The sequence below is a fragment of the Salmo salar genome, chromosome ssa05 (genome assembly GCF_905237065.1).
Source record: "Salmo salar chromosome ssa05, Ssal_v3.1, whole genome shotgun sequence".
In the NCBI taxonomy this organism is placed as follows: Eukaryota; Metazoa; Chordata; class Actinopteri; order Salmoniformes; family Salmonidae; genus Salmo; species Salmo salar.
In genome coordinates this window covers 47,000,565-47,127,102 of record NC_059446.1, presented here as the reverse complement: position 1 = coordinate 47,127,102, position 126,538 = coordinate 47,000,565, and the positions used below count along the sequence as shown (strand labels likewise).

General features: G+C 42.0%; 2 protein-coding genes, 1 long non-coding RNA gene and 2 pseudogenes across 7 annotated transcripts; 3 read left to right on the top strand and 2 right to left on the bottom strand.

Moving 5' to 3' along the window:
• Positions 1-14,346: 14,346 nt before the first annotated feature.
• Positions 14,347-16,454, bottom strand: LOC106604984 (uncharacterized). Of its 3 annotated transcripts, none has more exons than XR_001328773.2 (4): positions 16,025-16,454; positions 15,278-15,419; positions 15,063-15,139; positions 14,347-14,976 (listed from the first exon to the last, which is right to left on the bottom strand). It is a non-coding gene; the product is annotated as an uncharacterized lncRNA (long non-coding RNA). The 3 variants fall into 3 exon arrangements; XR_006769886.1 differs by having other exon boundaries at positions 15,278-15,898; positions 16,025-16,438; XR_006769885.1 differs by having other exon boundaries at positions 15,278-16,420.
• A 12-nt stretch (positions 16,455-16,466) lies between these two features.
• On the top strand, positions 16,467-23,361 carry LOC106604983 (transcription initiation factor TFIID subunit 12). Of its 3 annotated transcripts, none has more exons than XM_014200159.2 (6): positions 16,467-16,667; positions 17,907-18,154; positions 18,540-18,617; positions 18,737-18,851; positions 19,772-19,860; positions 22,532-23,361. In XM_014200159.2, the coding sequence occupies exons 2-6, from the start codon at positions 17,984-17,986 to the stop codon at positions 22,565-22,567; spliced, it is 489 nt and encodes a 162-aa protein (XP_014055634.1). In that variant the 5' UTR covers positions 16,467-16,667; positions 17,907-17,983; the 3' UTR covers positions 22,568-23,361. The 3 variants fall into 3 exon arrangements, with proteins under 3 accessions (XP_014055634.1, XP_014055635.1, XP_014055636.1); XM_014200160.2 differs by lacking the exon at positions 16,467-16,667 and adding an exon at positions 16,837-17,074; XM_014200161.2 differs by lacking the exon at positions 16,467-16,667 and adding an exon at positions 17,206-17,236.
• Positions 23,362-25,031: 1,670 nt separating this feature from the next.
• Positions 25,032-41,647, bottom strand: LOC106604979 (ras-related protein Rab-39B-like; annotated as a pseudogene).
• Positions 41,648-44,245: 2,598 nt separating this feature from the next.
• On the top strand, positions 44,246-50,542 carry LOC106604980 (CTP synthase 1-like; annotated as a pseudogene).
• Positions 50,543-59,413: 8,871 nt separating this feature from the next.
• LOC106604985 (chromobox protein homolog 6) lies at positions 59,414-62,281 on the top strand. The gene has a single exon (XM_045718281.1). The coding sequence runs from the start codon at positions 59,429-59,431 to the stop codon at positions 60,944-60,946; it is 1,518 nt and encodes a 505-aa protein (XP_045574237.1). The 5' UTR covers positions 59,414-59,428; the 3' UTR covers positions 60,947-62,281.
• Positions 62,282-126,538: the final 64,257 nt, after the last annotated feature.

Below are 126,538 nucleotides of genomic sequence, written 5' to 3'. Positions count from 1 at the left end.
ATTGCCAGATTTAAAAATAACTTTACTGGGAAATCACACTTTGCAATAAACAACGTGGTATGCTCAGAAAAATAGGCTAGGCGATACATGTTAGCGCCATCTTGGAACCATCTAAAATCAAATATACTATTGTAAATATTCCCTTACCTTTGATTATCTTCATCAGAAGGCACTTCCAGGAATCCCAGGTCCACAACAAATGTAGTTTTGTTCAAAAAAGTTAATAATTTATGTCCCAATAGTTCCTTCTTGTTAGCGCGTTCCGAAGGCTACTCATAATGTACTGAAGCGTGCGGGACTTGTCGTCACGAGTGTGCAAAAAAATATATATTTACGTTTGTTCAAACATGTCAAACGTTGTATAACATAAATCTTTAGGGCCTTTTTCAACCAGAGCTTCAATAATATTCAAGGCGGACGATTGCATTGTCTTACTAAACGTTTCGGAACAAAAGGGTTCCGATGGGCGCCCGCATCATAGTAGTAATGGCCCTCCCCCTGTGACCAACTTCCCAAGCCTCTCTTTGGGTCAGTTTCTACCATAGAAGACCCAAACCACTTTGTAAAGACTGTTGACATCTAGTGGAAGCCTTAGGAAGTGCTAAATGATTAATAAGTCCCTGTGTGTTTCAATGGCAAAGCTTGAAAGTGATTCCACACATCAGATTTCCACTTCCTGTTAGGATTTGTATCAGGGTTTTGACTGCCATGAGTTCTGTTATACTCACAGACACCATTCAAACAGTTTTTGAAATTTTAGAGTGTTTTCTATCCAAATCTCCTAATTATATGCATATTCTAGTTACTGGGCAGGAGTAGTAACCAGATTAAATCGGGTACGTTTTTTATCCGGCCGTGTAAATACTGCCCCCTATCTCCAACAGGTTAACTACCTGCAGACGAGCTTCAATGCCATACAACTCTCCTTCTGTTGCCTCCAACTGCTCTTAAATGCAAGTAAAACTAAATGCATGCTCAACAACTGATTGCTGCTTGCACCTGCCCGCCCGTCCAGCATCACTACTCTGGATGGTTCTGACTTGTGTGGACAACTACAAATACCTAGGTGTCTGGTTAGACTGTAAACTCTCCTTCTAGACTCACATCAAGCATCTCCAATCCAAAATTAAATCTAGAATCGGCTTCCTATTTCACAACAAAGCCTCCTTCACTCATGCTGCCAAACACACCCTCGTAAAACTGACCATCCTACCGATCCTTGACTTCCGCGATGTCATTTACAAAATAGCCTCCAACACTCTACTCAACAAATTGGATGCAGTCTATCACAGTGCCATCCGTTTTGTCACGAAAGCCCCATATAGTACCCACTACACGTCTCTGCTAGGTAAAGCCCCGCCTTATCTCAGCTCACTGGTCACCATAGCAGCACCCACCCGTAGCACGTGCTCCAGCAGGTATATCTCACTTGTCACCCCCAAAGCCAATTCCTCCTTTGGCAGCCTTTCCTTACAGTTCTCTACTGCCAATGACTGGAACGAACTGCAAAAATCACTGAAGCTGGAGACTCATATCGCCCTTACTAACTTTAAGCACCAGCTGTCAGAGCAGCTCACAGATCACTGCACCTGTACATAGCCCATCTGTAATATAGCCCATCCAACTACCTCATCCCCATACTGTATTTATTTATTTATTTATTCATTTATCTTGCTCCTTTGCACCCCAGTATCTCTACTTGCACATTCATCTTCTGCACATCAATCACTCCAGTGTTTAATTGGTATATTGTAATTACTTCACCACCATGGCGTATTTATTGCACACACTGTATATAGATTTTTTTCTACTGTATTATTGACTGTATGTTTGTTTATTCCATGTGTAACTCTGTGTTGTTGTATGTGTCGAACTGCTTTGCTTTATTCTTGGACAGGTTGCAGTTGTAAATGAGAACTTGTTCTCAACTAGCCTACCTGGTTAAATAAAGGTGAAATAAAAAATGTAAAAGTAGTACAGCGCCCCTGGAGCAAATTAGAGTTATGTTCCTTGCTCAAGGGCACATCCACAGATTTTTCACCTTGTCGGCTTGGGTATTCAAACCAGCGAGCTTTCGGTTACTGGCCCTGGACCACATAGGTAAACACAGATGAGTGTTCACTATCTGCCTCTAGAACGGCAATGGAATGCCACCATGACATCACAGATTACCTTTGAACTATCGGGATTGTTTACTCCAGACAGACCCAGAGATATTTGTGGCTTTGGTTTGATCCACCCCATGTGTGGAAGAGAGTTAATCACCGGAGCACTGAGCCAGTGTTGTTACAACTAGGCTATAGCTGTACCCTTATATTAATTTAATCGCCATCAAAGCTAGTGTTGTTAACTACTTGCACGCACCCCTTTTGCTGAAGTCAACTGTATGTGTGACAGGGTTTTTGCATAAAATATTTCATCTTTGACACAAATTAAAAGGATGCTCAGCAATGGAAAGGATGCTCAGTTTGTCGTAAATACTTGGAATGGCTAACACAAGCAGAACAGCTCCAAACGAGGATTGGTACACACAACTCACCCTTTGCCAATAAGAATGAGTTACCAAAGAAGGGCAGTGTACCTTTACCAATACGACAGCTACCTTGTTAATGAGGATTTTTATAAGAAACTTGAATTAAACTCATGCATCATCTGATTGATCTATAATCTATGATATATACCTTCTGAAAACTGGAAATTGCAGCAGGAGCACATGGTCTATTTATGTCACTAATAGCCACTTTAGAAAATGTCAAATGGTTTCAAATGTGGACAATGTGTGTAGCCCTCAGTCAACAAAAAAGAACATAGAAAGTGATGACAATATCTTCAATAAAGTAAGCATCACACAACATTAAAATGAAAATAATCTGTGAATATGTTAATTTATGTAGGCTATTCATGTCGATTAAACTCAGTTTACAGTACCAACTAAATTCCACAACTTTTATTATATAAATATAATAGCTTACAATTTATAGTTATTTGATAATCATCCAGTCAAGGCTCAGAGTAATTATCTCAATAAAACTATAAGTGATGTATAAAAAAAGATAGCTAGTCTAATGTATTTGGTTGTCTATTGCTCTACAGATCTTATACTATTCTATACATTGACGAGAAAAGATACAAGGGAATAAATAGCTTACCCTCCTATGCGGAGCTGGTGAGAAACTCCCTATATTTTCTGAATTTGAGTGCTAATATAAATAGATGGTTGAGCCCATAGCCTAATAAAACTATGTGCGCTCTATGTTTAGGGGCGGCAGGTAGCCTAGGGGTTAGAGCGTTGGGCCAGTAACTGAAAGGTTGCTAAATCGAATCCCTGAGTCGACAATCTGTCGTTCTGCCCCTGAACAAGGCATTTAACCCACTGTCACTGTAAATAATAATTTGATTTTAACTGACTTAATATTTTTGTAAAAGTAACTGTATAACTGTAAAAGTCCGCCACCATTTGGTACAACGTGTGCATTGATTTCTACATATTTATTATGCTAAATAATTTTACACTCTCAACCATTACTTATTGCATGCAAATAATATATTCATATTAATTATAACAACACTCCTTTAGTGGCCTAATGATGATCCGTGCGGTCAAATAAAACAGCATATTTGTCGTTGTTGTCCGCACATATATAGAGGGAAGAGTTAATTGAGAGCTACACATGTTTTATTTAATGTATGATTTTATGCCCTGCTTTGAATGTACTGTATAGTGAGTTTCCAAGGGAATCTAAGGCTTAGAAAGAGAGCTAAGTTCCTCCCAGACCAAGGCATCTAGCTCCATGTGCTTTCTGGTCACTGGATGGGGCTCAGGGCCTAGTCCAAGCACATGCTGTGGTCTGTACCATATGATGTCGTCTCTCATTGGCCAAAAAGAAACGGTTGGGGTCAACGCAGCTCATGGTTTTTACAAGAGCACCACTCTGCGTGAACATCTTGCACGATACCAGGGTAAACGTCCTGATCATACTCCACCACACACCACTTTCCAATCAATGCTTCACTTAGATCTTCAATGGGCTGGATGGTGCTTTGAGATTAGTTGAATTTTCCATCTTGGTCCACCTTTTCTTTTACTGTCAAATGTACAGTGAACTTCTCCATGTTTCCCTCTTTGTTTTTCTTCTCTCTCTCTTCAGCTTTGTTTTTCCACTCAAACCACCATGTCTGCTCACCAGCATCAAAGTCAGATGTTTTAAGCTCTTTTGCTTGGCAAAGGGAGCACTCTCTATACATGCACTCTTTCTTCAGGTTCTCACAGCACAAAGACTCAAACTTTCTCAATTGCTGCAGCTGATCACTTTGTGATACTGTAGTTTGTCCAACATGAACTGGACGTTGGCGTGGGTTTTGCAGAGGCATGTGTCCCTATCCAGATTCGTTGGCTTGACAACCCAAAAAGGACGTATTTTGCAGAATTCACAGTAGGAAATTTGAATTTCTGAATATTCCCTCTTAAACTTTTGATAAAGTTTCTGAGTTGTTCCATTCCAAGAAGCACTTCTGCTTTTTCTTCTTGTTCCTCGTTAGTGTGTCCTTTTCCCCTGTTGTTGCTCTACTGTTGTCACCACATTTAATGAATCTAGAGATTCTCTTCTGTGGCTGGGCTAATTATGTTACATTGCTTTTTCCTGGAGTATTGAAGACCTGATGGCCTGTTTTCATTCGCCCTCATTGCTTTTGCTGAAAAGCAAAATTCTGTTTGCATCTTTGGCCAGGCCATACTTTCTCAGGATGTTGCCTCTGAGCATTTTTGAAGCCACTTGTTTGTCCTTGGCAATGCACATTTTTTTTACACTTTTGTTTTAACTCTGCAATGATGGCATTTTGAAACAATAAAATCCTTCGAGTTCTTCGGAGTTCCCCTCATTTTCTGTTTTGTCTTTGGGGAATCTTGTCTCTCCATTTTGTTCATCATTCGATCATACCTTTTTTTGTATTTCTCAGCTTTCCATAAACCATTATCAAGTTTGACATTTGTCCTACTAATACAAATCAATCCCAGAACAACAGCAAAGGACCTTGTGAAGATGCTGGAGGAAACAGGTACAAAGTACCGTAAATTCCGGACTATAAGCCACAACTTTTTTCCCAGCTTTGAACCTCGCGGCTTAAACAATGACGTGGCTAATATGGATTTTTCCCGCTTTCAATTTTTTTTCTCCAAAAAAACACATTCTGTGACGTGCTCAGATTTTTGGCGGCATGAAGCTTTCATTAGACCAATGAAATTGCCGAACGGGTTAACCTCTCTGGGCTAGGTGGGACGAAATCGTCCCACCTACTCAACAGCCAGTGGAATCCCGTGGCACGTTATTCAAATACCTTAGAAATGCTATTACTTCAATTTCTCAAACATATGGCTATTTTACACCATTTTAAAGACAAGACTCTCGTTACTCTAACCACACTGTCCGATTTCAAAAAGGCTTTACAACGAAAGCAAAACATTAGATTATGTCAGCAGAGTACCCAGACAGAAATAATCAGACACCCATTTTTCAAGCTAGCATATAATGTCACATAAACCCAAACCACAGATAAATGCAGCACTAACCTTTGATGATCTTCATCAGATGACAATCCTAGGACATTATGTTATACAATACATGCATGTTTTGTTCAATCAAGTTCATATTTATATCAAAACCCAACTTTTTACATTAGCATGTGACGTTCAGAACTAGCATACCCACCGCAAACCTCCGGTGAATTTACTAAATTACTCACGATAAACGTTCACAAAAAACATAACAATTATTTTAAGAATTATAGATACAGAACTCCTTTATGCAATCGCTATGTCCGATTTTAAAATAGCTTTTCGGTAAAAGCACATTTTGCAATATTCTGAGTAGATAGCCCAGCCATCACGGGCTAGCTATTTAGACACCCACCAAGTTTTAGCCCTCACCAAAGTCAGATTTACTATTAGAAACGTTTGATTACCTTTGCTGTTCTTCGTCAGAATGCACTCCCAGGACTTCTACTTCAATAACAAATGTTGGTTTGGTTCAAAATAATCCATAGTTATGTTCAAATATCCTCTGTTTTGTTCGTGCGTTCAAGACACTATCCGAAGGGTAAAGAAGGATGCCCGATGCGTTTCGTGACAAAAAAAATCTATTTTTATGCCATTTTTCTCGTAAAAAAAGCGATAATATTCCGACAGGGAAACCGTGTTTACGTTCAAAGAGAGAGAAAATAAAAACATGGGGTCGCCTCGTGCACGCGCCTCAGTCTCATTGTCCTCTGATAGACCACTTACCAAAGGCGCTAATGTTTTTCAGCCAGGGGCTGCAAAGACATCATTCAGCATTTTCCCGCCTTCTGAGAGCCAATGGGAGCCGTAGGAAGTGTCACGTTACAGCAGAGATCCTAAGTTTTCAATAAAGAGAGTCAAGAAGCCCAAGAAGTTGTCAGACAGGCCACTTCCTGTAAGGAATCTTCTCATGTTTTTGCCTGCCATATGAGTTCTGTTATACTCACAGACACCATTCAAACAGTTTTAGAAACTTTAGGGTCTTTTCTATCCAAAGCCAATAATTATATGCATATTCTAGTTTCTGGGCAGTAGTAATAACCAGATTAAATCGGGTACGTTTTTTATCCGGCCGTGCAAATACTGCCCCCTACCCCCAACAGGTTAATGAGTCGATGATAAGACGTTGGAAACAGCAGCGTGAGGAATTGACTCATTGCAAAAAGACAACTAAAGCTTACTGCTAATTTTGTATTTTTTGTTACAAGCCGTGTTTCGTTAAAGCCCATTTATTTTTGTTACAAGCCGTGTTTCGTTAAAGCCTGTGTAAAGTTCATTTGTTTCAATGTACCGGTAGGCACCTGCGGTTTATAGACATGTGCGGCTTATTTATGTTCAAAATAATATATTTTTTAAAATTCAGTGGGTGTGGCTTATATTCAGGTGCGCTTAATAGTCCGGAAATTACGGTATCTATATCCACAGTAAAACGAGTCCTATATCGACATAACCTGAAAGGCCGCTCAGCAAGGAAGAAGCCACTGCTCCAAAAACGGCATAAAAAAGCCAGACTACAGTTTGCAACTGCACATGTCCTCTGGTCTGATGAAACAAAAATAGAACTGTTTGGTCATAATGACCATCGTTATGTTTGGAGGAAAAAGGGGGATGCTTGCAAGCCGAAGAACACAATCCCAACCGTGAAGCACAGGGGTGGTGGCATCATGTTGTGGGGATGCTTTGCTGCAGGACGGACTGGTGGACTTCACAAAATAGATGGATCATGAGGAATAACATTTTTGTGGATATATTGAAGCAACATCAAGACATCCGTTTAAATATATGTAAACTTCCGACTTCAACGGCATATAATTATGGTGTAGTTTGATTAATTGAATTTGTTGTCTTGTCTTTTATAAGAAAAAAGCTGCACACATGAAAAAGTATTCCTTACCCAAAAGGTATTCTTGCGCTTTGCTCACTGTTTCTTTTTTACTTTTCCAGAGGCATAAAAGTTGGTTTAATTTATTTGAAATGAAAGTCTACTGAAGTGAGGTTTTGTCCTCATGTTTCTTGGCTATTTACATAGTTTTGTTCACAAGTTAGAAAAACAACCTATGTTTGAGTTTCAACTGTTAGGGAAGAGAAGACAACGTTTCAACTAGTCAGACTCAATCTCACAGGCACAAATATGACTGGAGTCGTGCTACCATGTAACCTCACGCCCTTAAAGGGTCAGGTGAAATTTTTGTCTCATTTGTGAAATTTGGTTAAAAGACTCGGGTCACAAAAAATGAAATTAAACAATATACCACATTACTTACTAATAATACATTTGTTTTAGAAACATACAAAGCATGCTCATCCGTTTTTTGGTGTTTTGATGGTGTAATTTTAGCAACAACAAAAATATTTTGGCTGGTAAAAAAATATATATATATACCAGCTACTCAGATTTATCTACCTGCCACAATGGCTGGTGGACCAAAAATACAATTTTATGTCCTGCTCCCCTTCCTTGCCAAGACTGGAATGGACTGCTGCCTCCCAATTCCAAACCCACCTGCTAATCGAGCCCTTCCAGTCTGGTTTCCGCCACCTCCGCAGAGCCGAAACTGCACTTCTCAAAGTTGTCAATGACCTCACCTCTGCTGATGCCCTCAACATCCTGATTCTTCTCGATCTAAGTTCCGCTTTTGACAGTGAGCCATCAGATCCTCCTCACCAGGCTACAATCATACCTCACAAACCGGACCCTCAATGGCCACACACTGAGGCCCCTCATGCATGTAACCTTGGCGTCAGCCTGGACTCTACCTTCTTCCACCTCTGCAACATTGCCAAAGTCAAGACCTCCCTCTCCCATGGGGGGTTAAGTGCCTTGCTCAAGGGCAGAACGGCAGGCAGTGGCCCTTAGGATTAGAACTGGCAACCTTCCGGTTGCTGGCTCGCCTCTAACCGCTAGGCTACCTTCCGCACCAACCTACAAGCTCACTCCGTTCCACCACAGCAGGCCACCTTGACATTCCCAGGTCCAAGCTCCAGGGTTGCTCCTAGGCTCTGGAACTCTCTCCCTCCAGCCATCCGTGACTGAGTCCATCACCGTCTTTCAGTCCCACCTCATCTCTCTCTCTCGACAAGCAAACAGCTTTCTCCCCTTCAGCCCATTCTTCCCCTTCGCATAGTCAGTCTCACAATTGCAGTATAAACATCCCTTTCTTTGGTCTGCGGAGCCCGCTCTAAAAGAGACCCTTTAATAGGTGCTGGATCAAGGGCACTCATGCCAGGGAAGCACAGCCTCCCCCTCCTTCCCAGAGATGAGGGGGCCCTACAATGAGAAGGCCAGTGATAAACAAGACAGAGGGTCAGTCGCTAAGACAATTATAGGCGTCTCTAATTAAAATAGCTCCTTCTCGGAGGTTGGGTACGGAATAGGGTCTGAGGCCTCCCCTGTCAGCCCTCATCCCAGCCACAGAGCTCTTGTAGGGGCTCAACAATGCCCATGATATGAGCCCTACTGAGTATGAGGGAGGCCCTTTCAAGACATGGCTGGAGAGAGTACAGAGCAACACTTGAATTTGAATGTATTTTCCCCCTTACGAGCCCTAATGCCAGTACTGTAAAAAACATTTAACCTTTATTTAACTAGGCAAGTCAGTTAAGAACACATTTTATTTACAATGAAGGCCTACACCGGCCAAACCCAGACGACGCTGAGCCAATTGTGCGTCGCCCTATGGGACTCCGAATCACGGCCAGTTGTGATACCCTGGTTCGAATCCAGGCTGTATCTGTAGTGACGCCTCTAGCACTGAGATGCAGTGCCTTAGACCACTGCACCACTCGGGAGCCCTGCGTGTACAGTACTGGGGTATGTTGTCATTACAATCCTTAACCCCGTTACCCTTTCTGAAATTAAGGATGTTACATTTAAACTGTACTTCAGCTATATGTTTCTGGTGCTTCATAGAACTATAAATAATATGTGAGCGCTATGACACCTTCATGTTTGTTGTGTTTCTGCTTCTTAAACTATGCAGAGCCAGATGTGATGGCTGGGGGGGCAGAAGCTTGGCTCCACCTTCCGGCTCACAGTGGAGTAGGGCTACACCGTCCCCTTCACTTTCAAGTCACTATGACACCCCTGGAAAGCTCCTAGAGCACACTGAGCCCCTGCCCCTGGAGCCCAAGTATGCCACACCATTCAGTGACCAGCCCCCAGATCCCAATCTGGCAACTCCACAGGGACACTACACAACAACAAACATGTACTGCCTATGGTTTCGACAGGGACAATGACCACAATAACCCAGGCCCAGTAGGACTGCCCCTCTCACAGAGAGTTGCCCAATGGCTATTGCACTACATCTCTCCATGCCAATGGCCCACACCCGGCCAGTGTGGCCTACACTGAGCCTGAGCCCCTGTTGTCTGACTCCCTGCTGCTACAGTACACATATGAGGAGTACCAGTATGCACTTGGTGGCACCATTGGCTGCTCTCTGCTTGGCACTCCCAACCCTTAAGCCACCTTAATTAATGGACAAAGCAGGGACCATTCATGACCAGTACCATCCAACGTTGATGACCTGTTATTTACAAGAAAATGTGTCTAATGTTTTAGCATTGAATGGCTAAAGGCTATATATTGATTCTAATATCTAATATATTTCGTAAATAAAACAGCACAAAAAGTAAAATATAAATTACAAATCAAAGTTTAACATATTTGAAAGCTGAAATGCACATTGAAGTGTCATATGAACTTGTTATACAGTTGAAATCTTTGTTTTACAGGAGCTGTACAAAAAAAGAGCATATATTGGAAACAGCAATATGACTGTCTGATTACAGTGTATTATCTTGTATCAAGTTGTGACTCATCTGTTTAGATAATGCTTACTATTTTTCCTTTTTTACTGTGATATTTTGTAAAGAATTTTCATGAGAACTTCATGTTCACAGAGTGAACTGAATGACATTGAAATGTGAATATGTTTGTACTGGAAAAAAATTGTGACGAATAGTTATTTCTATTATATTTAACACTATTTTATTTGGGCCTCAAATGTTTGTGTACAGAGCTAAAAGTGTGTGTTATGGTTAAATAAAAGTGACACACAAATGTGCTTTGTTGACATCAAGTGGTAAAGAAAATGATGTGTGAAAACATAAAACCAATCATTTTTATTTAGTATTAAATTATGTTACGCCGAAATTTACCCATACACAATCACACTGACCAGTTGTGGGTTATTGACTAGGCTACACGTGATATCAGTTTTGGGGGATTGAGTTCACATTCATATTGTAGATAGACTTTTGCACAACATAGCAACGCCCACTAACGCTCAACTTCCTACCCGATACATAGCTTCCTGTCCCGATCGCGTCTTGCCAGTAGTGATGGGCATTCCGGCTCTTTTCAGTGAGCCGGCTCGTTCGGCTCAGCTCACCAAAAAGAGCCGGGTCTTTTGGCGCCCAAACGTCTGTTTAAAAAAGTATATATGTATTTTTTCAAGTCAAACAGTTTGCAATAGTTTGACTATGATTGGTGTTAAAACAATTCTAATTAAATGAAATGAAATCCTACTCTACCATAACCACAATGTATTTAATGAATGCATTGGTTTGTTATGAAAAAGAATGCTATTAAACATTTGCATTTAAAGTATATTAACAAAGTGCATATAAATCTAACAATTCAAAACGAATACAATCTGAACATAACAATAGAATATTGCACCAGATCAAAGAAAAATAAATAATGTGCAAAACTGCAGCATCCTACTTAAAACACTAAACTGGTCCCACTTTTCGCTCTATTCTTTATTGCCATGTTATAACCAGCAGCACACAGCAATGCTGACCATATTTTGCGTTTATGAGAGATTTGCAATCAGAAATGCAAGCTACCTCACTTTTGAGGGGCTGATGCGGTTTCTTCTCTCAGTAATTATTTGTCCCGTTTTCAAGAAGACCAACTCAGAGGGAATGGATGTGGCCAATATGCAGAGTCTCCCTGTCATGACTTTAGTAAGCCGTGGGTAGACCGAGGCCTTGTTCTTCCACCAGCTCAGAGGATCTGCAGATCTTTGGAGGGCCTCCTCCAAATAGGATCGGACCTCCATTATGGCTGAGGGATTCCTTCGTGCTGCATCCCCAGTTGCTCTCGTCAAAAAAGCATATAAACAGCAGACGTTTGTGGCACTACTGCTGGTGCTTCTGCTCCATCTGATCCCTCTTCTTCCTGTTGCCCGAGCCAGCTGACTGCTGGGGTTGTCCCTCCCTGCTGCTGAGGTTATTCTTTGAAGAGCCTCATCAATCACTCTGGCATCACTGAAGGCTAACTTCTTAAACCTGGGGTCAAGTGCAGCGGTTTCTGATAGCACATGATTATATTCCATTCTATGGAACTTTCTGTCTGTTGATGAACATAGGGTGTCCATCAACTCTGTCACATGTCCTGTGGTAACATTTGCTTCTCTCTGGCGGCTGGCTGTGATCACTGCAGACCCTTACACAGGAGTATCATTTTTGAGGCTGTCACATAGCTGAAGAGAGAGAAGAGTAACTTATTAGTTCAGGTTCATGTTTTGTCTACTGATACTACATTCTCATCTACTGCTCATATACATATATAATACTGGATTAAATAATGATGTAGTAATAACTGCCCTCTCCACTGATCTCCACAGTGACCTGCTCAAAGGGTTCCAGGACTCTGCACACCTCCTCCACCACCTCCCATTCCTCTTGGGTCAGAGCATCAACAGGCTTCAACAGGCTTCCCTGTGGCTCAGTTGGTAGAGCATGGTGTTTGCAAAGCCAGCATGGTGTGTGCAACGCCAGGGTTGTGGGTTCGATTCCCACGGGGGGCCAGTACAAAAAAAATAACAAAAATGCATGAAATGTATGTATTCACTACTGTAAGTCGCTCTGGATAAGAGCGTCTGCTAAATGGCTAAAATGTAATGTAAATGTAGGTACAATGGCCAGGGTAGAGATGATGGCATCCTTTGACTCAAGAAACCGCTTCAACATATAAAATGTTGAATTCCACCTTGTGGTGCAGTCTTGTTTAGGTCTCAGCTCAGGCATCCCCATCTGGTGTTGTGTAGACTTTAGTTTTCAGCACCTACTGTGCTCCTGTGGAAGTATTCCACAGCTCCTTTCACTTTGTCCAGTGGGCTTCATCACCTTCAGAGCATCTCTTACAATCAGGTTGATTGTGTGGGAAAGACATGGATGATGGGTCTATTTTAAAATGTTCATTGCTTTGGTTATGTTAGCTGCATTGTAGCTAACACAACAGACCACTTTTCCATCTACTTGCCATTCTCTGGCCACTCTCAACAGTTCCTCTGAGGTGTCTGTCGCTGAACTCAAAGCAGTCCAGAAGACACCTAGACATTGAAAAATCTTCAATGAAGTGACATGTAACCGTCAGTGGTAAGGCAAACTGCAGTAGCATTTTGGACTCTTTCCCGCACTGAAGCCAGTGTGCTCTCGTACAGTTGTGGAATAAGTGATTTTAAAAGGGTTTTCCTGCTTGGAATTGTGTACATTGGATTTAGACTATTGTGATAATTTCTAAAACCGCTGTCCTCCACGATCGAAAATGGCTGGAAATCGGTGCCAATCATTTTAGCCAATGCAATATCAATTTGGCCTTGTTTTGCTGCATAGACGTTGGCATAAACTGGTCCATTGAAGACTGCGTTGCTGTGGGTCGCGGTGTAGGCCTACTTGACTGAGTGGATACATCTCCACGTGTGGAGGTGGTGGCTCCACCACTATCACTAGCAGGCCCGCTAGCTTCTTGAAGCTTCGCTACAGCTAGCTTCACAGTTGGGTGCACAGTTCGCATATGCCGGTGTAGGTTGTGCGTAGAACCGGCTTTATATGAGATTTTGTTTTGGCAAATTGTACACTGTGCTCTAACAAATGCATCCAAATGCTACTGTGCTTCCAACTCATTTTCCAGCTGTTGTTTTCACAGCTGTCCTTCCTCTCTCTCCTCGGCTGCTAAGTGTGTGACTGTGACAGTTGGCTCAGCCCTTCCTCGCGGTTCATTGGTTGACATTGCGTGTCTGATTGACAGGAACAACAGGTAAAGCTGTTAAGTCTGAGCAGACAGTCAGAACGAATGTGTGCACTTGAGTATGTAGGCCTATATTCTTTTATTTCTTTTTTCGTTCTTTGAATTAGTTAATTCTATTCATTTAAAATCTTTTGATTATTCATATCTTCATTTTTTTGTAAATAGATTAGGCTCTTCTGATATGCGAGCCGGCTCTTAGAGCCAACTTGTTCGTGAACGACCCATCACTACTTGTCAGCCATACTAGCCTCGAAGTCGCTCATTTTATCATTACCCCCAGTATATTAATATAATCATATTTCTATAGATTTTTGTAATTCGATTGGGTTCTGTCTTTTGTCTATTTAGCTAGCAAACGTTACCTACCAGTACCTAGCTAACGTTAGTGCTAAGGACGTTAACATTATTAGTTGGTGCGGCATCTTTATTGAAAGTTAGGAATTTAAGAAGATTTCATTGAACCTTAGTGGGCTTCGACGTCTAAAAAAGGGAGCAGTACCTTTGCTATTCCAGTGGAATATTACCATGTCCAAGAGATCCTCATGTCACTGATGGGAAGCATCAACTGCATCTGGGCTGTGGCTTGCCTTCTCACAAAACTACCAGTTTAGGCCTCTTGTGAAGGCATGGGCCAAGGAGCAATGAGCTACTACTGCAATGCATCTTTCCTTTTTTTGCTGTGACCATCCACATTGTCTAACACCAGTAGTCCCTTTATTGATAATAAACACCTCTGCTTATACTCCAAACAAAATGTTATAAAGAGTTTTTATTTACAGTGATGAGAACAGAAACATTTTACTGAATTATTTTAAATTATTAATGAATTGCACAGACAGATGTTGATTTGTTTCCCTTTCATTAATTGAAAGATAAAGGAGCCTGTCCCTTGTTATTTAGTCTTTCCTGCCTAAGAACTTTTGCATGTACACATAAGTAGTACCAGTCACCCTTCTCTCTAATTAGTGAGAACACCGCTGGGTCTCTATGTATTCTCTCACCTGAAGAGACTATGTGAAGCTGGTCTTCTTCATTGAGCACAAGTGCAGCCTTGAAAGTTGCTCTCCAGTCTGTAGCCATCCAGGGGCAGTAAAGGGAATGGTGGTGTCTCCTTATAGTGAACTATGGTCACATTGTGATTGGAGGCTGCTGGTAAGACAGGAGGCTCTCCAACTATACCCTTCCAAAGTGGGAGTCACCTAAAAGCTTTTCAGCCTTCATCCCCATGCTGCAGATCAATGGTTTGGATAGAGGGTCAAAGTTCTTGTATGCCTCTTCTATCTGGAGAACTGAGAGGTCAGGGAGCGTTCCAAAAAGGGCGCTGTACTTCCGCAAAGCAGCCGCTGTGGTTAGCCAATCTAAACAATGTACTTGAAACCACCTGAAATTAAATAATTTTATATAGTCAAAGTTTAATAGGATATGACCAGCTACTACCTATTATACTGGCTATTAGGGAATACTCACCTAATCCCTCCTTCTGCCATGCGCTTTTTGGTGGCCTTGGTGATGGTCATTTTGCCTATGGGCCCAGGTTGCAGACCCTGTAAAAAATAAAGTACAAGGGCACTATTCTAAATCTAATCATGAGACGATTTAAGTTTTCATGAAATAGTTTATTAGCATTGTGATGGGATTATAACCATATGATTTTGATATGTGGTATAGCTATTAAAACATACCATAGTCCTTGGCTTATGCCACTGCTGCTCGGCCTCTGTGCAGCTGTGCACAGATGGGATGACTGGTGTTCCCATCTTAGTGTGCAGACTGGAATAGTAATGCAACTGTGTGGTGATGTGTCATTGTTACTGGCTCAGAGGGCTTCAGTACAACCCACGCGGAGATATAAAAAGAAAATGATTAGACTAAAAATCACTCAACGCAAACAGAAATGACTGCCGCAACATGCAACTAAATTCATTACAGCAATACGGATGTAAACTTTTCTATTAACGGTATATGTCCTTGTTTAATTGTAATCTAATGCGTCCAACATAACAGAGCTCACATAAACAGCAAGGAAAACAACTGAACAATTACTACACTAAGAACGGTTTGATAGACATGGGTTAAGCCTATTCATAGACTAAGCAATGCCTCTTAATGCAGATCTCCATTGACAGGAACTCCTTAGTCTAAGACTAGGCTTCATCTCTGACTGTGTAACCTGCATATAGTGTGTCACAAACACCTGCCTTTTCACCCTACACTCAAACTGTGTGGTTTCTAATTTTTCCTCATGGACCTATAGCAGCAAGCCCTTATGCTGACCTCTCCTGTCACGTTGGCCCTGTTCGAAGCTGTTTTGGAATAAAAAGAAAGAGCAATCATATTAGCTAGCTACTGTAAAAGGCATGTCTTAAACTACGTTACAGCTTTGAGTAAACGTCCTTGTCTGATCTGATAGGCAACTTGGCTATACTTACCTTCGTAGTTGAAAAGGTAACTGGACACAAAGTTTGAATCCTTGTTTTTAACTTGGAGTTCGGTGCTTTGCTACTTATCTTGGCCAGACGATGTACATCCGTCAATGTGATCTTTGGTAGCTTTTACGAGCGTCCTGAGTAAAGCAGTGCCATGATTGGTAGGGGAGGGAGGCGTTGGCTAATTGCGAGTCACCTTACTAGTTAGAATGTTAATAGCTAGCTAGCGAAGAGACCAAAAAAGACACAGAACAAAATAATCGAATTACAAAAATCCCTAACTGAAGGGATAAACATAATTTTCAACAAGAATTATAACAATAAAAAAACGCTATAAAAATATGATTATATTAATATACTGAGATAATAAAACGAGGGACTTCGAAGCTGCTATGGCTACAATCAGGCTGACAGGACGTGATCGGGACAGGAAGCTATGTATCGGGTAGGAAGTAGAGCGGAAGTGGGCGTTGCTACATTGTGTTACATTTCCCTCATCAGACACTGGGGGGGAGGAGTACGTCAATTTGGGTGTACCGGAAATACATAAGAAAAAAATCGGACTTTCTAGCCATAGACGGGTTTGTGTTGTGTGGACTTAAAGTAGCTAGTTTAAAACATGGGGAGATAGTGTTTATTTTGTCATGTAAGTATTTAAAACACACACATACATATATATACACTGAGATCTTCCCATAATCATTACGCTGTGCAAGCTTGCTGGACAAATGTACAAGTAATCTCTCTCTCTCAAAAACAAAAGTGTGTGTATATATATATACTTTTTTTTGAGAGAGATTACTTGTACATTTGTCCAGCAAGCTTGCACATTTGTCCAGCAAGCTTGCACAGCGTAATGATTATGGGAAGATCTCAGTTATTTAATGCTCGGGTCCTCTTTCCTTCTCAAAAACACATTGGATGACAAAGCCAGAGGTCCCGCCCTTCGGACCCTCTCCTCCAATGGTTTTTTGAGAAGGAGGTAGATGATAGATGACGTCTGCAATTGAGATCCTCCCCATGTTGTGTTAGCAGGTATCTAGCTGGCTAAAGGTATTTATTTGCTATATACGCTTGCTTGGACCATTCCATGGAAAATGTCTTCAAGCTGAATATTTGCTAAATCTGTAACGTTACCTAGCTAAACCATGTTAGCCTGCTAACTAACTGATGTTAACTGAAATTAGCTGTGGTTGTGATGCATTTGTTACCAACGTTAGTTTTTCAACATGATTACGGATTCCTTTAGTTAAATTTAACGCTTGTCTCACGATATCATACAATCAACATGTGCTCAATAAATATTTATCCAGTTAACATGTCGGCCGGCTAGCTAGTCAATAAACATAGCCAGCTAGCTAACTTAGCTGTCACGTGAGTGTTGATATGCCCATACGCGATAATGTAAGACTGACTGACAGACGTGTAATGTTTACTTGTTTGCCAGCCGCAATGTGTGATATTTGTTTTTTTAACTACTCAGTAAATATCCATAGAAATATCATGGCAGGTTTTAGTTAGCTATTTAAATGTCAGACTAGCTAACTACCTAGATGTCATGATTTGACTAGGACCCTATAAGATTTTTTTTCCCAAATTATGTTTGTTTTTCAGGTTTTCATGCTCAAAATCACACTTAAAGCATTGTTGTGGACTACAATATTAACTACATCAGGATACCAGTTTTGAGGTCTGGGGAAAAATAGAAGAAATGTGGGTTTGGGGGTGTAATTACCCTTTAGTGTAGGCGTTCTCCACACCGCACATTTTATAAGGCCCTAGTTATATCCCATGTACCAGTCTGTCCTCACCCTGGCATTCTGTGTGCTTGTTGATTGAGGGCGCAAGGAGCTTTTTTTCTCACACTTTTCCCTTCTGATTCCAGTTTCACGGACCTGGTCCTTACGACAGTACAGACCCAGAGAGAGGCCCTATCATCTGACATCCTAGGTCTGGCAGATTATGACCCAGTACCAACCACAGTCCAACCACTCCAACTTCTTCACCGTGAAAGCCGAGGCCTCATCAACACCACCTCTCGCCACCAGCATGGCCAATAGCAACGCCGCCGCCCCAGGGAAGGTGATGGGCACACCTGGCCCTGCCGGCAGAATCAGCCCAGAAGGAAGTCAGGTGAGTCCTCCTATCCATCTCCTCATCACCAACCTGGGGCATGCTGTAAAAAGTTTTGCGACAGAAAATGAAAATGTATCTTTCTTATTGGACAGGAAGTCCCTCCCTGTTTCAGTTCGGATTCTTCCATTTGGTGGCTAATAATTACTACCATGGTATACTCTTGCTGGGTGACGTTTTTAAATAGAATTGTTCAAAGAATTCACTATAACTGTAAGGTACAATTACTACTTGTCTTTACATACATTGACGCCAATCCTTCAGTTTCATGTGCTGGTTGGTTCTGTAAAAACATGCCTTCTATGTTCATCTCCCTAGCCACTCTGCTTGACTGCTTCTAGTGCACCATTGACTATGACGAACAACCTGTTTGCCCTCCACTCAGGTGTTGAGTAAAAAGAAGCTGCAGGACCTCGTAAGAGAGATTGACCCCAATGAGCAGCTCGATGAGGATGTGGAGGAGGTATGCTTCCTAGCTCAGAAGTGTCTTTCACTGAAGATGGCGTCCCAAACCACAATGCATGCAATGTTTTGGAGCCTCATCACTTGTGACCTGAGGTCCCACATCTGTCTTCCTCTCAGATGCTACTGCAGATTGCGGATGACTTCATTGACAGTGTGGTGACGGCTGCCTGTCAACTGGCCCGCCATCGCAAATCCAACACCTTAGAAGTGAAGGACGTTCAGCTACACCTGGGTGAGTAAAAGTACAGGCTGATACTGGCTTTTCTCTGGATACATCAATGATGTCGCTCTTGCTGCTGGTGATTCACTAATCCACTATGCAGACGACACCATTCTGTATACTTCTGGCCCTTCTTTGGACACTGTGTTAACTAACCTCCAGACGAGCTTCAATGCCATTACAACTCTCCTTCCGTGGCCTCCAACTGCTCTTAAATGCAAGTATCTTCTGCACATCTATAAACTCAGTGTTTAATTGCTATATTGTAATTATTTCGCCACTATGGCCTATTTATTGCCTCACTTCCCTTATCTTACCTCATTTGCACACACTGTTTATAGACTTTTTCTATTGTATTATTGACTGTGTTTGTTTATCCCATGTGTAACTCTGTGTTGTTGTTTGTGTCGCACTGCTTTGCTTTATCTTGGCCAGGTTGCAGTTGTAAATGAGAACTTGTTTTCAACTAGCCTACCTGGTTAAATAAAGGTGAAATAAAACAAATGGTTGCAGCAGCAGCCGCTGCAGTCAGGGCTATATGCTGAACTTTTTTACAAGGAGCACGTGTGCGCCTAAGTTGAGAAATGTTGGCGCACACAAAGAAATTTAGGATCACAATATTAGCGGTAATAACGCTGGAATCCTTCATTTTTCTAGGTGCACTGGTGCTTCTAAATAAAAATTCCAGGTGCATATGTGAGTAAAATGGTCGCACCGTAGAGCCCTGGCAGCTATTGTGGCATAAGCAGTGTTTGTCTCCATTACTGGAATGATTAATTTACTATGCCAAAAATGAACAGAGTCTTAAGAGCAGTTTTGAGTTTTAAAGATATGCATATAAAAGGTGGATGAAGTTAATGGACCATTTCCTGTTGAGTGTATTTTCTCTTAGATTTTTATTCTTACTCCCTGTGTTGTCCGCCACTCAACAGAGCGCCAATGGAACATGTGGATTCCTGGCTATGGTTCAGATGAGATTCGGCCGTATAAGAAGGCTTGTACGACAGAGGCGCACAAACAGGTTTGTTTGTCACTCTTTCTTCTTGATCACACCCAGGGTTCACATTTATACTAATGAATTGTGCTAAACTTTCAATAATTTAAATGAACAGTGCTGTGAAAGTTTTTTCCACATTTCTGAGTCTTTCCATTTTTCAATATTTTTGATACTGATTGTTATCAGATCTTCAACCAAAACATAATATTAGATAAAGGGAACCTGAGTTTACAAGTAACAAAGAAAGATGTACTTATTTTATTAATTAACAAAGTTATGCAACACCCAATTCCCCTGTGTGAAAAAGTAATTGCCCCCTTACACTCAATAACTGGTTGTGCCACCTTTAGCTGAATGAATGCAACCAAATCTCATCGGAAAAGTTTACTCAAGTTTGCCAAAAAGCACCTGGATGATCATCAAGACTCTTAGAAGAATGAATGCAATGTTTGGTTTTCACCAGGCATAATGGTACCCATGTCATCCAAAGAACATTCTTCAAAGATTCTTGATGATCATCCAGGTGCTTTTTGGCAAACTTGAGTAAACTTTTCCGATGAGATTTGGTGGGCACAACCAGTTACACAGTAAGAACCTTATACCAATGGTCAAGCATGGTGGTGGGTGGTAGTGTGATAGTTTTAGGATGCTTTGCTACTTCAGGACCTAGACGACTTGCCTTAATAGAAGGAACTAGGGCTGGGCGATATGACGATATATATCGTGTGAAGATAGAAAAACGTCTATCGTTTATTTCGTTGTGTCGCAAATCACTCTTTACGGCAATATTTGTCGTCAATTGGACGACGCTTTGCGTTCTTCCACACGGGGAAATTTGCAACACAAACAAACATGGAGGAGAGTGAACGTGACACAGAGCAAGGAGCTCCTACCTAAAAGAGGGGCTACTTTGGTCCCATGGACGTGGTTTGGGTATGATAAGTCTGACACGGACCAGAAAACCGTCCTCTGCAAAATATGCCGCAGGCCGGTCCCAACAACAGGCTCAAACACCACTAACCTCTTTTACCACCTACGCAATAATCATGTGAAACAGTACGGAAAGAGTCTACAGGTGAGACCCAAAAAAGTACAGTCGAGTGCTCAAAACAAACCCCCGACTCGCAAGAGGCTTTTGCCCGCGGCACACCATATGGCAAAGAATCACGAAGATGAGAGAGAACAGCTGCCATTACAACTTACATCTGCAAAGACATGGCCCCAATTTACACGGTTGAGAACGGGGGTTTCGTGAGTTGGTGCTAACACTCGATCCAAGGTACCAAATGCAAATTGATATGTGACACACATTAATGCCAAAATAACATACAAAACAGGCAAGCCCACAAATATATATATATATATATATATATATATTTTTATTTATTTATTTATTTATTTATTTGTGGGCTTGCCTGTTTTGTATGTTATTTTATATATATATATATATATATATATATATATATATATATATTTAGATTTTATACATTAATATATATATATTTAGATTTTATACATTAATATTTTATGTTTAAATGCTTAATTGAACATGTGCGCAAAGGTTCTAAATAAAAGGAGAAATAATCAAATATGAGTAAGTACCTTTTATTTGTTGAGTATAATTCAAAATGTAATAAGAAATAGGCCTTTACATGTAGTTATTTTATATTAAACTATTTATTCATTGAATTTACAGCAAATGTGATATGTATCATTATCGGGATATGAGATTTTGGCCATATCACCCAGCCCTAGAAGGAACCATGAATTCTGCTCTGTATCAGATGATTCTACAGGAGAATGTCAGGCCATCCGTCTGTGAGCTGAAGCTGAAGCGCAGCTGAGTCCTGCAGCAAGATAATGATCCAAAACACACAATCAAGTCTACATGAAAATGGCTAAAAAGCAGCCCATTTGAAGTTTTGGAATGGCCTAGTCAAAGTTCAGACCTAATCCCAATTGAGATGTTGTGGCAGGACTTGAAATGAGCAGTTCATGCTTGAAAACCCACATGTTGCTAAAGCAGTTATGCATGGAAGAGTGGGCCAGACATCTTTACAAACGAAGCATTTGTGTTTAGTGAGTCCACCAGATCAGACCAGGAATGTTCTCTTGATGTGTGTGTGAATTTGACAATTTTCCTGTCCTGCTAAGCATTCAAAATATAACGTGTACTTTAGGGTGTCAGGGAAAATGTATGGAGTAAAAAGTACATTATTTTCTTTGGGAATGTAGTGAAGTAAAAGTTGTCATATAAATAGTAAAGTACAGATACCCCAAAAGCTACTTATTTAGCACTTTAAAGTATTTTTACTTAAAAGTACTTTACACCACTGGAAATAAGTATGTAATTGTTGTGTTATTTGTTCACTCAGGTTCCCTTTGTCTAATATTAGGTTTTGGTTGAAGATATAACATTCAGTATCAAAAATATGCAAAAGTAGAGAAAATTAGAAAGGGGGCAAATACTGTTTCACAGCATTGTACATGTATTATGTAATTATTATTTTTGGTGTATTGTTTGTTTAGGAAGTATTGAAAATAATTTCCTTCATATAATATGGGACTCATATGTGGTTGTCTTACCAACCTTAGTTGAAAGCACTGACTTTAAGGTGCTCTGGATAAGAATGTCTACGAAAAAATGACCTAAATGCAATAGTGATTGAGCATGTTTTTCATTTGTCTCATCCAGAGAATGGCATTGATCCGCAAAACAACCAAAAAGTAGCAAGACCTGGAACCAGCCTCGCACAAACCCTCTGTGCTGTTTGTCTTTGTCTTTTCTCTGTGTATTTCTAATAATGGGGGACATTCTTTCACCCATGTCTTCATCTTCCCCAGGTTTTGTGTGTGATTTGTCAGCTCCATCATCACACAAGTATTTTGATCTTGAGTCCTTTTTAATGCTTTTCACCACAGACTGGCCAAAATCACACACTTCTCATTCAGTGTAAATGTACACTCCGGTATGGAGTGTTGTTTTGGGACAGTGTTTTGTTTTTGGAATTATCTGTTCAACTTTACTTTTTTGTTCAGGGGGTAACCACCTTCAATATGGTGGTGGCTTCCATACTCTTTCCCACTTTTTTTGTTTTTGTTGATTTTGTCTGGCATGCGTTTTGCTGTTATGTGTTTAGTTTTTGTCACATAAACTAACCCCCTTCATCTAACATCAGAAATATACACCATTTGCATTTAGTTGGTTTCCAGGATACTGTCACGGCACAATGTTTTTGTGTGCTGTAGGGATCTGATGTCATCTCCATAGTTCATTAGAAAATTACCCAGGACATTGTTTTTCATAAGATGTCAACAATTAACAACAAATGACTGACTATTATTCAAAAATAATAAGTATGTGAAGTATGTCTTATGTTGCCAGACTGCAGTGAGATGGGGTTGGGTAATGGTCCTTATTTGGCGATGTGTGGGGAAGCTGTAACATTTGTTTTACTTTATATGGCAGTGTTTTAGTTAAACCTGTTATTTTTATTCCATAAATAAGATTCATATTTCACTTGACATTTAATTTGTGTGTTTATTTCACTGTTCAGTCATGTTCTTTCTCATTTGTTGGAAACTTGAGTTTTTCAGAGTTCACTTTCTATATAAATGGATTACATCAGTATATCACTATTCAGGGTAAAGAGATTTGACAACATTTTCATAACTGTAATACCACTGGTATAGAGTTTCTCGATTCTGGAGGACAAACTAGTGACCTCAGAAAATTCCCTGTTCACGCACTTGCAAAGAATTTTACATGTGTTATGTCTATGTCCATGTTCTGACAAATTGGCACAATTGGTAATGCCCATCTTGTAACATTTCTTCTCCTCATCTGGTGAAGAGCCTCAAGTCAAGACTATCTTATGATCTTTTGTCCAAGATGGCAGTCAGTTTTTCAAGGGCAGCATTGTGACATGGCATACAGTTGAAGTCGGAAGTTTACATACACTTAGGTTGGAGTCATTAAAACTCGTTTTTCAACCATTCCACAAATGTCTTGTTAACAAACTATAGTTTTGGCAAGTCGGTTAGGACATCTACTTTGTGCATGACATAAGTAATTTTTCCAACAATTGTTTACAGACAGATTATTTCACTTATAATTCACTGTATCACAATTCCAGTGGATCAGAAGTTTACATACACTGACTGTGCCTTTAAACAGCTTGGAAAATTCCAGAAAATTATGTCCTGGCAAAAGTATCTATATCCACAGTAAAATGAGTCCTATATCGACATAACCTGAAAGGCCGCTCAGAAAGGAAGAAGCCACTGCTCCAAAGCCGCCATAAAAAAAGCAAGACATTGGTTTGCAACTGCACATGGGGACAAAGATTATACTTTTTGGAGAAATGTCCTCTGGTCTGATGAAACAAAAATGGAACTGTTTGGCCATAATGACCAATTATGTTTGGAGGAAAAGAGGGGAGGCTTGCAAGCTGAAGAACACCATCCCAACCATGAAGCACGGGGGTGGCAGCATCATGTTGTGGGGGTGCTTTGCTGCAGGAGGGACTGGTGCACTTCACAAAATAGATGCCATCATGAGGTAGGAAACTTATGTGGATTGAAGCAGCATCTTAAGACATCAGTCTGGAAGTTAAAGCTTGGTCGCAAATGGGTCTTCCAAATGGACAATGACCCCAAGCATACTTCCAAAGTTGTGGCAAAATGGCTTAAGGACAACAAAGTCAAGGTATTGGAGTGGCCATAACAAAGCCCTGAACTCAATCCTATAGAAAATTTGTGGGCAGAACTGGAAAAGGTGTGCGAGCAAGGAGGCCTACAAACCTGACTGTTACACCAGCTCTGTCAGGAGGAATGGGCCAAAATTCACCCAACTTATTGTGGGAAGCTTGTGGAAGGCTACCTGAAATGTTTCACCCAAGTTAAACAATTTAAAGGCAATGCTACCAAATACTAATTGAGTGTATGTAAACTTCTGACCCACTGGGAATGTGATGAAAGAAATAAAAGCTGAAATAAATCACTCAACTATTATTCTGACATTTCACATAGTTAAAATGAAGTGGTGATCCTGACTTACCTAAGACGGGGAATTTTTACTGGTATTAAATGTCAGGAATTGTGAGAAACTGAGTTTAAATGTATTTGGCTAAGATGTATGTACACTTCCGACTTCAATTGTATATGACAATACAGCACAAGTCCAAAGACCCAACTCAGGAACAGCACTTCTTTCTGTTGTTGGGTATATTGATCTTGGGCTGCTGTAGCTCTACTAGTGAAGCACGTGGAGCAAAGCACTTCACCCTGTCCCAGTCCTCTTGCAGCTCCACCTCCCCACTCAGCAGGCCCTAGTACACTCGGCCGGTCAGCAGCTCGAAGGCCTCCCATCACACACTGACCAGTCTTAGCCAACACCTCGATGTAGGGCGTCCCCAGCTGGCCAGCCAGTTTCTCAGCCATGTTATGGCGGGCCACCCGGTCATTCTTGTGTTAAAACAGCACTGTGTGGGGCTGCACATGTTCACACACCTCTGCTCAAAGGCCCGGTTAGTCAGGTCAAACACCAGCAGGTCCCCCACTGAGTTATGGATGTAGGACCGAGTCACTGACCTGAGAGAAAAGAAAAACATATCAAAAAGTTAAAGGAATTGTTAAAAAAAAAAAAGGATTAAATTTATGGATGTGATTCAATGATCAGCAGATATGTTGTGATAATTACTATAAACTCATACACATTGGTAAATGTTAACCTAAATTAGGATATTGTTGACTATATATGGAGGAACTTAGTTGACCTCTGCCTATTGCATCTGCAAATTAGGATGTGGTATTCATTGGAGGTTTCACCAGATTAGGCATCCTCATTGAACGACACCTAGTAGTCGTTTCAGTAGAGCTAGTCAGACGCATTGTGTCTGACATTCTTAAAATAAAGTGTTGATCCTAACTTAACTAAAACAGGGAATTTTTACTGGGATTAAATGTCAGGACTTGTGAAAAACTGAGTTTAAATGTATTTGGCTAAGGTGTATGTAAACTTCCAACTTCAACTGTACATATTTTGCACTACATTTACATTACCATTGAGCCATTCAACAGATGCTCCCATCCAGCGTGACCCACAACTAGTGCATTCATCTTAAGATAGCCATGCGAGAACCACATATCACAGTCGTACCCCAATCACATATCACATACATCAGTGGTTCCCAAACTTTTTATAGTCCTGTACCCCTTCAAACATTCAACCTCCAGCTGGGTCAGCGCACTCTCAAATGTTGTTTTTTGCCATCATTGTAAGCCTGCCACACACACACTATACAATACATTTATTAAACATAAGAATGAGTTTGTCACAACCTGGCTCGTGGGAAGTGAGTAAGAGCTCTTATAGGACCAGGGCACAAATAATAATATAATAATAATCAATAATTCTGCTCTTTATTTAGCCATCTTACATATAAAACCTTATTTGGTCATCAAAAATTGTGAATAACTCACCACAGGTTAATGAAAAGGGTGTCCTTGAAAGGATACACATAACTCTGCAATGTTGGGTTGTATTGCAGAGTATCAGTCTTAAATCATTTTCCACACACAGTCTGTGCCTGTATTTAGTTATCATGCTAGTGAGGGCCGAGAATACACTCTCACATAGGTACGTGGTTACAAAGGGCATCAGTGTCTTAACAGCGCGATTGGTCAATGCAAGAAACTCTGAGCGATGCCCTATCCATAAATCTAGCAATGGCTTCTGATTAAATTCAATTTTCACAGAACCGCTTGTTGCAATTTCGATGAGGCACTCTTGTTCAGATATCGGTAAGTGGACTGAAGGCAGGGCATGAAAGGGATAACGAATCCAGTTTGTGTTGTCCGTTTCAGGAAAGTACCTGCGTAATAGCGCACCCAGCTCACTTAGGTGCTTCGCTATATCACATTTGACATTGTCTGTAAGCTTGAGTTAATTTGCACACAAAAAAATCATACAATGATGGAAAGACTTCTGTGTTGTCCTTGTTAATGCAGACAGAAAAGAGCTCCAACTTAATCATAGCCTCAATTTTGTCCCGCACATTGAATATAGTTGCGGAGAGTACCTGTAATCCTAGATTCAGATCATTCAGGCAAAAAACATCACCCAGATAGGCCAGTCGTATGAGAAACTCGTCATCATGCAAGTGGTCAGACAAGTGAAAATGATGGTCAGTAAAGAAAACTTTAAGCTCGGAAGTTTACATACACCTTAGCCAAATACATTTAAACTCAGTTTTTCACAAATCCTGACATTTAATCCCAGTAAAAATTCCCTGTCTTAGTTCAGTTAGGATAACCACTTTATTTTAAGAATGTGAAATGTCAGAATAATAAAAGAATGATTTATTTCAGCTTTTATTTCTTTCATCACATTCCCAGTGGGTTTGATATTTACATACACTCAATTAGTATTTGGTAGCATTGCCTATAAATGGTTTAACTAGGGTCAAACGTTTCGGGTAGCCTTCCACAAGCTTCCCACAAAAAGTTGGGTGAATTTTGGCCCATTCCTCCTGACAGAGCTGGTGTAACTGAGTCAGGTTTGTAGCCTTCCTTGCTCGCACATGCTATTTTAGTTCTGCCCACAAACTTTCTATAGGACTGAGGTCAGGACTTTGTGATGGGCACTCCAATAATTTGAATTTGTTGTCCTTAGCCATTTTGCCACAACTTTGGAAGTATGCTTGGGGTCATTGTCCATTTGGAAGACCCATTTGCGACCAAGCTTTAACTTCCTGACTGATGTCTTGAGATGTTTCTACAATATAGCCACATAATTTTCCTGCCTCAAGATGCCATCTATTTTGTGAAGTGCACCAGTCCCTCCTGCAGCAAAGCACCCCCACAACATGATTCTTCACGGTTGGGATGGTGTTTTTCGGCTGGCAAGCATCTCCCTTTTTCCTCCAAACATAACAATAGTCATTATGGCCAAACAGTTCTTTTTTTGTTTCATCAGACTAGAGGACATTTCTCCAAAAAGTAGAATCTTTTTCCCTATGTGCAGTTGCAAACCGTAGTTTGGCTTTTTTTATGGTGGCTTTGGAGCAGTGGCTTCTTCCTTGCTGAGCGGCCTTTCAGGTTATGTCAATATAGGACTTGTTTTACTGTGGATATAGATACTTTTGTACTTGTTTCCTCCAGCATCTTCACAGGGTCCTTTGCTGTTGTTCTGGGATTGATTTGCACTTTTCGCACCAAAGTACGTTCATCTCTAGGAGAGAGAATGCGTCTCCATCCTGAGCGGTGTGACGGCTGCGTGGTCCCATGGTGTTTATACTTGCGTACTATTGTTTGTACAGATGAACGTGGTACCTTCAGGCATTTGGAAGTTTCTCCCAAGAATGAACCAGACTTGTGGAGGTCTAAAAAACAAATTCTGAGGTCTTGGCTGATTTTTTATTGATTTGCCCATTATGTCAAGCTAAGAAGCCTGAGTTTGAAGGTAGGCCTTGAAATACATTCACAGGTACACTTCCAATTGACTCAAATTATGTAAATTAGCCTATCAGAAGCTTCTAAAGCCAAGACATAATTTTCTGGAATTTTCCAAGCTGTTTAAAAAAGGCACAGTCAACTTAGTGTATGTAAACTTCTGACCCACTGGAATTGTGATACAGTGAATTATAAGTGAAATAATCTGTCTGTAAACAATTGTTGGAAAAATTACTTATGTCATGCACAAAGTAGATGTCCTAACCGACTTGCCAAAACTATAGTTTGTTAACAAGACATTTGTGGAGAGGTAGAGAAATTAGTTTTAGTGACTCCAACCTAAGTGTATGTAAACTTCCGACTTCAACTGTATCTCTAGGTGAAACTGGAGGATTTTGATGGGATTTAAAAAAAAAAATGATGTTACTTAGATTGATGCACCGGTGCGTCAACAGACTCTAGGGGGATATTATTCAAGGTCAGTGGAAGGTCATTAGTAAACACAGAAAACAATAATGGTCCAAGCCGACTGCCTAGCTGTACACCACACTCAACAGAATTTGCATTAGAGAGGCTTCCGTTAATGTTTTCTGGTTGAATTGGGCAATGGCCCGTCATGTCATTGGGTGAAAGCGGGGATGGAGGAGTGCCCTTCTCAAAATAGTAATCTGCATTGCTTGGTCATGTTGTCAACAAGGCAGCTAGGTGCATTGTCCAGAAACATACAACAGCTCTTTTCCATGAAATAAATATTAGAATTTTCAAACTAGTTTTCATTGGGAAGGCAGATAAAGCATTTTGATAACACTTTACTTGAAACCCGGTTTCATATGTTATGACATGGTCATAACCATAGCATACAATGTCAAAACAGCTGACATTACTTGTCATAACGTGGTCATAACACTGTCATGACCCATATATTTACACATGTTGTGACATATATTGCGTTATTTTGTGGCTGGTTATGAAACCTACATAAGAGTGCTAAAACCCACATTTTTTCAAATGTTTTTCCGTTTGAAAGTTTGTTTCTTAAGTCCTTTGTTGTTATTGTAATGAATTCTTTACAGTCATGTTTTTTTCCATCATATTTTATATAACTTGTTGAAAATACACTTTCTGACCCCATCATAAAGCATTATGACCATCCTGTGTCACTTTACTTGGACTCAGAAAATACACTTCATGACATTGTCAAGAAGCATTATGACTTTACTGTGTCACTTTACTTGGACTAAGAAAATACACTTTATGACACTGTCAAGAAGCATTATGACCATCATAATCATATAAGCCAGATAGGCCTATGACGTACATGCCCTTATGTTAGTCATCAGTTAAAGTGTTTCTTGCCCTGCTCCTGAAATATGCTCCTGCATTCATCCTTCTTCAGAAAAGAGCATTGAGGTAGGTACATGTCTGACATCAATGTGTGCGCAATTACAATGGTAATTTAATATGGTCAATTTCAGAAAATGTTATATATAACATAGCCGACTTGTTTATGGTGTAATGGAATGTTTTGCCTTGTGTGGTAGGGTTTGTGGGTTTTGACACTTATGTAGGTGTCAAAACCAGCCATAACATAATACATTTACATTTACATTTAAGTCATTTAGCAGACGCTCTTATCCAGAGCGACTTACAAATTGGTGGATTCACCTTATGATATCCAGTGGAACAACCACTTTACAATAGTGCATCTAAATCTTTTAAAGGGGGGGGGGGTTAGAAAGATTACTTTATCCTATCCTAGGTATTCCTTAAAGAGGTGGGGTTTCAGGTGTCTCCGGAAGGTGGTGATTGACTCCGCTGTCCTGGCGTCGTGAGGGAGCTTGTTCCACCATTGGGGTGCCAGAGCAGCGAACAGTTTTGACTGGGCTGAGCGGGAACTGTGCTTCCTCAGAGGTAGGGAGGCGAGCAGGCCAGAGGTGGATGAACGCAGTTGCTTGTTTGGGTGTAGGGCCTGATCAGAGCCTGAAGGTACGGAGGTGCCGTTCCCCTCACAGCTCCGTATGCAAGCACCATGGTCTTGTAGCGGATGCGAGCTTCAACAGGAAGCCAGTGGAGAGAGCGGAGGAGCGGGGTGACGTGAGAGAACTTGGGAAGGTTGAACACCAGACGGGCTGCGGCGTTCTGGATGAGTTGTAGGGGTTTAATGGCACAGGCAGGGAGCCCAGCCAACAGCGAGTTGCAGTAATCCAGACGGGAGATGACAAGTGCCTGGATTAGGACCTGCGCCGCTTCCTGTGTGAGGCAGGGTCGTACTCTGCGAATGTTGTAGAGCATGAACCTACAGGATCGGGTCACCGCCTTGATGTCACCGCCTTAATATATACTGTACTGTATGTCACAACAGGTCTAAATACATGTGTCATGACAGTGTTATGACCATATTATGACCGGTTATGACAAGTTATATGAGCTGTTATGACATATTATGGCCTGGTTACGACTGTGTCATAATGCTGGGTGTCAACTGTTACCAGCATTTTTATCAAAATCAATCACTTTTGCTTCAGAATCCTACTTAATCACTCCACGTGCTTGATTACTTCACTTTTGTTTTGAGCTGACTTCACCATCGGCCAGAGCGGGGCACCTGGTTCATGCCCAGGAGGCAGCACAGTTCCAAAACAAATGCAATCACTTTTCACCCTGTTCAAACTCCTCCCACTGGGGTAATCCGGGCCAGATAAATGAACCCTCTCATTTAAAACCCTCCGTTGAACCCTCTCATTCACAACCCTCCATTGTTTCATCACCCCCAACACGTTCAAAGGATCACAGCCGGTTGAAATGAGAGGGTTCACAGCCAATGAAAAAGTCATTAAAGTAGTTGGCAATATCAGTGGGTTTTGTGATAAATTAGCCATCTGATTCAATGAATAATAGAGCCAAGTTAGCTTTTTCCCCAAAATTTCATTTAAGGTTCTCCAAAGCGTTTTACTATCATTCTTTATGTCATTCATCTTTGTTTCATTCTATAGTTTCTTTTTATTTAGCTTAGTCACATGATTTCTTAATTTGCAGTACGTTTGCCAATCAGTTGGGCTGCCAGACTTATTTGCCATACCTTTTGCCTCATCCCTCTCAACCACACAATTTTTCCATTCCTCATCAATCCAAGGGGATTTAACAGTTAGTACGGTCATTTTCTTCTTAATGATGGGTGCATGCTTATTAGTAACCGGAATAAGCAAATATTCTTTACATCATCAACATATGAATCACTACAAAACTTATTGCATGACCTCTTATACAATGTATTAGGCCCAGACTTTGGAACTTTGGTTTTCCTAGATATGGCTATTATATTGTGATCACTACATCCTATAGATTTGGATACTGATGTTAAGCAAATTTCTGCAGCATTAGTAAAGATGTGATCAATACATGTTGATGATTTCATTCCTATGCTGATTGTAAATACCCTGGTAGGTTGACTGACAACCTGAACCAGGTTGCAGGCACTGGTTACAGTTTGAAGTTTTTTCTTCAGTGGACAGCTTGATGAGAGCCAGTCAATATTTAAATCACCCAGTGTCATGACTCCCACCGAAGGTGGCTCCCCCTCCTGCTCGGGTGGCGCTCGGCAGTCGTCGTCACCGGCCTACTAGCTGCCACTGATTCCCTTTTGGTTTTCCCTCTTTCCGTTATTGTTTGCACCTGTTCTGTGTTGGGTTGATTAGCGAGGCTATATTAGCCAGTAGGCCCACCTGCTCTTTGTGCGGGATTGTTTCTCTGTATGTATATGCTTGTGTACACGCTGATGGTGTTTTGCGCTAGTGCGTGGTTTTGCGCCGACTGTGTTTGTCCCCTGTGTTTGGGGCACTTTGTTTTGTGTGCGCTCAGTTCGCTGTTTGGGGTGGCTTGTGTTTTCGCCGTTGGGCTCATTAAAAACCATTACCCTCTATTGCTGCTTCCTGCGTCTGATTCCTCTCCTACAACGCCCAAGCCTTACAGAATCCCGCACCACCTATGGAGTCAGCAGGAGCAGCTGCCAACCCCCTTCCTTTGATGGAGGAACGCGTGCTCCATCACACCTCAGTCCTCCATCGGATTGGATCCGCAATGGACCAAATGATGGAGAGGGGTGGTCTCCTCTCTTCACCTCCGGCTCCTCCGACTCCGCCACCTTCTCCTCCCACTGTGTCTGGCTCCGGCGCGCTGCATCTTGCGCTCCCGAGGGAGTATGATGGAGCAGCGGCTGGGTGCCAGGGATTTCTGCTCCAGCTCGAGCTGTACCTGGCCACCGTAAGACCTGCTCCCTCGGGGGAGGAGAGTGTGAGTGTCCTCGTTTCCTGCCTGACGGGCCGAGCTCTGGAGTGGGCCAATGCAGTCTGGAATGGTCCGGACTCGGCGAGGGATCACTATCTGGAGTTCACCCGCCGCTTTCGGGCCTTGTTCGACCACTCTCCGGAGGGACGAGCGGCGGGTGAGCGGCTGTTCCACCTCAGGCAAGAGACGAGGAGTGCGCAGGACTTTGCGCTGGAGTTCAGGACCTTGGCCGCTGGGGCGGGGTGGAACGACAGGTGGAACATTACAGGTGTAGTCTCCGGGCAGACGTCCGCAGGGAGCTAGCTTGTCGGGACACCGCTCTCTCCCTCGACGAGCTTATTGACATGTCTATCCGACTGGACAATCTGCTGGCTGCCCGCGGGCGTTCGGAAAGGGTCCTGTCTGTTCCACCTCCGTGCACTCCCGCCCCTACTCCTATGGAGTTAGGGGGGGCCATGCCGAGGAGTACCAGAGGAGGTGGCTCCTCCTGCACCAGCTGTGGTCGGAGAGGATACACGGCCGACCGGTGCTGGAGGAGTCAGTCTGGGAGTCGAGAGGGCAGGCAGAACACTTCTCGGTCAAAAGGTTGAAGGTGCTGTTCACCGAGGCATCCGTGTTGGCGCACCCGGACCTCTCTCTAGCATTCATAGTGGAGGTGGATGCATCCGAGGCTGGGGTGGGTGCCATGCTATCACAGCGCTCGGGTACGCCACCGAAACTCTGCCCCTGCGCTTTCTTTTCGAAGAAGCTCAGTTTGGCGGAGCGCAACTATGATGTGGGGGACAGGGAGTTGCTAGCGGTGGTAAAAGCCTTGAGGGTGTGGAGACACTGGCTTGAGGGGTCTAAGCACCCCTTTCTCATCTGGACTGACCATCAGAATCTGGTGTATATCCGGGCAGCTAGGAGACTGAATCCACGTCAGGCAAGGTGGGCCATGATCTTCACCCGTTTCAGGTTTACTATTTCCTATAGACCAGGCTTCCTGAACATGAGGGCCGACGCGCTGTCCCGTCTCTATGACACTGAAGACCGGCCCATCGATCCTACTCCCATTATTCCAGCTTCTAGGCTGGTGGCACCGGTGATATGGGAGGTGGACTCGGACATCGAGCGGGCGTTAAGGGTGGAACCTGGCGTTAAGGGTGGAACAGTGTCCCGTGGGTCGCATGTACATGCCGCTCGGTGTCCGTGATCAATTGATTCGGTGGGCCCACACACTACCCTCTTCGGGTCATCCTGGTGTGGTGAGGACAGTGTGGGGTCTCAGGGGGAAGTACTGGTGGCCCACCTTGGCTAAAAACGTGAGGTTCTATGTCTCTTCCTGTTCGGTGTGCGCCCAGAGTAAGGCACCTAGGCATCTCCCGAGAGGGAAGTTACAGCCCCTCCCCGTTCCACAACGGCCATGGTCTCACCTGTCAGTAGACTTCCTGACAGATCTCCCCCCGTCTCAGGGGAGCACTACGGTCCTGGTTGTTGTGGATCGGTTTTCAAAGTCCTGCCGTCTCCTCCCGTTGCCCGGCCCTATTTACCCACGTCTTCTGGCACTACGGGGTGCCGGAGGACATTGTCTCTGATCGAGGTTCCCAGTTCACGTCCAGGATATGGAAGGCGTTTATGGAGCATCTGGGGGTCTCGGTCAGCTTGACCTCCGGTTATCACCCCGAGAGTAATGGGCAGGCGGAGAGGGTGAAACAGGAGGTGGGCAGGTTTCTGTGGTCATATTGTCAGGACCGGCCAGGGGAGTGGGCGAGGTACATTCCATGGGCGGAGTTGGCCCAGCACTCACTTCGTCACTCCTCCACTAACCTGTCACCCTTTCAGTGTGTTTTGGGTTACCAGCCGGTCCTGGCACCATGGCACCAGAGCCAGACCGAGGCTCCTGCGGTGGAGGAATGGGTGCAGTGCTCCAAGGAGACCTGGAGAGCCGTCCAGGAATCCCTGAAGCAAGCCAGTGGACGGCAGAAGAGGAGTGCTGACCGCCACCGCAGTGAGGCCCCCGTGTTCGTACCGGGGGACAGGTTCTGGCTCTCAACCCGGAACCTGCCCCTCCGTTTGCCCTGCCGGAAGCTGGGGCTGCAGTGTGTGGGGCCCTTCAAAGTCCTGAGGAGGATAAACGAGGTGTGTTATAGGTTACAACTCCCTTCCTATTATGGTATTAACCCCTCGTTTCATGTGTCTCTCCTCAGGCCGGTGGTAAATCTTCTAGAGGCCCATCCTCAGTAGAACATACACAGATGAGCGTTCTAACAACCCCTTATTCTGTTGCATAAAACAATCATTTGATACAATAACAGCATTATAACATAATCTTGTAATTTCTCCACCATAGGGGCCAGGAGCTGATCTACGTTGCTATGCCTATTAATGTGATTCTGGCAAAGACCTCAGCTCTTGCCTACTCACCAATGGTTATCGATGAGAAGAACAGAATTAGGTAGGTTTAGTCTGACCTGTTTAAACTTCAACATAGTATATGTTTTTGTGTCAGATACCACCATTGGTAATAGAACAGTGACTGTGTGTATGTGTTCACAGATGCATGAGATGCAGAGACACCTGGCACTCAACATATCCACTCAACACATCCACAATGTGAAGACACACACACACACACACACACACACACACACACACACACACACACACACACACACACACACACACACACACACACACACACACACACACACACACACACACACGATAACATATGCACTACACACACATACACATGGAGTGGCCTGAGGGCACACACTTAATGTGTTGTGAAATCTATTGTGAAATGTAATGTAATATTTGTAATTGTATATAACTGCCGTAATGGACCCCAGGAAAAGCAGCTAATGGGGATCCATAATAAATACAATTACAAATGAGGTGATTACTAATAATACAGTACAGCACAAAATTTCAGTAATTGCAACACCTTTTGTGTCACTGATGAACTTTGCCTCAACTCTGCCTACTTCTACAGATGGACTATTGATGCTTTTGCCAGACGGCAGCCTCAGTCGTTTGATGGGGAGACCATAATTGGGTAGATTTTATCTGACCTGTTCAATCTTCAACATAAGCTAGGCATCCATCCAAATGGTGACAGATTTTCATGTGAATATTCTAAAATCTGCATAAAAACATATGCTCCTTTTCCAACCAGAGATGTGTTTCCATCAAATGTATTTGTTACGGATAAAAGGCTGTGCGGAAGGACGTAGTGCACATAAAAATAACTTTTTCGGTTAAATTCTCATGTACTGAATAAAAACAAAAATGTAAATGGGTTTATCACATTTTCAACTCTACTGATGGTTTTGGCACAAAAAAAAATCTGTGTTATATAGTGAATGTGCCCACTCCGGTCTTGGTACGTGCACTCTAGCTAACAGCTCGCAGATAGTGTGGGTATAGCCTACTACATGATGAGATTTTTATGGACAAAATAGCAAGATTATTTATTTGTCAAAAGGCAGCCAAGCATCGATCATCATGTCACCAGAATAAGACCCTCAATATTTATTAGAAAGGAGCATCAAGCTCATTACAGTGCACTTTCACCACCCTGTGAAGTTCATCATCATTTATTCAATCTGTAGCCTAATAAACTACATGCTTTCCTGAGTTTCCTGAGTCCACAAACCATATCATATCGTTTACTTCGATATGATGGTTATTATATTAATATTTGCGCATAAAGGCATTTCCACCACCATCTCTCACATAATTACTTTTACAAAAAAAAGATCCCACTTTGTCTAGGGTATTATTTTTTGTTGACATTTGGAAAGTGTACAGATAACTGCTGTTTGTATCAGGCCTGTTGTGGCATTTTTTATCAGCCTCAAGTCTTCTTGGGTACAAGCTTGGCACACCTGTATTTGGGAAGTTTCTCCCATTCTTCTCTGCAGATCCTCTCAAGTTCTGTCAGGTTGGATGGGGAGCGTCGCTGTACAGCTATTTTCAGGTCTCTCCAGAGATGTTCGATCGGGTTCAAGTCCGGGCTCAGGCTGGGCCACTCAAGGACATTCAGAGACTTGTCCCGAAGCCACTCCTGCATTGTCTTGGCTGTGTGCTTAGGGTCGTTGTCCTTTTGGAAGGTGAACCTTAGACCCAGTCTGAGGTCCTGATCACTCTGGAGCAGATTTTCATCAATGATCTCTCTGTACTTTGCTCCATTCATCTTTCCCTCTATCCTGACAAGTCTCCCAGTCCCTGCTGCTGAAAAATCCGCACAGCATGATGCTACCACCACCATGCTTCACCATAGGCATGGTACCAAGCTTCCTCCAGACGTGACTCTTGGCATTCAGGCATTCAGTTTAATCTTGGTTTCTTCAGACCAGAGAATCTTGTTTCTCATGGTCTGAGAGTCCTTTAGGTGCCTTTCCGCAAACTCCAAGCGAGATGTCATGTGCCTTTTACTGAGGAGTGGCTTCCGTTTGGCCACTCTATCATAAAGGCCTGATTGGTGGAGTGCTGCAGAGATGGTTGTCCTTCTGGAAGGTTTTCCCATCACCACAGAGGAAGTCTGGAGCACTGTCAGAGTGACCATCGGGTTCTTGGTCATCTCCCTGACCAAGGCCCTTCTCCCCCGATTACTCAGTTTGGCCGGTGGTCCAATGATCAATGGAAACAGGATGCACCTGAGCTCAATTTTGAGTCTCATAGCAAAGGGTCTGAATACTTATTAAATAAGGTATTTCCGTTTTTTTTGGGGGGGGGGGGTTGCAACAAAACAAATCAAAAATGTTTTCGCTTTGTCATTATGAGGTATTGTGTGCAGATTGATGAAGCAAAACATGTATTTAGTCCATTTTAGAATAAGGCTGTAACGTAACAAAATATGGAAAAAGTCAAGGGGTCTGAATACTTTCAGAATGCACTGTAGCACCTGTTTTGTGTCAGAAATTACCTATCCTAACTGCCATTAGTGACTATGTGTGTATGTGTTCACAGAAACATCTATGGAACCAGCTCATGGAGACTTGCAATCTGATGTGATGAAGTCCATCGGATACTGATGTCTCTGAATGGAGAGAGACCTGATTCAGCGTTACAATTTTACTAGACAACTTTTACTTGTATTGTCTTTCTTTATTATTGAATGGTGTCAGTCAGTATGGGGGGGGAGAAACCCCGTGTATTCTGCACCAGGATCGGGGAACTCCTGGTTTATATGGGGCACTACACAGGAAGGTATGACCACTCTGACATGTTTGCCAAGATACCACCAGACTAAATGTTGATATGCACAGTATCTGTATTGGCTGGGAATGTCAATGAATGATGAGATGAAAGGTGCACATTGTTATATTAACAGAACACTGATTCTATAGTATTATGTAAAGGGTTGTTTATTCTATATGGACCTGTTACTACATTTGAAAGTTATCAAAACATTTGGTTATAACTTATTCGGAATCGGTGTCCCTTCCACATGACGGTTGAGCTAACGTAGGCTAATGCGATTAGCATGAGGTTGTAAGTAACAATAAAGTTTCCCAGGACATAAGACATATCTGATATTGGCAGAAAGCTTAAATTCTTGTTAATCTAACTGCACTCCAATTTACAGTAGCTATTACAGTGAAAGAATACCATGCTATTGTTTGAGGCGAGTGCACCATTTTAATCATGAGAAGTAATTAATTAACAAATTAGGCACATTTGGGCAGTCTTGATACAACATTTTGAACAGAAATGCAATGGTTCATTGCATCAGTCTAAAACTTTGCACATACACTGATGCCATCTAGTGGCCAAAATCTAAATTGCACCTGGGCTGGAATAATACATTATGGCCTTTCTCTTGCATATCAAAGATGGTACAAAAGAACAGTTGGTTTTTTCTTTGTATTATCTGTTACCAGATCTATTGGGTTGTATTCTACTACAGTCCTTTCACATTTCCCCACACTTCAAAGTGTTCTTTCAAATGGTACCAAGAATATGCATATCATTAGGGGTATAGTATATCAGGGGCGGCGGGGGCGGCAGGTAGGGCCTGAGCTACAGGCAGTTAGATTTGGGTATGTCATTTTAGGTGAACATTTTTAAAAAGGGGCTAAGAATATCTACATAAATTCAGCAATTGCATTCTTCTCATATTACTCTGTAGGCTACTGACCAATTCAAAGCTTCCTCCGGCATCTCACCATAGGGGCCAGGCCTGTAGTTATTGAACTCAACTTGCACAACTTGTTTGTTGTGATTGAGAGGGGGAAACAACTACGGGCATGGTTCTGACAGATGGGTGTCTCTTGGTGGTGGTAAGGACACACCAACATCAACTACACCACCAAGCCAACTCACATTTGGCTTTTGAGGAGCAAGCCAAAAAAACGAGGCAAAATCTACCACCATATGTAACATTTTCATAAGTCTCAGAGGGCCAGGTTTTTACAGAGGGCCAGGTTTTTAACTATTCAGATGTCATGCCTTAAGGGGTCTTCCATTGTACATCCCCCCCAAAGAGAGGATTAAGCAGATTGTTTCTCTCACCCTTGCAAATGGAAATAAAATAAATATTATACAGCTCCCCTTTCGTCACTGAATAATAACAACAGTGTTGGGGAAGCTACTCTGAAAATATAGTTTACCAAGCCTCCAATTACTTCACACTGGAAGAAGTTAAGCTACACTAAAGCTAACCTTAATAGGGATAGGCATCCCATCAACGGGACAGTAAATCATGCAGCGCCTTGTGTCACGATTGCAGATTTTAGAGAAACAACAAATGTCGGTACGTACTGTAAGTGTCTTATATTGGCTGAAAGCTTAAATTGTTGTTAATATAACTGCACTGTACCTGTATAAAAGACACCTGGGAGCCAGAAATCTTTCTGATTAAGAGGGGGTCAAATACTTATTTCCCTCATTAAAATGCAAATCAATTTATAATATTTTTGACATATGTTTTTCTGGATTCTTTTGTTGTTATTCTGTCTCTCACTGTTCAAATAAACCTACCATTAAAATTATAGACTGATCATTTCTTTGTCAGTGGGCAAACGTACAAAGTCAGCAGGGGATCAAATACTTTTTTCCCTCACTGTATGAATGCAAATGTCTCCTACACGATTTGTCCAAATGTACCTGGGTGACTTCACAGTAAATGTCATGTAGTTCGCTCATACTTCAAGTTATCTGTCTGAAACTTTGCACATACACTGCTGCCATCTTGTAGACAGCATCGGAGTGATGGCTGGAAGTGGGACCTTTCTGTTGCATTTCAAAGATGGTGGCAGAAAAGAAATGTCCCCCTTTATTTTAGCCACAAAGTATTGTGTAGTTAGCTATACCTCTAAAATGGCAACAACAACACAAAGTTAACTATTGAAAACACTACCAAGATTTTAATGTAGTTCAACTACCGCCAAGCTACAGCAAAATGTAGTTAAATTACTAGTTGAACTATAAGTAGTTCATTACTCCCCAACAATGAATATCAACTCATGGGGTAGAGAGGGAGACAGATAATATAAACCAGACTATAAGCAATGCTTGCGCTATTGTCAAATGTGTAAGTATGTAACAGTTAACAAAATAAACCCTTAACCATTGATTTACAGGGAATATTTTGTTTGGCTGTGGTGAGTCACAGAGGATTGGATGGATGATCAAAACACATGTGAGCACAATCTTGGGCTTATTCAGGTGGCTGGAATCAGAGTTTGGGTTAATTCCACAAATTCAAATCTAATTAAATTCACTCTCCCTGTAAAGGTCATTCAATTCAATTTCCAGGTCAGCCTTTGAATTCAGAGAGATGATTAAATTACAATTAAAAAAAAGTATATATATTTTTTTCATTACAACTGAATTCTAATTCCAATTAAATTCCAATTCCATAACGTGAAGAATCAAATTGAATGAAACATTTCAAATTAAATTGGAATTGACCCCAACTGGAATGTTCATAGCATTAAAGTTAGAAATACAAAATAGAGTAGGTGTGAGTATTTTATTCACATTGAATACAGTAACCTACCTACATATATACGGTACCTGAAGACAGGTGTCTATTACATTCTGTAATTGCACCTTACTCCCATATAGGTTGTATTTAATTTGTTGGATTTTCCTTTAGGTAAAGACTGATGAATACTCCTATTGTGGAAAATACCCAAGTCAAAGAGCCGGTAGTTTATCAGGGTATTACATTGTAATGCATAGACATTGTATTGGTGTGCAGAGAAGGGGGAAGTTGCAGCTTTCTGAAGGGAAAGGGTGGATTCTGCCCCATATTTTTTATTTTACCTTTATTTAACTAGACAAGTCAGTTAAGAACAAGTAATTTACAATGACAGCCTAGGAACAGTAGGTTAACTGCCTTGTTCAGGGGCAGAATTAGATTTTACATTGTCAGCTCAGGGATTTCATCTAGCAACCTTTACGGTTACTGGCCCAAAGCTCTAACCACTAGGCTACCTGCCACCCCAAGCCTTCTATTTCCTTACTAGTAAGAATGATCCTTTTATGGGAACAATCCTATCCCCCTGAGCCTCTTTAAAATACCCAGTTTGTGCAGATCATAGCATTATGTCTTGTAATTATGTATTAACATGATTTATGCCATGGAGTAGAAAGCAGGTCCCTCAAGTCAGCAAAGTAGTGGGGTGGTGGATTAGTAAATGAATAGCTAACGTTACAGAATGGAGTGATGTTGTAGGCTGATTTAATGTGTTGTTGTGGTAATACAGCACAGTACTGTTCCTGGCCTGCGTGTCCCAGAACTGCAGTTTGACCCTAACACCAGTTTCCACCTCCAGGAAGTGCACGTAGAAGTCCACCCCTACTGTCTGGTTGATGCAGTCCAGAAACATCTCGTCTGTGTAACGCTTCAGCAGGGACGACTTGATGATCCTGAACTGGTACTGCCACAGTCAGGTCCATAATAGCTGCTGAGGACTGGAGAGAGGAATAGGAAAGATTGAGGGACATATGGAGAGAGGGATTCCCCTCAGGAAGCCAGAGGCAGATAGGGGTTTGACAAACTGGAGCTGGTTCCTCGATGCTCCCTCTGAGGAGAAATAGTACGAGAGACACTTCTCAGCACTCCACACAGCTCCCACATAGAACAGTATGTCTGTAGTGTCAGCAGCCAGAAAACACCCTCACATTGTTGATCCCCTGCTGTGTGTTTGTTAGCTAGTGTAATGTTAGCTAGCTACATAGTTGTCTTTGCTGTCTTCGTATCAAAGATAAAGGTGTAGCTTAGAGTAACTATCGAGGTTAGCTAGCCAGCTATATTCGTTCGCAGCGACGCCGTTTTCCAAACAAAGTCAACAAAGTCAACACCACAGCCACTGCTAGCTAGCCAACTTTACCAACTAGCAGTACTGTATAAACTAAATACATTACAACGGAACGATTTGATTAGTGTAATGTTAGCTAGCTACATAGTTGTCTTTGTATCATAGTTGTCTTTGTCTTCATATCCAAGATAGAGGTGTAGTACAGAGAAACTATCGAGGTTAGCTAGCCAGCTACATTTTCAAACAAAGTCAACAACGCAGCCACTGCTAGCTGGCCAACTTTACCAGCTAGCAGTACTGTATCATTTTAGTCAATACGATTTATGTAACGTTAGCTTAACTTTCTGAACATTCGCGATGTGTAGTCTACTTGTGTAGCTTGCAGGACTGACTTTGTGTTAGCTAGCTAACGTTTAATTACTTCTGCGTTATGAAAGGAACTAGACACGGACACATCTGATCCATTGGATCAGGACATGTCTGACACGGACACGTCTGATCCATTACAACAAACATTGGTTTGTTGTAACCAAGTATTGGTGCTAACCGTGTGTTATTGGAAGCTAGCATGCTAGTTAGCTACGGCGTCATAGGATACGGTGCACTGGGTGGGTTTCACGGAAGAATACTGTACCAAGTTATCTAGCTGAATAAACTAAGTTTGAGCCTATTCCTGAAACATTGAACCACTGTAGTTTACATCAATTATAATTTCTAAAGTGGAAGTTGGAAGAGTTATATCTGAGTGTTTCAGTGAAAGGTTAGTGAGGGAGGCCCTGCTCCCTCGCTTCCCCAGTTGTTTAATTAATTTTCATTCCAATCTCCTTTGCATTAGCGTAGCCTCTTCTGTAGCGTGTCAACTATGTGTCTGTCTATCCCTGTTCTCTCCTCTCTGCACAGGCCATACAAACGCTTCACACCGCATGGCTGCTGCCACTCTAACCTGGTGGTCCCAGCGCGCACGACCCACGTGGAGTTCCAGGTCTCCGGCAGCCTCTGGAACTGCCGGTCTGCGGCCAACAAGGCAGAGTTCATCTCAGCCTATTCCACCCTCCAGTCCCTCGACTTCTTGGCGCTGACAGAAACATGGATTACCACAAAAAACACTGCTACTCCTACTGCTCTTTCCTCGTCTGACCACGTGTTCTCGCATACCCCGAGAGCATCTGGTCAGCGGGGTGGTGGCACTGGAATCCTCATCTCTCCCAAGTGGACATTCTCTCTTTCTCCCCTGACCCATCTGTCTATCTCGTTCTTTGAATTCCATGCTGTCACAGTCACTATCCCATTCAAGCTTAACATCCTTATCATTTATCGCCCTCCAGGTTCCCTTGGAGAGTTCATCAATGAGCTTGACGCCTTGATAAGTTCCTTTCCTGAGGATGGCTCACCCCTCACAGTTCTGGGTGACTTTAACCTCCCTACGTCTACCTTTGACTCATTTCTCTCTGCCTCCTTCTTTCCACTCCTCTCCTCTTTTATGCAGCCGCAAGGTCTTCTTTTGTGTCAGCTTGCGCCACACTTGTACCAACACAGAAGAACGTGCGTAGGCAAGTAGTAACAATATCGTGTATGAAACAGAATACATGAAGAATTGACTTTAGACCATTTCATCTGATCCTCCTGAGGCTTGTGCGAAATATTTAATATGTATAATTCGGTGAGTTCAAATTGAGAAGAAGCTAGCTACCAGCTTGCTGTGCTAACTACACCAGATAGCAAGACAGCTACGGATTAGTATAGTAGCTTGATCAAGTGAAGTCTACTGTAATGCTCTCTACCAGTGGTGATAGTCATATTTTACATCGCTAGCTAGTGAGATCATGTAAGAAGCAGCGAACCTGGCTGGCTATATTTGTCATATCATGTGATTTATATTTTAGTGTATAAACAAAATTATCTAAACAGAAACAATGTGATTATCATGATGACAATTCCTTGCATGCTCTGTTTATATTCAACTGCAGTGACATTTTTATTTCCCCACCATTGTATTTCCGTAATTGTGACAAATTGAAACTGGGTGAACACCCCGTCTCGAACAAAGGACAAAAGAACTACAGCCACTATAGTAGTTGGAAGTGAACATACAAACATGAACAGCGTTGTGGTGATCGTGGCTGGAGATTTGTCTCTCCCCTGATCATTGTTGCAGTTAATTTTTTTTCTTTTTTTCTCTTTTTTAAATTTGCTGCTGCCAAAGAGAAACATTTCTGTACTCCCCCAGGTTTTGATACCAGCTGATGCAAATAGTGCACAGATTCGAAACTGGACGTGTACTGCTTTGAAGCCTTCGACCTTTTAACGTCCCATCACATGCTGACCGCTCAGGAAGAAAAGGACTTCCTGGACTCACTTAAAGAGAAGACGTGGACGTGTACTGCTTTGAAGCCTTCGACCTTTTAACGTCCCATCACATGCTGACCGCTCAGGAAGAAAAGGACTTCCTGGACGTTTGGAAGAGATCCAAACACTACGGTGAGTATACGACAGCCACCATGACATGAATGGAATTCAAATAATTGAACCGACATCTGTCAATTAGTTGTTTAAAAACTGTAAAATAACAGACATTTCGGTTAATTGCTCAATACTAACCTATAGGGATATAGCGAACATGTTCTCTGTTGTCTAACATTGATTGTCATCTTCTATTTGTTTCTAGGTTTCACATGCCACTATGAAGTGGTCACTAGCAGTGTCATATCAGGAATGGGCAAGGGCATCATTGCCAGTAGTGTGGGCTTAATCCTGAAGTCCTGTGGTCTGCATGTAACTGCCATCAAAATCGACCCATACATCAACATTGATGCTGGCACCTTTTCACCTTATGAACATGGTGAGTGCATCTGGGGGGTGAGTTCTCAGACCTAAGCATTTCATCTGTGAGGGCTAGGCATGCATTTGCCTAGACCATCTAATTTACTTGAGTTGCATCACCCATCCAGGTGAAGTGTTTGTGTTGGACGATGGAGGTGAGGTGGACCTGAATTTAGGAAACTACAAGCGCTTCCTGGACATCAGGCTAACCAGGGACAACAACCTGACCATGGGCAAAACCTACCAATCAGTCATCAACATGGAGAGGAGGGGAGACTACCTGGGCAAAACTGTACAGGGTGAGAGGGAGAACACTGGTTCTCCGCTAGGCAAGGGACATTAGGATTAGGGCAACACCTGGAAACCTATGACATCAGTCCTAGTAGTTGTGTTGATTTGTAAGGGTCTCTCCATAGTCCTTATTTCTATTCTGATCTCGAGTCTCTGTGGATGCTGACTCTATTTTGTTGATGTTTTCTCTCTTACCTCAGTGGTGCCACACATCACAGTTGCCATTCAGGAGTGGGTGGTGAAACAGGCCAAGATCTCAGTGGATGGCGATGGGGTGGCGCCACACGCATGCGTTATAGAGGTATGAGCCACAGTGTAGTCAAGTTTGTCTTATTATGAGTATTATTATAGGCCATTGTGATTGTCCCCATGCAGTTGTTATTGGTGTCTATGGTTTCAGCCAGGGATTGTTAAGCTGGGTCGTATTCATAAGGGCACACTGTAGCAACACATTTCAAAACCTTGTGTAATGGAAAACGAGCAGTTCAGTTAGTACCTCCTGGTTTCAGATGGTTTCTTGCATTTTACCTAGTGACTGAGGTCTCAGGCTGAGGTCTCAGGCTGTCCCCTGTGTTGACGTTTGGGAGACATTGAGAGCATGCCATTTATCGAGGCCTTCAGACAGTTCAAGGTGAAGCGGGATAACTTCTGCAACGTTCACGTCAGCTTACTCCCACAGGTAAGAGCTTTAACACACACGCAGAGTAGGGCTTGTTTGAAAGCCAATTACAGCGTTGCAACAAAGCACATCTGTACCAAAAGTGTCAAACATTGTCAGCCCTTTACTGCATTAATACATACACACACACACAATTGAATCAAAACACAATCTCTTACATAAGCATTGTAAAACATCATGAACACTTTAACTTAGTCTCAAAAGTACATGAGTTGTGTTTCAAGTAAAAGGTTCTACAATGACGCTTAACTGAGAACTGAAATGTAACTTTGTCTGCCTTTAGCCCAGTGCCACAGGAGAACAGAAGACTAAACCCACTCAGAACAGTGTCCGAGAGCTCCGTGGACTAGGACTCTCCCCAGACCTGGTAGTTAGATACTCCCTCATCCTTTTGCCTTGGGACTCTTGGAATTGGCTAACTATGGCATAGACTATTATCAATGTGCTTCTCCTAATGTATTTTCAGATCATGTGCCACTGTGCGACGCATCTGGAGAACGCTGTCAAAGAGAAGATCTCCATGTTCTGTCATGTAAAGCCCACACAGGTAAGGCCTTCTCTGTCCTTGACCGTTTTAACATGACTGGGTCATGTTCATTAAAATGGACTGAAACAGGGAGGAACTACATGAATTTCAGTTTTCCGTTGCGTGCCTAAATGAACACAACCCAGAAAAAAGTTAATGTAAAGTCAACCAGCAACATTTCATATAAGTTTGAAAACGTAATCCGATTCTTATAAGAGAGAATACAGTAGATGGCACACGTCAAACGTGGTATTAATGACCCTATGTCATGGGTCACGTGTGTATGCTCATATATGGGCATCCTGTCAGGACATCCTGACAGGAAGTTCTCAGGTGGTCTAGGGAGTGCCCATATATGGGTATCCTGTCGTTCGGTTCTCACGCTTTAGAGTGAGTGTTAATTTAAGCATACAGTGCATCTGTTCCTTTGAAGCTGTCATGATGATTGATGTGTCCCCACATTTAAAAGAGTATGGCCCCCACCCTGTTGTAGTGACCTTAGGGCTGTTGTCTATGAAACAGGAATGTCCGGGGGTATTGGGGGGGCAGACGCATTATAAATAAACCCCACACCACAAGCGCCCACGATAAACCACTAAAGAAATTAAAAATAAACCCAGAACATTAAACAGAAAATTAAACATGTCTCCTAGGTCAATTGTAGATGTACTTTGTGCCTCGTGTCAAGAACACAATGACAAAAGCATCAAGGACATTTTGTGTGAGGCCCCTGAATGTTTTAAAGGAGTTTTGGATATGAGTGATGGACATATGGCTTACATTTTCCAACCAGAGGATTCAACTGGTTACTCGCCCAGGACATACCGAGTAAAACATTGAAATCTGATCATTTCAACGCTTTAAATGACAATTTTGAGCTAGACGATTTGCGGATGTATGAAGCGACCAGACATCTTGATACAGCCAATTCTGAGGTAGAAACAATATTCAATCAGGATATTCTAAAACTGGAGGACACCGAATTTTCCGATATGTCTTTGTCAATTGTATGTATTTTTTATGATAACATTTATATATTTTGTATAAATATATTTGAATATTATTTTAGAAAAGGCCCATGGAGTTGGTGGAATCGTCCTTGACTGTCACGGCTGTCTAGGACCAGTGGAGATGTGGAATCAGGAGCAGGAGACAGAGGGCCGGAGCAACTGTGTTTTAATAATATTAGTAACACGCAATAGCCGTAGGGCACCAGGCGCGTGGCGAAGTCTGCCAGGGGAAAAACACCTTCCCAAAATAAGCGCACTGGAAACAAAAAGCGCACGGGGCGCAGCCCGGCAATAATAATCGACAATAACAATTTACAATCACAACTGTCCTGAGTGGACAATAAACAATCCCGCACGAGAACCCCAACTGAAAATACACACTAAATAACCCCCCACTAATGACAAACACAAAACAGGTGCGAGATAGACAGACAGACAAAACCAAAAGACACAGAAACAACGATCGGATGCAGCTAATAGGCCGGCGACGACGACCGCCGAGCGCCGCCCGACCGAGGAGGGGCGCCACCTTCGTTAGATACTGTGACATTGACTTCATGGCCACTTACTCAGCTGGGCCAGGGGCGCTTTAATTAGGTCGGGTATGAATGTCCGACATATCTCATCCCCATAAAAGGATCAAATCGCCATTGCCCGATCTCGCTGCTTTCTCCTCCTTAACTCCAAAAGTTCTGTGCGTCCATGAATCCATGTAAATCCACAAAATCTGTTGCGATCGGGAGAGTGGGCCATCAGTTATTGTTAATAGTTATTACCGCGGAGCACAGCTTGGAGCGCACGCTTCAAATCTATTTTGTAATGTGAATGGTCAATGATCACGGCCCTACGGATCATCACAGGCCAATTACGCCATCGATATATCGTTAATATGTCATGAAATTACATGTACACATGAAGACACTTGAAAGGGTGAAATATGAAACGTCATTGTTTGCTGATTCTGATATCAAACTAATGGGGATTATAGATTGAATAACCGATCACTGTTTGTATTATTCTTCTCATAATTATGATAAATAGTTCTGAGCATGAATTACTCAAGGATGAATCCTATTGACTTCTTAATGAACTGGATTGTTGAATTCCCTAATTATGTTAATAATGGAATGATGGTTATGATTTGATCTTTGTGATTATGAATTTGATTGGATACATGTTTTGAATTTGATTGGATACCTGTTATTCGGTTTCCTTTGTTACGCAGCACAGACTACTCAGTAAATATACCACTTTATGGTTAAAGGAATTCCTGCCTCAGTCTCATCCATTCCTCTGTCACCTGTTCACCTTCACTGTCAGTCATCCTACCTGTCCAGCTACCAACACAGATTCCACTAATCTTTCAATTATTTAACATGTTTTGTTAAATGGAAATTATATTCTGTATGTCACTCTATAGTTCCATCATAGAAATTCTGATCAGACACGTTCAGCCTGACTTTTTGTTCTTGCACACATTTAATCCCAATTGTCTTTTTGCAAGGGTATGTTTGGGCAGGCAGTTGGCAGTGTGTGAATTTGCCCGCAATGTTCTTGGCTGGTAAGGTGAGTAATCTTTGGATCACTAATCATTATATCCTTGAGGTGTATGTTGCATAATTTCAGAATGTAAATAAGTTAAATGTTCACCTCTCAAACCAGAAAATGGATCTGAAATGCTTTTTTCATTTATTTTATTTTATGACAGATGCCAACTCTACTGAATTCCACTCAGAATCTAAATACCCTGTGGTAGGTATGCCATAGTAATGAAGTCCATCTCTCTGTCACCTCTCACTGAGTTTTGGCTCACGAACATTGTGATATTCTGGTCCTTTTTTGACAGGTGATTGACATGCCAGAACACAACCCTGGGCAGATGGGTGGGACTGAGGTTGGGGAAGAGGCGGACCATCTTCAAATCCAACACCAGCATTTTGAGTGAGTGCTAATCTTGGCAAAACCACATAGCATTTGATTGTGTTTGGTGTGTTATAATGGTTGATAATATTCAGAATCTTTTTTATAGGAAATCTGTATCGCGAAGCTGAACATGTTGACGAGAGGCATTGTCACCACTTTGAGGTATAAGAGCTGAATCGAGTCATGATTTGTATTTGCTTTACATTACATGTTACTTGAAGACAATCCATTGCAGATGGTAGTGTTACATGTATTACATTCTAAGTGTGGATGGGTTGAATTGATGGGAGCTCTCAATCATCTTAGGTGAACCCTGAGCTGAAGCACCACCTTGAGGAGAGGGGCTTCCATTTTGTCGGCCAGGACGTAGAGGGAGAGAGGATGGAGGTCATTGTGCTGGATGGTGAGTTAACCATGGAGACATTTCAGTGTTTTCCACTGTCTGGCTCTTGGAAATGTTAAATAGTGCGTTATCACTTCATAAAGTACTTTCTTGACTGAATTGAACAACAACAAAAAATATAAAAATGTTTAGGGCTATCAAATGTAATGACAGTTGTAGCTATGCCAACCGAAATGTATATGTCCGTAGCCTCCATCTCAAACCGATCATCTTCTTACCTGTGTTTCAGATCATGCTTATTTTGTTGGAGTGCAGTACCCCTCAGAGTTCACTTCTTGTCCCATTATAAGAATATTTTGAAGACACAACGCAGAGGACGAGAGTACCACAATTAACGATCAATAGGAAATTGTCAATGTAAATAGGAGTTGAGTTTCAGTTCAACAGCTGTTTAGAATCTGTGGAATGTCAGTCCTGAACTCAGAGCTACGTTCTGTACAATGAGTCTGGGGCAGGATACTTGTTATTTGGCCCAGTTGTACTGCAAGGACTTCTGATTAGCCAACACCAGGCTAGGGTGGGGGGTTATAAATGTCATCCTGTCTCTTTGTTCTGTGGAGAAAACTGAGGACAGGGAAGACTGATCTACTTTTCAGCATAGCATCTATGATTTGTCCTTCTCAAATAAATCTATTTTCTCCCCCTGGTTTGCTTTGGTGTCTGTGTTATTGAAGAATAACATCAATTGCTAACACCATCAAGCCCTCGCCCCCCTACTTTGGCCTCCTGCTGACTGCAGCAGGGAAACTCCAGAGCTACCTACAGAAAGGTTGTCACCTCTCACCACAGTAAGACCATGCATATCATTGTATTTCTCATAATTTCCTTTTACTCCACCAGATGTAGGCAAGCAAGATGAACAGCATTTGGGCTGCCGTAAAGGGGAATGAAAAAAGTTACCCAGCCAGTATTGGATTTTTCTAATGCTAAACCAAGTTTATATCTATGACTTATCATATCATCCTAAGACATGGATGTAAATAACTCTGTCCCTTGTGTTACAGAGACACATACAGTGACAGCAGCTCTCCAGACTCTGAGATCGCTGAACTGAAATTCTAGGAGTTACCAGTTACATGCACCTGTTACTCTGTTCATGCTGGTATTACTGTTAAAGGGACTATTTAATTGTGCCTGTTCACCTCACCTGTTTGAACTCAATACACCTCATTTACCTGAATATAAATACCTTTCATATCACCCAACAGAAGGTGTCATTACTGAGAAAAGTAGCACTCTGAAATGATGCAGGAAGCAAAAATGGCTAAATGTTAGACTATTTTTAAGTGTTTATCACTATAATTGAATGCAACATTGGCATTACTATGCCCCCCCCCTTTAAAAAAATGGTTTTCTTCAAAGTGAAACTTTGGCCAAGAATAATATATGTAAATGTGGTAAGATATGTATGTGCTTGTCAATATCCCTCAGAAAAAGCCACCCAGCCAGGTGTTATTGAATAAAACAGTGATGCACTAATGAATGGAAGATGAAAAAAATAAAAAATTATCCATCTTCCATTCTGCACTATTTCAATATCATCCTTCCCATTTTTAAATAACAAAGAAAACCTCTTGAATTTATCTGCAATGCTTTAACTTTTATAAATGTTTCCTATTATGTGTGAAATCAGCTTTGATATAAGACTAGTGATATTCTGTGACCCTGAATAGACCTCCCTTTTCAGTGTGCACCAGTCCCTCTTGTTTCCAATGCCAATCCTTGCAGCTGAACATGCAAGTTTACATATCCTGAGCCATTAAAATTCCTGACAACTTGATATACAGTCAGTGAGTGCTTGCAACCTACGTCATATTCGTATTTAGTGAAAGGTATACTCTCAAATAGTGACAACAGAAAATGCAAGGCTTGCCTTGATATAGGGCAGAATGCATCCTTTTCTCTTCAAAGAGCCGCAACTCCCCTTTTCTCTCTTTCCATCTGCACACCCCTCCTTTTTCCATTGGAGAGCCCTCCCTCTCACACTCTTGCACCTCTCCCTTTGTCAAGTATCAACAGGCACAGGCAAACTTTGGAAGTCCCCACCCCTACCAAACACTCATATGCACATGCTTGTACAATATCAGTCGAGATCTGCATGAAGGAGACGGCAGCATAACAACTTAAGAACTCTATGGGATGGACATTCTTCCACAGGTGCTTTCACTGAGGATTTGAGGAGCCAGCACACACAATGAACCAAACACATTTACATACATTTACATAATTTAGTAGACGCTCTTATCCAGAGCGACTTACAAATTGGTGCATTCACCTTATGATATCCAGTGGAACAACCATTTTACAATAGTACATCTATATATTTTTTGGGGGGAGGGGGGGCTAGAAGGATTACTTTATCCTATCCCAGGTATTCCTTCTTTAAGGTGGGGGGTTTCAGGTGTCTCCGGAAGGTGGTGATTGACTCCGCTGTCCTGGCGTCATGAGGGAGCTTGTTCCACCATTGGGGTGCCAGAGCAGCGAACAGTTTTGACTGGGCTGAGCGGGAACTGTGCTTGCGCAGAGGTAGGGGGGCCAGCAGGCCAGAGGTGGATGAATGCAGTGCCCTTGTTTGGGTGTAGGGACTGATCAGAGCCTGAAGGTACGGAGGTGCCGTTCCCCTCACAGCTCCGTAGGCATACACCATGGTCTTGTAGCAGATGCGAGCTTCAACTGGAAGCCAGTGGAGTGTGTGGAGGAGCGGGATGACGTGAGAGAACTTGGGAAGGTTGAACACCAGATGGGCTGCGGCGTTCTGGATGACTTGTAGGGGTTTAATGGCAGAGGCAGGGAGCCCAGCCAACAGCGAGTTGCAGTAATCCAGACGGGAGATGACAAGTGCCTGGATTAGGACCTGCGCCGCTTCCTGTGTAAGGCAGGGTCGTACTCTGCCAATGTTGTAGAGCATGAACCTACAGGATCGGGTCACCGCCTTGATGTTAGCGGGGGCAGAGTGAGTAGTGTTGGAGGAGAGCGAGAGGGAAAAGGATACAAGGTAGTGGTCGGAGACTTGGAGGGGAGTTGCAGTGAGATTAGTAGAAGAACAGCATCTAGTAAAGATGAGGTCAAGCGTATTGCCTGCCTTGTGAGTAGGGGGGACGGTGAGAGGGCGAGTTTAACCTCTATGGGCTAGGTGGGACGCAAGCGTCCCACCCGTGGTGCACTCCATCAACAGCAGGTGCATTTCAAGAGCGGCAAATTTGAATCCAAATAAATGTCAAAATTCAAATTTTTCAAACATACAACTATTTTACACCCTTTGAAAGATAAACATCTCCTTAATCTAACCACGTTTTACGATTTCAAAAAGGTTTTACGGCGAAAGCATAAATTTAGAGTATGTTAGGAAAGTACATTTACAAGAGTTGTGTGTAATGTTTTGTCAATTCAAAGACAGGGTCACCAAAACCATAAAACCAGCTAAAATGATGCACTAACCTTTTACAATCTCCATCAGATGACACTCCTAGGACATTATGTTAGACAATGCATGCATTTTTAGTTCTATCAAGTTCATATTTATATCCAAAAACAGCGTTTTACTATGGCATTGATGTTGAGGAAATCGTTTCCCTCCAATAACCGGCAGTCAAGTCAGCGCCACAAATTAAATAATTAAAATTAGAAAACATTGGTAAAATATTATATTGTCATTTAAAGAATTATAGATTTACATCTCTTGAACGCAATCAACTTGCCAGATTTAAAAATAACCTTACTGGGAAATCACACTTTGCAATAATCTGAGCACTGCGCCCAGAAAAATACGCGTTGCGATACAGACTAGACGTCATGTTGGGGAGATCTAAAATCGAAAATACTATGTAAATAATCCATTACCTTTGATTCTCTTCATCAGATGTCACTTCCAGGTATCACAGGTCCATAACGAATGTAGTTTTGTTCAAAAAAGCTCATCATTTATGTCCAAAAATCTCCGTCTCGTTAGCACATGATGTAAGCCAGCCGGACTTCTCGTCATGAACGAGGGGAAAAAATATATTTACGTTCGTTCAAACATGTCAAACGTTGTATAGCATAAATCATTAGGGCCTTTTTTAACCAGAACATGAATAATATTCAAGGTGGACGAATGCATACTCTTTTATAACGTATTGGAACGAGGGTACCCAACATCAACTCGCGCGCAAGGTGTCTAATGGGCCATCATCGTTCCATGGCTCTTGTTCGGTCAGATCTCCCTCCAGAAGACTCAAAACACTTTGTAAAGGCTGGTGACATCTAGTGGAAGCAATAGGAAGTGCCAAAATATTCCTAAACCCCTGTGTTTTTCAATGGGATAGGTTTAAAGTCAATACAACACATCAGGTATCCACTTCCTGTCAGAAAATGTCTCAGGGTTTTGCCTGCCAAATGAGTTCTGTTATACTCACAGACACCATTCAAACAGTTTTGGAAACTTTAGAGTGTTTTCTATCCATATATAATAAGTATATGCATATTGTAGTTACTGGGTAGGATTAGTAACCAGATTAAATCGGGTACATTTTTTTTATCCAGACGTGCAAATGCTGCCCCCTAGACCCAACAGGATAATCAAGGCAGAATTGATTGCAAATGACGTACAATCTGTTGCGCGTATTTGCTGCGCACTGCACAGTAAACACTCATGAGCAGGACTTGAGCAACGTCACTGTTGTGTTTGCGGTAGGCATAGGTACTTGCTTGGAGTCTGCAACAGTAACGCTAGCTTGGTGTGCAACGACCGTGTGCAACGACCCCCACAACAAAAACTGTAATTTTTATTAAGACATTTGGAACAACACATAAATAATTATAACATTTAAAACTACATAAATATAAAAATGTATACAAAAATAAGAAATATCAAAAAGTAACAAAGACAAATAGAAACAAATTTGGGTTGATTTGGCACTCGAGCATCAATACATTACCCATCCCCCAACACTGTCAACCAAGAGTCAAGACTAAACCAATTCACCTTGGTGGTGTGCAGGTGGGACCGGTTTTATATTATTCCTAATGATTTCGCACAAACCAGAAAAAAATTCAACAATATGTCTGTGAAACTATATATTCACAGTATAATGAATGAATTGTGGTTTATTTGGTAGGATTTCGTAGTGTGACTGATTGCACTAATTGCATTAGAAATGTACAAAGTTAGAGGTGCGCTGTTTCCCCCACTCCCCCTACCTCTGGCTTCCAGTGGGGAGACCTTGAGGTCAACCACCCTCCCCATCCCGTACTTCATCTCATAGCCCCGCTTCTCCTTCACCCAAATCCAGACAGCTGATGTTATGAATGAGCTGCAAAATCTGGATCCCTACAAGTCACCTGGGCTAGACAATCTGGACCCTCTCTTTCAAAATGATCCGCTGAAATTGTTGCAACCCCCTATTACTAGCCTATTCAACCTCTCTTCAAAGTGGGAGACACTCTAGATCCAAACTGCTACAGACCTATATCTATCCTACTCTGCCTTTCTAAGGTCTTTGAAAACCAAGTTAACAAACAGATCACCGACCATTTCGAATCCGACCGTACCTTCTCCACTATACAATGTGGTTTCCGAGCTGGTCACGGGTGCTCCTCAGCCACGCAACAAGGTCCTAAACGATATCATAACCGCCATTGATAAAAGATGGTACTGTGCAGCCTTCTTCATCGACCTGGCCAAGGCTTGCGACTCTGTCAACCACCACATTCTTATCGGCAGACTCAATAGCCTTGGGTTCTCAAATGACTGCCTCGCCTGGTTCACCAACTACTTCTCAGATAGAGTTCAGTGTGTCAAATCGGAGGGCCTGTTGTCCGGACCGCTGGCAGTCTCTATGGGGGGGGGGTACCACAGGGCTCAATTCTCGGGCTGACTCTTTTCTCTGTATATATCAATGATGTCGCTCTTGGTGCTGGTGATTCTCTGATCCACCTCTACGCAGACGACACCATTCTGTATACTTCTGGCCCTTCTTTGGACACTGTGCTGACAAACCTCCAAACAAGCTTCAACGCCATACAACACTCCTTCCGTGTCCTCTAACTGCTTTTAAATGCTAGTAAAACTAAGTGCATGCTCTTCCATCGATCGCTGCCCGCACCCTCCCGTCCGACTAGCATCACTACTCTGGACGGTTCTGACTTAGAATATGTGGACAACTACAAATACCTAGTAAACTCTCCTTCCAGACTCACATTAAGCATCTCCAATCCAAAATGAAATCTAGGATTAGCTTCCTATTTTGCAACAAAGCCTCCTTCACTCATGCTGCCAAACATACCTTCATAAAACTGACTATCCTGCCGATCCTTGACTTCAGCGATGTCATTTACAAAATAGCCCCCAACACTCTACTCAGCATATTGGATGTAGTCTATCACAGTGCCATCCGTTTTGTCACCAAAGCCCCATATACTACCCACCACTGTGACATGTAAGCTCTCGTTGGCTGGCCCTCACTGGCACCAGGTCATCTATAAGTCTTTGCTAGGGAAAGCCCCGCCTTATCTCAGCTCACTGGTCACCATAGCAGCACCCACCCGTAGCACGCGCTCCAGCAGGTACATAGCACTGGTCATCCCCAAAGCCAACATTTCCTTTGGCCGCCTTTCCTTCCAGTTCTCTGCTGCCAACGACTGGAACAAATTGCAAAAATCTCTGAAGCTGGAGTCTTATATCTCCCTCTCTTACTTTAAGCATCAGCTTTCAGAGCAGTTTACCGATCACTGTACCTGTACACACCCAATCTGTAAATAGCACACCCAACTACCTCATCCCCATATTATTACTTACCCTCTTGCTCTTTTGCACCCCAGTAACTCTACTCTAGTCCATCATCTGCACATCTAACACTCCAGTATTAATGCTAAATTGTAATTATTTTGCCTCTATGGCCTATTTATTGCCTACCTCTCTACTCTTCTACATTTGCACACACTGTACATAGATTTTTCTATTTTTCTTTTATTATTGTTTTTGACTGTACGTTTGTTTATGTGTAACTCTGTTTTGTTGTTTTTGCTGCACTGCTTTGCTTTATCTTGGCCAGGTCGCAGTTGTAAACGAGAACTTGTTCTCAACTGGCCTACCTGGTTAAATAAAGGTGAAATAAAAAATAAATGAAAAAATAAAAAAATAAATATAATGACCTCTCTGGTATAATTTAGCTAACGATGTTAAATTACGTTATTGCTGGTTGTTTAACAATAACACCCCTTTACCTTTTCAACATTTTGTTGTGTTACAAAGTGGGATTAAAATGGATTTAATTGACAATTAAAACCTGTTGGTGACCCCTTCCCGTTCTCATCCCGTTAACGGGATTGATTTTGACAACAGCCAGTGGAAAATCAGAGCGCCATATTTAAAACAGCTAAAATCTCATAATTCCATTTTCTCAAACAATCAACTATTTTACACCATTTTAAAGATAAACTTCTCGTTAATCTAACCACATTGTCCGATTTCAAAAAGGCTTTACGGCGAAAGCATAAAATTAGATTATGTTAGGACATAAACTTCACAAGAAACACCACATAGCCATTTTCCAAGCAACTAGATGCATCACAAAAACCCAAAACACAGCTAAATGAAGCACTAACCTTTGACGATCTTCATCAGATGACACTCCTAGGACATTATGTTACACAATACATGTATGTTTTGCTCGATAAAGTGCATATTTAGATCCCAAAACAGCATTTCACATTGGCGCGTAATGTTGAGAAATGTTTTCCCTCCAAACCTCCGGTGAATGAGCACAATGAGCACACATAGTACGTAAATTCTCATCGTAAACATTGATCAATATAGAAGTGTTATGCACAGAATTATAGATACACTTCTCCTAAATGTAATCACTTTGTCAGATTTCAAAAAAGGTTCACGGCGAAAACACAATTTGCAATAATCTGAGTACAGCCCAGATGACACAAACAACTAGCAAACAGAAACCCGCCATCTTGGAGTCAATAAAACTAAGAAACTACATTATAAATATTTACTTACCTTTGATTATCTTCATCAGAAGGCACTCCCAGGAATCCCAGGTCCACAATAAATGTTCGATAAAGTTCATATTTATTTCCAAATAATCAATTTTGTTCGCGCGTTAGGTTCACTATCCAAATCCACTACGTGCATGCTTACTTAGTCCAGATGAAAAGTCAAAAAAGTTATACTACAGTTTGTTGAAACATGTCAAACGATGTATAGAATCAATCTTAAGGTTGTTTTTATCATATACCTTGAATAAAATTCCTATCCGTTCTCTTTAGGAGTGAATATGAACTCAGCTCGCTCCCAAGTCATTGCGCGTGACTTGAGCCCATGCCTTATAATGGGACACCAGTTTACCACAGCTGGTATTCCCTTCAAATTCACCATAGAATCTTCAAACACAGTTCTAAAGACTGCTGACATCTAGTGGAAGCTTTAGGAAGTGCAAAATGAACCCTAAGTCACTATATACAGTCAAGGCAATCACTTGAAAAAACTACAACCTCAGATTTTCCACTTCCTGCTTGACTTTTTCTCAGGTTTTTGCCTGCCATATGAGTTCCGTTATACTCACAGACACCATTCAAACAGTTTTAGAAACTTCAGAGTGTTTTCTATCCAAATATACTAATAATATGCATATTCTAGTTTCTGGGACAGAGTAGTAATCTGTTTAAATTGGGTACATTTTTCATCCGGCCGTGAAAATACTGCCCCCTAGCCCTAAGAGGTTTTAACAATTACAAAATTAATATAAACGAAAACATCTTGATTATATAAGTATTCAACCCCGAGTTAATACATGTTAGAATCACATTTGGCAGCGATGGGTACATTTCTAAGGACTTTCCACTGCTGGATTGTGCAACATTTGCCCATTTTATTATTTTCAAAATTCTTCAAGCTCTGTCAAATTGGTTGTTGATCATTGTTTTCAGGTGTTCTCGTAGATTTTCAAGCAGATTTAAATCACAACTGTAACTCAGTCTCTCAGGAACATTCACTGTCTACTTGGTAAGCAACTCCAGTGTAGATTTGGCCTTGTGTTTTAGGTGATTGTCCTACTGAAAGGTGAATTCATATCCCAGAGTCTGGTGGAAAGCAGACAAAACCAGGTTTTGCCTGTGCTTAGCTTTATTCCATGTTTTTTTTATCCTGATACTCCACAGGCCTTAATGATTACAAGCATACCCATAACATGGTGCAGGCACCACTATGCTTGACATGTTATTATTTAACCTTTATTTAACTAGACAAGTCAGTTTAGAACAAATTCTTATTTTACAATGACGGCCTACCCCGGACAAAAGGCTAACCTGGACGACGCTGAGCCAATTGTGCACCACCCTATGGGACTCCCAATCAAGTCTGGTTGTGATACGGCCTGGAATCGAGCCAGGGTCTGCAGTGTCGCCTCTAGCACTGAGATGCAGTGCCTTAGACCGCTGCGCCACTCTGGAGCCCAAATATGCAGAGTGGTTCTCAGTAATGTGTTGTGTTGGATTTGCCCCAAGCATAACAGTTCGTATTAGGGAGAAAAAGTGTATTGCTTTGTACATTTTTTTGCAGTGTTACTTAAGTGCCTTTTTGCAAACAGGATGCCTGTTTAGGAAAATTTGTTTTCTGTACAGGCTTCCTTTTTCTCAAATCAAATTCTATACAGTTGAAGTCGGAAGTTTACCTTAGCCAAACACATATAAACACAGTTTTTCACAATTCCTGACATTTAATCCCAGTAAACATTCCCTGTCTTAGGTCAGTTAGGATCACCACTTTATTTTAAGAATGTGAAATGTCAGAATAATAGTTTATTTCAACTTTTATTTCTTTCATGTATTATAGTCAATTATAGTCAATGTATTGAGTTACGTATTATTTAGAGTAATACGTTAGTCTTAATATTTATCTTAGTGATCATGAATAGCTAGGTAATAAGAAGCAATTCTTGCTCATACACTAGCTATTAAATGGCTGAATACAGTATTGAACACTTTTGGGATTTTTCTCATTCCGCTGTACCTTTCTCTCTTCAGTCTCGCCTAGAATACCTAGTGAAATGGAAAGGATGGGCACTGAAACACAGTACCTGGGAACCAGAAGAGAATATCCTGGATGGCAGACTGATCGCAGGATTTGAACAGAAAGAGCGTGAGAGAGAACTCCACGGACCAAAGAAGCGGGGACCCAAACCCAAAAATCTTCCTGCCAAGGCACGTGGCGCCCAAAAGAGAGAGACCCCCACCACTCGAGCGCCTCGCTCCACTTCTTCCTCCTCTCCTCGAGCCCCTTCATCCTCCTTCCCCTCCGCCTCTCCAGCACCCTCCCCTAAACTCAACTCCCTAGCAGCGACACACAAGCTGAAGAAAGACATTCGACGCTGCACTAGTATGTTCCGCCGCCCCTTACCTCGCCCCGACCCCCTGGCCACTCCCGGATCCTTCTCCGGCCCCAGTGGGTTCCCCTCACGGCCCCCCGTCTCCCCCTTCTCAGAGACCGTCCGCATCCTCAATCGTCGCGTCAAACCACGCGAGGTCAAACGGGGTCGCATCATCCTGAACCTCAAGGTCATCGACAAACCAGGAAGTGGAGGCGGAGGAAGGGGCGGCGGGGGTAACCGGAGGGCGCCATCCAGCTCCATGTCCCTCCAAGGGGGTCGTCAGAACATCCCCTCCCGAAATAGGATCATAGGGAAGAGGAGTGGAGAGGCTCCGTACCGGCCCTTCCAGCCCATGCTGGGGTTCCCCATGTACGGGAAGCCGTTTGGTCTCCAGTGTGGTGGCCCCGGACCTCTACACCTTCCACACTCAGCCACAGGCTCCAGCACAGGGACCTCAGGGGCTAGGGACACCCAGCCACCCCCCTCTCCCTCCAGCTCCAGTGGATCCACCACACCCGCCCAGAACCATCCTACCCCTCCTGGACCCGCCACTGGGGCCTCTGGGTCGGCTCCCAACTTGAGCGCCCAGGCTTCGGCCTCCTCTGCCCAGTCTACCCCTAGCCACCCCCCAGAGCTCCAGAAGAACCAGAACGCTGAACAAGGACCAAACCCCCTCCTCCCCTCCCTCTCCTTTGCTTCCGGGTCCTCCTCTTCCTCCTTTGATGAAGAGGATGATGCTGATGCTCTGGACCTTTCCGCGCCTCAGGAGGGGAAGAGGAAGCTTCGCCGTCGGCGCCGGCAGAAACGCCAGCCGCCCTCCGTCAGTACCGCCTCCCCGCCTCACCCCCCTGGCGCCTGCCCCTTGACCTCCAATCCTCAGAGGGTCCCCGCCGAGGGCAACCCCGACTGGCACCCAGAGATGGTGGCGAGCAGCGCCAACGTGGTCGTGACCGACGTCACCACCAACCTCCTCACCGTCACTATCAAAGAGTTCCCCTCCCCCTCATCCCGCCCCTCCTCCCCCCAACCAATACTCCCAGAAAATACCACCTCCTCACCCCCCCCACCACCACCCCCACTGAAGAACCCCCCACAATCCAAGCCATAGGAAGAGATTAAAGAAGTGGAGATGAATGAATTAGCCTGGCTCCCTGATCTGTTTGTGCTGTCTTGGCCAACTCCTGTGGTCATTGTCTGGGACCAGGCTAGGGAGTAATGCTATTTTAACACAGAAGGTTAAAAAAAAAACTTCCAATAATAATGAAATTCAGGCCATTGAATATTGAAGAAGAGCGTTATTTTTTTGAACAGAACTATAAAAAGCTAACAGCAGGGCGTGCAATATACATCTATAATAATGCTGATTTGTCTATCTTTATGCAGCATGATTTCTCTTCTGAGGATCAATAAAGTTTATTCAATTCATGTCCACTTTCACAACCTTGACTGTTTGGAGGCTGGTAATAGAAACCTTCAGTCATAATAACGTTCAAATCAATTCAATCTTTATTGTAGGGAAATTCATACAACCAATAACAGTGTTTGTTATTTGTTCATATTTATACCCATTTTTCCCATTGGAAGTCCAACTCTAAGGTTTAAATGAGGTGCTGAAATGACGTTGCACTTGCTTTGTTGGGCTTCGGCAATACTGCATTTCTACATTGAGATATTTAGCAACGCACTTGACTCCATTAGTGACAACAACCGTATTCTGTATCATTTCCGTATCCAATATCCACATGTGAATTACAAGCCCTTCTTTTTTTCCTCTCTCTCTCGAATGCACAGGCCTATATAAGTATATATTTATATGCACGCACAATGTTAATTCAGCTGCAAAAAGAATACAAATAAGCGGTGAAAGCGTAGAAAGTTAAGTTATTGCTTTTCTTATTGCCATGTTCCAACGCCTGCCTTTAACTCGCTGTCGCCTTCAAGATTCCGGAATGTTCAGTATTCCTGGAACCTCAGTCAAGACTCTAAACTGACTCTCTAATTATTTAAGCCGTGGACTGCATGGAGTGGGATTAATGATGATGTAGTATGTAACCTATCCACCGTGAACACGTCTGTTTGTACCTACCAGATATTCTCTGCATCATGTCTGTACCTACCTACCAGATATTCTCTGTGGAATAACCTGTAGTCCAAACCTCTCAATGGCCTTCTGAACCAGTTTGTGTTGGCGTTCTGATATCCTGGTCCCAGATCTGACCATCTTCTGGTGCTGCCCCTGTTTCTATAGGGCCCCCCTCTCTCTGTCTCTGTCTCTCTCTCTCTCTGTCTGGTGTATTTGTACAATATTATTACAATATTTAAAAGCATGTGTTGCCTTATAGCTGCTCAGTTCCAACTCCACTGCATCTCGTCCGTATACTGTATTAGATGGCTGCACCAATTTGTAAGTCGCTCTGGATAAGAGCGTCTGCTAAATGACGTAAATGTAATGTAAATGTTTCATCACATTCCCAGTGGGTTTGATGTTTACATACACTCAATTAGTATTTGGTAGCATTGCCTTTAAATGGTTTAACTTGGGTCAAACGTTTCAGGTAGCCTTCCACAAGCTTCCCACAAAAAGTTGGGTGAATTTTGGCCCATTCCTCCTGACAGAGCTGGTGTAACTGAGTCAGGTTTGTAGGCCTCCTTGCTTGCACACGCTTTTTCAGTTCTGCCCACAAATCTTCTATAGGATTGAGATCAGGGCTTTGTGGTGGCCACTCCAATACCTTGACTTTGTTGTCCTTAAGCCATTTTGCTACAACTTTGGAAGTATGATTGCGGTCATTGTCAATTTGAAGACCCATTTGCGACCAAGCTTTAATTTCCTGACTGATGTCTTGAGATGTTGCTTCAATATATCCACATAAGTTTCCTTCCTCATGAAGCACCAGTCCCTCCTGCAGCAAAGCACCCCCACAACATGATGCTGCCAGCCCTGTGCTTCATAGCTGGGATGGTGTTCTTCAGCTTGCAAGCATCCCCCTTTTTCCTCCAAACATGACAATGGTCATTATGGCCAAACAGTTCTATTTCTGTTTCATCAGACCAGAGGACATTTCTCCAAAAAGTACAATCTTTGTCCCCTTGTTCAGTTGCAAACCGTAGTCTGGCTTTTTTATGGCGGTTTTGGAGTAGTGGCTTCTTCCTTGCTGAGCGGCCTTTCAGGTTATGTTGATATAGGCCCCGTTTTACTGTGCATATAGATACTTTTGTACCTGTTTCCTCCAGCATCTTCACAAGGTCCTTTGCTGTTGTTCTGGGATTGATTGGCACCAAAGTACGTTCATCTCTAGGAGACAGAATCCGTCTCCTTCCTGAGCGGTATGACGGCTGCGTGGTCCCATGGCATTTATAGTTTCATACAATTGTTTGTACAGATGAATGTGGTACCTTCAGGCATTTGGAAATTGCTTGATTTTCCCATGATGTCAAGCAAAGAGGCACTGAGTTTGAAGGTAGGCCTTGAAATACATCCACAGGTACACCTCCAATTGACTCAAATTATGTCAAGTAACCTATCAGACGCTTCTAAAGCCATGACATCATTTTTATTTTATTTTTTCCAAGCTGTTTAAAAAAGGCACAGTCAACTTAGTGTATGTAAACTTCTGACTCACTGGAATTGTGATACAGTGAATTATAAGTGAAATAATCTGTCTGTAAACAATTGTTGGAAAGATTACTTGTGTCATACACAAAGTAGATGTCCTAACCGACTTGCCAAAACTATAGTTTGTTAACAAGACATTTGTGGAATGGTTGAAAAACGAGTTTTAATGACTCCAACCAAAGTGCATGTAAACGTCCGACTTCAACTGTATGTCACATGCGCCGAATACAACAGTCTTTGACCTTACCTTGAAATGCTAACTGACAAGCCCTTAACCAACAGTGCAGTTCAAGAACAGTTAAGAAAATATTTACCAAATAAACTAAAGTAAAAAATAATACAAAATAACACAATAAAATAACAATAACGAGGCTATATACAGGGGGTACCAGTACCGATCAGTGTGCGGGGATCAGGTTAGTTGAGGTAATTTGTACATGTAGGTAGGGGGTGACGTGACTATGCATAGAGAATAAACAGCGAGTAAGCAGCAATGTACAAAACAAATGTCCGGTGGCCATTTGATTAATGGTTCAGCGGTCTTATGGCTATGGGGTAGAAGATGTTTAGGAGCCTTTTGGTCCTAGACTTGGCACTCTGGTGCCGCTTGCCATGTAGTTGCAGAGAAAACAGTTTATGACTTGGGTGACTGGAGTCACTGACAATTTTATTGGCTTTCCTCTGACACCGCCTATTATATAGGTCCTGAATTGCAGGAAGCTTGGCCCCCGTGATGTTCTGGGCCGTACGCATTAAGCTCTGTAGCGCCTTACGGTCAGATGCTGAGCAGTTGCCATACCAGGCAGTGATCCTTTTGAGGATCTGAAGACCCATGCCAAATATTTTCAGTCTCCTGAGTGGGAAAAGGTTTTGTTGTGCCCTCTTCATGACTGTCTTGGTGTGTTTGGACCATGATAGTTTGTTGGTGATGTGGACACCAAGGAACTTGAAACTCTCGACCCACTCCGCTACAGCCCCATCGATGTTAATGGGGGCCTGTTAGTCCCACCTTTTCTTGTAGTCCAAGATCAGCTTCTTTGTCTTGCTCACGTTGAGGGAGAGGTTGTTGTCCTGGCACCACACGGCCAGTTCTCTGACCTCCTCCCTATAGGCTGTCTCATCGTTGTCGGTGATCAGGCCTACCACTGATGTGTCGTCAGCAAACTTAATGATGGTGTTGGATTTGTGTTTGGCCACACAGTCGTGGGTGAACAGGAAGTACAGGAGGGGACCAAATACACACCCCTGAGGGGCCCCAGTGTTGAGGATCAGCGTGGCGGATGTGTTGTTGCCTACCCTTACCACCTGGGGGCAGCCCGTCAGGAAGTCCAGGATCCAGATGCAGAGGGAGGTGTTTAGTCCAAGGGTCCTTAGTGATGAGCTTTGTGAGCACTATGGTGTTGAACGCTGAGCTGTAGTCAATGAACAGCATTCTCACATAGGTTTTCCTTTTGTCCAGGTGGGTAAGGGCAGTGTGGAGATCTCTGTCAATTAGGTTAGTAATTGTGGATTAACTACACTGTAGTTGACAATGGTGTAAAGTACTTAAATAAAAATAGTACTACTTAAGTAGCTTTTTGGGGTATCTGTACTTTACTATTTCTATTTTTGACTACTTTTACTTCACCACATTCTTAAAGAAAATAATGTACTTTTTACTCCATACATTTTCCCTGGCACCCAAAAGTACTTGTTACATTTGGAATGCTTAGCAGGACAGGAAAATTGTGAAATTCAAACACTTATCAAGAGAACATCCCCTGTCAACTGCCTCTGATCTGACGGAGTCATTAAACACACATGCTTTGTTTGTAAATTATGTCTGAGTGTTGGGAGTGTGCCAATGGCTATCTGTAAAAACATATATTTTTTAAATGGGGCGTCTGGTTTGCCTAGTGTAAGGATTTTAAATGATTAATACTTTTACTTTTGATACTTAAGTATATTTTAGCAATTACATTTACTTTTGATCGTCAAGTATATTTAAAACCAAATACTGTTGGACATTTACTCAAGTAGTATTTTACTGGATGAATTTCACTTTTACTTGAGTAATTTTATTTTAAGTATCTTTTACTTTTACTCAAGAATGACAATTGGGTACTTTTTCCACTGCTGGTTGTTGATCTATCCTCAGCTCTCGTATATCAGCTGTACCTGTTTTAAAGTCACCATTGGCTTCATGGTCAAATCCCTGAGCTGTTTCCTTCCTCTCCGGCAACTGAGTTAGGAAAGACGCCTGTATCTTTGTAGTGACTGGGTATAGTGGCTTGGCTCCCAAGTGGCACAGCAGTCTAGCCGGGGTAGGCCATCATTGTAAATACGAAAAAAAAAAAAATAAGTCTTGATACACCATTCAAAGGGTAATCAATATCTTCACCATGCGCAAAGGGATATTCAATGTCTGCTTGTACATTTGTTACTATCTACCAATAGGTGCCCTTCTTTGCGAGGCATTGGAAAACCTCCCTGGTGTTTTGTGGTTAAATCTGTGTTTGAAATTCACTGCTCGACTGAGGGACCTTACAGATAATTGTGTGTGTGTGGGGAACAGTGATGAGGTAGTCATTCAAAAATCATGTTAAACACTATTATTGCACACAGAGTCCATGCAACTTATTATGTGACTTGTTAAGCACATTTTTTATCCTGAACTTATTTAGGCTTACCATGACAAAGGTGTTGAATACTTATTAACTCAAGACATTCCAGCTTTTTTTATTAATTTGTAAGCATTTCCAAAAAACATAATTCGTCTTTGACATTGTGGGGTATTGTGTGTAGGCCAGTGACAAAAAAAATCTCAATTTAATACATTTAAAATTCGGGATGTAACACAACAAAATGTGGAAAAAGTAAAGTGGTGTGAGTACTTTCTGAGACACTGTAGGTAGCTAGCTACCTTTTGATCTAGCGAGGCAGGCTAGCTAATGTAACTAGCTAGATACCTCATTAGAACTTAGTTAGGTCATAGCTAGTACACATTTATTGTGTATTGTCTTGATACTGCTGGTTATGTAACGGTATCATTTGATAATGCTAGCAAGGCAGGCTAGCTAGCTAGCTGGTTACAGGCTAGCTAACATTAGTTAACTAAGTAGCTAATGTTAGCCTACAAGTTAGATTTGCAAGTTATTTTGTAGCTCATATAGGTTAATTCTGTTTTGTCTAGGGAAAAACTAAATAATGGATGTAGCTATGGTGGTTGCTAACTCATGTCTGAGTCTGACTAATACAGTGAACTACTGCTGCCTTCAAGTGAACTGGGAAGTGGGAAAAGAAAAACTAGGTCAAATTAATGACGTCGGTCGGAAAGTCGGAGCACTAGAAAGATGCCTGAGTTTGCAACTTTGAATTTCGAGTTGGAATACCGTTCAAAACGCCATTTCCCAATTGGAGAAAAATGTTGTCCAACCACCGACTAATGAATTTCTGGCTTTCTTTGTGGCTGTGGTAACTAGTGACGAACTAGAATTAGCTTGACCCGAGTTACTGCCCTGATGACACAGACGGCTTCATCAACAACGGTAATGTGTCTTATGTGAAAAGTTCTATACAAAAAAAATACCCAGTTTGATAACTAGTAGTGTAACGGGTGTCGTAATGATCAGACCAAAACGCAGTGGGAATGTGTATACTCATCTTCTTTTTAATGTGAAGAAGGAAAAACAAACAAAATCACGTATACAAAAACAAACGAACGACACTAACAGTCCTATCAGGTGCTCAGACACTAAACAGGAGACAACTATCCACAATTCCCATTACAAACACACCCCTATACATAGGACCTTCAATCAGAGGCAACGAGGAACAGCTGCCTCCAATTGAAGGCCAATCCCAATTAACAAAACATTGAACTAACCAACCTAGATCTAACATAGAAATACACTAACCTAGAACATAACCCAAAAACCCCGGAACACTCTAAACAAACACCCCCCTGCCACGTCCTGACCAAACTACAATAACAAATAACCCCTTTACTGGTCAGGACGTGACAAGTAGGTTAATTACCCAGCCAAGCAGATACAAGTAGTAGAGTGATTTTGGTTGTGAAGTACATTATCAAAACACTTTGTCCTTTCTTTATAACAAAATGAAATTTTCTACTTGGCTGTCTATTGTATCACCCTGTCATAGGCCCTACCAGTCAACACCACCTCATAAGATGACGAAGTCCATTGCCTGCTGCAGTTGTTCGAGAGATGTCCAGTTTCAGCCAAACATACAACATAGAGAAGACCAGCAAGGGGACCCTCAGAATCACGCAGACATGTCCTCGCTGTGAGCATTCCTATAAATGGAACAGTGGGGACACTTGAATCAGGTTAGTGACATTTGACCTGGTCAAAGGTAAACAGTTGCGAGTTTTGTCCCAATTCAACTTCAAAACATAGCCTGGTGGAACCAGCCTGATCACTGTGTTTACCATTATATTTCACTTCATATCTGAAGTTGAATAGAAAGGTGAATGTAGCGATCAGGTTGTTTCCACCATGCTAATTATAACCACCATTGATAATGTAATCAGTACTCAGGAGGGGCCAGGAGCTCATCTATGCTGCCATTCTTGCCTGCTTACCCAACGGTCGTCAATGGAGAGGTAGGTAGGTTTCGTGTGACCTGTTCAAACTTTAACATAGTATATCACATATCCTAACTGGCATTGGTGATCGAACAGTTCACAGATGTATCTATTGACCCGGAACTTGGAGACTTGCAAGATGATGTGATGAAGTACAGAATGACATACGGGCTTCATACTGATGTCTCTAAATGGAGAGAGACCTGGTACTCGGCATGAACATTTTACTAGACAACTTTAACTTGTCTTTTTTTATTATTGAATTGAATGGTATCCGGCAATATGGGGAGGGAGAAACACGGTGTATTCTGCACCAGGATCAGGTAATTCCTGGTGTATACAGGACACCACATAGGAAGGTATGACCACCCTGACATGTTTACCAAGGTAGCCCCATTAACACCAAACAAAATGCCGATATCGGCTGGGAAAGACAATGAAAGGTGCATATTGTTATATTAGCAGAACACTGCTTCTATGGTATTATGTAAAGGGTTGTTTATTCTACATGGACCTGTTACTACATTTGAAAGTTATCAAACACTTAGTTTAGAAAATCTACATAATTTTTTACATTTATTTTTTACCTTTATTTAACTAGTTAAGTCAGAGAAGAACAAATTCTTATTTATAATGACGGTCTATCAAAAGGCAAAAGGCCTCCTGCGGGGATGGGGATTGTGATTAAAAATACATTAAATAAAAATATAGGATATAACACACATCACGACGAGATAACACAACACTACATAAAGAGAGACCTAAGACAACAACATAGCATGGCAGAAAAATATGACAACACAGCATGGTAGCAACACAACATGGCAGCAGCCCAACATGGTAGCAACACAAAACAGGGTACAAACATTATTGGGCACAGACAACAGCACAAAAGGCAAGAAGGTAGAGACAACAATACATCACGCTAAGCAGCCACAACTGTCAGTAAGAACGTCCATGATTGAGTCCGGGAATGAAGAGATTGAGATAAAACTGTCCGGTTTAAGTGTTTGTTGCAGCTCGTTCCAGTCGTTAGCTGAAGCGAACTGAAAATACGGGTGACTCAGGAATGTGTATGCTTTGGGGACCTTTAACAGAATCTGACTGGCAGAACGGGTGTTGTATGTGGAGGATGAGGGCTGCAGTAGATATCTCAGATTGGTGGGAGTGAGGCCTAAGAGGGTTTTTATAAAAAAGCATAAATCCGTGGGTCTTGCGACGGGTATTGTAAGGGCTGTCGTCATAAGAAAACCAAGATGCAGCGGAGGATGTGTATTCATTTTAAAGATTTAATCAAATGAACCACTATAAACAAAATACTCGACAGAAACGACAGCAAACAGTCCTGTCTGGTCCCACATGAACAAAACAGAAAACAATCACCCACAAACCCCAAAGGAAAAAACAGGCTACTTATGTGTGACTCCCAATCAGCAACAACGAACTACAGCTGTGCCTGATTGGGAGCCACACACGGCCAAACAAAAGAAACCAGCCAACATAGAAAAATGAACATAGAACACCCACCCAATGTAACACCCTGGCCTAACCAAAATAACGAACAAAAAAAACCTTTCTATGGCCAGGGCGTTACAGGTATACAGAGATGACCAGTTTACAGAAGAGTATAGAGTGCAGTGATGTGTCCTGTAAGGAGCATTGGATAAGGAGCATTGGTGGCAAATCTGATGGCCTGAATGGTAAAGAACATCTGCCACTCGAGTGCACCTTTGCCTGCCGTAATCTAGCATGGGTAGGATGGCCATCTGAATCAGGGTTCGTTTGGCAGCTGGGGTGAAAGAGGAGCGATTACAATAGAGGAAACCAAGTCTAGATTTAACTTTAGCCTGAGAGAAGGACAGTGTATTGTCTAGCCATACTCCCAAGTACTTGTATGAGGTGACTACCTCAAGCTCTAAACCCTCAGAGTTAGTAATCACACCTGTGGGGAGAGGGGCATTCTTCTTACCAAACCACATGACCTTTGTTTTGGAGGTGTTCAGAACAAAGTTAAGGGCAGAGAAAGCTTGTTGGACACTAAGAAATCTTTGTTGTAGAGCGTTTAACACAACATCCGGGGAGGGGCCAGCTGAGTATAAGACTGTAAATTCTGCTATTGCATTCTTCTCATATTACTCTGTAGGCTACTGACCTATTCAAATCTCCCTCCGGCATCTCACCATACTTATGCCTGTAGTTATTTAACTCAACCTGCAGGAGGTTTGTTTGTTGTGTTTGAGTGGGTGGAAACCACTGTGGGCAAGGTTCTGACAGATGGGTGTGTCTTGGTGGTGGCAAGAACACACCCAAGAAACACCCACATCAAACCACACCCCCAAGCCAAATCACATTTGTCATGGCCGCCAGCATTTCTTGAGGAGCAAGCCAAAAAACGAGTCCAAATCAGCGGGTGCTGTTCTCATTTAAGTTATTATTAATCATTAAATTCTATGAACTAATATATTATCAAAACAGCCTAAATTACATTTACTTTAGGGGCCCAAATATAATTTGATTGTTAAAAATGTCGAAGGGGATTCTCGTGTTTTATTATCGTTCAAACTCATTTTACATCTTGATACACAAAGAGGCTGGGAGCCCTACTGTTGTGGAAGGCAGGTGGCCCCATCTCGTGGCAGTCAGTTCTATGACCACCAGATGGCATGTGAGCTCTATCATTGTTTTTGATAACCTGCTTGATGATATACACTGAATATACCCCCCTACAAGGTGTCAAAAGCGTTCCACAGGGATGCTGGCCCATGTTGGCTCCAATGCTTCCCACAGTTGTGTTAAGTTGGCTGGATGTCTTTTGGGTGGTGGACTATTCTTGATACACACAGGTCAGGTGTTGAGTGTGAAAAACCCAGCAGCATTGCAATTTCTGACACAAACCGGTGCACCTGGCACCAACTACGATACCCAGTTCAGGCAATTAAATATGTTGTCTTCCCCATTCACCCTCTGCAATGCACACAAACCATGTCTCAATTGTCTCAAAGCTTAAAAATCCCCCTTTAACCTGTCTCCTCCCCTTCATCTAAATCAAATGAAATCAAATTGTATTATTCACATGCGCAGAATACAACAGATGTAAACCTTACAGTGAAATGCTTACTTACGAGCCCCTAACCAACGCAGTTTTAAAAAATACGGACAAGAATAAGAAATAAAAGTAACAAGTCATTTTAAAGAGAAGCAGTAAAATAACAATAACGAGACTATATACAGGGGGGTACCGGTACAGACTCAATGTGCGGTGGCTAGCTGAGGTAATATGTACATGTAGGTAGAGTTATTAAAGTGACAATGCATAGATGATAACAACAGAAAGTAGCAGCGGTGTGGGGGGGCAATGTAAATAGTCAGGGTAGCCATTTGATTAGATGTTCAAGAGTCTTATAGCTTGGGGTAGAAGCTGTTTAGAAGCCTCTTGGACCTAGACTTGGCGCTCTGGTACCACTTGCCGTGCGGTAGCAAAGAGAAAAGTCTATGAATTGGGTGGCTGGAGTCTTTGACAATTTTTAGGGCCTTCCTCTGACACCGCCTGGTATAGAGGTCCTGGATGGCAGGAAGCTTGGCCCCAGTGATGTACTAGGCCGTACGCACTACCCTCTGTAGTGCCTTGCGGTCAAGGGCTGAGTAGTTGCCATACCAGGCAGGGATGCAGCCAGTCAGGATGCTCTTGATGGTGCAGCTGTAGAACCTTTTCAGGATCTGAGGACCCATGCCAAATCTTTTCAGTCTCCTGAGGGAGCAAAGGTCTTGTCGTGCCCTCTTCAAGGAACTTGAAGCTCTCAACCTGCACCACTGCAGCCCCATCGATGAGAATGGGGGCATGCTCGTTCCTCTTTTTCCTGTAGTCCACAATCATCTCCTTTGTCTTGATCACGTTGAGGGAGAGGTTGTTGTCCTGGCACCACACGGCCAGGTCTCTGACCTCCTCCTTATAGGCTGTCTCGTTGTTGTCGGTGATCAGGCCTACCACTGTTGTGTCATCGGCAAACTTAATGAAGGTGTTGGAGTCGTGCCTGGCTGTGCAGTCATGAGTGAACAGGGAGTACAGGAGGGGACTGAGCACGCACCCCTGACGGGCCCCTGTATTGAGGATCAGCGTGGCGGATGTGTTGTTACCGACCCTTAGCACCTGGAGGCAGCCCGTCAGGAAGTCCAGGATCCAGTTGCAGAGGGAGGTGTTTAGTCCCAGGGTCCTTAGCTTAGTGATGAGCTTTGTGAGCAATATGGTGTTGAACGCTGAGCTGTTGTCAATGAATAGCATTCTCACATAGGTGTTCATTTTGTCCAGGTGGGAAAGGGCAGTGTGGAGTGCAATAGAGATTGCATCATCTGTGGCTCTGTTGGGGCGGTATGCAAATTGGAGTGGGTCTAGGGTTTCTGGGATAATGACGTTGATGTGAGCCATGACCAGCCTTTCAAAGCTCTTCACGGCTACTGTAGTGAGTGCTACGGGTCGGTAGTCATTTAGGCAGGTTATGTCAGTGTTCTTGGGCACAGGCACTAGGGTGGTCTGCTTAAAACATGTTATTACATACTCGGACAGGGAGAGGTTGAACATTTCAGTGAAGACACTTGACAGTTGGTCAGCGCATGCTGGTAATCTGTCTGGCCCTGCCATAGAATAAGTTTAGCTCATCTGTAAGCTAGTGTCAATGCGCAGCTCTCAGCTGTGCTTCCCTTTGTAGTCTACAATGGTTTGCAGCCCTGCCATATCCGACAAGGGTCAGAGCCGGTGTAGTACGATTCGATCTTAGTCCTGTATTGACGCTTTGTCTATTTGATGGATCGTCGGAGGGCATGGTGGGATTTCTTATAAGCTTCCGGGTTAGAGTCCCGCTCCTTGAAAGCGGCAGCTCTAGTCTTTAGCTCAGTGCGGATGTTGCCTGTAATCCATGGCTTCTGGTTTGGGTATGTACGTACGGTCACTGTTGAGATGATGTCATCAATGCACTTATTGATGAAGCCAATGACTGATGTGGTGTACTCCTCAATACCATTGAAGGAATCCCGGAACATATTTCAGTCTGTGCTAGCAAAACAGACCTGTAGCTTAGCATTTGCTTCATCTGACCACTTTTTACTGATCTAGTCACTGGTGCTTCCTGCTTTCATTTTTGCTTGTAAGCAGGAATTGGGAGGATAGAATTATGGTCAGATTTGCCAAATGGAGGGCAAGGGAGAGCTTTTTATGCATCTCTGTGTGTGGAGTAAAGGTGGTCCAGAGTTTTTTTCCCTCTGGTTGCACATTTAACATGCTGATAGAAATTTGGTACAAGGAGCGCCGTATCTGGGTGAGCGTTTTCTTGTTTGCTTTATGTCGGAATACAGCTCATTCAATGCTGTCTTAGAGCCAGCCTCCGTCTGTGGTGGTATGTAAAACAGCTACGAAAAATACAGATGAAAACTCTCTAGGTAGATAATGTGGTCTACAGCATATCATGAGATACTCTACCTCATGTGAGCAATAGCTCGAGACTTCCTTAGATATCATGCACCAGCTGTTATTTACAAAAATACATAGTCCGCTGCCCCTTGTCTTACCAGACGCCGCTGTTCTATCCTGCTGGTACAGCGTATAACCAGCCAGCTGTATGTTGATAGTCGTCGTCATTCAGCCACGACTCTGTGAAGCATAAGATATTACAGTTTTCAGATATTACAGTCCATTGGTTGTTTAATCTTCCGCGTAGGTCATTATATTCTCCAAAGATTGCATGTTTGCTACCAGAATGGGGATCCGGACCTGTTCCCGAGAAAGCAGTGTATCATTCGCGTCGAGCTCGTCAGACTCATTAACAGAAAAAAGGATTCTGCTAGTCTGTGGTGATTAATCGCAGTCCTGATGTTCAGAAGTAGCGGCAACATTATGTTCAAAATAGGTTGCAAACAATGCAAATAAATAAAACAAAAAACAAAATCAGTTGGGGACACGTAAAACGTCAGCCTTCTTCTCCGGCGCCATTGTTACATTGATTTGAAGTGGATTTAACAAGTGACATCAATAATGGATCAAAGCATTCACCTGGTCAGTCTGTCATGGAAACAGCAGGTGTTCCTAATGTTTTGTACACTCAATGTTTAATTTACCCTTTACAATTTACTTTCTGTCAGTAATTTATATTTAAAGAAAACCCTAAATGACAAAAGCAGGGGGAAAACCTTAGCCTGGCCTAAAAATACAGTATTGTCACAGTAGGCCTATCTATTCAATTGGAACAGGTATGCAGACATACATAGGCCTACATGTGACATAATACTTTACAGTCCTAAGAAGGGAATTTAAAAGCGATATAAATTGTATCCTTTCTCAAAATACAACTATTACAATGCTACAGTTACATAAAATCAGTTTCACCTTCATACTCTTCCTCCCTGCTCCAATTTAGCTCTCCATAATGAGAGTGGGGATTTTAATTAATTTCTGCTCATGATCTTGATCTAATTAAAGCCCTCGCCCCTGTCATGTTATTTTCATAAGCTGCTCCCTTCAATTACATATAACAACCTAGCACATTCAGATATTAACCTCCAGTGTGAAGTGTCTCTCCTTCCCTCGACGTATCTACTTGCACACTTAAAATAATACATAGGGCAACTCCAAGATAATTCCACCTTTGGTTTTGAATTCCACGATATATTATACAATAGCTAAATTCTATTTCCCATTTTTCTCTTAGATTCTTGTAGATAACAAGAAGTTGTGGTGTCAATTGTCCAGGTATATGTTCCAAATCTGGTAAATAAATGTTAAATTGATGGCTCAGTCAATACCACCAGTCATCATTCTGGACATGTTTAACAACTGATGTTGTGACTTTCTCTAACCCTGACTCTACAAGACTGAATGAATGAAGTGAGGTCAACAAGGCCCAGGGAGATATGTCAATTGCAGATTCAAATTTGCCCCAAAATAACTCCAGGCTAAAACCCTTGACCAGGGGGGAGTTATTAGACTTAAAGGTTGACCAGTTTTATCCATGCACAATCAGAACTCAAGCCTTTGAGAGGAGCTAAGATGACAATATGTCTTATCATCCACTTTGTGAAATATTGATTCTAAACACACAGACTTTACATTTGTGCTGTTTTAAAAAGTACCTCCACTTTGGGCCAGCAGCAGGGCTGGGGTCAGATGCCATGCATGTTTCACTCTCCCAGCAGACCTCCAGGGGCCTGGGGGTTTCAGAACTTAGTGAGGGTTCAGTGAGTGACGAAAGTGGCTAAAGCAGACCATGAACATGGACTAACAAAAAAACATTACACTAGGATCACCTGGGCCCCATCCACATTATTTATGAATGATACACTTTTTCCTTCTCCTAGTTTTGGAATGTGTGAGATTTGATTTCAGTGAACACACATGGTCATTTAGACATAATACCGAACTTCACTATCAGCAACCTCATTTCCAAACTATTATTATAACAAATATCAGATGCAAGTGTGAAGGTTCAGTGTTGTACTGAACTTGAGATATGACTTTAGTAATTCTTAACAGTGGCTATAATGTGACAACTTGGTTAGGTACTGCAGTAAATCAGTCCTAGAAAAAATTATGCCTCAGAAATGCAGCGCTGCCTCTTGAGAGAGCTACAAGCTGGTCACCATAGCAGCACCCACTCGTAGCACGCGCTCCAGCAGGTATATCTCACTGGTCACCCCCAAAGCCAATTTATCCTTTGGCCGCCTTTCCTTCCAGTTCTCTGCTGCCAATGACTGGAACGAACTGCAAAAATCACTGAAGCTGGAGACTCATATCTCCCTCACTAGCTTTAAGCACCAGCTGTCAGAGCAGCTCACAGATCACTGCACCTGTACATAGCCAATCTGTAAACAGCCCATCCAACTACCTCATCCCCATACTGTATTTATTTATTTATCTTGCTCCTTTGCACCCCAGTATCTCTACTTGCACATTCATCTTCTGCACATCTACCATTCCAGTGTTTAATTGCTATATTGTAATTACTTAGCCACCATGGCCTATTTATTGCCTTAACTCCCTTATCTTACATCATTTGCACTCACTGTATATAGACTTTTTTTTCTTTTTTGTTCTACTGTATTATTGACTGTTTGTTTATCCCATGTGTAACTCTGTTGTTGTATGTGTCGAACTGCTTTGCTTTATCTTGGCCAGGTCGCAGTTGCAAATGAGAACTTGTTCTCAACTAGCCTACCTGGTTAAATAAAGGTGAAATATGTCATCATTATGTTAAACCCGGTTAATACACTGTGTGTGGGTCTGAGTATCCTACCACAGCGTCCTTCTAGCCCAAGCCACACATTTACTAGGAAAACAATCTTCAGTTGGAGGGCGTTGTCTGTTGTGGGTCCTCCCTGTGTCTAGAATGAATCTAATTTCGTTATCTGGGAAAATAACGTGAGAAAAAGAGTGGGACTGGAAGGCAAGTAATGGTTTATACACGGGGCAAATAAAAAGGTCAACAAAGGAGGGGGGGGGCAAAAATACTCTGTTATATGTGAGCTGGCGTGTGGACACTGGACACAGAGGCCAACATATCCCAGTCTCCAATGCTGTTTTCCTAGCTCAGCTAATAGCATGTGGCCCCCTCAGCACTGCTCCTCAGAGCCAAGACACAACCAGAGACTGGGATTCTGGCACCTCCCTGAAAACAGATGACAATGTTTCCGCAGACCCCTACCCCCCCCACTCCATGAGGGATGTCTGGTTAGAGGAGGGAAATTAGAAGGACAAATTCATTTAAAACACATGCTCTTATCTTTTTTTGTAGTCCAATACCCCCTCGAAAAACAACACGCCTACTCGGCGGCAGACTTGAGAACAAGATCATGTGGCCTCATTTATCAACCCATGTGTGCATACAAAACATTTTTGACTGTATTTTGCATAGAATTCTGAATATTTGGGGTTATTATGGGTTATGTACAGTATGCTATGACATGTTTGGCCAACTACTTTTCAATGCTGTGTATAATACTCATAATCAGTATTATGCGTTATTCTACAACACTGAAAATATTATATGAACCCCAACACCATGACCCTATTACATCTCATAGAACACATATGTATTCAGATGATGGGCTACTGAACAACCATCTCTCTGAACAAGCATCATTAATTTGGTTATTCAATCATTTTGTTGTGTCCACTTCAAGCCTGTACAACTATACTAGCAGTGGTCTCTGACAAACCAAAGACGTGTGACTTGTTCAGCACTTTGTGTGCTAAATGGAGCTCTAATGGTTCATAAATAAATACAAAAATCTATTTAGCTGATAAGTGTCTAAATGCATTTCAGAGTGTTCTGTCATTCACAGTTAATCGGCATTGCTTCCATTTCAATCTGACATGATTGAACTGTGTTGTGAAAGACCATTGAGTTCCAAACTAACCCTCTGTTTCTCCAAATAAGAGCAGCCCTAGCTAGCACATAACATTCTGAGAACCATATGTTTCTAAGAGCTTGGTGAGAGCATGGTTGTCCTATGGTTATTTTGCCACAATGTTTTGGGAATGGTGCAAGATACCCAGATACATAACGTTTTGAGAATCACGTTTCTTAGGTGGGAATTTCAGTACATCATGTTTTCTGCAGGTTTCCTCATGGTTCTATTTAAAGGATGTTCTCAGAACATTAAGAAAGCTTTCCATAAAAAAACATAAGAAAACATTAGCATTCAAAGAAAGTTCTACGAATGTTATTTAAAAACATATAATTTCCGTTCTCAGAACGTCAATAAAACCTCCCAGGAAAACTTATAGGGCACAACAGGGTAAAACATTCTCAGAACCTCCCTGCAACCTAAAAATGTACTGTATGTTCCCAGAACAGGTGAAATTTTCACCTCCTTTATTAGACCTACTGATTTCTAAGGCACTGCATCTCAGTGTTCTCAGTGTTCGAGGTGTCACTACAGACCCGGGTTTGACCACTGGCTGTATCACAACCGGACCCGATCGGGAGTCCCAGCGTCGCCCGGGTTAAGGTAGGGTTTGGCCGGGGGGGTTTTACATGGCTCATCGCGCTCTAGCGACTCCTTGTGGCGGGCAGGGCACCTACAGGCTGAACTCGGTCATCAGGTGAACAGTGTTTCCTCCGACACATTGGTGCAGCTGGCTTCCGGGTTAAGCCGGCGGGTGTTAAGAAGCGCGGTTAGGTGGGTCATATTTCGGAGGACGCGTGACTCGTCCTTCGCCTCCCGAGCATGTTGGGGAATTGCTGAGATGAGACAAGATCAAAATTGTGGAGAAAAGGGGGGTACAATACAAGGAAACTTATGGCTTTGCTCCCCAAGCTAGCACATTTGGTTCCTTGAAAGTAGTGGCAAAGTACGTTATTGATTTGTCATTGGTTCTGGAAACAAAGCCATAAGTTTGTTCTTAGGATGGCAATTAAATTACGTTCTGAGAACATGTTTCAATAAGACTTAACACTGCTAGCTTAGTTTGGGTTAACTGATTTGAACTCCAAGCACAGATAGAACACATGGAAATTGAATTGCTTAGGTATCATTCATGCAAACACAAGTCGGTTAGTTCATCTACTTTGTGCATGACAAGTAATTTTTCCAGCAATTGTTTACAGACAGATTATTTCACTTATAATTCACTGTATCACAATCCCAGTGGGTCAGAAGTTTACATACACTAAGTTGACTGTGCCTTTAAACAGTTTGGAACATACTTTGGTGAACATACTTTGGTGAAAAATGAGTCCTATATTAACATAACCTCAGCCGCTCAGCAAGGAAGAAGCCACTGCTCCAAAACCGCAAAAAAAAACAAGACTACGGTTTGCAACTGCACATGGGGACAAAGATCGTACTTTTTGGAGAAATGTCCTCTGGTCTGATGAAACAAGAATAGAACTGTTTGGCCATAATTACCATCGTTATGTTTAGAGGACAAAGGGGGATGCTTGAAAGCCGAAGAACACCATGAAACATGGGGGTGGCAGCAAATGGCTTCATGAGGAAGGAAAATCATGTGGATATATTGAAGCAACATCTCAACACATCAGTCAGGAAGTTAAAGCTTGGTCGCAAATGGGTCTTCCAAATGGACAATGACCCCAAACATACTTCCAAAGTTGTGGCAAAATGGCTTAAGGACAACCAAGTCAAGGTATTGGAGTCGCCATCACAAAGCCCTGACCTCAATCCTATAGAAAATGTGTAGGCAGAACTGAAAATGTGTGTGTGGAGCAAGCAGGCCGACAAACCTGACTCAGTTACACCAGCTCTGTCAGGAGGAATGGGATAAAATTCCACAAACTTATTGTGGAAAGCTACCCGAAACGTTTGACCCAAGTTAAACAATTTAAAGGCAATGCTACCAAATACTAATTGAGTGTATGTAAACTTCTGACCCACTGGGAATGTGATGAAAGAAATAAAAGCTGAAATAAATTATTCTCTCTACTATTGTTCTGATATTTCACATTCTTAAAATAACGTGGTGATCCTAACTGATTGAAGACAGGGAATTTTTACTAGGATTAAATGTCAGGAATTGTGAAAAATGGAGTTTAAATATATTTGGCTAAGGTGTATGTAAACTTCCGACTTCAACTGTACATTCTTTTGTGGCACGGCATCAGTGAGATTCTAACCTTTGATCTTCTGTTCTCCAGCCATGGAATTAGTCCACTGCGCTACCAGGATTGCGTTAACATGCCATGTTTGATTTTTACTCATAGAAAGCGGTTTATTTTAGTCTATTCAAACAGACACCATTTCAAAAGAAACAAGCACTCCTTATTACGATCAGGTGTGGCCAGTTAGTGGGCGCATCCAACACACCTGAACACATTTAACAAGATAGAGATTGAGAGAGTTTTGTTGATGCTGAGAATAAAATGTATATGCTTTTAAATAACATTCTCAGAATGTTTTGTAACATTACTACATTTCTTGTTTTTTTATGGAAAGTTTTCTTAATGTTCTGAGAACTTTACTTTTAAATAGAACCATAAAGCAACCTACAGTAAACATTTGCTGAAGTACTGAAATTCCCACAGAAGAACATTGTTTCTTAATGTTCTATGGATGTTCTGAGAACATGACTTTAAATATAACCATGAGGAAACCTGTATGAAATGTCATACTTAAAGTACTGAAATTCCTACCGGAGAAACATATGATTCTCAGAACATTATGTGATAGCTGGGTCATTAGTCAAACGGTTTAATTCATCACAGCTCTTCTGGACCTCATGAGCCTTTTTCCACTCCATTACACTCACAAAGGAGCTACAGTAGTACACAATGGGAGTTTTCTATTTTGGTAGGCCTTATCAATAGAGGATCTGTCTCAAGTATCTGAGCCTCGTCTCGGCCTGTTCCTTCCATGAGAAGTGTTCACGAGAAAGAGTAGGACAATGGAGGGCTTGACTTCTTGGGCGGTTTCTAGTCCAGGTCACATGGACCTAGGAATGTTATGAACATGACCCTACAGAGCCAAAGATGTGGTTGGTTTGAGCCCTAGTGTCCGAGACTGACACTGGAGGGCTATAACAGCGTTAATGTAACGCTGACTAGTAGAGAGACAGAGGTCAAAGTAATGCATGGGATGACACGGTAAAAACTGTGACAGCGTTCCAGGAAATTATTAAATAAACTCGGCAAAAAAAGAAACGTCCTCTCACTGTCAACTGCGTTTATTTTCACCAAACTTAACATGTGTAAATATTTGTATGAACATAACAAGATTCAACAACTGAGAAATAAACTCAACAAGTTCCAAAGATATGTGACTAACGTCCCACCTTGACAACAGCCAGTGAAATTGCAGGGCGCCAAATTCAAACAACAGAAATCCCATAATTAAAATTCCTCAAACATACAAATATTATACACCATTTTAAAGATAAACATCTTGTTAATCCAACCTCAGTGTCCGATTTCAAAAAGGCTTTACGGCGAAAGCACAACATGCGATTATGTTAGGACAGTGACTAGCCACAAGAAACCATACAGACATTTTCCAGCCAAGGAAGACGACTCACAAAAGTCAGAAATAGCAATTAAATTAATCACTTACCTTTGATGATCTTCATCTGGTGGCTCTCCCAGGACTCCATGTTACACAATAAATGTTCGTTTTGTTCGATAATGTCCCTCTTTATGTCCAAAAACCTCAGTTTTGTTGGTACGTTTATTAGGCACAAAGCGCACTCTCAACATCCAGATGAAAAGTACAAAAAGTCCAATAAAAGTTTGTAGAAACATGTCAAACGATGTTTAAAATCAATCCTCAGGTTGTTTTTGTCATAAATAATCAATAATATTTCAACCGGACAAAAGCTTCATCATTAGGAAAGGAGAAACAAGAAAGACGCATTCCCGATCACACGCTGGACTCATGTCTGGAAATTTCCACTGTCCACTCATTGAAAGTGCTGTATCTCCCTCATTTTTCAGAGTAAAAGCCTGAAACAATGCCTAAAGACTGGCCACATGTAGAAGAAGCCATAGAGATCGTGAACTGGGTCCTAAGTCTTTATATGGTGGATAGGCTTTCAATGGAAAAACAGCCTTTCAAAATAATAGTACTTCCTGGATGGATTTTCCTCAGGTTTTCGCCTGCCATATCAGTTCTGTTATACTCACAGACACTATTTTAACAGTTTTGGAAACTTTAGAGTGTTTTCTATCTCTATATGCATATCCTAGCTTCTGGGCCTGAGTAGCAGGCAGTTTAATTTAGGCAAGCTTTTCATAAAAAATTCCGAATGCTGCCCCCTACCCTAGTGAAGTTAAGTACTGCAGTGCATCTCCTCATCATGGACTGCACCAGATTCACCAGTTCTTTCTGTGAGATGTTACCCCACTCTTCCACCAAGGCACCTGCAAGTCCCCGGACATTTCTGGGGGGAATGGCCCAAGCCCTCACCCTCCGATCCAACAGGTCCCAGACTCTTCACTGGCCATGGCAGAACACTGACATTCCTTTCTTGCAGGAAATCATGCACAGAACAAGCAGTATGGCTTGTGGTATTGTCATGCTGGAGGGTCATGTCAGGATGAGCCTGCAGGAAGGGTACCACATGAGGGAGGAGGATGTCTTCCCTGTAACGCACAGCATTGCAATTGCCTGCAATGACAACAAGCTCAGTCCGATGATGCTGTGACACATGGCCCCAGACCATGACGGACCCTCCACCTCCAAATCAATCCCGCACCAGACTACAGGCCTCAGTGTAACGCACATTCCTTTGACGATAAATGCGAATCCGACCATCACCCCTGGTACAAAACCGCGACTCGTCAGTGAAGAGCACTTTTTGCCAGTCCTGTCTGGTCCAGCGATGGTGGGTTTGTGCCCATAGGCGACGTTGTTGCCAGTGATGTCTGGTGAGGACCTGCCTTACAACAGGCATACAAGCCCTCAGTCCAGTCTCTCTCAGCCTATTGCGGACAGCCTGAGCACTGACAGAGGGATTGTGTGTTCCTGGTGTAACTCGGGCAGTTGTTATTGCTATTCTGTACCTGTCCCGCTGGTGTGATGATCGGATGTACCGATCCTGTGCAGGTGTTGTTACACGTAGTCTGCCACTGCGAGGATGACCAGCTGTCCATCCTGTCTTCCTGTAACGCTGTCTTAGGCATCACACAGTATGGACATTGCAATTCATTGCCCTGGCCACATCTGCAGTCCTCATGCCTCCTTGCAGCATGCCTAAGGCATGTTCACACAGATGAGCAGGGACCCTGGGCATCTTTCTTTTGGTCTTTTTCAGAGTCAGTAGAAAGGTCACTTTAGTGTCCTAAGTTTTCATAACTGTGACCTTAATTACCTACCGTCTGTAAGCTGTTAGTGTCTTAACGACCGTTTTACAGGTGCATGTTCATGAATTGTTTATTGTTCATTGAACAAGCATGGGAAACAGAGTTTAAACCCTTTACAATGAAGATCTGTGAAGTTATTTTGATTTTTACTCATTCTTTTTGAAAGACAGAATCCTAAAAAGGGGATGTTTCTTTTTTTGCTGAGTTTACATCAATTGTTTTCTGTTGCCTGGAGAGACAGACAAAAAGCTATTGATCAACGGAAACTATGTGTCTCCTGCCTTTCCCTTACTTTCTCTGGTTCTACCTTAACCCCACAAAATATTCTCACCTTATCTTATTTATATTATATTATATTATATTAGACCCGCTACCTCCTGAGCATCTTTAGCACTGCTGTTTATGGCAGTTTAGAGGAGGGATGGGCAATTTGTGGTCTGCCCAATGCATCACCAGGGGCACATTGCCTGCCCTCCAGGACAATTACAGCAGCCGATGTCACAGGAAGGCCAAAAAGATCATCAAGGACATCAACCACTTGAGCCACGGCCTATTCACCCCGTTAACATCCAGAAGGCAAGGACAGTACAGGTGCATCAAAGCTGGGACCGAGAGACTGAAAAGCAGCTTCGATCTCAAGGCCATCAGACTGTTAAATAGCCATCAATTGAATTGTTAGATACTACTGCACAGTTGGAGCTAGGAACACAAGCATGTCGCTACACCCGCAATAACATCTGCTGAATACTTTCCGAATGCACTGTATTTACAGTGCATTCGGAAAGTATTCAGACCCCTTGACTTTTTCCACATTTTATTACGTTACAGCCTTATTCTAAAATTGATTCAATTGTTTTTTCCCTCATGAATCTAAACACAATAACCCATAATGACAAAGCAAAAACGTGTTTTTTGAAATGTTTGCAAATGTATTAAAAATAAAAACTGATATCACATTTACATAAGTATTCAGACCCTTTACTCAGTACTTTGTTGAAGCACCTTTGTCAGTGATTACAGCCACAAGTCTTCTTGGGTATGATGCTACAAGCTTGGCACACCTGTATTTAGGAAGTTTCTCCCATTCTTCTCTGCAGATCCTCTCAAGCTCTGTCAGGTTGGATGGGGAGCGTCGCTGCAAAGCTATTTTCAGGTCTCTCTAGAGATGTTCAATTGTGTTCAAGTCCGGGCTCTGGCTAAGCCACTCAAGGACATCCAGAGACTTGTCTCGAAGCCACTCCTGCATTGTGTGCTTAGGCTCTTTGTCCTATTGGAAGGACAAAGAGATCTGGAGCAACTTTTCATCAAGGATCTCTCTGTACTTTGCTCCTTTCATCTTTCCCTCGATCCTGACTAGTCTCCTAGTCCCTGCTGCTGAAAGACATCCTCACAGAATGATGCTGCCACCACCATGCTTCTCTTGTAGGGATGGTGCCAGATTTCCGCCAGATGTGACGCTTGGCATTCAGGCCAAAGAGTTCAATATTAGTTTCATCAGACCAGAGAGTTTTGTTTCTCATGGACTCATGGACTCCTTTAGGTGCCTTTTGGCAAACTCCCTGTGGGCTGTCATGTGGATTCTGTCTGGCCACTCTATCATAAAGGCCTGATTGGTGGAGTGCTGCAGAGATGATTATCTTTCTGGAAGTTTCTCCCATGTTTTCAGAGGAACTCTGGAGCTCTGTCAGAGTGACCATTGGGTTCTTGGTCAGCTCCCTGACCAAGGCCCTATTCCCCCGATTGCTAAGTTTGGCCAGGGGCAGCCAGCTCTAGGAAGAGTGTTGGTGATTCCAAACTTTTTCCATTTAAGAAAGATGGAGATCATTGTGTTCTTGGTGACCTTCAATGCTGCAGAAATGTTTTGGTACCCTTCTAGAGATTTGTGCCTTGACACAATCCTGTCTCGGAGCTCTCTGACAATTCCTTCGACCCCATAGCTTGCTTTTTTCTCTGACATGCACTGTCAACTGTGGGACCTTATATAGATAGACCGCTGCGCCACTCGGGAGCTCTAAGTCATTGCATCTCAGTGCTAGAAGCGATACAACAGACCCTGTATCACAACCGGCCGTGATTGGGAGTCCCATTAGGGTGGTGCACAATTGGCCCGGTGTCATCCAGGTTAGTGTTTGGCCGGGGTAGGCCATCATTGTAAATAACAATTTGTTCTTAACTGACTTGCCTAGTGTCAAAACTCTCGCTCATGGTTGAGGATCAAAGATAAGCCCCCCCCTCTCTCCCACCATAGAGGACTTTTATTTATTTAACCTATATTTAACTAGAAAAGTCAGTTAAGAACAAATTGTTATTTACAATGATGGCCTAACAAAAAGCGGAGACGGGGGCTGTGATTAAAAATAAAATAAAAAATAACATAAATATAGGACAAAACACACATCATGAAAAGAGAGACAATACAACACTACATAAAGAGAGACCTAAGACAACAACATAGCAAGGCGGCAACACATGACAACACAGCATGGTAACACAACATGACAACAACACAACATGGTAGCATCACAAAACATGGTACAAACATTATTGGGCACATTACTGGGCACAGACAACAACACAAAGGGCAAGAAAGTAGAGACAACAATACATAATGCAAAGCAGCCACAAATGTCAGTAAGAGTGTCCATGATTGAGTCTTTGAATGAAGAGATTGAGATAAGTGTTTGTTGCAGCTCGTTCCAGTCGCTAGTTGCAGCGAACTGAAAAGACGAGTGACTCAGCGATGTGTGTGCTTTGGGGACCTTTAACAGAATCTGACTGGCAGAACGGGTGTTGTATGTGGAGGATGAGTGCTGCAGTAGATATCTCAGAGAGAGGGGAGTGAGGCCTAAGAGGGTTTTATAAATAAGCATCAATCCGTGGGTCTTGTGATGGGTATACAGAGATGACCAGTTTACAGAGGAGTATAGAGTGCAGTGATGTGTCCTATAAGGAACATTGGTGGCAAATCTGATGGCCGAATGGTAAAGAACATCTAGCCGCTCGAGAGCACCTTTACCTGCCGATCTATAATTTATGTCTCCGTAATCTAGCATGGGTAGGATAGTCATCTGAATCAGGGTTAGTTTGGCAGCTGGGGAGGAAACCAAGTCTAGAGGAAATCAAGTCTAGATTTAACTTTAGCCTGTAGCTTTGATATGTGCTGAGAGAAGGACAGTGTACTGTCTAGCCATACTCCCAAGTATTTGTATGAGGTGACTACCTCAGGCTCTAAACCCTCAGAGGTAGTAATAACACCTGTGGGGAGAGGGGCATTCTTCTTACCAAACCACATTACCTTTGTTTTGGAGGTGTTCAGAACAAGGTTAAGGGGAGAGAAAGCTTGTTGGACCAAAGAAAGCTTTGTTGCAGAGCATTTAACACAAAATCTGGGGAGGGGCCAGCTGAGTATAAGACTGTATCGTCTGCATATAAATGGATGAGAGATTCCTACTGCCTGAGCTATGTTGTTGATGTAAATTGAGTAGAGCTTGGGGCCTAGGATTGAGCCTTGGGGTACTCCCTTGGTGACAGGCAGCGGCTGAGACAGCAGATTTTCTGACTTTATACACTGCCCTCTTTGAGAGAGGTAGTTAGCAAACCAGGCCAAAGACCCCTCAGAGACACCAATATTCCTTAGCTGGCCCACAAGAATGGAATGATCTACCGTATCAAAAGCTTTGGCCATGTCAATAAAAATAGCAAGGGCAATGGTGACATCATTGAGGACCTTTAAAACCTCTTGATGTTCTCCATCTCGTATGCGGGATCAACATCCAGCGTAAAATCATTTCGCCATATTCATAACCGAACAATAGAAAGATTTCCTTTTTTTTCAAATATAGGACTATTTTATATCGTTTTATAGATACACCTCTCCTGAATCGAACCACGTTGTCCGATTTCAAAAAGGCTTTACAGCAAAAGCAAAAAATTAGATAATGTTAGAGGAGTATATCGTCAAAGTATTCACATAGCCATTTTCCGACCAACCACATGCTTCACAAATAACCAAAAAACAGCTAAATGCAGCACTAACCTTTGACAATCTTCATCAGATGACATTTACATTTACATTTAAGTCATTTAGCAGACGCTCTTATCCAGAGCGACTTACACTCCTAGGACATCATGTTACACAATACATGCATTCTTTTGTTCGATAAAGTTCATATTTATATATAAAAACAGCATTTTACATCGGCACGTGACGTTGAGAAACTATTTTCCCTCAAATGCATCCGGTGATCAGCGCTACAATTTACTAAATTACTATTCGAAAACATTTTTAAAATGTAATATTGTCATTCAAAGAATTATAGATGAACATCTCGTGAAAGCACCTGCATTGCCAGATTTAAAAATAACTTTACTGGGAAATCACACTTTGCAATAAAAGGGGATGCTATACTCAGAAAAATAGGCTAGCAATACAGGTCAGCGCCATCTTGGAACAATCGAATATCAAATCTACTCTTGTATATTATTGTAAATATTCCCTTACCTTTGATTATCTTCATCAGTAGGCACTTCCAGGAATCCCAGGTCCCCAACAAATGTAGTTTTGTTCGAAAAAGTTCATAATTTATGTCCCAATAGCTTCTTGTTAGCGCGTTCCGAAGGCACCTCAAAATAATCCGTCATGCGCGAGACTTCTCCTCACGAAAGCCCCCCCCCAAAATATTTAAGTTCGTTCAAACATGTCAAACGTTGTATAACATAAATCTTTAGGGCCTTTTTCAACCAGAGCTTCAATAATATTCCATGGGGACGGTTGCATTGTCTTTCAAAACGTTTCGAAAGGGGAGGGTAGCCAGGGGCGCCCGCGTCATAATGGTGATGGCCCTCCCCATGTGACCAAGATCAACAGCCTCTCATTCGGTCAGTTTTCACAGTAGAAGACTCAAACCACTTTGTAAAGACTGGGGACATCTAGTGGAAGCCAAAGGAATTGCTCAATGAATCCTAACTCACGGTGTGATTTATAAGCAAAGTGCTGAAGTTGAGTCCGCAAATCAGATTTCCACATCCTGTTAGAAACTGTCTCGGGGTTTTGACTGCCATAAAGAGTTCTGTTATACTCACATACACCATTCAAACAGTTTTAGAAACGTTTTCTATCCACATCTATTAATTATATGCATATCCTAGCTTCTGAGTTTGAATAGGAGGCCGTTTAAAATGGGCACGTATTTTTTTCAAAAATCGCCCTATCCTAGGCGCCCTATCCTAGGCGACCGTCAAGAGGTTGCAGTGACACATCCATAACCTGAGTGGAAACCAGATTGCATACCAGAGAGAATACTATAGACATCAAGACTGTAGTCAGTTGATTATTGACAATTTTTTTCCAACACTTTTAATAAACAGGGCAAAATAGGAATAGACCTATAACAGTTAGGATCATCTTGATCTCTCCCTTTAAATAAAGGATGAACCGTGGCTGCCTTCCAAGCAATGAGAACCTCCCCAGAAAGGAGAGACAGGTTAAAAAGTGATAGGCTTGGCCATGATAGGGGCAGCAACCTTAAAGAAGAAGGGGTCTAAACCATCTGACCCAGATGGATTTTTGGGGTCAAGTTTCAGGAGCTCCTTTAACACTTCTGACTCAGTGACTGCCTGCAGGGAGAAACTTTGCAGCAGGCACAGGAAAAAGAGGGAGAAGCATAGGGGATAGTCGCATTAGAAGGGGTGGGAGAAGAGGAAATGTTGGACGGGCAAGGAGGCATGGCTGAGTCAAATAGGAATCCTGGATTAATGAAGTGGTGATTAAAGAGCTCAGCCATGTGCTTCTTGTCAGTAACAACCACATCATCAACTTTAAGGGACATGGGCAGCTGTGAGGAGGAGGGTTTATTCTCCAGGTCTTTAACTTTTTAGGGTATAGGGGGCAGTATTTTTGATTTTGGATGAAAAGCGTGCCCAGAGTAAACTGCCTAATACTCTGGCCCAGAGTCAAATATTTGCATATTATTAGTAGATTTTGATAGAAAACACTCTGAAGTTTCTAAAACTGCTTGAATGATGTCTGTGAGTATAACAGAACTCATATGGCAGGCAAAAACCTGAGAAAAATCCAACCAGGAAGTGGGAAATCTGAGAATTGTAGTTCTTCTTTTGAATCCCTATTGAAACTACAGTGTCTGTGGGGTCACGTTGCACTTCCTAAGGCTTCCATTGGCTGTCAACAGCCTTTAGAAACTTGTTTCCTCCTTCTCCTGTTACTGGGCAGAGAATAGTAGCTCAGTCAATGAGGGGACTGCCTATGGACAAAGGGCTTGGGAATGTGCGAGCCCACGAGCGCGCCGTTCCTTCTTTTTCTCCTGGAATGAATACGCTATTGTCCGGTTGGAATATTATCAACGTTTTATGTTAAAAATACCCTAAGGATTGATTGTAAACAACGTTTGACATGTTTCTACGACCGGTAATGGAACATTTTGACTTTTCGTGTCCTGATTTACGCTCGCGTTATGCCTTTTGGATAGTGATCTGAACGCACGAACAAAAGGAGGTATTTGGACATAAATATGGAGTATTTCGAACAAAACGAACATTTCTTGCAGAAGTAGGAGTCCTCGGAGTGCATTCTGACGAAGATCAGCAAAGGTAAGAGAATATTTATAATACTAATTCAGAGTTTTGTTGATGCCAGAACTTGGTGGGTATCTGTATAGCTTGCTTCGATGGCTGAGCTATGTACTCAGAATATTGAACAATGTGCTTTCTCCGTAAAGTTATTTTGAAATCTGACAAAGCGGTTGCGTCAAGGAGTAGTGTATCTATAATTCTTTCAATAACTGTAGTAAATTTTATCAATGTTTATGATGAGTATTTTTGTAAATTGATGTGCACATTCACTGGAAGTTGATGTGCACATTCACTGGAAGTTTTGGTGGGAATACATTTTCTGAACATCACGTGCCAATGTAAAATGCTGTTTTTGGATATAAATATGAACTTTATCGCGCAAAACATACATGTATTGTATAACATGAAGTCCTATGAGAGCCATCTGATGAAGATCATCAAAGGTTAGTGAATATTTTAGCTGTACTTTTGTTTTTTGGGATGCATGTCCTTGCTTGGAAAATGGCTGTGTGGTTTTTCTTGTGAAGTTTATGTCCTAACATAATCATATTTTATGCTTTCGCCGTAAAGCCTTTTTGAAATCGGACAATGTGGTTAGATTAACGAGAGTCTTATCTTTAAAATGGTGTAAAATAGTTGATTGTTTGAGAAAATGAAATTATGAGATTTTTGCTGTTTTGTATTTCGCGCCATGCTATTTCACTGGCTGTTGAATAGTGTGTCCCGACGTGACCGTCCCACCTAGCCCATAGATGTTAACCGTTTTCCAGAACTTCTTGGGGTTAGACTCACAGAGAGAGAACTGCTCCTTAAAGTAACTAACTTTGGCCTTCTGGATAGCCTGAGTGCACTTATTTGTCATTTATCCTGAACGATAGCCAGTCAGCCTGAGTATGCGTATGCCGAGCCTTTCGCTAAATGCAATTTTTGAGGTGGAGTAACTCTGAAAGATCACAGTCGAACCAGGGGCTTAACCTGTTTTTAAATCTCATTTTCTTTATGGGGGCAAGTTTGTTATAAGTACCACTGAAAATATGGGTCCCGTGTGGCTCAGTTGCTAGAGCATGGTGTTTGCAACGCCAGGGTTGTGGGTTCGATTCCCACGGGGGACCAGTACGGGGGAAAAAAATGTATGAAATGTATGCATTCAATACTGTAAGTAGCTCTGTATAAGAGCGTCTGCTAAATGACTCAAATGTGAATGTAAGGTCCAAGCATCTTTGACAGTGGGGATCAAGCTGATTCTATACCATTTTACAGAGGCCAGTTCATGAAGGAAGGCTTGCTCTTTAAAGTTGTTTAGCAAGCGTCTATGACAAGTCAGGACAGGTCGTTTCACTGAGCAGCCATTATAAACATAGGCTGTAAAACTGTGATCACTAACGTCATTACAGAAAACACCAGACTGATACATATCAAGATTATTTGTGAGGATAACATCAAGAAGAGTAGCCTTTTCTGGGTGTTTGGAGTCATACCTTGTGGGATTGGTAATAATCTGAGTAAGATTTAGGGAGTCTCATTGCTCTGGGACTTGGTCAGGTGGTTTAAGCATGTCCCAGTTTAGGACACCTAGCAGGACAAATTCAGACTTGGTGTTCGGGGCCAGGAGAGAGCTAAGGGCAGGTAAGGTAAAGGCTGGTGCTGATGGAGGACTATAGCACCCAGCAACAGTCAACAAAGAGCTATTTGAAAGTTTAATACTTAAAACCAGCAAATCAAATTGTTTGGGGACAGACTTGGTGGAGACAACCGAGCACTGAATGTGATCCTTGGTAAAGATTGCCACTCCCCCACCTTTGGAAGATCTGTCTTGCCGAAAAAGGTTATAACCAGAAAGGTTAACATCAGTATTCAAAACACTCTTCCTTAACCAAGTCTCAGTAATGACCAACACATCTGGATTGGAGCTCTGAACCCACACTTTCAATTCATCCATTTTAGGTAATAAGCTTATAGTGTTAACATGCAGAAAACCCAGGCTGTTACGGGACCAGAAGTCAGTGAAGCAGATATCAGAGCACAAGTCAGAATTGGGGCTAACAACAGTAGATGGGCCAGGTTGTACATGCACATTTCCAGATATCAACAACAGTAATACAATCAAGGCACGGCATAGGACAGGGAGAGCTCTGCAGTGCTGATTAATGCATCTGAATGTGCATCAGATGGCAACAAGATCATATTGTACAGCAATTTCATCAGGCAACATGAATACAAAGCCGGCGAGAGGTGTTTAGAATGGGATGGGAGGCCAAAAGTCTGTGAAACCAATAGAGAGTCAGAGTCCCGAGTGTGGGAACAAACATAGTCTGTCCCACAGTTGGGTAACAAAGCATGCAGGAGCTATGAGGAAAATAGCAAAATGCACAATATTTTTTTTTATATATAACGACTTGGGGCTAGCCATTGTAAGTTCAGAGTCACTGGCTCCAACAGAGCATGTGTGCTGGAGGCACGAGAGCGAGCGAGAGCGAGCGAGAGAGAGTACCTGTACCAGACAGGGGGAGATAGGCCAGGGCAGATGGTAAACAGATCGCCAGGTGGAATCCAAGCAGCAGTGCAGCAGGCAATGGAAATAGGTGTCACCCACTTGGGAGAAGCTTTATTTCTGGAGGCAGATTTCTTGTAGAAAATGCCAGTGGACGGTCTTTGAACAGCAGGAGGGGGCTTCAAGGCCTCTGGATCTGGGAGGGGTAGCCTGCCATTTGTTGGGCTCAAAGGCTTTGACACCTCAGTGCTAATTGAAGTTGTATCTCTTTGTCCTAGGAAAGCTTGGTAGCCTGAGCATTCAGTCCTTATTAAGTAAAATATATAATTGTAATGTATTTTTCTTCTTGGCTTTTGAAAGTAAAAAAAATGCTTCAGACTGAGCATTACTCACTCAGCTCCAGGTTGGATGGGGTTTTCAGGTCTCTGCTTGTTTGCCAGAGAATTTGATGTATAGTTTGGGAATAATAAAGCATTCCAAGTAATTCAATCCAAAATCAGGTTGTAGGTTTGTTGTTTAGATTTGGAATGAAGGCTATGTTGTTTAGGGTAGCATCCTGTACATGTCCATCCCAAAAATATCTAAATTAATCTAACTCTAAATCTATTTATTTTTAAAAACATGCTGAAAAATGTGGGAGCTCATCTGCTCATGACCTCTCTCTCAAGTACTCTCCTTACCGGGGGGAAAGTTGGGCCGGTTTTATGACTTAATAACCTTTCGTAAACTTTTTCTCTCTTGCCTTTGCAGTATTGAGAATGGAATGTCTGAGTGTTACAACAGAGAGAGACTTGCCAGTACTTTACATCAAAAGATTGGACATTGAAACAATATTTCTAGCATGAAGGGGCGGCAGGTAGCCGAGTGATTAGAGTGTTGGACTAGTAACCGTAAGGATGCAAGATCGAATCCCTGAGCTGACAAGGTAAAAATCTGTTGTTCTGCCCCTGAACAACCCACTGTTCCTAGGCCATCATTGAAAATAAGAATTTGTTCTTAACTGACTTGCCTAGTTAAATAAAATGTTAAAAATAATGAATGTGGGAAATGGTTGGTGGGGATCGGAACAATAATCATGTCATCTCATTTGGCATTTTGTGATGTCATTATGGATGGTATAACAAGATAACTGTAACTCTGAAAGTAGACACATCCGAGTTACCAGATTTACATCTAAATGTTGTAAAATCTTAGATGATTAAATATGAAACTATTTGTGAAAAGATAGCAATGTGATTTTTAGCCTTCTAAATGAGAATTGTTTTTCATTTATACTTTTGCCAAGTCAGTAACCACGCCCACGTGAGCACAGCCACGTGGCAACGTGATAGAACCGCCCTCCAAGACGAGTGGTTAAAAGGACTCGCTGAAGAATTAACATATTAGACAAAAACATGCCGGGTTGCTGCCAATGTGTAAAGTGATCCTAGCTGTAGCCTGAATAATCAACCATTGAGACCAGAGAACGTGAATATTATCCACATGTTGAAATGGTTAAATCTCTACAGACCACTATACAGTTGAAGTCGTACATTTACATACACCTTAGCCTGTCTTAGGTCAGATAGGATCACCACTTTATTTTAAGAATGTGAAATGTCAGAATAAAAGTAGAGAGAATGATTTATTTCAGCTTTTATTGCTTTCATCACATTCCCAGTGGGTCAGAAGTTTACATACACTCAATTAGTATTTATAGCATTGCCTTTTTGAAATTGTTTAATTAACTTGGGTGAAATGTTTTGGTAGCCTTCCACAAGCTTCCCACAACAATTTGGGTGAATTTTGACCCATATCTCCTGATAGAGCTGGTGTAACTGAGTCAGATTTGTAGGCCTCCTTGCTCGCACACGCATTTTCAGTTCTGCCCACACATTTTCTATAGGATTGAGGTCAGGGCTTTGTGTTGGCCACTCCAATACCTTGACTGTGTTGTCCTTAAGCCATTTTGCCACAACTTTGGAAGTATGCTTGGGGTCATTGTTCATTTGGAAGACCCATTTGCGACCAAGCTTTAACTTCCTGACTGATGTCTTGAGATGTTGCTTCAATATATCCACATAATTTTCCTGCCTCATGATGCCATCTATTTTGTGAAGTGCACCAGTCCCTCCTGCAGCAAAGCATCCCCACAACATGATGCTGCCACCCCCGTGCTTCACAGTTGGGATGTTGTTCTTCGGCTTGCGAGCCACCCCTTTTTCCTCCAACAATTTTTGTTTCATCAGACCAGAGGACATTTCTCCAAAGAGTACGATCTTTGTCCCCATGTGCAGTTGCAAACTGTTGTTTTTTATGGTGGTTTTGGAGCAGTGGCTTCTTCCTTGCTGAGCGGCCTTTCAGGTTATGTCGATTCGTTTTACTGTGGATATAGATACTTTTGTACCTGTTTCCTCCAGCATCTTCACAAGGTCCTTTGCTGTTGTTCTGGGGTTGATTTTTGCCCGCTAGGTGGGCAAAACTCAACAAGAACAAATGATGCATGCCAGCAAAGCTCCTACACAAGACAACACTAAACAATACATTAATTGCACTATAACGATGACAAACGGTGCCTACAACCTGTTATGGCCCAACAGCAGTCCCAACACCTTATCACTGCTACACCTGGCTATCAGTGTAGCCTTGTCTGGCAGCAAAACAGTTCATTCAGCCTCATTTACTACCTTTAAAAAAACAGCTGGTATGGCTGACTTGCTTAAACAAATTTGGTTTCTACTGACAATTGCGATGTACAAACTATGAGGGGACGACAAGTGGATAAGAGGCAATCTGTAATTTCGATTAAGACATTAATCAGCGGACGTAGTCAATATAACTACTTATTCAGCACTTTTGAAATGTACAGCGACAGAATTCAGAACATGGGCCGTTCTTACAGTATTCTCCCTGTACACTAAGTCAGAACCATAGGATAAAAAAAGTCAATGAACAGGCTATAGGCTACATGTGCACCACCAAGTCAGAACATTAGGCTAAGTTATGAGGGGAAAAGGGACCAAATTGTTAGGGTGAAGCACATGGGCTACTAACAGCTTACTACACAACATAAACATAGTTTTACTTTCTTAGCTACATGTATCTCCCTGGCATAGTACATAATTTATACAGCAGCATACAATACATTTTTGGACTCGCCTTGTTGTGCTGTGCTCCCTTGAACAGGAAGGTGACGCGGTGGTCCTTTGTGGGCAAATTTCATAAAAATCTAACATTCTCTGGATTTATGGTGCTTTCAAGGCAACTGGGAAATGCTTGCAGTTAGTCAATGATTCCTTCCAAACCACTCATTTCTGAATTTGCGATTTCCAACCTGTTGTGTAATGTTTATGTTCAATGGCCAATGAGCACCAATACGCATGGCAGCACCTAAAGGGCTTGAATTTTCGAGCTCTCCCCGTAGATTTTGCAGTGACGTAGTGTCCCCATGAGTGACAGAACACAATCACGATGCAACTAGAGAACATTACCAACCCCAACACTCCATATTTTCCGATGGCTGCCCAACCACCACAGAAAGCACTGCTGAAACACTTGCATTTTGCAGCTGCTTTACTCAAGAAAGGAAAAAAGAGACCATGTTTGTATGCAGCTTTATTAACTCACTGATTTTATTATTTTTTTTACATTGTTTGCAAACAGATATGTCACAATATCATATATATACACATATTAATGCCAAAATAACAAGCAAAAATAATTAAGAAAAAATGATTTAAATTTTTTGTTGTTGTTGCCTGTTTTGCATGTAATTTTGGCAATAATAAGTGTCACATATCAGTTTACAAGCAATGTAAAAAATAAATAAAATAATTGAGTTAATAAAGCTCTGCCCCACCTGTCCTGAATGACGGGTTGCCACTGCCCCTACACCATTTCTGGTCTAAAAAGTGTGCTCAATGGAGGATTATTTGCATTCTTTCTATAATCTGAGCTTGTACAGCTTCTTGGACTGTTGACTCAAACTCATGTTCCCTCTCTCTCTCTTGTTCTTTCTCCTTTGCTGCCAGACTAGCTTAGAATGCATTTGTGTGATCACTCTCCTCTGAAGATAGCAGTTCATTTGTTGGTTAATTGTCTGTTACATAAGAGTGCATTTGCACATAAGACATGTAAAAACAACAACAGGGCAACAGCGAGAGAAGGCAGTCCTCAGCTATTTGTAATGGCGATTGGGGCGTAAGAGAGGAAAAATGGGAGGAAAAATGGGGAGGCTTGCAAGCCGAAGAACCCATCCCAACTGTGAAGCACAGGGGTGGCAGCATCATGTTGTGGGGGTGCTTTGCTGCAGGAGGGACTGGTGCACTTCACAAAATAGATGCCATCATGAGGGAGAAATATTATGTGGATATATTGAAGCAACATCTCAAGACATCAGTCAGGAAGTTAAAGCATGATCGCAAATGGGTCTTCCAAATGGACAATGACCCCAAGCATACCTCCAAAGTTGTGGCAAAATGGCTTAAGGACAACAAAGTCAAAGTTTTGAAGTGGCCATCACAAAGCCCTGACCTCAATCCTATAGAAAATGTGTGGACAGAACTGAAAAAGCGTGTGCGAGCAAAGAGGCCTACAAACCCGACTCAGTTACACCAGCTCTGTCAGGATGAATGGGCCAAAATTCACCCAACTTATTGTGGGAAGCTTGTGGAAGGCTACCCGAAACGTTTGACCCAAGTTAAACAATTTAAAATATGCAATGCTACCAAATACTAATTGAGTGTATGTAAACTTCTGATCCACTGGGAATGTGATGAAAGAAATAAAACCTGAAAAAAATCTTTCTCTCTATTATTATTCGAACATTTCACATTCTTAAAATAAAGTGGTGATCCTATCTGACCTAAGACAGGGAATTTATACTAGGATTAAATGTCAGGATTTGTGAAAAACCGAGTTTAAATGTATTTGGTTAAGGTGTATGTAAACTTCCGACTTCAACTGTATGTAGTGGCTGGTGCAATCAAATTTGTCCTCCTATGCTTAATAAAGTACTTATCTTATGGATGTGATTTCACATTTATTGCAGGCGGTTGGCAAGAGAGAGAGAGAGTGTGTGTGTGTGTGTGCATGAGGTGGGAGGTGTTAGTCAGAGGAATTTCAGAGTTATGCTGATTCCACATTTCACAGACATAGATAGCAGTGTCTGTGAATTAGGGTGCTTGGGTGGGTGTGCATGAATTTATTTAGGTGTGTGTGTGTGTGTGTGTGTGTGTGTGTGTGTGTGTGTGTGTGTGTGTGTGTGTGTGTGTGTGTGTGTGTGTGTGTGTGTGTGTGTGTGTGTGTGTGTGTGTCTATGTGCATGCTTGGGGGTTGTCCGTGGAATTTCAGGTGTCTGAGGATTAAAGGAACCCAGACTAAGGACAGTGACTATCTATTCTACATCAATACAATTCCTTGTGAGTGGAGTGCCTTGTTTCTAGGAACCAAAACAAAAACATCTCAGCAGCATTCAGGTAAAGATTGAAGGTTGCCACAGCCTCAACCTTTTGGTTCTTTTCTCATGTACATGTGGATGTCCTGTTTTCTGACCTGAATTTCTCTTTCGCCTTTCATCCCTCCACTCACTGGACAACACACTGAAAACAGAAATCTTTATGCCTGGTAATTATGTAAGTAAGTGATATACAAGACAATGACACTACATTTCTAGGGAAATAAACCATGACACAGGTTTGTGATGTGGATGAGATGTATAGATTCTCCACATGTCTGTCAGCTTCTACACTTGCAGTAGTACACACATCTGTACAGGTTTGAGTACTTAGAGTTACCAGGGAAGTGGACACTATTCAGTTAAACAAACAATGACTTACCATAGTTATGCAGTTAGTAGAATATAAACATTACTTTCCCTCAGTCGGAAGATCTGCTATAAGCATAACCATTATCATCAAGGTATCATTAATCGAATTGTATCCACTATAACTGGAATTATTAGGGATAGGTTAGTTTGCATTTTCACATGACTAATAATGTGACTGGACTAAGCCATTTGTGCTTGTGCTGTGGCCTGCGTGTTGTCAGTGTATGGTGCCCATTCTGCTGGTGGTGCATTCATCTCTTAGTCACCCAGAAGCAGACATCACCAGGACGACGGAGCGCCAGACTGCCGTGGCCAGGTTGAAGGTGTCTCCTCCCTGCAGCAGCCCACAGATGGAAGATGAGGTCGTTATTTGCTGTGGAGCTTTTCTGTTCTCTCTCTGTTCTCTCCCTGTTTTCTTTCTGTAATTCCAGGTGATGGTAATCAGATGGTAAATTCATGGAAGTTTGAATCACATCACTGCAAAGATTAATCAATTAAATGACAATACTATGCGTCTTTGCAGACTTTAGAAAAGAACAAGCATTATCCACCAATTAATGAAAAGGATGTGAAAAGAAGCAGTGTTCATATAAGTGATTGGAAAGTGTCCAAATATAATAAGTGTGTGTTTATTTGTTGTTTCTCATAAATCATCACTGTGTCCCATGCATCAACACAGTGAGTGATTTCTTCCAAAGCATTTTTTATAGATGCTGTTGTAGACAGCAGGTGAGACTACTAGTCTGAATAAACCCCCTGTTCAAAACAAATATACCCTGTAAACAATAGACAGGCAAAAGTGGGGCAATCTGTGCTGCTCTAGCCACTGTGGGCGGGCTGTGGGCTGTCATTGCCATGGTGCCAGCCAGGTCCTCCAGATAAGCTGAGAACAATGAGGAGGTCATGGGTAAATCCTGTGTTTACATGCTTAGTGTACTCTGTGTGTGCTGTGTTGCAAACAGCTACCACAAATATAGGGTTCCCTTCACAGCAGCTAGGGGTGTCAGCCAGTCTCTCTATCTCTCTCTCTCTCTCTCTCTCTCTCTCTCTCTCTCTTTCTCGCTCTCTCAGGCTACAGTATATTGATATCACAGATATCACTTCCTGTGCTAGTGTGCTTTTGCAATTGCTGTGCGTTGCAGTAAAAATACTATTGGCTTGGCATTCCTCTCTCAAAATGTGCGCTATATTTACTGTGTTGACTTTGGGTCTTATCATGCATTATTGAGGAATGTTTGTCTGAGCGGCAATGTTTATTGTTTTGGACAAAATCCAAATATGCTAAGTTGGCCACTGAATTGTAGAAATATTATAGGCTAATTGACTGCATAGTTAGTGCTATGGGAGGTTGCTGTTGATCTTTTAACAACCTCTGGCACACAGCCTTGCCGGAGACCACTTCATTGGAGCTGTGGTGTTTTCTCCTTTGTCTTATTCAGCAACTGAAATGGCCAGAGAGGTGATGAGGTGTAACTATTGTGCCCACAATTGAAAATGAATTCAATTATCTCTCTTTGCTTGATGGCCAGACAGCACCAGCAACATAGCTCTCATCTCATCAGAGTAGGAATTTACTGTTCTTATATGCCCTCACACTTAACATTGAGCAACTTATCAAAATAACAACTTACTGGTACTTCTACAGATTTCGATCTAGAGGTATGGTCTAATTTGTGTTATATGTGGAATGGGACACAAGTCCACTTTGAGTTTTGATTCAATCAGTAATTATTTAGTTATCAATTATGTTGTAGCTATGCTTCTTCAATATAACTGTTTTGCTTGAAGGGTTTGATGTCAGAAACAGAGTTATTTTCATAATTCCTGACTTTGTGGCTCACTTCAGTCTGCGCTAACGGTGGGCCTGCATGGTCCCGTCCCCTGTGGATGTAGCCTAACTTCAGGGGCAGTAGTAACCTAAAGCTCTGGGTTAAGAGGAGTGTGTGGTGCGCCCACCGCCACGGACACTACATTAGCATGTCAAAGCCTCCCCAGGCTCTGGATATATTTGGAAAGCCAATTTGGAATGACAAAGTGCAAACAGACACAGCTGATCCACAATATAGGCTTGGTTAAGTTCTTCCTCCCATGGACCAGCTGCTCCACTGACCCACCCATCCCACAGCAGCATCTCACAATATCTCACAGCAGCATCTCACAATAATTCACAATATCCATGTAAAGAAAAGAGAGGGGATATTCATCCACGTGGGTAGCAACAGAGGAAGGGAAAGCAATTTTTTACACCTTAAAGATGTTCTTTCCCCATGTACTCTAAACATTTGTCTGATTGACAATTGAATGGTCCTCTTGGTTAAAAAAATATTGGTTGTCAGGTGGCGCAGTGGTCTAAGGCACTGCATCCCAGTGTTAGCTGTACCACCAGAGATTCTGGGTTTGAGCCCAGGCTCTGCCGCAGCCGGCCACGACCGGGAGGCTCATGGGGCTACGCACAATTGGTCCAGGGTTGTCCAGGTTAGGGAGGGTTTGGCCGGCAGGGATATCCTTGTCTCATCACGCACTAGCGACTCCTGTGGCGGGCCGGACGCAGTGCATGCTGACCAGGTCGCTAGGTGTATGGTGTTTCCTCCGACACATTGGTGCGGGTGGCTTCTGGGTTGGATGTGCACTGTGTCAAGAAGCAGTGCGGCTTGGTTGGGTTGTGTTTCGGAGGACACGTCTTGACCTTTGCCTCTCCCGAGTCCGTGCGGGAGTTGCAGCAATGAGACAAGACAGTAACTACTACCAATTGGATACCATGAAATTGGGTTGAAAAAGGGGTAAAAAAAAAGGTGCTTTCATCGAGAGAAAGTTATCTTTGGTGGTGAGTGACGTTATTACCCTTCTCCCTAGGCTAATGTAAATAGATGTGGCAGCTGAGATACAAACAGGCTGCTGTTTGTACTGAGTTTTATGACAGTATTTAGAATGGAAGTGATCCTGAGTGATTTCACCCAAGGCCGTTGCAGCTTCTGTCAGTTGGGACACTGTACATACCTTCCTCCTATTTGGGAGCACTGATACAAACTGGCTATGGGATTTGTCACTTCCCTCACTGTATTGTGTGATGAATGACAGGATACCAGTTGGGACCTTTAGGTCACACCCAACATGTTTTCCTGGATTTGTGTTTGACATCCAAATGGAAATCAACTGCTTCCGCCACTCTCAATTTCCAGCACACCACATGCACCTGACCTACGAGACTGGAGCTACAGGAACACACACACACACAGAGAGAGAAATTAAACTCCTAAATAATGAACATAGCCTAGTTCCTAAGACACACACAGAAAAAGACAAACGATGAAAAGTAGAACATGTATCGGATCTGCCCCAGTGGTGAAAGCAGCTATTCTTGCTACAAGGGGGGCATTACATAAGTGGATTTGAGCCAGGGAGAAGGGGACTTGTTTGGAATCATTGATGCGGTGATCTATATTTGGAGCCTGAGCCCGGAGAAATGGACTTGCACGGCTAAAAATAGCCCTAATACCCCAGTTTGGGAAGCTTTGTTCCATTCCACTTTCCGGCCACAAGGAGACTAACTGAGCGTGCTCAAGAACTGCTTCTGATTGACCAATAACAGCGCAGGCAGCATGGGAGGGAGGGTGGGAAAAGAGAGAGGGGGATGGGGGAGGAGAAGAAGGGAGAGGATGTGGAGATAGGAAGAGGCTTGTAGTTCTGTGTAGTGAGTGGCCAGTGAGGAATGGTACAGAAAGAAATGGTTGGCTCTAGTTAGATCAATTACATATGAAGATGCAATATTGAGTATACCAACACATACATGCAGTCCCCAACATTAGCCAATCAATACGGAAAGTCAGATCAGCCTTTGCATTATTGCTATTTCAAATGAATTTCATCATAGTCTACCACACATCAAATTAATTGTTTGTGGTACAATTACATTGTGTTTTAAGGAATTGTCAAACATGAAACACTTCTAAGTGGGCATTTTAAGGATCTCTGTCTTGATTCCTTGTCACAAGTAGTTACATGCCCACACAGCAAAACATTTTGAAAAACAAGATAGCTGCAGGGTCCAGAGAGAAGTTGTCTCAAGGCCTCAGCATGCTTCAGTTCGGCTGGCGCCTAACTCAGCCGAGCAAATCAAACAAGTGTGCTCATATACCACAGGAGGTTGGTGGCACCTTATTTGGGGAGGATGGGCTCGTGGTAATGGCTGGAGCAGAATCAGTAGAATGGTATCAAATACATAAAACACATGGTTTGATGCCATTCCATTCGCGCCGTTCCAGACATTATGAGCCGTCCTCCCCTCAGTGGCTTGCCTCCCTTAAAAGACCTTCGCTTGAAAAACGACAAAAAAGCAGCAATGGTACCGTTTCTGCATTTTGAGACGCCGTAGCCACTTCCTCAAAATAGTCAGAATTAATCTAAGATAATTACACCCTTTTGGTATTTGTTTTGTTAGTTCATTATTGACATAGTCCAAAAATGTTTCGCTTGTCAGCAATTATTTTTTTAATGACAGATTTCTTGAGTTATCTATTTATTAATTCTGACTATTTTGTGGAAGTGTATACTGGCTATGGTGTCTCAAAATGGACAAACAGTGCTATTGCTGCTTTTTTCTCATTTTTCAAGCGAAGGTCTTTTAAGGGAGTACCCAAGCACACTCCTTCAGCTCGCATAGCCGAGTTCGGCTTTAAGTCACAGTCAATGCTGCTGCTGCAGATGTGGGGTTGGGTGGGTGGTATAAACCCAATCTCTGCCCATTGCCCCCAGAGAGGGGAGCAGAAACAAGAAGCCCAGCTGTCATTAACAATGGACCTGCCTCTCACCATCCAGGTCTCAAAGGGCCTTATTCACTCCCCATTTCACCAGGGACGCTTCCAATGGAGGCTCGCCAGGACATGCTCATGTGCAAGGCAGTTAGGCAGACGTGTGTGTGTCTGCATAGGCGTACGTATGTGTATGTGTCTGTATTGGGAGGAAAGATAGAGAATGTATTCTTGAGATGCATGATGCCACATAAAACCACTTAATCACATTTACTCTATACTGCACATACTTACTGAATGTTCATACTTCTTTCCTCCCTAAAATATTTAACTATCTGCATCATTGTGGAACTGCCCTCTCTACTTAGCAGTCATATGAGGAGACTAGACTTTGACCTTTAATCATGTCACAATCACCTCCAGACTTTGGACCCTTATCACATCGATATAGGAGGAGGGATCCTAGATCTGCACAGTTATGCTCTGGCAGTTGGTCCCACCCAACCAGCCCAGAAATCACGGGGTAGACTTATTTTCTCCATTGACACTAAGTAGAACATATGTTAGATACCTCTCTTTCTTACTTTCAATGTATCTGTCTGACATACAGTGCCCTCCGCAATTATTGGGACAGTTAAGCATTTATTCTTCTTGTTCTCTATACTCCAAAAGTTTAGATTTGAAATCGAACAAGGTTAAAGTGCAGACTGTCAGCTTTAATTTATGGGTATTCATCCATATCGGGTGAACTGTTTTGAAATTACAGCACTTTTTGTACATAGTCCCCCCATTTTAGGGGAGCAAAAGTATTGGGACAAATTCACTTATGTGTATTATAGTAGTAAAAAGTTAAGTATTTGGTCCCATATTCATAGCACGCAATGACTACTTGTGACTACAAATGTATAGAATATGTTTCTAAACACTTCTACATTAATGTGGATGTTACCATTATTACGAATAATCCTGAATTAATCGTGAATAATGATGAATGAGAAAGTTACAGACGCACAAATATCATACCCCCAAGACATGCTAACCTCTCACCATTACAATAACATGGGGAGGTTAGCATTTTTGGGGGGAGTATGATATTTGTGCGTCTGTAACTTTCTCACTCATCATTAATCACAATTCATTCAGGATTATCCATAATTATGGTAACATCCACATTCATGTAGAAGTGTTTAGAAACATATTCTATTGTTATTTACATTAAAAGTGACTCCAAAATGACACAATATGGCTCCTGACCACGATCGTGTGGTGCCAGGACAACAATGTCTCCCTCAATGTGCTTATGACAAAGGAGATGATAGTGGACTCCAGGAAAAGGAGGACCGAGCACGCCCCCATTCTCATCAACAGGGCTGCAGTGGAGCAGGTTGAGAGCTTCAAGTTCCTTGGCGTCCACATTGCCAACAAACTAACATGGTCCAAGCACATCAAGACAATCTGAAGAGGGCACGACAAAACCTATTCTACCTCAGGAGACCAAAAAGATTTGGCATGGGTCCTAAGATCCTCAAAAGGTTTTACAGCTGCACCATCAAGAGCATCCTGACGGTTTGCATCACTGCCTGGTATGGCAACTGCTCGGCTTCTGACCTCAAGGCACTACAGAAGGTAGTGAGTATGGCCCAGTACATCACTGGGGCCAAGCGTTCTGCCATCCAGAACCTCTATACCAGGCGGTGTCAGAGGAAGGCCCTAAAAATTGTCAAAGACTCCAGCCACCCTAGTCATAGACCGGAGCGCCAAGTCTAAGTCCAAGAGGCTTCTAAACAGCTTCTACCCCCAAGCCATAAGATTCCTGAACAGCTAATCAAATGGCTACCCAGACTATTTGCACCCCCCCGCTACGCTGTTGTTACTCTCTGTTATTATCTATGCATAGCCATTTTAATAACCCTGCCTGCATGTACATAATTACCTCAATTACCTTGTTTTGTTCAAAATACTCCATATTTATGTCCAAATACCTCAGTTTTGTTCGTGCGTTCAGATCACTATCCAAAAGGCAGAACGCGTGTGCGTAAGAGACAAAAAGTCAAATAGTTCCATTACCGGTCGTAGAAACATGTCAAACGATATTTACAATCAATCCTTAGGGTCTTTTTAAATTAAAACGTTGATAATATTCCAACCGGACAATAGCGTATTCATTCCAGGAGAAAAAGAAGGAACGGCGCACCAAACATGAACACGCAGTAAACAACTCCCTGCTCCCAGGCAGTCCACTGATAAACTGAGCTGATGGAAGCCGTAGGAAGTGCAAAATGACCCCACAGACACTGTAGTTTGAATAGACATTAGATAGAAGAACTACAAATCACTTCCTGGATGGATTTTTTCGTAAAGCCTTTTTGAAATCTGACAGCGGCTGGATTAACAACAAGTTAAGCTTTATTTTTGATGTATTGCACTTGTGATTTCATGAAAGTTAAATATTTATGGTAATTTATTTTGAATTTCGCGCTCTGCAATTTCACCGGATGTTGGCCAGATGGGACCCTAGCGTCCCAATGATCAGCAAGAAGTTAAATCAGAATGGGTGGCAAGGAATACATTAATCCTAAATATTTCAAAAACTAAGAGCATTGTATTAGGGACAAATCATTCACCAAACCCTAAACCTCAACTGAATCTTGTTTTAAATAATGTGGAATTTGAGCAAGTTGAGATGACTAAACTGCTTGGAGTGGATTGTGCATGTTCAAAACAGTTAACCTAAGCTAGCAGTGTTATTAAAAGTCTTATTGAAACATTCAGTGAAAGTTTTGAGGAGGTTATTCAAAAATCCATATAACCTATAATTTCAATTATTAGAACGTTAATTAAACCTCCCAGGAAAACTTTCAGGGAACTATAGTAAAATGTTCTCAGAATCTCCCTGCAACCTAATAATTAAAGTTCCCAGAACAGGCGATATGTTCACTTACGTTCTCAGAACAATTAAAAAACGTTCAGCATTTAAACAATAGCAACGGAATTGTCCGGTTGGAATTTTATTGAAGATTTATGATAAAAACATCCTAAAGATTGATTATATACATCGTTTGACATGTTTCTACGAACTGTAATGGAACTTTTGGACTTTTCGTCTGGAATTTGTGCTCGCGCTTGTGCATTTGGATTACTGGACTAAACGCGCGAACAAAAATGAGGTATTTGGACATAAAGATGAACTTTATTGAACAAAACAAACATTTATTGTTTAACATGGAGACCTGGGAGTGCCATCAGATGAAGATCATCAAAGGTAAGTGATTAATTTTAACGCTATTTCTGACTTTTGTGACACTTCTCCTTAGTTGGAAAATGGCTGTATGGTTTTCTGTGGCTAGGCGCTGACCTAACATAATCGCATGGTGTGCTTTTGCCATAAAGCCTATTTGAAATCGGACACAGCGGCTGGATTAACAAGAAGTTTATCTTTAAAATGGTGTATAATACTTGTATGTTTGAGGAATTTTAATTATGAGATTTCTGTTGTTTGAATTTGGCGCCCTGCCATTTCACTGGCTGTTGGTGAGGTGGGACGCTAGCGTCCCGAACGATCCCAGAGGTTAAATTGGAAATATATTGGAATTATTCCATAATTATTGTATAAAGAGGAAGGGAGAGGAGCTTAGAGAAGAGGAGAGATGGGGTAGCACACTATAGTTGAGGACGAGGTTCTTTTTGTACCCCAAATCCTGACATTACTATTAAGCCACTGTGACAAAGGGCAATCTGGTCCTTCCTACTAACTTGTTGGCTTATCTGTTATTGATCAATGGATCTCATTATGTTAAAACATCAAGGACCCAGGCTGCAGCAACCAGACTCTCGTCACTTGGCACGAGCCTGCTATTTCATGAACACTGCACACAGTTTCTGTGAGAAAATTATAAGAAAGGTTATTTTAGTTTGGCCTTTGTTATGGTTTTGTTGTTTTGTCTAGAATTGATTTGTTTTAGAGGTCGGAATTGCTGAGGACATTTACTCCTCTCCATCAAAGTGTAGATAGGGTTGGAGTGATCCAACTTCAGATACAGAAGAATGAAGGAGAAGACTGACATGCAGACAGGTGCTCTGCTAATATATCAGGGAGGTAGGTGCTGATGGCCTGTTTCCAAGGTGACATGGGCCAGTTGGGTTCTGTCTCATTTGCAGATGCAAACAAGACCTCGTCACTACGCTAAAGCTTCTCTGGAGGTGCAATGAAATCCCAGGAGCAGAGCTTTTAGTCTATCTGGGCTGGGGGTATATTTGCATTTCATGTTTATTTGCGATGTGTTTCTTTTGTTGATTTTTGGTTTAGTTGTCACCCAAATGTCTATCACTGCGTTTTCAACCATTTTAAAAGCACAGCAATGTTCAAATGGGAATACAATGTCAGATATTTTGTTTATTTATACAAAAGATTAATGTGTTATCACTGTGCGTCATCTAACAGCAGAACCAAATGACCTGGATTGCCATTGAGATTACATGAAAAGTACATGGTGCAAGTGATCAATACAGTTCGAGATTCTGCTCAGATTGTTACAGCAATTGTGAAGATATCCACAGACCTGCGACAACCTATGCATGCTATCTTGAAAATGCACGCCTTATATATTTGCATTAGAAGAAATGTATAGTTACAGTAACATCAAAATGTGGCCATTGATTTGTTACTCATTTTAAGGTTGGAATGTTTGTAAGATAGCCTTAACTTTAGGCTATTTACTGTATTACAAAAGCCATGTTGAATTGTGTTTAGTTGACAACGCAACCAAAAATCAACGTTTAAAGCTGCAATATGTAACTTTTTGGGTGACCCAACTAAATTCACATAGGAATGTGAGTTATAGATCTGTCATTCTCATTGAAAGGAAATCTAAGAAGTGGTAGATCTTGTGTGCTATTTCTATGTCTCCCATTCTTAAGTTTAGTTTTTGGGTTTTTACTTTTGGTTTTGTACACCAGCTGAAAATACAATATTTTGGGTTGTTGAAAATATATTTCACAGCGGTTTAGATGTTACAATGATTCTGTTTTGATTGTTTTGCCACATACACTGAAATGAGCTGTCACGCCCTGACCGTAGAGATCCTTAGTATTCTCTATGTTTGGTTAGGTCAGGGTGTGACTCGTGTGGGAAAGTCTATGTTTTCTGTTTCTTTGTTTGTGGGCCAGTGTGGTTCCCAATCAGAGGCAGCTGTCTATCATTGTCTCTGATTGGGAATCATACTTAGGTAGCCTGTTTTCCACCTGTGTTTGTGGGAGGTTATTTTCTGTGCCTGACGGAACTGTTGGCTTTCGTTTTGTTATTATTGGTTATTCTTGTGTGAGTGTTTCTTGAAATAAATTATCATGAACACTTACCACGCTGCACTTTGGTCCACTTCTCCTAACGACGAGTGTTACATGAGCGAACTATTAGAATTTTAGCAACAAGGAAATGGCAGAGCGATTTCTGCATAATGCACCTTTTAAAGGAGATATGTAGACAAACTGGAATTAAAGGGAAAAGGGGATACCTAGTTAGTTGTACAACTGAATGCCTTCAACTGAAATGTGTCTTCTGCATATAACCCAACCCCTCTGAATCAGAGAGGTGCGGGGGGCTGCCTTAAATCGACATCAAAGCCAGACTAGTCAACGGCACAGATGGAACCATCGAAGCAGAAGATACATTTCCTTCAAAAGTTGCGTTGACCACCAAACACAATTCAATATAACGTCAATTTAAATTAAATATCCCTAAATATCATTACATTTGAAATCAACCAGAGCTTGAAACCCTGAGCCCATTGTATTGTCTATTTTAGTTGAATTCTGGGTTGAGTTTAAACAATAGCTGTTGATGACTTTGCAAATGCTATGTAGGCCTAATAGCCTCATTGATGATACTGTACAATGGCAATAAAAAATATGTGAACCCTTTCGAAATACCTGGATTTCTCCATAAATTGGTCATAAAAAGTTATCTGATCTTCATCTAGGTCACAACAATAAACAAACATAGTCTGCTTAAACTAATAACATACAAGCAATTATACGTTTTCATGTCTTTATTGAACACATTGTGTAAACACTCACAGTGCAGGGTGGAAAAAGTATGTGAACCCTTGGATTTAATTTTGACTCAACCAAATATTTTCTGTAGTTGCGGATCAGACCTGCATAACAGTCAGGAGGAATTTTGGACCATTCCTCTTTACAAAACTGTTTTAGTTCAGCAATATTCTTGGGATGTCTAGTGTGAACTGCTCTCTTGACAATATGCGCTGGCAAAGTCAACTTGCGCTGGCAAAACTCTGGATCACTACTACTCTAACTTCCGCGATGCATACAATGCCCTCACCCGCCCTCCTTTTGGCCAATCCGACCACGACTCCATTTTCCTCCTCCCTTCCCATAGGCAGAAACTCAAACAGGATGTACCCATGCTAAGAAATATTCAATGCTGGTCTGACCAATCTGAATCCACATTCAATGCTGGGCTGACCAATCTGAATCCACGCTTCAAGATTGTTTTGATTACGTGGACTGGGAATAATATTGACGAATACGCTGATTCGGTGAGTGAGTTTATAAGGAAGTGTATAGGAGATGTTGCACCCACTGTGACTATTAAAACCTACCCTAACCAGAAACCGTGGATAGATGGCGACATTCGCGCAAAACTGAAAGCTCGAACCACCGCATTTAACCATGGAAAGGTGACTGGGAATATGGCCGAATACAAACCATGTAGTTATTCCCTCTGCAAGGCAATCAAACAAGCAAAATGTCATTATAGAGACAAAGTGGAGTCGCAATTCAACCGCTCAGACACGAGACGTATGTAGCAGGGTTTATAGACAATCATGGACTACAAAAAGAAAACCAGCGACGTCACGGACACCGACGTCTTGCTTCCAGACAAACTAAACACCTTCTTTGCTTGCTTTGAGGATAATACAGTGCCACCGACGTAGCCCGCTAACAAGGACTGTGGGCTCTCCTTCTCCATGGCCGGCGTGACTAAGACATTTAAGTATGTTTATAACCCTCGCAAGGCTGCCGGCCCAGACGGCATGCGCAGACCAGCTGGCTGGTGTGTTTACGGACATATCTCCCTATCCCAGTCTGCTGTCCGCACATGCTTCAAGATGGCCACCATTGTTCCTGTACCCAAGAAGGAAAAGGTAACTGAACTAAATGACTAGTGCCCCGAAGCACTCACTTCTGTCATCATGAAGTGCTTTGAGAGGCTAGTCAAGGATCATATCACCTCCACCTTACCTGTCGGGCCGCCCCCAGGTGGTGAAGGTAGGAAACAACATCTCCCCACAAGGGTGCATGCTCAGCCCCCCCTGTACTCCCTGTTCACCCATGACTGCATGGCCATGCATGCCTCCAACTCAATCATCAAGTTTGCAGACGACACAACAGTAGTGGGCTTGATTACCATCAACAATGAGACAGCCAACAGGGAGGAGGTGAGGGCACTCGAAGTGTGGTGTCAGCAAAACAACCTCTCACGCAACATCAACAAAACAAAGGAGATGATCGTGGACTTCAGGAAACAGCAGAGGGAGCACCCCCTATCCACATCGATGGAACAGCATTGAAGAAGGTGGAAAGTTTTAAGTTCCTCGGTGTACACATCACGGACAAACTGAAATGGTCCACCCACACAGACCTCAGGAGGCTGAAGAAATGTGGTTTGTCACCGAAAACCCTCACAAATTTTTACAGATGCACAATTGAGAGCATCATGTTGGGCTGTATCACCGCCTGGTACGGCGGTGATACTGCACCACCCACAACCGCAAGGCTCTCTAGAGTGTGGTACGGTCTGCACAACGCATCACCGGGGGAAAACGACCTGCCCTCCAGGACACCTACAGCATGTCACAGGAAGGCCAAAAAGATCATCAAGGACAACAACCACCTGAGCCATAGCCTGTTCACCCCGTTACCATCCAGAAGGCGAGGTCAGTACAGGTGCATCAAAGCTGGGACCGAGAGACTTGAAAACAGCTTCTATCTCAAGGCCATCAGACTGTTAAACTGCCATCACTAACACAGAGAGGTTGCTGCCGACATACAGACTTGAAATCATTGGCCCCTTTAATAAATGGATCACTAGTCACTTTAATAATAATGCCACTTTAATAATGTTTACATATCTTGCAATACTCATATCATACGTATATAGTGTATTTTATACCATCTATTGCATCTTGTCTATGCCGCTCTGTCATTGCTCATCCATATATTTATATGTATACAGTTGAAGTCGGAAGTTTACATAAACTTAGGTTGAAGTCATTAAAACTCATTTTTCAACCACTCCTCAAATATCTTGTTAACAAACTATAGTTTTGGCAAATAGGTTAGGATGTCTACTTTGTGCATGACACAAGTAATATTTCCAACAATTGTCTACAGACAGATTATTTCACTTATAATTCACTGTATCACAATTCCAGTGGGTCAGAAGTTTACATACACTAAGTTGACTGTGCCTTTAAACAGCTTGGAAAATTCCAGAAAAGGATGTCATGGCTTTAGAAGCTTCTTTATAAGCTAATTGACATCATTTGAGTCAATTGGAGGTGTACCTGTGGATATATTTCAAGACCTACCTTCAAACTCAGTGCCTCTTTGCTTGACATCATGGAAAATCTAAAGAAATCAGCCAAGACCTCAAAAAAAAATTGTAGACCTCCACAAGTCTGGTTCATCCTTGGGAGCAATTTCCAAGCTCCTGAAGTTACCACATTCATCTGTACAAACAATAGTACGTCAGTGTAAACACCATGAAGCAGCCGTCATACCGCTCAGGATGGAGATCCTAGAGATGATCGTACTTTGGTGCGAAAAGTGCAAATCAATCCCAGAACAACAGCAAAGGACCTTGTGAAGATGCTGGAGGAAACAGGTACAAAAGTATCTATATCCACAGTACTATATCGACATAACCTGAAAGTCCACTCAGCAAGGAAGAAGCCACTGCTCCAAAACCGCCATAAAAAAAAAACTGTCTACGTTTGCAACTGCAAATGGGGACGAAGATTGTACTTTTTGGAGAAATGTCCTCTGGTCTGATGAAACAAAAATAGAACTGTTTGGCCATAATGACCGTGAGGTACGGGGGTGGCAGCATCATGTTGTTGGGGTGCTTTGCTGCAGGAGGTGCTGGTGCACTTCACAAAATAGATTGCATCATGAGGCAGGAAAATTATGTGGATATATTGAAGCAACATCTCAAGACATCAGTCAGGAAGTTAAAGCTTGGTCGCAAATGGGTCTTCCAAACGGACAATGACCCCAAGCATACTTCCAAAGTTGTGGCAAAATGGCTTAAGGACAACAACGTCAAAGTTTTGGAGTGGCCATCACAAAGTCCTGACCTCAGTCCTATAGAAAATGTGTGGGCAGAACTGAAAAAGTGTGTGCGAGCAAGGAGGCCTACAAACCCGACTCAGTTACACCAGCTCTGTCAGGAGGAATGGGCCAATATTCACCCAACTTATTTGTGGGAAGCTTGTGGAAAGCTACCTGAAACATTTGACCCAACTTAAACAATTTAAAGGCAATGCTACCAAATAATAATTGAGTGTATGTAAACTTCTGACCCACTGGGAATGTGATGAAAGAAATAAAAGCTGAAATAAATAATTCTCTCTACTATTATTCTGACATTTCACATTCTTAAAATAAAGTGGTGATCCTATCTGACCTAAGACAGGGAATTTTTACTCGGATTAAATGTCAGGAATTGTGAAAACTGAGTTTAAATTATTTGTCTAAGGTGTATGTAAACTTCCGACTTCAACTGTATATTCTTATTCCATTCCTTTACTTAAATTTGTGTGTATTAGGTAGTTGTTGTGGAATTGTTAGATTACATGTTAAACATTGCTGCACTGTCGGAACCAGAAGCACAAGCATTTCGCTACACTCGCAATAACATCAGCTAACCATGTGTATGTGACCAATGAAATTAGATTTTATTTGAACATTGATTCAACCTGTTTGTGCCTAGTGGGTCCTTTGTTTGGGTGGAGCTGAACAGATGATGTGTCCACAAGATTTACATTGTGATGCTGCTTAGGTCAATCTGACCAAATTGTAGAGTATTAGGATTTTTACAACAACAAAAAAGACTACAACATATAGAGCTAGACAAAGATTAACTGAATCAAAAGATTAGAGGAGATGCAGTCTTGTTCTTTCCTATTTTCAAAAAACAGGTATAATATTATTCCATCCTGCATTTGAATAATTACCTCATTGGTCAGGGCTTAAATTCCTATTTCACTGGTTCAAAGTACAAAACAACAACAATAAAACAGCCATTAACAAGTGAGGCCGAAATGTGCGTTTGAGAACGACACATATGCCACATCCTGAATGGCTTAATGGTCATGAATAATTAGGGCATTCTCTCACAGAGGAGATGTCTCTTTCTGCCAAACACAGCCCTACAAAGAATGAACGACAGACAGAACATTTTGGAAGCAAGAATGGGTGGGGCAGTCTCTTTTTAACTGGGAGAGGAGTATTCATAGAGATTGGACAGTAGCCTGTAATCCCCCCACACCACACACACACACACACACACACACACACACACACACACACACACACACACACAAATCAAATCAAATCAAATGTATTCATATAGCCCTTCTTACATCAGCTGATATCTCAAAGTGCTGTACAGAAACCCAGCCTAAAACCCCAAACAGCAAGCAATGCAGATGTAGAAGCACGGTGGCTACGAAAAACTCCCTAGAAAGGCCAAAACCTAGGAAGAAACCTAGAGAGGAACCAGGCTATGAGGGGTGGCCAGTCCTCTTCTGGCTGTGCTGGGTGGAGATTATAACAGAACATGGCCAAGATGTTCAAATGTTCATAAATTACCAGCATGGTCAAATAATAATAATCACAGTTGTCGAGGGTGCAACAAGTCAGCACCTCAAGAGTAAATGTCAGTTGGCTTTTCATAGCCGATCATTGAGAGTATCTCTACTGCTCCTGCTGTCTCTAGAGAGTTGAAAACAGCAGGTCTGGGACAGATAGCACGTCCGGTGAACAGGTCAGTGTTCCATAGCCGCAGGCAGAACAGTTGAAACTGGAGCAGCAGCACAGCCAGATGGACTGGGGACAGCAAGGAGTCATCATGTCAGGTAGTCCTGAGGCATGGTCCTAGGGCTCAGGTCCTCCGAGAGAGAGAGAGAAAGAAAGAAAGAAAGAAAGAAAGAAAGAAAGAAAGAAAGAAAGAAAGAAAGAAAGAAAGAAAGAAAGAAAGAAAGAAAGAAAGAAAGAAAAAAGAGAGAATTAGAGAGAGCATATTTAAATTCACACAGGACACCGGATAAGACAGGAGAAAACCTCCAGATATAACAGACTGACACTAGCCCCACGACACATAAACTACTGCAGCATAAATACTGGAGGCTGAGACAGGAGGGGTCAGGAGACACTGTGGCCCCATCTGACGATACCCCCGGACAGGGCCAAACAGGAAGGATATAACCCCACCCACTTTGCCAAAGCACAGACCCCCCTCTTCAACCACCAACTTACCATCCTGAGACAAGGCTGAGTATAGCCCACAAAGATCTCCGCCATGGCACAACCCAAGGGGGGGCACCAACCCAGACAGGAAGACCACGTCAGTGACTCAACCCACTCAAGTGACGCACCCCTCCTAGGGACGGCATGGAAGAACACCATTAAGCCAGTGACTCAGCCCCTGTAATAGGGTTAGAGGCAGAGAATCCCAGTGGAGAGAGGGGAACCTGCCAGGCAGAGACAGCAAGGGTGGTTCGTTGCTCCAGAGCCTTTCCGTTCACCTTCACACTCCTGGGCCAGACTACACTCAATCATAGAGATGAGTCTTCAGTAAAGACTAAAAGGTTGAGACCGAGTCTGCATCTCTCACATGGGTAGGCAGACTTTTCCATAAAAATGGAGCTCTATAGGAGAAAGCCCTGCCTCCAGCTGTTTGCTTAGAAATTCTAGGGACAATTAGGAGGCCTGCATCTTGTGACCGTAGCGTACGTGTAGGTATGTACGGCAGGACCAAATCGGAAAGATAGGTAGGAGCAAGCCCATGTAATGCTTTGTAGGTTAGCAGTAAAACCTTGAAATCAGCCCTTGCCTTAACAGGAAGCCAGTGTAGGGAAGCTAACACTGGAGTAATATGATAAAAAAATTTGGTTCTAGTCAGGATTCTAGCAGCCGTATTTAGCACTAACTGAAGTTTATTTAGTGCTTTATCTGGGTAGCCGGAAAGTAGAGCATTGCAGTAGTCCAACCTAGAAGTAACAAAAGCATGGATTAATTTTTCTGCATCATTTGTGGACTGAAAGTTTCAGATTTTTGCAATGTTACATAGATGGAAAAAATCTGCCCTTGAAACAGTTTTGATATGTTCTTCAAAAGAGAGATCAGGGTCCAGAGTAACACCGAGGTCCTTCACAGTTTTATTTGAGACGACTGTACAACCATCAAGATTAATTGTCAGATTTAACAGAAGATCACTTTGTTTCTTATGACCTAGAACAAGCATCTCTGTTTTGTCTGAGTTTAAAAGTAGAAAGTTTGCAGCCATCCACTTCCTTATGTCTGAAACACAGGCTTCTAGCGAGGGCAATTTTGGGGCTTCACCATGTTTCATTGAAATGTACAGCTGTGTGTCATCCGCATAGCAGTGAAATTTAACATTATGTTTTTGAATGACATCCCCAAGAGGTAAAATATATAGTGAAAACAATAGTGGTCCTAAAATGGAACCTTGAGGAACACCGACATTTACAGTTGATTTGTCAGAGAACAAACCATTCACAGAGACAAACTGATATCTTTCTGACAGATAAGATCTAAACCAGGCCAGAACTTGTCCGTGTGGACCAATTTGGGTTTCCAATCTCTCCAAAAGAATGTGGTGATCGATGGTATCAAAAGCAGCACTAAGATCTAGGAGCACGAGGACAGATGCAGAGCCTCGGTCTGACATTATTAAAAGGTAATTTACCACCTTCACAAGTGCAGTCTCAGTGCTATGATGGAACCCCTGAAGTCAGAGCAGAGAGAAGGTGGCAGAGCGAGCCTCCGCTTCACATCCATTTTGCTAGTGAAACCATCAATTATTCAACCTCCACTCAAATATTTATATGGAAATTACCATCTTGTCATCTGACAGGGAATATATAGTTAGAACCAAAACCCTTTTTTAATCTCAAATGTTTACTGACTCTCATTCTCTTCACTGAATGCATTGCCTTCTTTTGTAAACTTCATTTTCCTTAATAACATATCAATATTGTAGGTCTTGCATAAAACATGGTTGACTGACTGCTAATTCAAACAAAGATAAGTGGTATGATGTTTTATGGTACACATCTTGGGCAAAGCTGAATGTACAAATCAACGTGATGTATCTCTCAGCAGTAGCAGCATTGGATGTACTTGCTCATTGAACATGCAAATGCATTAATATAATGAAAGTTCATGTTATAATGAATTGAATGCATTCAACACTGAAGCATATGGACTCAAACTGACTAAATGTCTCTGGATATAGCAGAAAAATAACTGAGGGAAAAATGTGCAGGCAAACAGATGACTGTTTGTGAAAGTACACAGGCCTGCGTTTATGATGTAGGGACACTGCGTTTCTCCACCCCATTCACAAGCACTGTGTGAAGGTCAACCAAAGAAAACATGTCACCCTCAATATATTGATTCCTCTGTTTGGAATATTTTACTTAACTTCTATGGGCTAGGTGGGACGTTAGTGTCCCACTCTGTTCAACAGCCAGTGGAATCGCGTGGCGCGAAATACAAATACCTCAAAAATGCAATAATTTCAATATTTCAAACATACGAATATTTTACACCATTTGAAAGATAAGACTCTCGTTAATCTAACCACATTGTCTGATTTCAAAAAGGCTTTACAGCGAAAGCAAAACATTAGATTATGTTAGGAGAGTACATAGACACAAATAACCACACAGCCATTTTTCAAGCAAGCATATATGTCACAAAAACCCAAAACACAGCTAAATGCAGCACTAACCTTTGATGATCTTCATCAGATGACACTCCTAGGACATTATGTTATACAATACATGCATGTTTTGTTCAATCAAGTTCATACTTATATCAAAAACCAGCTTTTTACATTAGCATGTGATGTTCAGAACTAGCATTCCCACCCAAAACTTCCGGTGAATTTACTAAATTACTCATCATAAACGTTGACAAAATACATAACAATTATTTTAAGAATTATAGATACAGAACGCCTTTATGCAATCAGTATGTCAGATTTTAAAATAGCTTTCGGCGAAAGCATATTTTGCTATATTCTGAGTACATAGCTCAGCCATCAGGGCTAGCTAATTAGACACCCGCCAAGTTCGGGGCAACCTAAACTCAGAATTACTATTAGAAAAATTGGATCACCTTTGCTGTTCTTAGTCAGAATGCACTCCCAGGACTGCTACTTCCACAACAAATGTTGTTTTTGTTCCAAATAATCCATAGTTATGTGCAAATACCCCCGTTTTGTTCGTGCGTTCAGGTCACTATCCAAAGGGTAACGCGCGAGCGCATTTTGAGACAAAAAAATTCTAAATGTTCCATTACCTTACTTAGAAGCATGTCAAACGCTGTTTAAAATCTCGTAAAATAGCGATAATATTCCAACCAGACAATACTGTATTCATTCAAAGAGGAAAATAAAAAATGGCGAGGTCTCGTGAATGCGCATTTCCATTCCCTTTGTCCTCAGGCAGACCACTGACAAACTGAGTTACTATACTTTGCCCAGAGACAGGAGACGCCCCAATCCACTTTCTGGCGGCTTTAAAGAGCCAATGGAAGCCTTAGAAAGTGCAACATAACCCCACGGATACTGTAGTTTCGATAGACAAGCAATAGGAGAACTACAAAATCGCAGACAGGCCACTTCCTACTTGGATTCTTCTCAGGTTTTTGCCTGCCATATGAGTTCTGTTATACTCACAAACACCATTCAAACAGTTTTAGAAACTTTAGAGTGTTTTCTATCCAAATCTACTAATAATATGCATATTCTCGTTTCTGGGTAAGAGTAGTAATCAGTTTAAATCGGGTACGTTTTTTTATCCGACCGTGAAAATACTGCCCCCCTAGCCCAGACAGGTTTTAAGGCATGCATGTACAGGGAGGACTCAAACCTGTGGGTTTGGAGCTGGGGAAACAATAATTGGTCGTTATTTGTGAGATTGAATTACAGAGATGTAGATTTGAATGGCGGAAAACATTTTAGCACTTGAAACCTAGTGATTTTTCAAAGCTTTGCATATGGTTAAGAATGTGAATAGCTTTAATAGCGCCAGATCTAGTTGTCTTATGATAAGAAACAAAGAAGAGGTGAGCCAGAGGGATTTGTCACAAAGGCATTGGTGTTCAAAAGCTATCCTTTTCAGATTTTGAGAGGGTTTTCTGTTGCATTGGTGTTGGTACCTAAAAGTAGTTTGGCTACCTATCTGTTGTGTAACCCTTTTTAGAAGGAATTAATTCATTGTCCTGATGAAACAAATGGGTCCAAGAAGGGATACATTTGTGAGACACTCCTATCCTGTTACAGGATAACTGTCATAAATCAGACTGTGGGAGAAAGAAATGTTGTTGTTGGTGTGCATGTGGATGTAATTTTTTGCAAGATGGTGCCTGTGTTGTGTGAATGAAATATTTGTGAATTGAATATGTGTGAATTAATAATTTCAATTCTGAATGTGCTTTATCTCAGTGTGACTTTGTGCAATGCCTGTGATTCAAACACATCACACAATCATGTTTGTTTGCCACGGCAAGTTTGGGTGATATAATTGAGTATGTCGCCGATATCAGATAGGAGATGTGTCCTGATTAGGAATGCTCCAGGAAATCTCTGTAATAATGTCATCATTGTCCATACGGGTCGGAATGGAAATACGCTATGATCCACTCTGATAGCTTGGTAATCAAATTATTATACAATTTCCACCAACTCCTTTTTAATCTCCTCACAGTTTTTATCGCCCCTCTTTGCTCCAAAAGTATGTGGACACCTGCTTGTTGAACATCTCATTTCAGAATGGAAATCAATCATGGGTATTAATATGGAGTTTGCTGCTATAACAGCCTCCACTCTTCTAGCAAAGCTTTCCACTAGATGTTGGAACATTGCTGCAGGGACTTGCTTCCATTCAGCCACAAGAGCCGTAGTAGGGTCGGGGACAGATGTTGGGCGATTAGGCCTGGCTCGTAGTAGGTGTTTTAATTAATCCCAAAGGTGTTCGATGGGGTTGAGGTCAAGGCTCTGTGCAGGCCAGTCAAGTTCTGCCACACCGATCTCGACAAACCATTTCTGTATGGACCTCACTGTGCACAGGGGCATTGTCAATCTGAAACAGGAAAGGGCCTTCCACAAACTATTCTCACAAAGTTGGAAGCACAGAATCGTCCAGAATGTCATTGTATGCTGTAGCGTTAAGATTTCCCTTCACTGGAACTAAGGGGCCTAGCCTGAACCATGAAAAACTGCCCATGACCATTATTCCTCCTCCACCAAACTTTACAGTTGGCGCTATGCATTCAGGCAGGTAGCGTTCTTCTGGCATCTGTTGGTCAATTTCTTCAAATGATCAGGTCTATATAATTATCAAACATGCATTAGTAATGGAAAGGCAACACAGACTCTTTGTTTAAGTATTTAAATGATCCTTTAGTAATACAATTGTAGGCAGAAGTTGGTACAGAGTACAGTATATGATAGCTCTCCCCAGGTTCTGCAAAATGTCTAAGACATCCTGTAACTCATATAGCTTCTCCCAGTCCTCCTTGCGTGAGTTTCCCTGGCAACAATATTTTAAGAAATCTAACCTCCCCCTGACAGCAGCAACCATCTTATCAGCAATTAAAATCTCAGAAGTGGGTTTGACCAAAACTTGACCTTTCATCACAAGTATAGGTTCATAACAAGGTGAACGAGTCCAAGCATCTTCTGACAGGTGGCTGTTTTCATCAGGCCTGCAGCAGCCTTCTGTTCTCAGAAAACCAGTCGTATTCTCAGAACCTCAGATAGCCAGGTGGGACCCAGACAGGAGGAGTATGTATGAACGTAGGTGGTTTCTGCCTTCTGATAATGTCTGAAGGGCACAACACTCAAAACAGGTGTTAATACACACACAGAGGTCTCCTAGAAGAGGAGACCTTACAGTTTATCATAACACAATTTATTAACCCTTTAAAAGGTATGAGGCCTTGGTTTAACCCTCTTCACATCCACCAAACCAAATCTACGATGTTTGTCTATGGAGATTGCATGGCGGTGTGCTCGATTTTATACACCTGTCAGCAACGGGTGTGGCTGAAATAGCCAAATCCACTAATTTGAAGGGGTGTCCACATACTTTTGAATATTTATAGAGTAGCTTAGCTAAGAAATTGCCAGCACCTAGCTTCTACTTTCCATATTTATATTTTATTTTTTATTGAACCTGTTTATTCAACACTGAGACCGAGGGTCTCATTTCCAGGTGAGCCCTGTGTACACAATACACATACAATATACACATTTCAAACTACACATCCATACAGTATATTCACGTTAAAATAACCAAAGATACACAAAATGCAAAACACAATCATAAAAAACATACACATTCTTCTGTAAAAAGGTCCCCTAACAGTCTTTTGAAATGCTCTAGGGGCACCAATTCTTCCAACTTGAAAGTATTTTGGATGTCATTCCACATTTAAAGTGCAAAAAAGAATAAAGGCCGATCGTCCCAACTCAATGGCAATCATAAGGATCTCCAGATTTATCCACCCCTTAGACCGGGTCCTGTATCCCGTTCTTCTGTAGGTTAATAATGAAGAAAGATATGGCGAAAGTTTCTGAAATAGGGCCTTATTAACAAAAAGAGTGTGATGAATCAATCTGGCACAAAATGCAATGAACCTATCGCCCACAACAATGCATTAACCTTTTGCCCGTAATAATGCACTATGGTAAACTGCATCTAATGGCTTTAATACAGTGGCAGCTGCATTCATATAGACGATATCGCCATAGTCTGTAACTGGAATGAACGTTGACTGAATTATTTGTGTTCTGCAATTTGACGAAAGGAAAGACATATTCCTATAAAATAATCCCATTTTATTTCTTAATTTCTTAACTCCTCAACACGCTTTTTGTAGGAAAGCGTATCGTCAGTCCAGATGCGATCAATCAGGGCACCATCAAATGTACAACGAATACATAAATTATCAGAAACATTCGTACGTGATTTAGAAAACAACATATTTAGTTTTACTCGCATTAAGTACCAATTTTAAATCAACAAGGTCCTTCTGCAAAGCAACAAAATCAGTTTTCAGTTCTAACCTAACCTGAGAGTTGAAGGCGGAAGAGTTGAGAGTTGAAGGCGGAGTTGAAGGCGGAAGTTTACATACAGTTAGGTTGGAGTCATTAAAACTCGTTTTTCAACCAGTCCACAAATATCTTGTTAACAAACTATAGTTTTGGCAAGTCGGTTAGGATGTCTACTTTGTGCATGACACAAGTAATTTTTCCAACAATTGTTTACAGACAGATTATTTCACTTATAATTCATTGTATCACAATTCCAGTGGGTCAGAAGTTTACATACACTAAGTTGACTGCGCCTTTAAACAGCTTAGGAAATTCCAGAAAAGGATGTCATGGCTTTAGAAGCTTCTGATAGGCTAATTGACATCATTTGAGTCAATTGGAGGTGTACCTGTGGATATATTTCAAGACCTACCTTCAAACTCAGTGCCTCTTTGCTTGACATCATGGAAAAATTTAAAGAAATTAGCCAAGACCTCAGAAAATAATTGTAGACCTCCAAAAGTCTGGTTCAACCTTGGGAGCAATTTCCAAACGCCTGAAGGTACCACGTTCATCTGTACAAACAATAGTACGCAAGTATAAACACCATGGGACCACGCAGCCGTCATACCGCTCAGGAAGGAGATGCGTTCTGTCTACTAGAGATTAACGTACTTTGGTGCAAAAAGTGAAAATCAATCCCAGAACAACAGCAAAGGACCTTGTGAAGATGCTGGAGGAAGCAGGTACAAAACTATCTATATCCACAGTAAAACGAGTACTATATTGACATAATCTGAAAGGCCGCTCAGCAAGGAAGAAGCCACCGCTCCAAAACCACCATAAAAAGCCAGACTACGGTTTGCAACTGCACAAGGGGACAAAGATTGTACTTTTTAGGAAAATGTCCTCTGGTCTGATGAAACAAAAATATAACTGTTTGGCCATAATGACATAATGTCAGTCTGGAAGTTAAAGCTTGGTCGCAAATGGGTCTTCCAAATGTACAAGGACCCCAAGCAAACTTCCAAAGTTGTGGCAAAATGGCTTAAGGCCAACAAAGTCAAGGTATTGGAGTGGCCATCACAAAGCCCTGACCTCAATTATATATAAAATTTGTGGGCAGAACTGAAAAAGCATGTGAGAGCAAGGAGGCCTACAAACCTTTCTCAGTTACACCAGCTCTGTCAGGAGGAATGGGCCAAAATTCACCCAACGTATTGTGGGAAGCTTGTGGAAGGATACCCGAAACATTTGACCCAAGGTAACAATTCAAAGGCAACGCTACCAAATACTAATTGAGTTTATGTAAACTTCTGACCCACTGGGAATGTGATGAAAGAAATAAAAGCTGAAATAAATCGTTCTCTACTATTATTCTGACATTTCACATTCTTAAAATAAAGTGGTGATCCTAACTGACCTAAGACAGGGAATTTTTACTAGGATTAAATGTCAGGAATTGTGAAAAACTGAGTTTAAATGATTTGGCTAAGGTGTATGTAAACTACTGACTTCAACTGTAACAGTGTCGTCTGCATACAGCTGAATGTTACAGGTTTTTGCAGATAGGACAATAATACACTGCTCAAAAAAAAAGGGAACACTTAAACAACACAATGTAACTCCAAGTCAATTACACTTCTGGGAAATCAAACTGTCCACTTAGGAAGCAAAACTGATTGACAATAAATTTCACATGCTGTTGTGCAAATGGAATAGACAACAGGTGGAAATTATAGGTGGAAATTATAGGCAATTAGCTAGACACCCCCAATAAAGGAGTGGTTCTGCAGGTGGGGACCACAGACCACTTCTCAGTTCCTATGCTTCCTGGCTGATGTTTTGGTCACTTTTGAATGCTGGCGGTGCTTTCACTCTAGTGGTAGCATGGGACGGAGTCTACAACCCACACAAGTGGCTCAGGTAGTGCTGCTCATCCAGGATGGAACATCAATGCGAGCTGTGGCAAGAAGGTTTGCTGTGTCTGTCAGCGTAGTAACCAGAGCATGGAGGCACTACCAGGAGACAGGCCAGTACATCAGGAGACGTGGAGGAGGCCGTAGGAGGGCAACAACCCAGCAGGACCGCTACCTCCGCCTTTGTGCAAGGAGGAGCAGGAGAAGCACTGCCAGAGCCCTGCAAAATGACCTCCAGCAGGCCACAAATGTGCATGTGTCTGCTCAAACGGTCAGAAACAGACTCCATGAGGGTGGTATGAGGGCCCGACGTCCACAGGTGGGGGTTGTGCTTACAGCCCGACACCGTGCAGGACGTTTGGCATTTGCCAGAGAACACCAAGATTGGCAAATTCGCTCTTCACAGATGAAAGCAGGTTCACACTGAGCACGTGACAGACGTGACAGAGTCTGGAGACGCCCGTGGAGAACGTTCTGCTGCCTGCAACATCCTCCAGCATGACCGGTTTGGCGGTGGGTCAGTCATGGTATGGGGTGGTATTTCTTTGGTGGGCCGCACAGCCCTCCATGTGCTCGCCAGAGGTAGCCTGACTGCCATTAGGTACCGAGATGAGATCCTCAGACCCCTTATGAGACCATATGCTGGTGCATTTGGCCCTGGGTTCCTCCTAATGCAAGACAGACCTGAATCCAATTGAGCACATCTGGGACATCATGTCTTGCTCCATCCACCAACGCCACGTTGCACCACAGACTGTCCATTAGTTGGCGGATGCTTTAAGGACATTACATCAAAGTTGGATCAGCCTGTAGTGTGGTTTTCCACTTTAATTTTGAGTGTGACTCCAAATCCAGACCTCCATGGGTTGATAAATTGGATTTCCATTGATTATTTTTGTGTGATTTTTTTGTCAGCACATTCAACTATGTAAAGAAAGAAGTATTTAATAAGATTATTTCTTTCATTCAGATCTAGGATGTGTTGTTTAAGTGTTCCCTTTATTTTTTTGAGCAGTATTTTTATAGAAATAGTAAAAAGAACAGGTCCCAATATTGACCCCTGCGGGACACCTTTTGTAATATTGACAAAACTGACTTTACACCATCAAAATGCACACTTGGTGTTCTCTGTCCAATTTTTTTAACCACTTGCAAGACATTTTGTTCAGGCTCAATTCCGACAACCTTTGAATGAGTAGGGTAGGTCAACAATATCAAATGCCTTGGGAAGGTCTATGAATATAGCAGCACAGTGATTTCTATGATCTAAGCAATTTACATACTAACAATTTAAGACAACCGTAGCTGCTGAATCAGTGCTATGTCCAGGTCTAAAAACAGAATGGTGCACATTAAGAATAGATACTTAATGTGTTGTCTTAGCTTCTGTCCTCCCCCTCTTTATTGGAGGCTGCTGTTCATGGATCTGAACACTGAACACAACACAGCATCTCTGGTACACCAACCAAAGCCAGGGCAAAGTGACTTTATTTTAAATATGGCCTACTTTAAAAGCTTTGACCACAATGCTCTGTCCAATTGCCCATGTGCAAAATCTGGACCATCCCTTATGGAAAAGAATCTTGAAAATCAAATAAGAATCTTGAATGGCAAAAGATTATTTGTACAAACATCTAATAAGTAATCTAATAAGGATATGGCAATATTTTGTATGTTTTTCCTTATTTGTCAGTGGTGTATTTTATTTGTATATGTGTTAAAACCTCTTAGAGACCCCTTAACGCGCGGATCCCGTTAGCGGGATCGATTTGACAACAGCCAGTGAAATAATTAAAATTTCTCACACATACAAGTATTATACATCATTTTAAAGATAAGATTCTCGTTAACCTGTTGGGGCTAGGGGGCAGTATTTTCACGGCCGGATAAAAAACGTTCCCGATTTAAACTGGTTACTACTCTTGCCCAGAAACTAGAATATGCATATAATTAGTAGATCTGGATAGAAAACACTCTGAAGTTTCTAAAACTGTTTGAATGGTGTCTGTGAGTATAACAGAACTCATATGGCTGGCAAAAACCTGAGAAGATTCCATGCAGGAAGTGGCCTGTCTGACAATTTGTAGTCCTTCTGTTGCATCTCTATCGAAATTACAGCATCTGTGCTGTTACGTGACACTTTCTAAGGCTTCCATTGGCTCTCTAAAGCGTTCAGAAAGCGGAATGACGTGTCTCCTGTCTCGGGGCAAAGTACAGCAGCAGAGTTTGTAAGTGGTCAGCCTGGGGACAGTGAGACTGAGATGCGGCGTTCACGAGACTTCTCCATTTTTTCTTTCACTCTTGAATACAACGTTGTTGTCCGGTTGGAATATTATTGCTATTTTACGAGAAAAATAGCATAAAAATTGATTTTAAACAGCGTTTGACATGCTTCTAAGTACGGTAATGGAATATTTTGAATTTTTTGGTCCCGAAATGCGCTCGCGCGTCACCCTTCGGATAGTGACCTGAACGCACGAACAAAACGGAGGTATTTGGATATAACTATGGATTATTTGGAACCAAAACAACATTTGTTGTTAACCTCTATGGGCTAGGCGGGACGATTAGCGTCCCACCTGTTCAACAGCCAGTTGAACGCCTGTGGCGCGATTTACAAATACCTTAAAAATGCTATAACTTCAATATCTCAAACATACGAATATTTTACAGCCATTTGAAAGATAAGACTCTCGTTAATCTAACCACACTGTCCGATTTCAAAAAGGCTTTACAGCGAAAGCAAAACATTAGATTATGTTAGGAGAGTACATAGACAGAAATAACCACACAGCCATTTTTCAAGCAAGCATATAATGTCACAAAAACCCAGAAGACAGATAAATGCAGCACTAACCTTTGATGATCTTCATCAGATGACAATCCTAGGACATTATGTTATACAATACATGCATGTTTTGTTCAATCAAGTTCATACTTATATCAAAAACCAGCTTTTTACATTAGCATGTGATGTTCAGAACTAGCATTCCCACCCAAAACTTCCGGTGAATTTACTAAATTACTCATCATAAACGTTCACAAAATACATAACAATTATTTTAAGAATTATAGATACAGAACGCCTTTATGCAATCGGTATGTCAGATTTTAAAATAGCTTTCGGCGAAAGCACATTTTGCTATATTCTGAGTACATAGCTCAGCCATCAGGGCTAGCTAATTAGACACCCGCCAAGTTCGGGGCACTCACCTAAACTCATAATTACTATTATAAAAATTGGATTACCTTTGCTGTTCTTAGTCAGAATGCACTCCCAGGACTGCTACTTCCACAACAAATGTTGGTTTTGTTCAAAATAATCCATAGTTATGTGCGAATACCCCGTTTTGTTCGATGCGTTCAGGTCACTATCCAAAAGGGTAACGCGCAGAGCGCATTTTGAGACAAAAAAATTCTAAATGTTCCATTACCGTACTTAGAAGCATGTCAAACGCTGTTTAAAATCTCGTAAAATAGCGATAATATTCCAACCAGACAATACTGTATTCATTCAAAAGAGGAAAATAAAAAATGGCGAGGTCTCGTGAATGCGCATTTCCATTCCCTTTGTCCTCAGGCAGACCACTGACAAACTGAGTTACTATACTTTGCCCAGAGACAGGAGACGCCCCAATCCACTTTCTGGCGGCTTTAAAGAGCCAATGGAAGCCTTAGAAAGTGCAACATAACCCCACGGATACTGTAGTTTCGATAGACAAGCAATAGGAGAACTACAAAATCGCAGACAGGCCACTTCCTACTTGGATTCTTCTCAG

Excerpts from the sequence above, each read along its gene's own strand:
- LOC106604985 (XM_045718281.1), top strand. The coding sequence starts at position 59,429 with ATGGCTGAATACAGTATTGAACACTTTTGGGATTTTTCTCATTCCGCT.
- LOC106604983 (XM_014200159.2), top strand. The coding sequence starts at position 17,984 with ATGACCCAGTACCAACCACAGTCCAACCACTCCAACTTCTTCACCGTG. Across the intron at positions 18,155-18,539 it reads TCAGCCCAGAAGGAAGTCAG|GTGTTGAGTAAAAAGAAGCT; the intron begins GTGAGTCCTCCT and ends CCCTCCACTCAG. Across the intron at positions 18,852-19,771 it reads GGACGTTCAGCTACACCTGG|AGCGCCAATGGAACATGTGG; the intron begins GTGAGTAAAAGT and ends GCCACTCAACAG.